Raw genomic sequence first — 139,144 nt, 5'->3', positions numbered from 1 at the left:
AAGGAAGGAAGGAAGGAAGGAAGGAAGGAAGGAAGGAAGGAAGGAAGGAAGGAAGGAAGGAAGGAAGAAATTCACTAACAAAAAAATGTTATTGATTTTTAAATTAACACATCCTCTCATTATCCCTGCTTTGCTCTGGCTTGATTTTTCCTTGCCTAGAGAAGATTGAAGTCAATGATCTGTCACCTCCAAGCCTTCCCATTCGTGTACAGCATCTTTATAACATTTACTTTGAGGACAACGAAGCAGTTCATATGTTATCTCTGCTTTATGGCTGTAAAGGTGACCTGTGCTCTTAGTTGGCCTTGAGTTTTTGGTGGCCAAATCCAGCAGTTGCAGGCACGTATCAGGAATATGAGATAGAAGATGAATATCAGGGGCAGAACACAAATACCAGGAGACAGAACGTAAAGGCCAGGATAATGATGGGGACCTGGGACAGGTGGCTTTAGGGTGCTGTAAAATTGCAGAATTGGTGCTTGCAGCATCTCGATACATCGGTGCTATAATCACAAGACTGCATTAAAGCTTTGTGTTTTTTAGCTGATTTGATTTTCTTTGGCTGAATTACTCTTCAGTACATAGATAGGGAAAGCTACAGGCAGCTGTAGCCACGCCTGTCCAAACACATAAGCTTATCCAGCCCTGAGTATCATCTTCTGCACAAGGCAAGACAAAATGACTTTAGATTTTCTAAGAGGAGATGACGCCTCCCGCCATGGAGTGGTCTTCCAGCCCAAAGGTAGCAGTGCTGTGCATTATGTGGGGTTAAGCTGAGTCACTCTGTGCCAACCCAAGTGTTATTTTCTGGATTTGGGGGGTTGGAAATGGGATGCTGGATTTGGTGGGACATTGCTTTGAACATTTAGGGTTGCTCTGCTGTTGCAATGCTTTCTCCAAACCCCCGGGCCATTCCACACTCAGAGCTTTTCTAAATAGAACCTCTAGTAATTTTAATGTAAAATATTCTGCTTTTGGAGACCAGGTTGAAGACTCTTTTGTGCCATGGTGGTGCTAAAAACAACTCAGTAGTGTTGCATTCCTCTTTCCATCTGTATTCCTTATGGTCAGCTGTTTGTGCACATCCTAGCCTTATCTCTCTACTTGTTCAAAGATTTTTGCCTGGGAAAAATATCTTTTTGTTATGGTTAAGGATTACTTGTTTCCCTTTTTGGTTAGTGCTGAGGGTTATTATTTTGGGTTAGGGTTAGGGTTTAGGGCTAGCTATTTGTGCTAGGGTCAAGGGTTACCCTTTTGGGTTAGGATTAAGGGTCAAGGATGATCCTTTTGGATTAGGGTGAAGGGTTACCATTTGGTGTCAGGCTTAAGGGATGCTGCTTACCAATTTGCAATAGGTTTAAGAGTTACACTTTTGGGTTAAGGTTTAGGGTTACCAATTTTTATTTACTGTTGAGGATTATCCTTTTCGGTTAGAGTCAATAGTTAACCTTGTGTGTTAGTGTAAAGAGACTCAGGATCTGAGTCCCAGTTCCTTTGGTTTTCTGGACTGTTGCCTTTGTGCTCAGCCTGGTGGCAATGTTTCCAAACCAACAGCTTTGCTTACATTGGGCTGGCGTGGGAGAAGTGGGCTGGGCTGAAATGTCCCCAGCCCAACCTTCCTCCCTTCTACTGTGGAAGCATTTTGTGTGTTTTTGGCATTGCCAAAGTTCTGCAAAATGATGGTGAGGCAGAAGTGATCTCAGGATTCTACGAAAACAATAAATAACTGTTTTGTCCAGATCGCATAAAAATAATTTAAAAATCCAGCTTCCCTGCTAGGAAATCACTGCTTATTTAAGAGATGCTTCTTTTTGGTGATTCTAACTGAGCATATTTAATCGTAACACTTCTGCTCCATTGGTGCTCCTCCAACACCTAAACTGCTGTGAATGCAATGAAGTATTCCTTGCACATCATTTTTCAAGGTGTGAATTCAAATGCCTTTGTATCTGATTCACACGCACCCCCAGGAGTTCCTTTTTCTCCTTTTTCTTTACAATTGTTTGTTTATTCATTTTTTGCAGAGGAGGAGATGCAGCCCATTGGGATGCTATGGGGACACTGCTGCAAACCCACAGGTGCTGGCCCCCTGGCCAAAGTACCTCCTCCTGCAGGGTGAGTGACCCAGATACACAAGCATGATGCTTTACCCTTCTAAATCCTGTCAGGCAAGGTGCCAGAAATTATTCTCAGCCTAATTGAGCGATGTATATAAATATGTATATGACTCTGATTGCCAAATCAGGGGTGTGTTTGTGGCTGCATCCATTTGGGCCTTTAAAAATGCTGAAAAAATGAAATTACCATGGCAGCAAGCTGGGATAGTTATTGAAGCTGAGGTGTGGGACAAAGCCACTGTCCCTCTGCCTCTGAGCTGCTGCCAGAGGGGCTCAGACCCCTCAAAGCTGTCCTCATCCTCATCACAGAGCCTGGCTCCTCTGCCCTGGCTTTTGGTACACCCCAGGAGCTGCAGCTAGTCCCTGAGGGCCAGGATGACGCTTCTGCTACAGAAACAAGCCCTGGCTGCCCTCCAAGGAGAGCTTCCCTTTCCAAAGAAGCAGGAGGAGGGGGAAGAAATATCCCATTAAGCCCCATAATGCTTAATGATTTTCATCTCCAAGCTAATTGCTCTGTTACACTTCCCCCCCCCACCCTGTTAGTCCATAGCCGCATCTAGGCATCACAGAAATAAGAAAATTGGAAGGGACCCTCATGCTAAATGGCTTCAGTTGTTGCTGCTCTTTTCTTTTAATGGCTTTTTGTCGGCACAAAAAAAGAAATGGGCAGTAAATGCCTTGAGAACAGAGCTGGAGGCTGAGCTTTTAAAGCCCGTGAGCCCAGCTAGATGCCCCACCAGTGCCCAGCTGCCTGAGGGACAACAAGGGAACCCACTCCAACACCATCTGCTCATCATTCCCGGCTTTGGGAAAGAAAAGTGAAATTAGAGGCTTAAAACAAAGAGAGAGAGAGAGAGAAGAAAAGGAAAAGGGTGAAGGCTGAGTCAGTTCACAGCAATCTGGCCTAGAAATGGCAGAGCATGAGGCCCAATGGGCAGGGAGCAGTCCAGTTCCAGTCTATCTGGGTCCCCCAGATGATGCTGTAAAAGAACAGCCTATCTGGTATAACTCAGATTCAAATTAAAATCAAAGACATCCTGTTTTTTTTTCTCTTTTCTTAGGACAAGAATATTGCAACAGGATGTGTGCCAATAGGTATACAGTAACTGGGGAAAAAAACTCCAGTGTGTGGAGTCTGAGAATATGTTCTGCAGGAAGAGTCTAATACATGGCAAAGCAACCCACGTCAAAATGCTTTTTCCAAAATGCTGACATATCCTTCAATGGAGGGAAGGAGCAGATGGAAGCAGGAATTCCCCATCAGCTTTGTGTGCTGAGTACAGAGGGCCATTATGGGGAGCTCATGTTGAAGCTGCAACCAGCTTCTCTGGGCAGGCGCTAGGCCCACTTTTTCATCTGGCATGTGGTAAGCATGATGCTGTCACTGTCACCAGTTGTAATGACTTTTGAGACAGGTATCCATACAAGCTATGGGGCTTCCTCCATGGAGATGTCCAAAACATGGCCCTGGGCACACTTCTGGGTGGCTCTGCTGGAGCAGGATGGGACCAGATGGACCCAAAGGTCTCTTCTGACTCCAACCATTTGCAATTCTGTGTGATTCTGTAATGAGATATGATACCATTTTTTTGCCCAGAGAACTTGGTGGGAAAGTCTTCCTGGCAAAGGATGAGGTGAATGTGCTCAGAGCCTTGCTGGATCTCACCTGAAGCACAGGCAGCCACGTCCTGCCAACCATATTCACCTGGTGTTTGATACCCACAGCTGCTCCCAGGGTGTCTTGAGGTCTTGGTGATGGTGAGGTAAGAAGTCCAGCAGTGGCTGGTCTGACTTGCTGCAGGAGAAAGGCGGTGAGCCCTTTTCTCTCTTCCAGCACAGAGTTTTCTCATCATTTAGAGATAAATGTGCCAAAATGATTACAGATGAGCATTTGAGCAAAAATGCCTTGAGCCCACTGAGCTGGAGCAGGGAACAGTGCAGTACTGTGCCCTCCCAAGCAGGAAGGAAGAAAAAGAGGTGCTGCAGGGATACAGCAGTCTTGTTTAGCCACAAAAGCCATCAAATTATTTGCCTGAAGTAGGGGATGAGTGCCACCACTGATGGCTACTTTTCTTGCTGCCTGACTCCCTTGGGAGACTGTCTCGGGGCAAATGCTGGCAGAGCTCTATCAATTTCCAGCATGAATCTAGCCCCAAGCTTGTACTGCATGGCTGTATCTCTGCTTCAATTAGAGCCTAAATATCAGTAACCAAAATAAACTCTTTGCTAAACAGAGGAGAGCGTGTTCCAGCTACACCCAATAGCTCACTTTGGGCACAACTTTTATTGCTGTGGGACCACAGATACAGTCAAGTAGGACAAGCTGAGCATCAAAGGGCACGCAAGAAATATTTTCACTGTTCTGTCATGGAAAAGGTTCTGCTCTGCTTCTATCAGGACGTCAGTGGATGTTGGGGTGGTGCTTTGCTGCTTGTCCTCGGAGAGGTGCTGGTCCACTGCAGGGAGCAGGGATGGACACCCCCATGACCTGGGGTTAGGTCTAAGATAGCTTTTGAGAACCCCTACCATGTGCAAAGCACATTAGACATGTCCTTGCACAAAGGAAGCTGGAAGCAAAGCTGCTCCTTCCAGTGTTCCCACAGTCCACAGGAGCTCATCTCCTTCCACCCTGGCCCCAAGGCTTTTCCCATTTCACCTCCCACCAGAGTGAGGTCTTTATTGACACAGTCTTTGCTGAGCTTTCTCCATGCACAGTACCCCAAAAATCCAGCCCTGTTTGGATGGGTGATGGTGGCACTGGGGAAATGCTTTGATTCAGATGTTATAAAAGCCAGAGAGAATGTGTTCTCCTCCAAATCTATAGATGCCTTGGCTTCATCCACCTCTTAGGCTGGCTTTGCTTTCCTAGGACCACCTGCTGGCAGAGATTAAGTCACACGCCCAAGGTCCCATGGGAGATGTGGGTGCCACTGTTGGGGTGCAGTTGATCGATGTACTCAGCATCTTGTGGGCATTGTCCAAAAGTAACACAGGAGGGCATGTAGAGGTGTGAGCCTCTTGCTAGTGAGCACATCGGTTTTGAAACGGAAATACAGGCCCTGGTTCTTGTTTGAATAAGGTTGTAGGAGTGGATTTCTGTGTTTGCTTGAGTCTGGTTGAGGCAGGAGGTGTGTGGCCCATTTCAGGAGGTGGCATTGTTTTAGAGACAACACAGTGCCTCATCGACCGTAATAAATACTGCTAAATATTTAAGGGCTTATAAATATTTCAGAAGAATCCTTGAGTGGTTACTGATGGAGTTTAGTCAGGTGCTGAGCAAAGCTCCTCCCCTCTGTGGGTCAGGAGGATGAAACGAGATGCCTGAGAAGTCAAGGGGTCAGTGGGTGTTCCTCCACACTGTTGCAGAGCCCGTCCCAAATCAATGTAAAGGAAGCCGAGATGGGAGCATGGACAAATAGAATTTTCCCTGCTACGAAATCCAATATCTCACCCAGAAGACTATAAACTATATTTGCCCTTGCTTGGCTGATCCTTCTGCTCTTCAGAGTCCAACAACACCACGCCAATGCAGGGGGAAGCAAAGCTGTCCCAAGTCCCATTGTCAGCTGCAATGTCCTGCAGAGAGTCCCACCAGCGACCTCATTGATCGCCGGAGCTAATTGCACATTCAGATCTTGGAGCAGAGGTGAAATGGAAGTACGAGGCAGCCTCTGCTCCTTGCTCGTGTAGCAGACCGCAGAAACAAAGCCTTTCAAGACCCTGTATGGGCTTTTGCTAGATGGGGGATTTTGCTTCTGCCCATCTGGAGATATATAATTTAAGGAAGAAGGGACAGGACAAGCTGTCCCTCCACTCACATCTCTCCCAGCCCTGTTTCAGGCAGCAAAAGCCTCGTTAAACTGCTTTGCACTTTGGTTGTCTCAACATGTAAGAAAATGTGATTCCTGAAATTCAAGCCATTGAAACAACACAAGAACAACAAAAACCCCAGCTCCTGCCTCTTCCTCACACTTTCCTTACCCAGATTGGCTCATTTATCTCCAAAGCCTGTTTACATAACGCAGCAGAGCTGAGCACTGCGCCTTTGGAATAGCAAGGAATAAACAAGGAACAGTCCACTGGGATTTTTCATTGCTCAAATTCTCTTAAGAAGCAATGCAATTGAGAGTTTTACTTTTGATGGCTGAGTCCTCTTTCACTGTTTTTTATCAGAAGTATTCTTTACCTGTCTACTGATCGGCATATGAACTCTCCTCAATAACAGATGCAATGCAGGATATAGGAAAAATTCAACAAAGAGAGTAGGGAAGGGAAAATAGTGGATATTTACTGAATGTTAGATCTTTAGATTCACCCAATACATCAGCTTTGTTTTTCTGCATGTGTCCAGGAGCGGGCACTGTGTGAAAGGGATCGAGCTGACAAAACGGGTGTAAAGCAAGTAGGGTGCTGAGAGCCCCTGTAAGAAGACCACATCTGAACAACAGGGCACAAGTTGCACCCACAGGGCTGAGGCAACACAGGAGTCAATAAAGCAGTCTGCAAGAGATGATAGTCTGGATACAGACAGACATGACAGATCTGATTAAAATCACCTATTCATTATCAGTGATTGATAATGCAAAAAACAACAACAACAACAAAAAGTGAGTAAAATCAGATGAATGCGAGACAGTGAAATAACATCACCATGGTCCATTCTCTGGGGTTTGCCCACTGTGCTGCCTCTGAATCCTTCAGCCTCCAGACAGCTGGATCTCATGAGTGCCAGGCCTTAAAACCACCCTTTGGCAGGGCAGAGAGGTGAAGGAATGCTCTGCTAATCAAAGCTTGATGAGCAGAGGAGGAAATGGTGATGGAGGAGTGGGCATGTCAGAAAGAGTCGAGTTTGATAGGTGGCCAAACTCTGAAGTTGAAACAGACTGTGGATAGAGCGGCATAGAAACATATCAGTAAAACTGAATTTGTTGTGAAAAGTCATTTTCTGGAAGCCGGAAGGCTGCCTGTGAGTGGACAGTTCGTGTGGAGATTCAGAACTTTATAGAGACAAAGCAAATGTCAAATGTGCCAAAATGGGAAATTATTGTGTTTGCAGAGAAACTCTTCGTTCTATAATTAAAGAAAGGGGCAGAAAAAAAATCAATATCAAAACATGGCACTTTGTCTGATCTGATATTTGTTCCCCCTCCCAAGGCCCTGATGTTTCAATCTGCAGAAATAATCAGAAACCTGCTGAACTTCATGCACTCATGGAACAGACCAAGACCTTTCCCACAGAGTACTATGAAGAAGCTCGCCCAACAAAAGCTTTTGCTTTCAGCTTTTTTTTTTTTCTCTCCAGAGCTGAAATACTTAGAGTGACCCATGCTGGTCCTGGAGCATTTGACCTTGCAGAGGGACACCTTTAATCCCAGCATAGACCCAAGATTGCCTTCAAAGTGAATTGTATTCTGTTCTTGTTGTTTTGTTTGTTTTAGTTTATTTAAAATATGCTTTCTACCTTGCCCAATGGTTTCATGCTCTGGAGGAGGAATCCATGGAGTTTGAGTTCCCTGTGCTGGGGCAGGCTGGAGAAGTGATTTATTCGTCAGAGCAAGCAGACATTTGTCATCTGGAGGGGTGCCAGCACAGGCTTCAGTGTATTTACAGCACCATAAGGATTGAATTTTGCTTTTGACATTGGCCCGTTGGCTTTTGTCCTTTGGGTGGCCTTGCTTGCATAGTAGCAGGAAAACCTGCAGTGAGGCCAGGGTGGGTCTGCCATGGGGCAACTCAGCCTGCTACAAGGGAAGAGGACTAAGCACATATCCAGAGTTCAGTGTCTGGTGCTAGAAGGAAATTAAAGAGTATTTGTTTAAGTTTGGGACCTGCTTTCCTTCTCCGTGCATCTCCAGAGTATAAATGAGATGGATTTCCATCTCAGGCTGAATCCAACCAGTGACTGTGTTACATCTCATAACATGTTAGTGCTATGAGACTTAACACGAGATTCTGCCCTCTTTCCTCCTGCCTTTCCTTCCCCTAGCATCCTAGGCTGAGTTTCTCATTGCCACATAAATACAGAACACACAACTCAAAATTGTGACTCAGAACATACGTACGTCTCAAAGCACAGTTGATACCACAAATAACTCAGAGTGTTTTCGGGGCTATGTGGGTGTTGTCACCGCCCTTTAATATGGATGGATGTACAGCACAATATCTCACCTCCTTTTTTATTATATGCTATATTTGTATTTTATTAATTATTTCAATCAGCATATTTGTTTTATAGACAGAGATGTGAATCAGACTCATTTTATGAGTCCCACTGAGCCAGCCGTGGAACTGGCAGAGTACTGATGGAGCCCTGTTGAGGTAAGTTCTATTCCACACAGATGCAAGGGGTCAGTCATGAGCTGCAGCTCCAGGTCTGAGGTTGTAACAAAATCCCAGCTTCCTGGGAACTCAAACATAAGGGCGGATACTGAGTCTGAAATTCACATCAGGTGGAAAAAAATAACAATGGAGAAATGTTTTCCCCATCAGAAAGTGCTTTCAAATAATTAACATGTCTCTTACTCGGGCAAAAATCAGGCTGGGCTTCAGCCTGAATAAAACATGACAGGATCCAAACTGAGAACTGAGCATACAGTGGTACGTCTGTTACAACACATCAGTGCAAGTCTTATATATCCTCTAAGCTTAACAAGTGCCACGACTTAAAAAGATAAATTGCATCTCTTTAAATTAAGCAAATGATCCTAACTGGCTCATCAAACCCAAATATTTGTCTGACAATAAAGACAATCATTTTGCACAAATTCAACTGTTGAAAATACAATATTTACAGGATGGAGTACTGTTTTTCTAGGCTCTCACAGCACAGAGCTAAGAAAGTAGCACAAGTTTTGGTCAGTACTCCCTTGCCCTCATGTGATTCTTCTTTTAGACATGGGAGCATGGGGGTCCTCAAACAAGAATGAATAGGGATTTAAAAGTCAGATTCCATGTAGATGACTCATATGTCCCTATTCAGGCATTTCAGAATTTTATAGGCCAAGATCTCTCCAGGACATACAGAACAAAAATTCCACATGAAGCCATGTCTTCCTGAAAGATTTCTGAATCTTGTTTATAAGCCTCCAAGTGACAGAATACCTTTTCTTACTTGTTGATTAGCTTTGCTCAAAAGCACACACCAATTTTCTAGTTTGAAGTTGTGCGGTACCCCAACTTGTTCCAGCACCTCCTCACCTTCCTCTGCTAAGTAAAGCAGCCTCCTTCCGTCACACGTCCCTCCCCCATGCAGACACTCACAGGCCATGATCTCGTCGCTCCTTAACGGCTTTTGTAGATTTAGATGGAGCCTCTCTCAACTCTCACCATAAAGCCTGTTTCCGGAGCTAATGCAATTCTTGTTACTGTTATTCCAGGAAGGGTTTTGCTAATGCAGTACGTAAAAATAATACTACCTATCTTCCTGTGCTTGATATTTCTCTGCTTGCATGCACCAGGATTGCATTTGTTGCTTTATTTACAGCACCACGCCGTTTATATTCAGTGGGCTGTGTACAATCGTTCCTCAGTTCTTGACAACATCACTGTTTGGCACAAGACGTTTGTTTGCCTATTGTTTATATTCGATGTACATTCCTCCTTACTGGCCACATGACTTTGCATTTGACCTCGCTGTTTGAGCAAGACCTTCCTATCAAACAACCCAAGTCAGGCAGCACAACCTGATCTTCATTAATTCCAATTATATCCTGTTTGTGATCACTGCCACTTTTTACCTGAACCAGAAGAGGTTATATATTTTATTCTGATACACTGATAAAGATATGAAAAATACTGTGTCAAAAAATAAAAAATAAAAAAAAATCATTGGATTCTGAAAATATCTACTGTGTGCTGTTGTTTCACTGATTGTTATTTTCTAAAATAAGTGTTTTACTAGTATTTAGTCCAGTGAATATGGGTCACATTGATATTTTTAGTATTACTTCTCCTGATCACAGTGTCATCTAAGACAAAATAATGTGTATTTCAAAATCTGTTTCAACAATAGTTACTTCTATTGAACCGAATCTCTACAATTTCATTTAATTATGTCTTGATTTTAAAATAGTTCCTCTTCTTCCTTTTTGTTTGCAATTGTTTTTAGATTAGGGAATATATTTTTTTTGAAGTTTTCATTGTATTATTGTTCAGTAACACAGTCTGCTTGCACTTACAAAATGAAATTACAGTGTGATCTTTTCCATCTAGAAAGCTATTATTTTCTAGGCTGCTGACCATCTCATTACGATCTGTAAAAACAAAGCCTGACGCAGAAATACCCCAAGCTGATTTCAATTATTTTTCTTCTTAGAAATCTATGTACAGCTTATAGAAACCCTAGGGATGCTTCCCCAGCACTATCAAGAGATCGTCGGCATCTGCTCCCTCATCAGACATCAAGGATGTCTCCTTTCTCTGTACTACAGAAAGGTATGTTAAAGGAGATGATCTTTCTGCTCCCATTTCATTTGGTGGTTGGTAGTGGACACTTCACAGTAACAGGACCCCCTTCTCCAGGTAAGTTGCTGCTTGTAGATGGATCTCAAGGCATTTCAAGCTTTATCTGAGTGGTCAGTATTTATGTCATGTCAGACTGCCTTTCACAGAGACTGCCCTTCCTCCTTCTCTCCCTCTTTCCCTCCCTCCCTCCTGTCTTGCCTGAACAGGCTGTAGCAGTGGTTTTAGCATCTCCATCATTTGGATCTCGTGGATGCTCAGTAATATCAATCATCTCACATGAAGGTTTCCAATTACTTTGAGTCATTATCAGCTGAAAAGCTGGATAGTCTAATATTTCAATTAACTGCCTGTGATTTTCTTCACTTCCAGCAAACCTGGCTTTAGCTGCTTGGCCCAGTCCCTCCCTCCTCAGCCAGGGAGGAAATAAAAGTGCTGCAGAGACCGCAGACTTGCAGACCCTATGGATGAGCGGCAGCTTATAAACACAGACAAGAGTCCTTGCCAGAACCGAACCCGGGGGTTTTGTGGGGGCAGAGCACTTCAAGGGGAATGAAAGCAGAGAACTCTCGCAGCTTACGTGAAACGCAAATACAACCCAAGCCTGGATTTCATCCTTTCTCCCACGATACAGAAATCAGTCTCCTCGCCTCATCTCCCCATCGTGGGGCCGTTTTCCGCGGTGGCCGCCGGGTTGATTGCCAGCACCGCGCCACCACCTCATCCTCCTCGGACAGCGCTCGGCCGGCCCGGCCCCGAGCCCCCCACCCCGATGTGCCGCCGCTCTTCCAGAACCACCCGCCGCGGACAGCGCGCGGCCGCTGCGCCCCCGGAGCCGCCCCGGCCCTGCGGTGCCGCCGCCCCCGCCCGCGGCGCCTTCAGCACCACCGAGCGCGGACAGCACCCGGTCAGGGGGCGCCGGAGGCGGCCCGGTGAGACGTGCTGCCCCCGATGCCTCCGTCGGAGCTCCTCTGGACCCCCGGGGAAATCCCCAGCCCCTCCCCGACCCCCTACCGCTGTCCCGGCGGGACTCACCGAACATCTGGATGTGGCCCTTGGTGATGGGATTGAAGGTGCCGCAGGACAGCAGGATAACGTGGGTCTTGGTGGTCTCCGTCATGGTCCCGGCCCGGCCCAGCCCCAGCCGCTTTTTGTGTCTCGGTGCGGCTGCGGCGGCGGGAGGGAAGGAGGGAGGGAGCGGGGCCGGGGCGGGAGAGAAGGCGGGGCCGTGGCTGCGGGAGCGGGGATGGAGCCGAGACCTCCCCCCGCCCCCGCCCGGGGCTGGCGCGGGCAGCCCGGGGTACACAGAGCCCGCCGCCGGCACGGGGACACGCGAGGGTGCAAGCTGGCTTGCCCACGCACAGGTAACACGGGAATACAAGTGGACATGCGTTGCATCAGCAGCCCAAGGAATGGGGGCAGTGGGCAGGCACCCCCTGCATTCACCCGCACAAACTCGGTGTTTGGGTGCAGCCACGCAGAGTGCCTCCGTGGTCCTGCTCAAAGGCCCTGGAGATCCCTGCCCTTCTCTAGGGCTCCAAGGAGAAAACACCCTGGCGGGCACCAAGCACCTCCCTTTCACCAGCTGAAGGAAGTGAAATTTCCATAGATGGGCCAAAACACAGTCTTTACTGCAAGGTAAACTAACACGAGACCGACTGTTTTCATTTCTCATTTGTGTTCCTCAAGACAGAGCTGTGGGCAGTTGCCTTCAGGCTGCCTTTAGTTGCTGCTTCTCCCCATTTCCCAAACAAAGCCTTTTCTCCCAGCAGGGAGTTGCTGGAGTTATTTGCTTCCACCCAGTTTTCCTTTCCCTTCCTCTATCTGTTAAATCCATTGCCCTCCTCTATCACACCCCTGAGCAGCATACAAGGCAGCACCCCTGGGGAAGAAACCCAAGAAGTCCCTGAGTTGCTCAGAGAACCCCTAAATCCTTCAGGTACAAATCTGGATTAGGTCAGCAGTTAGGTTAAGTGTGCACAGTGGCCCCTAACTCACGTGAAAGGCTAAAAGTGCCCTGAAAATAATGGCATCACATTTGCAAGAAAGGCCAGGGAAGCAGAGCCACCTTCTTCCATTGGTTGTGTGGGGAGAACAGTGATAAAAAAATAAAAATAAAAAAATTAAATGAAGAAATAACATCATCAGGAAAGACGTGGTGCACTTCTAGGTTGTCTCAGCAGTGGTGCTGTGCCTTCTCCCTAGCTCTGTAAGGACATCTGATATTTCAGAGAACGGGGTGAGATTTGGAGGTTTGTGCTGGGCTCTTCTTTGTGCTGCACATCCTTGCTTGCCTCGAAAGGCAGTGTCACTGTTTCAGAGGAGTGGCTCTCTGCAGTTCAGTGCTGCACAGCTCTGCCTTTAAAACTACAGCCTTTAATTAGCGTTTATCAGCCTCAGGGTGACAGCAGAAAAAGAGGGCATTCCTCAAGCCTCTCTTGGTCATACTTGTGTGCTTGTGTGTGTGTGCTCTTGTGCATCTGTCTTCATAAAACTTGTTCTCTTTTTTTTGGTTGAAGTTAGCCAACAGCTTCAAAAGTTACCTGTGAGACTGAGGGACGGACACCCCTTCCTCAGAAACCAGGCTGAGGAATGGCATCGTGAGCTCTCTTTGCTGTGAGCTCTTTTGCACTGAAGCACTGATGAAACATCAGCGCCTTATTTGTTTGTTTGTTTGTTTGTTTGTGTGGGTCTTTTTTCCCCCAAAGCTGATTTAGTGCTACGTTGATTTTTTCCCCTTACTATTTAACAAGTGAAGTGCCTGGATGTGGCAACCTCACACGCTCAGTCCCCTCTGGGTGGGAACGTGACTGCTGGATGAGGCACTGGAGGGGCACTGGGTGACCTGAATTCACAAGCTTTTGGCACTGAACTAGGAGGTGGCTCTGCACAAGCTGCTTTCCACATTGCTCTCATTCTGTTGTGCATCCTCTCATAGGAAATAAGCTGAAGCACAGGCAAAACACTTGTAAAGCAATTTTTTGTTAATCTTAACTCTACTGCCACTATGTTTATGTAGAAAATGCTTGTGCAGAGATCTTTTCCCTATAGCCTTCCATAGGAGGCACAACCTGCACCTGCAGGTGCTGCTGTTAGCTATAGAAATGGGGAAAGTGAAAAAATGTGCTTCTCTGAGGAGCACAGGGTGGATGAGTGCTGGGTGGATGAATGCCGGGTGGATGACAGATGCTGTACATCGGCTGTCACTTAGCAACGCTGCCGGTGCGGGAAGTGGGTGCTGTGATGCTGGCAAGACATTGTGGTGGTCAGAGAGCCAGTGGCACAGCCTACCTGTACCCAGGGTGTACAGGAGGAGGCTCTTTCTTCCAATACAGAATATGTTGGCTTGGCAGGAGGTGGGGTGGGGGATGTTCTTTCATATTTTTTCCCACTGTCTTACATCTGAGCACTTTCTAGGGCATCAAACTGACTTTTGAAGATACCTCCTCAGGAAGGTCAGCCTGGGAACAGATTTCTCTCTTGCATCTATTCAGAAGCTGAGCACTGGCCACACATGCAAACAGCTCCACTGGCATTTAGCATCTGTAATTCTGTCTGAGGTTACAGCTCAGCCATGCAGAATCAGTCTGTGTGGTTATGGTCTGATCTGGGCTGTGGTGGGGGTGGAGATAGAGACACTTGGTGTGACTCCCCACGAATGGCTTTTTTTTCCTTCCTTTCCAAGCCGGATTTAGCTTTTATTTGCTGTGAAAGGGCATATCTTTCCAGAATGCACAGCACATGTTCTCAGAGAATTACAAGTAAATCCATTAGATACTTTATGAATTATAAGGATTAAAAGAGATTTATTTAAGAAAAGCAGCATTTTGACTTTTTTTTTTTTTTTTTTCCTGTCCAGAATAGGAACAGGATGCCCAGAGAGGCTGTGGATGTCCCATCTCTGGAAGCATCCAAGGCCAGATGGATGGGATTCAGGGCAGCCTGCTCTAGATGATCTTTAAGGCCCCTTCCAGCCTAAGCCATTGTATGAAATGGAATAATGAAGACTTTACACACCTTTATAGACTTAAAAAATTCTGAAGTTTTATGTATAGAGTCTATTTGGAACATTGATATTGCAATTAGGAAAAGATGAGGCTTTTGTCACTAACCATTAAAACCCATGTCTGGGACAACAACAAATACATTATAACTAATTGCTGAGAGGGACCAATACTAGGCAAAATAAGACTGCTTAAGTATCTTTACACTTGTTTCTTTTTCAGTTTTTCAGTTGCTTCAAGTGCTAATTTCCTGCATTCATAATATTTAGATTCTTACAGTCATTAAATTGACAGATGATCTGGGGTTTTATCATTCAGCTGTTGTGCACTGTACTCTCTGCTTCCCTTGATCCCTGTTTCCACACAGAGCAGCAGACAAACATGATGTCTCAGACATCCGCAAGTCAAGGTCTGATACTTGAGATGGAGAGTCAACCAGTGGCCACATCATACATGAAAATGGGAGAGTCCACATGCCCAAAGGGAGACTTTGTACTCCAAAACGCTTCCAGGGTATTCCTGGACAATTAAAGAGGTCAGAGCTAATGAAGCAGGGTGGGATCAGGCTTTGGTTTGCATCCAACTCTCTGTTCTCAAATTACCTCGAGGAAATTTCTCAGGTTCCTCTGACTGCCTGTTAAATGGGAATGGCTGCTCACTCTTCTCTTAGAGCAGGTTATAGCAGTGCTCTGAGGATAAATGCATCAGAGGTCTTTGAAATGCTGACCCCAGTGATAAGAGAGGCTGCCGGTGGATTCACATTTGGGATTGTGACCCTTACACTGGGGAGAAGCTTCGCTTCTGGGCATTTTGGCTGCCAAGGTATATTGCCGAGTTCTCGGGCTCTCTAGTCAACGATACTCATTGGGGGATCAAATCCTTCCCAATGCCATGTGATTAATAAAATGCTAGACCACGATTACTGGCTCGTTAACGATAAAAATGTTGATATACGTTGATTTCTGTGAGAAATCTGCTTCTTTAAAGATAAAACTCATATCACAAATCTCTTAGAGTAAAACTAAGGAGGAAGACTTTTGACTCCCTCTTAAACAAAAGGAGATTATGCCCTTTGCTTTGTGCACTCAGATAGTTTGGAGTAGAGATTAATAAGAAAAACCAGGTCCACTTGCTTCTTGATACAATGAGCTGCACAAGACTTGGGGATCAGTTTTGCCCCATACAGCTCCCTCAGGTCTTTTGGGGCAGCTCTTGAATAGATTAAACTTGGACAAGACAAAACAAGACAGCCACTGAGTCAACACTGCCCCCTCTTTGCTTCTCCCCAGTGCACCCTGAGGAAATGCTTTGCAGCCTCCTGGTCCAGACCCATATGCTCTGGTGAAAGAGATGTTGCAGAAAGCCAGAAGTTGCCACCCAGCATGTGCTACCTAGCTGAAATGTTTCAAATTAAGCTTCTGTCTTTGAATCCACATGCAGAAACATAGTTCAGGGTGAAGCAGCTCTGAAAACTCCTTTTTGCACAGATACACACTGTTCTGCCCAGAAGCATGCACACAGTCACAATCAGGTGTTCCAGTAACACTGAGTAAGGCTCACAACAGTGATAAAGCTGGCTGGAAAAAAAAAGAAAAAAGAAAAAAAAATCAAATTAACCTTGCAGCCAGCTTTTATTTTAAATAAGAAATACAGATAGCTGCAAAGCATTGCTGCCATGGGGGACACAAAGCGGAGGATGTGTCTTAGTGCCATTTGCATTTTGGTGGCTGGGCTACAGCCGTGCCTTGTGGTTTCATTCTGCTTGGAAGGCAGCTCCTGGCAAGAGATCCTCCCTGGGAAAAGAGGTGGAAAAGATTGTTTGGCCAAGGGTTAACAAGGGAAGGGGGCACAGCCCCTGGTGTGAGTGAAGTGAGTGAGTTAGTGGGAATGGAGATAACTGCCAGGATGATTGCAGGTCAGCTCCTTGGGAGCGGCAAGGCTCAAAGAGAGGCCGCAAACCTAGAACCATAAAATCGCAGGATCAAAACATGCAAGGTTTTGACTTTTGCTGCTGAAGGTGATTTAAGCCATTCCGATGGCACCTCCCTGGTGTTGTGGGTTGTGGCATACGCTGGCAGGGAGAAGGATGAGATCGAACATTGGGAGCGAGGGGCAATGTGAAGCACCAAGAGCTCCTGTTTCCAAAGCCCTGGCTGTACAAACTCCATCCTCCTGGGAGAAGGGAGCAATCCCAGTTTGCCCAGTGCTGCCCAGTCTGTTCCTGCTTTGCAGCCGAGAGCTGCACAGAGCAGGGATGGAGGCAGAACTCCAGGTGCTGCAGCGGGAGCTGCCCTGCCGTGATTGCTGTGAAACCCATCTCAGGAGGGATTTACTTTCAAAACACGACCTCACACTTTGTCCTTCGGGTCGGTTAGAACCACAGGACGCTTTGGGTTGGAGGGGAATTTAACAGACCATCCAGCCCCAACCCCTGCCGTGGGATTGGGTTGCCTGCTCGGCCTCGGGCACTGCAGAGATGGGGCACCCATGTATTGGGTTCCACATATGCACAGGTATTTGGATGTGACGAGGTGCCCGGGGCGGCAGCGCACGGCTTCCCGCCCAAAGCAGTCCCGTCAGGAGACGCCTCGCCCGCTCGTGAAGAGACGGGGATCCCGCAGGGCGCTCCGCCGAGCACCGAGGCCCTCCCGGGGGATCGAGGAGCCCCGGGGCGGCGTGCGGTACCACAGGGCCGGGTCGCGGCGCGGGGCGGGAGGCGCGGGAAGCCCGGCCGTGTGGGGGGGGGCGGGAAGGCGCCGCGGTTGCCGTAGCGACGCCCGGCCGCCCCCCTAGGTTGCCATAGAGACGGGAGAGCCAATCGGCGGCCGCCGCTGCGGGTCGACGGGGGGGAAGGCGCGGGGGAAGGCTTTGCCGGTGGCGCCGCCGGAAGTGGCTGCGGGCCGGGCCCGGAAGCGCGGCCGGCGCGGCGGGAGGCTCTGGGCGGCGAGGGCCCGAGGACGGCGGAGCGGATCGGGCGCGGCCGGGCGGCGGCCCGAGGGCTGAGGCAGAGGTTCGCCGGAGCGGCCCGCGGGCGGCCGGAACGCAGAGCGGGGACGCGCGGCCCCTCCCTTCCTGCTCCTCCCCGCGGCGGCAGCGGCGGGCCCCGCACGGGAAGATGGCGGCGGCGGCCGGAGGCGGCGGCAGCAGCGGCAGCGGCGGCGGTGCGGGGGCGGCGGGCCGGGCCGGCCTGTGAGAGCCGCGGCGGGGCGGCACGCGGGCGGCGAGCGGCGGAGGATGAGCCTGCTGTGCGCACAGTACCTCCGGTGAGAGCCCCGGGGCCGGGGGGAGGGGGGGACCGAGGGGAGCGGAGCCGAGCCGAGCGGAGGGAGCCGGGCTCGAGGAGAGGTCACCGTGTGTCTGCTGGGGACGCGCCTCGTTGCTGCCCGCCGAGTTCCGGGGCGGCCTCGCCGCCGGGCGGCGGGGCCGGGGCTGAGGGACGGAGGGCTCCGGCCCTGGGAGCGGAACGCCGGCTGTGCCCGCGGGATGAGCGGGCTGTGAGTGAGCTTCCCTTGTGGGTGCGGAATGCTGCTGGTAGTTGATCGCTCCAGGAAGAAGCGCCGTGAAGCACATGGCCTACTAGTGTCAGTGCCATACTAAATAACGCTTTGTCCATGCGGACCTGAGCCCCCCGTGCACCTCGAGGGAAAGATGTTTCTCCACCCAAAGGATGTGCTGGGTCTTTCTGCAAAGTTATGGCTTGGGCAAGTTTTCTAGAGTGAATTCCAGAAGACTTTTACATTTCCACCGTTCTGAAATGCTTGAGCTGCCTCCACTTACTGACTCTAGCAATGTGCTTCTGTCCTCAACCTGTTTGGTGTGACTCCCTGGTGGTTCAGGCCTGTCTCAGCCTCACCTCCCCATTCCCGTCCCACCAAACAGAAGCAATTGATCTCTCTAGTAGCAATTTTTTGCACCTTTTTCTTTCAACAGGCTTCCAGCCTATGCTTGGCTTCTTCCTTCTTTCCAGTCACCTTATGAACAAAAGCTCTAAAATGTCTATTATTAGCTCTCCTCTACTAGTTACTTACTTTCATATATATCTTAATAACACCCTAATTTCTTGCCTTTGCCCTCATGACTGAGTCTATGTCTGCCCTAAGTCTCTGCTCCATCCACATGTGTCCTGCCCAAGTCACCTTCCTGTATCACCAGGTATTTCTCAGTGCTCTGTGTCCTCCTCGTGGAGGTGGAGAACCTCATTGCCTGGCAGCATATAGGTAGCAGTCACCTCGTTCTGCTAACTGTTCCTCCAGCAGCATAACTCACCCTGTACTTTTTTTCCGGAGTGTTCTATGTTAGTAGAGTGCTTAATGCAACAGGACATGGATATATTACAAGTAGTGAATCGTCTCTTTGTCACCAAGGAGCTTATCTGCTTCATTTAAAAAAAAAAAAAAAAAGGGGGGGGGGGGGGGGAGGGGCAGGCACCCCACAAAACTTTCCAAGTGCTTTCTAGCCAGTACTCTGCATGTTTTATCTCTGAAAAAGGTGTCTTTCAGTTCTGGGTAAGTTTGGGAGGTGGTTTCCTTAATTCTGCAAAATGTCTTTTCTATCCACAAAAGCAGTACTGTGTGTAGATTGAATTCTGATTTGCATGGAGCTGTTGAGAGTTGGTTTACAGCAACCCAGGCCATCAGGAGGATAGGGAATAGGGACTCAGACTCTCATAGCTAGTTCTATTAGTGTTTTTCCTTACAGAGGAAGGCATTCTCCTTCATACTTAGCACTGCAAGCTTTATTTGTATGTAATAGCGAAGGGATATGTAGACCCAAGTGTAGCTGTACAAAAGGTAGGTTAACAAACCATTGTGCTGAATAAAGATGTGGGGCAATTAGTCTCTGCTGAGGGATGGAAAAGTTTTGGGGAAGATCTTTGTATTTGAAGTTCAGGAGTGAGAGAGCTGAATTTCTAAGGTGACCACATAATGGTTGAATAACTTGTGAAGTAATGACTCTGCAAGAATTGGGAGACACTGAAAGAATGAGCAGGGAAGAAAGGGATTTTCAGCCAGACTGCCTTAACTCCTCCACCACCAGTCTTTTGCTTTTTCTCTCTGTGTACTATGTGTATATATGGATGCGTATATATATATAAATCATGTTTGAAAATATTGTCCTTAAAAGTTCATACCCGGGAGTACAAGAGCTGGGAAACAGCTGAGACTGCTGCAGAAGTGTTGCAGAAAGAACAAAGCAGGTCAGACTCAACATCTCCAGTGTTTCTACAGTTGTGGGGAATCCTTTTTCTTTAAGTGATCTTTCTATACTGCGCGATAGTATTGGAGCTTTTCCTTTCCTATTCTTTGTATCCTTTTCAAGGTCACCTTTTAAGAGTGAGTACATGATTGCTTTCTCCCCCATCTCAGTTAAGTTCCCTGGGTACTCCTCTGGGGTTCTTGTCTGAGTCACTTCACAAAGATCTGCACTGGATCTGGTCAGAGGAGTATAAATTTCAGGAAGTTCCACCAGGGATCTCAGAAGAGAGGCTCTGTTTGGGTTAATGTGTTCTGGGCCTGATGTGTCTGATCTGACTGAAAAATTTGGGCTGTTTCTTTTGTTCTACTTAGGGAATCTTTAAGTACACTCCTTAAATCAAACTGAGCTTGTAGGACAGTCTTACACTAAACATTTCATGTATCCTGCTGGGTACAAAGGCTCTGGTAAGCAAACTATCACTACAGATAGAATTTCTGTTGTAATGCCACCAAAAATGAGCGCTTCCTTTCTTTTCATAAGACAGAATTGAGCTGAAGATCACCTGATTCACTTGTGTTTACTATAAGGACATGGTCTTTGTTGCCAATTTTATAGACGCTGTGTGGTTTTTATACGGTCAAAATGCAGTTACCTTGGATTTAAAAAGTGTGCTTGTTCGACTGAGATAAGGCCATCTCGATTGCATTTTACAAAGATATGAATTCCAGTTAATAGTTGAATGTGGCATTATCCTGGTGAATTGTGGCTTTTAGAGCAATGTAAACGTAACATTAAAAAATGCTTGAATTACAGGGCTGGAACAAATGCTTAGAAATTCTGGTGCTGACAGACCAGTAGGTAGCTTCCTGATGTGTTATGATGAGGCCATAACCAACTTCATTAAAGGTTTGACTGCTTTAATAATTTAAATTGTGACTCTCTTCTCAAAGACTCATCAGTAGCTCCATTAACTTTTGCATCGGCTGTCTCTTCACGGTGGCTCCTTTGCTGTCTGCCAGTCCATGACGCACCTCTTGCAAAGTTTCTTCACTTTTAAATGAAGGAGGGCAGGAGCAGAGGTAATTTAATGCTGCAATCTTTGCTTGTGAGCATGTTCTGGTACCCGTTCCTGGTTAGGATGCTGTAGAATTGATGTTTGTCAATGCCTGACAAGCATAAACAGTGCTACTTGAAGCTCAGAATGAACCCCATCAAAACAAGCACAGTCAGTTAGTTAACTATCTTGAGAGCACACGGAGGAAGAAGTGCACGTAATGTCAGTGTTAGCAGTCTAGCAATGTGTGACTGCAGTGTTCTGCCTGGAGTGCACAGTGCTCCTGGCACTGGAGGTGACCTCAGGGTGTCCCTGTCCAGCCTCCTGCTCCGGTATCACACCAGCTTGTTCAGCACTTCAGCCAGGTCTCAGCAGCCTCTAATGTCAGAAGCAGCCTTTGCTGTTCTGCTGCTTTACTGCCATTGTGGTAGAAAAAATCTCATTGCATTCAGTTGGGACCTCATGTATTTTAACTTGCACTGATATTCCTGCCACGTGCTTCAGCCAGGAGCCCCCAGAGCCCTGCTGCTGGATGAGCACTGTGGCCTGACTGCCCCGGGGTCTCACAGACCTCTCTGCTGTTGCTCTGCAGTCCTCAGTGATTTGTCTTCGTGTCCAATTGGTCTTGGAAAGTTTTCCCTGTGGCTTTTTAATGTTCTGCGATGATTAATGGTACTTTCATGCATTGTTTACTTTTGGATTTTAAACAGGGGAGAAGTAGCAGAGAGGTCAGAAAACTGCATTGGCCTTTCAGAAGGCACCTTTTAGCACAGTGTTTTCTCTGGGGGAAGATAAAGGCAAAATTTCCCCCTCCTTTTTTTTTCCGGCTTGTTCTCTAAGCAAGCTGCTTCTAGTATTTGTAAGTAGAATTACCACCAATGTTTATTATGAGCAATGCTTTTCAAGGGAGAAGGTGGTGATTTAAAATGGCAAGTAATTTTGGTGGTGATTGCTGTTTGCTGCATATCTACAAACATTGTAGTGACCTACGAAGTAAAAAAGTTACAATAAAAAAGAATGTAAAGCAATTTCCCCAGAGGGGATTTGGATTATTGAGCATCCTTCTGCCACCCAGGGGCAGCTTGTGTGAAGGTCACATCATCTGGTAGCTATTCCCACTGTGTTTTGCCCGTGATCTGTAGAAACTTGAGTGAATGTCCTGCTTGTCATTTGTCATTTCTCTTTCTCAAATGGTTTTGCCAGGGTTTATCTGCAGAGGGATGGAATCCCATGAGGACTTGAAGGCACAAGCAGTTCAGGACGTGGTGGGCCCATTTCTTCTGGAGTGGCTGGCAGGAGGGTGGCTGTGTGCTGCAGGTGTGGGGAGAGTGCTGAAACAATCAGAACTTGGCCTTTCTTCCTTCATGCCTGGTAGAAGTCCGGCATCTGGAGAACTGCTGACAGCAGGCTCCTCTCCTCCTTTCACCCTGTCCCCTCAGTACTGGTTTGATAGTGTGTGCTCTTTGGTGTCCAGTGGACTGCTTTTGTTTTGTGTTTTTACCTCTGGGTAGCTGTACGTGAGTAGCTTCTGCATCCTGTTGGTTATTACCACACATGCTGGCAACAGGGGTGAGGTTGTGTGCAGCAGGAACGAGGTGCTAAGAGTAAGGGCAGGGTGGGACTGCAGCTTCTAATGATACCAGTGCTCATTCTCTTTAAGCAGTCACTGACCTATAGCCCTGGAAACTAATGCCCTGGTTCCTATGAAGTGTGAAGCACACATGCCCTGCCTGGCTGGTATCACTGTCACAAACAGCACCCCAGCTTTCTGTCCAGGTTGAGCAGCCTTACTTTTTGCTGCAGAACACAGCTTATCACAGATGCTGTTACTGCACTGTGCTGGAGATTACTTGCAAAGCAGTGTTCCAGTGACCTAGAAGTGCGAGTTAGTGTAAGTAAAGCTACAGCTGTATTTATTTATTCATTTTTGATTGTAGGGGTGATTCTTGCAGCAGTTGGTTCTTGTTCTAACCTGCATATTCATGCACGGTTTGATCTGTACTGGAAAGGAGAGGGTTGTGTTGTGGCAGTGAAGGCAGGTGATGCTTCCCTGAAGTGTTGGTGGGGCCACTTGCTCTGCACAAAGCACTTTCAGCAGGCTGCCTTTTCCCTGAATACAGGCTTTCAGAGGCTTTTTGATGCTTTTCTTCATTCCAGTGCACGGTAAGAAGACGCACATGCCCACTAATTTCTTGTTTGATGAATGCTTAGCTATTTTATGTGATGGAGGAGAGGTTTCTGTAGTGGAGCAGCTGGTTTTGCTGGATGAGGAGCACTGCTTTTTGGTCTTCATGGTAGCTGTGAAGATCTGCGTGTGGGAGCAGACTCATACATAAGGAGTGGTGGAACAGCTGAGGAATATAGCTGTAGGTAAGGAGTGTATGTGACAGGATGTCAGGTACTGTTTTCCTTGCTGTGAACTGGAGGCTTGTCTTCATCTCACTTGAAAACCATAATGAGTCTTTCAGGCAAGAGGGAAACAGAAACACAGATCTATTTCCTTAAAACCATTAGTAGAACTGCATAGTTTGGTCCTGTACTTTTAATGTATTACTAGGGAGGTCACAGGCTTTAACAGCACTTACTAAAATGTGTTTGTTACTCTGTGCTGGGAGGGCTAAGGGGAATGGCACCTGAACTGTTTGTTCATCTCCCTGCAGTGAGCAGGAGTGGAGGGCTAGCCGAGTGCCCATAGGGTGCAGGGGATGTGGGGCTGCCCCTTGGGCTGCAGTTTGTGCAGCAGGGAGGATTGGTGGTTTTTCTGTTTATGCCTCTCAAGTATTCAATCCATGGCTTCTTTATGTTAATGTGGCTTCTTTGCCTGCTCCTGCCTTTAGGTCCTGTTCCTAGGCTTGCTTGGGCACTGCTGCTCTTCCTTCTGTTCCCAGGAACAGTTCTGATCATAAGCTCAGGGACTTCCTAAACAACCAAATAAGGGGGAAATGGCTTAAGCAGTGTTTTGATACTGCGTATTCCAATTCCTCCAAGCTATATCTGCAGCTGCCTTTTCAGATCAATGTCATGCGGTGAGTTGAGATGGAATAAGAGCTTTTTGAGTAACGTTAGGCCTGCTTTCTTTTCTTTCTGTATTCCAGTAGGACTTTTCTTGGATTATTCACCCTGGCTTCTGTACCCAAGGGATTATTGTAAGAAACCAGAAAGCTGAGGATTTTCTTGGGATTGCTACACTGCCATGGGCAACCTACTGAATTTCGCTGATGGGACTCAGATCAGAGATACCTTTGAGATACTTAGGAGTCCTGCTAGAGTTAATTGCCTCTTCTTCTTTTAGGGCAAAAAAAAAAAGTATGTTTCTGAAAATACTATGTCTCTAATACATCAACAGTCTAGTTCTCATATTTTAATTTCAGTGTTGTGGCAAGTATCTTCCGGTGCTCAGCCCTATTGAACACATCTTTGCTTCATCAAATATTGGTATGTGTAAGTTGGTTCAGTCTATTCAACCCTCCCCATCCCTGAAGTGTCTGTTTTGAGCAGTCTGGCCCCACTCATGATGTGGCTGCATTGTCTCAGAAGGCTGCTCTCTAGCTGTTAGAAAATGAGAAGCTCATTCTGAATTCCACTGAAACCTCTAAGGCTAATTCTGCCAAATGAACTTGGGGAAAATGTCTTGAATTTACAGAACTGTATGCAGAGAGGAGATTATTCATCTGGATACAACAAAACATACCTTTTGGCCATCGAGAGGCTTCCATCAAGACTCGCTTTGGTGTTTCTTATTGCCTTGATTTAATGAGGCCTTGACATCTGTTTCTGTCCAACCAGACTACTGCTAAGGGCAGCCAGTTGCAGAGGCTCCCTGTGTTCTCGTGTAATTCACATGACAATCTGATTTCCCTACAGCTGATGGTGAGGAGCAGAAGGGAATGGATGTGTATTGATTCAGCTGGGGAAAACCATCTTTAAGCCTTTTTTTTTTTTTCTTTCATAATTTGAGAAATTCTGTCTCTGTTTTGGGTTGCAGTGAAAGGCTCCTGGAATTTGCTTTGCCATGTCCCGTCTTGGTCTCCCTGTGAGTTGAGGAAAGTGTGTGGGTATTGCTGTGTGTCAGACAGCTGTGACCATGTGATGTTACCAATTTTTTTTTTAAACCAGGGTTTCCTGTCACCAGCAAGGAACCTTTGACAGACTCCAGCTTTGGTTCCTTCTGCAGCTGGTGTTTTTGGCAGTGCTCTTGAACATTTAAACTCCTAATTGGAGTGCACTTGAGCCATTGAGAGGGGTCTTCAGGGTACTTTCCGGACCAGCCTTGTGATAACTAAAAATAGAAATGTCAACCTTGTCTATGAAGAGGGGGAGATGTCACCAAACTTCTTTTGGATATTGACTAGATGCTGCTGGTCTGAAGCACTGGAAGTACTCGTAAGTAGATGACAATGCAGTGACAGAACTCCTAAGGAGAAATCTTGTTGCAGACAGCTGTTCCCCAGGAATAACAAACACAAAAAGCATGATCAAATCTGATTTGTGTGAATGGCAATAGGAATAGTCTCTAAAGATTTTTCACACTTAAATACATATACACACACTTGTGTTTTGTTTCACATTGAACTATGCAAACTGTATGCTCTTTGAGCTTCAACATCCAGCTACAGCTGCTAGCAAAGCAGAGGAACTGTGATCCAGTATGGGTAAAAATGAGATTCAAGAAAATCTGTTTTTCTGTGTGAGTTAATGATTATAAATGAAATGATTGTAAGATACTAGGTAAGTGTGTAATAAAAATCCTGAGGGTATTTTAGTTTGCCTTAACATCAATAAAAATTAAGGTGAACCTGTATGTAAGATCTCTAACTAGAAAAGAAGTGATGAGTGCCTAATACAGGTCGTAATATTTATTTGAATTAAGACAGAAGACCTTAATTTGGGAACATTGCTCATAGAGTACATTGGAACTCCTGATAGTTCTTCCACCCTGGGCTTTGGACAAAGGCAGTTGTGAGGAATTGCAGCTTTCTGTGTGTGCTGAAATACACATCTTCCAGTTATTGATCTGAAAAACTGCAGCAGCCTCTGAAACTCGGAACTGTCTCCAAAGGTATCTTCAGTATTTTTCACACTCGCTGATTCTGTTTGGGAGCTACTGACCGTTCTGAGGGTTTCCATCCTAGGCTGCCAGGTAGAAGTGTGTGCTGAAAGTGTACTCAGTGTCCATAGGTAACATGACATTGTGTAGGGTCTAGAGGGGGCCACAAAGATGATCGAGGGCTGCAGCACCTTCCCTATGAAGACAGGCTGAGGGAGCTGGGCTTGTTCAGCCTGGAGAAGAGAAGGCTGCAAGGAGACCTCATTGTAGCCTTCAGTACCTAAAGGGAGCCTACAGACAGGAGGGGAGTCAACTTGTTGAAAGGGTTGATAACTGCAGGACAAGGGGAAATGGTTTGAAGTTGAGGGAGGGAAGACTGAGGTTGGATGTCAGGGGGAAGTTGTTTGCTGTGAGAGTGGTGAGGTGCTGGAACAGCTGCCCAGAGAGGCTGTGGATGCCCTGTCCATCCCTGGAGGTGTTGAAGGCCAGGTTGGATGGGGCCCTGGGCAGCCTGGGCTGGTATGAAATGTGGAGGTTGGTGGCCCTGCGTGTGGTAGGGGGTTGGAGCTTCATGATCCTTGAGGTCCCTTCCAACTCTGCCCCTTCTGTGACTCTGTGTATTTAGAGTTCTGAGATACTGTTTCAAAATCAGGTAAGTCTGTACACTTTGCATTAAAGAAAGTTTTACAAAGTATGCGTTAGATAGTGTATAACTGTTTCTGCTAACTTCTGAAATAACTGTTGGACCGCAAAGGTAGAAGCTGCCATGTTGGATTCCTGCTTTTCAGCTGTGGCCCAGGGGAATCTTGTGTTTAAAGAAGAGCTCAGAGCCTTTAAGGATTTAGCTGCATATCTGTATGGCTGAAAGTACTGTTGCACATATGGATTTCAGATTTTGAGGTTAAAGCAGCATGATGCATGTTGGTTTCCACTCTTTGTTGTCAAATGCTGAAACACAGCACTAAAACTATTCTGGTTTCAAATTTGTTTTGGATGTGCTAGAATTATATACAAAACACTTGTACAACGACAAGGTCAAAGCTATTGTGGTTGCAGAGCAAAGTGCCAGAGCTGAGGTGGTGTGTGAGGGAGGAGTTCCAGCCTTGGTGATCCTTAGTGTCAAGAATCCTTAATTACACATGTGGTTCTGAAGGAAAGGTACTTCACCTTCTGGCATCCTTTCTGTTTGTTCTTCAGGCTGGATGTCTTATTTCAGGAACCTTTTCCTCAGCAGCTGCAGATGAAGTGAATGCAATGAGCAGGGCTGCTCTGTGTGAACTGCCCGAGGACAGAATCCTTTATAGCTCTGTATCTGAGGTATTGAGATGTAAATTTGAAATACAAAGATTTTTATAGAAACGTTTAAATCCCCAAAAGCAGGATTAACCTTGGAGGTTATAAATTTGCTGAAAAGCTTGCTCCTAGCCAATTCATTAATTTTTAAAGCAGGAAAGGTGAGTTACTGGTTAACTGGCAGCAGCTGTGGGAGCACGGTGGCAGTACGGCTCGAAGGTGGTCTGGAGCTGTGGGCCCAGCTGGACTTGCTGAGGGAGCTGTGTCACTTGGGTTGGGGACGCACCCCTTGGCTCTCCTTGGGACCCATTTGTGCTCAATTTATGCCCCAAGCTGCAAGCTGCATCCTTGTAGCAGGTCATCTGTTCTGCTTCGTTCCCAATCTAGTAAAATGCTATCAGATCTGAGCTGGTGAAGTTGGTTACCCTCTCAGCTGAACACAGCGGTTATTATGTGAGCAAGGAACCTGCAGTTTTTGGTGGTGGGTTCTTGGCTTTTGCAGTGGACAGCCCAGCTGGTTGGGGGGATGGATCTCAGATGTCTCAGTGTACAGAGCAGGGAGAGCTTAAGGTCGGACACACAGCTGTGGCTGCTGAATGGTGGCAGGTTTCTATGTGGAAAAGTTGTTCCATCTGCTTTGTGTTACTGAAACACACTGGGGAACTGCTGCTGGTGCTCCTGTAAAGTGTTGGCAGTGATGCACTTTTAGTACCCATTAATTTCATAAATGGCTGATAGAATTCTCCCTGATTGGTGTTCAGTCTTAATGCCATTTCTTAGCTTTCAGAGTGCTGTTTGCTTTTACCTTCAAGATAGAGGCTCAAAAATAGTATCTGAGATGCAGCTTCCAATGAGAATCGTCTTCAGATGTAATATGAATGTGACTTGTCATAGCTTATGTAAACCATGCCGTGTGCCTTCACACTGGCAATTGTCTTAATTCTCATTACAGGCTATTTTAAAACTTATACAGATGTTGCATATTTGTGTGGATATGTTTTATTTCTACTATCACATAACTGTGAGTTAACAATATAAATGAGACTGGGCAGAAATTTGCTGTGTACGATTGTCGAATTGCTACAGTGAGTAACTTCCATGCCAATAGTTCTGCTTTAAGCCATACGTTTTTGGAGGTCTTGAGTGTGGGAGCATCAAACCCAGTGCTTGGAGAGTGCTTGCTCAGAGCAGTGAGTGCTGCAGTACCTGTTGTGGCCTGGCCTAATAGGATCGTAGGGGTAATACAGCTGCTTCAGGGCAGTCACCCTCTGTATGAAGGGGGGAAAATTTCTGGTGACCTGCTGATCTTTGTGCTTTTCTTTCTTCTCCTCAGCCATAAGTAATATCTATATAGAGGTTAGTTTTCTCCTGTATGTCTCCAATAGAACGATATTCCAGGCAGCTAATAGGTCCAGATGGGCAGTATGGTCAGTGTTTTAAAACTACTGATACAAAACTCAGCTGAGCTTAACAAGCACTAGTCTTAATGCTGCTTGCTTATTCTTTGAGGAGGGATGGAGGCTTTTCCCTCCCATGAAGATTAAATAGAAGAGCAAGCCCATATGGAGTTCCCTTAGAGTAGCATTTGCTTCGAGGACACCTTTTTCAAATCTGAAGGCAAAGGAAGTTTTAAGAGACTTCCATGAAGCTGGAGAGGAAAAAATTGAGTCTGAATGATGCTGACTGAAGATACCTCGGCTATTATCCAGAGATGAGGACTGTCAGTTCTGATCATATTTGGGGAAAGAGCTGCTTTTGGTGGCTGCTTTTTGAAGGTAATTATTATGACTTGCTTCTAATAGAGCTAGACTAGGAGGAAGGGGGGGAGATGAAGAGGAAGAAGTAAAAAATAGTAAAACTCCAATTCTGTCCACTTTCTCACCCTGCCATCTGGCTGAGGTGGGAGCAGAAAGGTCATGGAGCAGGATTCCCTGTGGAGGGGCTTTGGATGCAGATGGTGCCCGCCTTGCTTTCTGCTTGCAGAATTGCTGGTTTTCTTTTTCTTTGCTTTCACAGTTGCACTGCTGCTGGATTGACTGCATGGCTCTGATCTCCAGCTACAACCTCATAAAGCCACTGGTCAGAAAATCAGCTGCACCCTGACTTCAGAGGCAACAAGCTTTAAACTCATTAGCATGTGTAAAAATGACAGTAAGATGTTGGCTGATGGGGTTTTTCCAGGAAAATCATTGCTAAATGCACGAAGGCTGTGCATTCAGGGCAGAAGGTGTGTGGTGTGTTTGAGTGGATGACTCAGCCTGAAGATCTCTTGCTGGTCAGTGAGAGCTGACATCACCAAGACCTGCTGGTCCCACAGCAGGCAGCTCCAGCCCTTCTTTAAACTTGTGGATGCTTAAGTGGAGTGGCAACGCTGGCAAGTTTGGAACAGTAAAGATTTCATCAATAAAAACAAAGCTGCTTTAAGAGAAGTCTTATATATTGCATGCATGAACAAGTAAAATTATACACATAAGAAACTTAAACTCCATAAAGCAGTCTCAAAAGATTGCTAATAAGGCTTTCTACTCTAGCAAGCGTTGTTGGCTACTCTTAGGAATGGGAAGTGCTTATTTCATATAAAACCATCAGCCATGTTGTACAGTGACTTCTGCTCAGCACTGAATATGCATGCTCTCCTGGTTGCAATGTTTAGGGGCTTCAGAGAAAGCCTCCTTCTCCCTACGCCTGCAGCAGAATGTTGTTTAAACAGTGCCTGTGGTGCCCCTGTTTCCAGGTGCCTTCCCCTGGATAAGCTCAGGTATGCTTCTGGAAAGCACAAATCTCAGGTACATTGCAGATTTTTGTTCAAGTTAACTTTTGTTTGGAGGAAAATCTAATAGTGGTTGCTGGGTGTTGCGTTGGCGTTCCTTCTGGGTGTGAGCATTTCCACCTATTGGAAGGTTAAGCATTTGGTAACAGCATGTTTTGAGGGTGTTGAGCGTACTTTGTTTAGTTTCCTATCATAGAAAATTTGACCTTTTCTACCCCAAATGAATAATTTCCTCCGCTTATTTTCCGACTCTTTTAGAAGGAGGAGAGCTTTCTGGTAGCGCCCACATCTGGACAGCTCTAGGCAGCCCTGTCCTTCAGTGAAGCTTCCACATGGGTTGTGCATCTCTGCTCAGGTTTGAAAGGCTGTGGGCACCTCTTGCTGCTGAGCAATTTCTGCCCCTGCCTCTGGGGAGGGGAAGCGCAGGAGTATGAATTCATCCTGGGAGTGAAACTACACAGATCATTCAACACAGTTCTGAGTGGTGGAGCATTCACAGAATGAGCAATTGGGTTCACATTGCTCTTACATACCCAGCTACCCATTTTAGCGCTGAAAATCATCAATTCCTTGTCAGCGTGTGGCTGGGATTTGATAAAGGAACTGAAATAGCTGCTGGTGTTTTGAGACTGCTGGGGAAAAGCGAATGGAGTTCCCCTCCAGGCATGGTGGAGAGCAGTGTGTCGTGCTGTGTTTCTATGAGGTCAGGGTTTTTTGTGGGTGTTGTAAGATGTGTCATGCCATCGCAGATCTTTCCTGGCTCTTCCTCACTGTGTAAATGAAGGAGTGTGTCCTTCAGACGTTAAACTAGTTTACTGACTTGAATGGGAAGTTATCGTATTTGAGCTTCAAGCTCAACTAAAACACAGAACTGAATATGTATTTAATTAGGAAACTTAACAGGATAGCTATCACAGTATACCAAGCTGTATGTCCTAACAAAGGTGCTAGGAATATGATATTTGATGAGCTATGGTTTGTTAGTCCAGAGTCAAAAAAGCAGAAACTGGTTGGGTAGATGGACTTGAAGGCTGAACTGCTGAGGCAAACCAGTCAGGGAGCTACTTGAGAATGGTATTAAAATGATAAAATGTGAGTGAGATGCACCAAGCTTGCTGGCAGGCAACACGTTTTTGCAGCAGAGTGAGTCATTCTGATGCGATATTAGCTGGTTCAAAAATATAGGGACAAAAACCTTGATTACCAAATGCCCAATGATATTTGCAAATGCCAATTGATGTACATTTGTATTGCATGAAACTTCTGCAGGTGTCAGTAAGCCCTGGTGTGTACCCGCTCCAGGCACCAGCAAACACTTCAGTAAAGGCTGCTGTGGGAGCCTTATCCTTAGGAGCGGCGCGCTGGTGTGAGACCTGCCTCATTCCTTTGGTCTCAAGGAAATGTTGAAGTAATCCAATGCTTTTTATTATAAAAATGTAGTGATAATCTCTTTAGTGTATTGTGCTGCGAGCTTATCAAATAAGCAAGGCAGATTGCCTTACAGCTAGTGATGAGATTAGTATGACAGGTACTTGTCCTGGGAGCTTGTGAGGATGGCTGTACAAATCAGAGCTAGGCGTTTTTTGATGGGGGGAATTCAGGCAAAAATGTTCTTCCGTAGCATTTTCAAGGAGGAGTTGCACAGAAATATGGAAGGTTGAAGTGTAAGTGCCTAACTTCACAGTCAGAGCAGGGCCAGTTCCAGACACTCTGGTGATGCTCTTGCAGAGTGCCTTTCAGTAATTGCACGCATTTGGCTGAGGCTCTTTTAGTCTAAACTCTCCAGGAAACAGGTCTTCAAAGCTTTCTGGGGAAAGAAGAGGTTTTATAATGGTGCTGCTTGTGTTTCCCTCTTACAGAGCTGGTACTTAATATAGTAGCAGGTAGTTCTACCCCTGTGAGTTTTGGAGGAGCAGTTCTTGGGCAGGAGGAGAATTTGAGGATGGCGTTTGCTGGGCAATGCCATGTGTCCTGCTTGGGCTGAGCTTCTGTAGGGTTCATGGCTCAGCTCAAAGGGAGAGGCTTACAAAACTGCCAGGTGTGTAAAGGGCAAGCCAAACTGTACTGGCTTGGCTGTTTAAAAACAAGTCAGCTTCTCTTCTGAGCAGTTACATTTCAAACACCCAAGTCGTGACACTGCAGGGTTTGCTCAGCTCTGTGCTATTTAGGACTTATGGGTCCTTCATCAGCTGTGGGCTGATGAATGCTCCTTCCCTTTGCACTGTCTCAGGGCTGGGAGAAATGCTCATTGGCTCTCAGCTTCTCACTGTACAGTTTCCAAACTTTTCCTTTTCTACCAGCATTTATGTGTGGTCTCATCTGCCAGCACTTACTACTGTCAATAGATTTAAAAAAAAAATCTTGGAAGAAATAAACTACAAATGTTATGAAAAGCCTAGGATAGGTTAAACTTGAGAAAAATGGGTGAGGAAGGTACAGTTTTACTTCTGTTAGGATATTCTACGTTTAAGTACAGCCCTGGGAGTATCCCGTTGCTCCCTGGCAGGTGTGTTGGTTCCCAGTGACCAGAATGAGTGGTTGGACACATTTCTGCAATTAGTACAGTCAGAAAGCTTTGTGAAGGGGCTTGCCAGCGTGCACCTTGCCTGTGGAGTGCTGGCATCAGCCTGATACCTTTAATACTGATGTGAGTCTCAGAAGCTTTGCTCTTGTATGTGGCCAGGACATGGAACTGACTGTAGTGGATCACCCATAGAAGCCATTCTTTCTTGATGCTCTTCAGCCAGTCTTTCTTTGAACAGTCAGTCATTCTTGCCATGACTTTGGTGAGGCAGTGCAAGGGGAAATACCTGGGGAACCCATAGTTCTTGTGGTGTCTCTTCATAGGGGAGGCTGGTAGGGTGTGCAGAGGTGTGGGAAGGCTGCAGCAAGGTGCTGACAGGCACTGGTGGCAGTCTTCAGTGCTCTGGAAGCATTTCACGTGTGGTGACTTAAGAGTGAATTTCACGTTCCCAGTTACAGGTAAGCAAGTGCCGTTTATATGCCAAGCCACTGCTGCTAGGCAAACCTTACAGTGCTGTGTAATATTCTTTAGTTCTTAGTTTTTTTCTGAAATAGACCTAAGCAGGGAAAGTTGAACAATTTACTTTTATTATGGTGTGGAAGTATAAGAAAATATCGATAAACAGCAATAACTCAAATCTATAACTCAGGTAGTAAGCTGGGTGGCAGTTCAGTTTGTAGGCACCCTCTCAGTAGCTGGCCCTGTTTTCTATGCTCACAGTTGCATGAATGTGGTTTAGCTTAACTTGATCAGTGTCTTTCTAATTTATTGTTTGATCACTTTCTTACAGGCAGGCAGAAGTCCTGAAGGCTGACATGACAGGTAATTGCCTTTGTTATGTAGCAGATCTAGCTAATACTGTTTGCTTATTGTTTGTCTTTCTTTCCTGTGCTCCTTGTGCTTACGTTCGTGAGAATGCAGCATTATGTTAAAAGATTGTTCTCTGCCTGTGAATAAATATCAATGTAATCTTAGCAACTATGCTAGTCTCTTCTATATCTGAAATATGTGTTTTCTTAAAGCTGAATGTGAGTGTGTTAAAAAGCATTTGGAAACAGATCATGTTCCTATTACTCTCCCTTTTGGGGATGAGAAAGAAACTTCTGTCCAGGCTGTCACAGGAACTGCTGCACTTTGGGTTAGCAGGGGATAGGATCGTGCTGGTTTGCAGAAAACTGGGTGATGGAAATGTTGATCCCAACACTACCACGTGTGTTACAACATGCTACAAGCTGACTTTTAAACTTTGATTATTTATGGAAAATGAGAGTGTTTATATTAATGTCTCAACCACTAGAATGATGAACCCATGCCTGCGTAACAAACCCATGCTCAGCTGAGATTAGTGTCTTGGTGTAGCACATGCAGCAGGTTGGTGGGGTCCCTGTAGGAACATCCTGACTGTTCAGATCCATCTAGCCCAGCAGAAGTGGCTGCCCCATTAGCAGAGTGTCTTCCTTGGGGCAGCGTGTGTCTCGTGTGCTTCAGCAGCCCCAGCCCAGGTGATTTTACAAGGCGTGGGCAACTATACTGTGTAATCTGTGATAGCAAGGGACTGTGTTTGCGCTCACCTCAAATGATGTAGAGCAGATGGCAGCAAAGTGTTTAGAAACTGGCAAGCACACAGCCATACTTCCCGGTGGTGTTCTCTTAAACAGCATTAGCTCACGGACTCTCCTACTTACTTGCACTTGATGGATTTCTTTTCTACTAAGTTTTTCAGTCTCCTCTGGATTTTTAAAATTCATCTAGTGACAAGAAGTTCTGCAACATAATGGCTTATGGAGAGTCACCCCTTTTTGTTTCTCCAAGTTTTCTGCCACTGACTTTGCTAATCTCTAGTTACTTTATTATAGGATAAGTTAATCCCCAGTCCCTCTGTGGTTTTTGTATTTCAGAGTTCTCACGAATCTGTGAGACGAGTGGGTGTTTGGCATCTTGTGTTGTTGTATTTTTTCATTTGGTAGGACAGTGAATAATCAATATAATTTGAGTATTTCAAAACTATTGTCTACTTTTACTTTTTGTTGCTCAGATTCAAAGCTGGGTCCAGCGGAAGTCTGGACTTCCAGACAAGCTCTACAGGACTTATATCAGAAAATGCTCGTGACTGATTTGGAGTATGCTTTAGATAAAAAAGTGGAGCAGGACCTGTAAGTACACATCAATAAATCAGTGTGTGTGTAATGTGTGCTGATGAGCAGGAAACCCCAGTGCTTACAGAAAAGTGATTTGTTTCCTATGAAATGATTGCCTTATTTCCTTTAAAGTGAGAGCTGTGTTGGGGTGGAAAGTGAGAATTCACTGTGGATTAGATTGAGAGAGTTCTACAGATGAGTATTCTACTTCTGTCAGTTAGCAGCAACCGTGTCATGCAGGATTGAGTTTTGGTAAGCAAGGTGAAAGAAAGGAGGAGAGAAGGAAGGGAACGTTAGCTATACAGTATCAGGATTGATTTCTGTGGTATTGAGAGGAGGGGAGAGATGATTCTTCCTGATTTAATATTTCTACCCTGAATGATGTCTGAATTTAATGCACTTCATTTTCACGTTTAACGCTATATAATTAAACAGGTCTTTCCTATTTCTTGGTATAAGATGCTTTCAAAATAAAAAGGAAAGGATTTCTTTTGTTTTCAGTTGGAATCATGCCTTTAAAAATCAGATCACAACGCTACAGGGTCAAGCGAAAAATAGAGCAAATCCGAATCGCAGCGAAGTTCAGGCAAACCTTTCTCTGTTCTTGGAGGCAGCTAGTGGCTTCTACACACAGGTGAGTTGCAACAAATCTCTTGGCTGTGATACATCTGCATAGTCTGGAAGCATGCGTGCTGCAGTCATATGCCACATGCATGTGGGTCATTTGTAAAGCTTTGATTGACCTCTGTCAGTTCTCCTGCTTGACCAACTCCTTGTTCCCAAATGTGGATGCACTGAGGATTTGCATGATGGCATGATGTTTCTGTGTCCCTTCCTTGTAACTCTTATGCCAGCTGTTAGCACTGAGTTAATGTTTTCCAGGAGCTATCTACAATAAATACAGCTTATTTTTTGTGATAAAGCCTGACTTAGTGCCTACCGCTGTTGTGCATATAAATAGCAGGGCTGTCCCAAAGAGTATTGTTTCACATAACAGCTTGCTGGGTTTTTTTATCAGTTTGTAGGCTTACAAGCACATCTTCACTCTTAATTCTATGTTTTTGTCAGAAGTTATTTGAAATTGGAAGCTTCAGATATAGCTCTTCTTCCTGTTATGTAAAACTATATAGATGTGTGATCTTGTGTTAGGTATCTTCTGTGAGTTTTCAGTTCACTTCAGAAGCATGTTCATGTATTTATTCATCACTGCCATTTTTTGCTTTGTCTCTTTGCATGGTTAGATTTCAGCTTGTAGAATTCTGAAGAGAAAGTTAGCGTGTGGTAATGGCCTTTTTACAGCTAACTTGCCTTTTTTTTTTTTTTTTTTCCCCATTTGTTGTGTGCTTGAGGAACTTGGTCAGTGCTGTCACCTGTAAATCAAGCAGTGCCCTGACTAATTGTTTTATCATGGCTAGTCTGTGCTAACTTTGGGTTGCAATGTGCAGCATAGGTCCTTCTTTCTTCTTCAGTTCTGGGTTTGATTTTTGACCATGTGCAAAGCAATCCCTTTTTCCACACACCAAACCCCCCCCCCCCCCCCCCCAGTAACTGCATTGATTTCTTTTTGTTCCATTTATTTTTCTTTGAGCATTGCTTTCTGGGTTGCTTCTTGTTGGAAGCAGCCAGTTGGACAGGCTGTGGTTTGGTTGCCAAGAGCTGTCTGCCATCTACATAATTTGTCTTGCAAGTCTTTCTTCCTAGCAGTACTTCAGGAAACTTTGTTCTTCTGTGTGACACCGCAGAATTGGTTGTCTTTCTCAGTTTGTCATGTTAATCGTTTCATTTTTAGTCCAAAGACTGCTCAGCCGCGATACCTGCTTTCCAACAGCGAGGCCTTTATAAATGGCATTTTGGAAAGAGCATGAATTCTCATGATTCAGCATGTTGGAAGATGTCTAGTTTCTCTTTTATCCTTTTATCTGTATGAGGTTCCTCTTGTTTTGTTTTTTTTTTTTTAATCTCCTTACCCATCTACTCTGTCTTTTATACAGTAGATCTAACACCAACCGTTTTCTGCAGCAAACAAACAACGCATTGAATCTTTAGCTGCTGGCAGTGCACATCTCTTATCAGTCCTTGGCTTTTTGAATGCATTTATTTGGAAGTGGGACTCAGGTTTATTTTCTTTGGAGATTGAGTGTGTTCCCACCAGGGAGAAAGTCTGATAATTTTTACTTGGATTTCCAACTATGTAACTTGGTAGAACAAATCATTCATTTCAAGATGACTCGATGGAGTCCATCAGGAAAAACTTTAAAAGCACTAATTAGAATGTCAAAGTTCAGCTTTTCCTTGAATCAAATTTTGAGATATCTGATTAAGTAGCTACTGCCTAGTTCATTGAGTGTTGGCTTAGCACAAATATTTACTGACTTGGCAGTCCACCCAATGGGATAACTCGGCCGCTTTTGCCTCGTGTTGCCTACAGACTTGGTTTTATTCAACCTAATCCCTGAAGCTAAACCCCAGGGAGTGCTATTTCTTATGCTTTGAGTTTCTTCAGAAGGTGAATAGCACACCTGTCTGTAATTGTCAGAGAATGGTGTCTGTTCATGTAGGTACCAAAAAAGACTATCCCTGTTTTGAAAACAAATGCAAGACTTCTAGACCTCTGATAATCCATCTCTACTGATGCTAGGTAGTTTGAATAGATGGGAATTGAGGTGCTTACTGCTTTGAGATGCACAGCTCCAGTAAAAATTCTCCTCGCAGTTCTGGGAAGAGTAGAGCAATATAAAGCTGTGACTTCCACACAAAGTAACGCAAATGCTCATTTAGCAACCTACACTTGATGACTTTAAGCATGTTCAGCTAATCCATGCCTCTGAGCGGTGATTTGTGTGCCAGTTTTGTCTGCTGTTTCAGTGCTGTTCTGATTGCTGCCTCTAACTGCTCCTAAATTAAACCTGTTCTTCCAGTTATTACAGGAATTGTGCACAGTTTTTAATGTAGACTTGCCATGTCGTGTGAAGTCTTCCCAGCTGGGAATCATTAGCAATAAACAGACGCACACCAGCGCCATAGTGAAGCCACAGTCTAGCTCCTGCTCCTACATCTGCCAGCACTGCCTTGTCCACCTCGGAGATATTGGTGAGTTTTTAAAGCAAGAAGAGATGGGACATTGAGTTCTGCCTCTGTGTTTAACTTTCACAGCAAGGAATCTGTGCGAGTGTGCTCCAAATTAGTGGCTGGTGGTGTACTTGGCTGTTGCAGGGCAAAGCAACACTGTTAGATATTTTTTTATGTGTTAAACTTTAATGCATGGAGACGTTCAAGGGTGGCTTTGTAGTGATGTGGTAGGATCTTGTGTCCTAGCATACTGACTGCATAGTCCATGCAGGTGGGAGCAGTGAACTGTTGAAACTGGTAAGTATGAGAAAAACTTGTTGCAGCAGGCTTTTCCATTTCAGAACATTACTTTTAAATCCCTTGTATACGAGGAAGATGGTTAGGAATCCAGCCTTTCATAAATGAGGTTTTGATTTCAACATTAAATTTGACAGACAAATTCCTCTGAATAGAACTAAATGTTGTAAGAAGTTCTTTTTTTTTTTTTTTTTTAGAGGAATCTGCAGTTGTTTATGTAATGATCTAAAAGTAGGTGTAGTTGCTGGTTGTGCAGATAAGTATAAAAAATACATTTGTAGCTCCTTGGATGTGTTGCTGTTGGCACAGCATCTTTCTAAATAAAAAATGATAAGCCATGACAACTGAACCTGAGGTAAAAGGATGTCTTTAAAAAATTTAACTTGCTGAATCTTCTTGCTGTTTGGCGTAGTTGTAAGTGCTGATACTTATTTCTAAAACGGTAATAAAACACTCTTGGGGTAAACTGGATTGTACTAAAGTAAGTGCAGGAAGATTGCTTTTGTTTGGTCTCAATTTGTTGGGTTTTTTGTTTCTTTAGCTCGATATAGGAATCAGACAAGCCAGGCAGAGTCTTACTACAGACATGCAGCTCAGCTTGTCCCTTCTAATGGTGAGTTGGGGATACTGATTAGTCTCATAATTTGAAAGGAAGATTTGAAGTGTCTGCCTTGTGTAGTGGTTGGAAACAACTGTACAAGAAAAGCCTAATCCATCAGTAAATCATTTCGGTAATAGCTGTTTGCCTGATCTGTGTCAATTTTCTTTTTTTGTGAGTATTTAATAACATGGCTTCACTCAGACTTTTACTGCTGCATTATGCTGAATTAGTCATTCAATTTTTTAGCTATATCTTAACTATTCTTCATCTTATAATAAAAATTTTACACTGCAGGCAAAAATATGAACTGTTGATATTTAATTTCTTTCATGAGGTAAAACTGGATCAGGTCTTACCTAATTATAGGGTAATAAATATGTTGGTGGTAGAAGCCTAGTTTGAAAGTATCTTATTTATACAAGAAGCTTGCAGAGTGTTTGTTATCTAATTTTGAAGGATATGATTAAAAAAAAAATCTATGCCACAAATGTCAAAGCTTTTTCTTTTGAATAATACTGATAATTAGGCTGGAGGAAAAGGCTGAGCAGACTAATCTGAATCTTGTCTCTTGAAAATTTTAGGACTTTTTACTCCCTTTTAAAGTGACCAGGCTTGAACTCAAATCTAACCCACTTCACTTAATGAGACTTGTTGGACAACTTGTCTTTTCTCTCCTTCAGGTCAGCCTTATAATCAGTTGGCTATTCTAGCTTCTTCCAAAGGAGACCACTTGACCACAATTTTCTACTACTGCAGAAGCATTGCTGTGAAATTTCCTTTCCCAGCTGCATCCACTAACCTACAAAAAGCACTTTCTAAAGCACTGGAAAGGTGAGGCTAAGCATGATGTATTTTGTTCAGATAGGATGGAGGAGGTTGCCTCCCTTGCCAGAACTTAGTTGTGTTTGGTAGTGGAAACTGAAGTCCCTAGACATCCCTTTCCAGTCAGAACATTGTTATGCATGTGTGGGACAAAGGATATTCTGTGTCTGGGATGCTTTTAGTGCAAGTAGGGAGTGCAGGACAAAAGCATGTTGTGCCAACATGAAAAAGCAGCCTTGCATGGACGTTGCTCCTTCTTGAACTTCACAGAGAAAGCTTGTAATGTTACGTGCAGCTCTGTTTAATTCCATAGACTGAAGCCAGGTGTTTTTTTTCTGACCATAGTCGTGATGAGGTGAAGACTCGATGGAGTGTGTCTGACTTCATCAAGGCATTTATTAAATTCCATGGCCACGTGTACCTGAGTAAGAGCTTGGAGAAGCTGAGCCCTCTTCGAGAAAAGCTGGAAGAACAGTTCAAGGTTAGTTCTAACAAGTATTAATTAGTATATTGAAGAGAATATTTTTAGTGGCAGAGTTCTGAAATTACAGTCCAATAATAACATTTTTCACGTGCTAAAGCAAGTGGAGCTCAAGTAGCCAGTTATGGAAGGTTTGCATCACAGTTAATAGTGGATAGTTCTGTTGACTTCTGCAAAATATTAGGATATTTTTCCCATTTGATACGTGGCGTGTTGGTGTATAAATCAGTGAAGGCAGCTGATTCTCTGCTCCTCAACCTGGATGATTCTTGGATACCTCTGCAAAAGTACCTGCTTAATCTGGAAAGTCTTGGCTCAGTTGCCTGAAGAGTTTTGAATGCTTCATTTCTGGATGGCATACCATCACTCCCACTGGTTAATAAGACTGCTTTTAATCTTCCTCAGACAACTAGCTTCTCTTGTCAGTGGCTTGCCTTTGAAAGTACAACCTTAAATTGTGCGTAGACCAGGGCTATTCAGAACATGTTTCCTCTGGAAAATCCAGGAGTACCTATTAATTATGCAGACAGCTCATTAAGCTGAACAATACAGCAAAGTCTGAAACAGAGGGAACTTTTAAAGGTATGGGTGCAAGGTAGTACAACTTCAAAGTGGATATACAGCATTGTCTGTTATGTGCCTTCTGGAAACATCTTCACTAGTAGAAAATGAGCAGCATGGATAAGTTCAATAGAGCAAATGGAGTAGATGTTTTTCCAAATGAAAAAAAGGGAGTGGGTCTTAGCAACTTAAAGAAATACAGGTCATCTTCGTAGTGTCAGTTTACGTTTCATTGTGCATTAAAAATGCTAGGTCCAAACAGTCATTGAAATAAAAGCAGGGCTAGACTTGTATGAGCTTTGAATGTGAGCTGCTTAAGTGCTAAGAGTTTTTCAAAATTAAATAATTGTGTCTCTCTTTGTGTTGTTGACTGTTGAGCAAGTTCTGCTTTTTCCACAATGCTTATAATCAATAACTACAAGCATTGCTCAGGCTTGTGGCTCAGGCCTTACTTTTTTAATTGATCCACAGTGTTGAAATAGAGCTAATTAGCCCTATTTTATTGCTTGGATTGCTTTTGTTCACATCATGCAATGCTTAATTCACTAGAGAGTAACTCTTCTGACTTAGATGACTTGAATGTGGATGTGAAGTTGTTTGGATGGTGGATAACGACTGATTTGTGTGGCTGATGTTAATTGTGAATTTGGAAAGCAGTTGTAGGGGCAGGAGTGTTCGGCCAGGCCCATGGCTCTGCTCCTGCCAGCATCAGTGGTTTGAATTGCCAACTGGCAAATGCTTCTTGCCTTTAACTAACAACCAAGGTTGCATACAGAACTGACATTTTTTCTGATGCTTACGCTGGCTAAGCAGTTTGCCTGCCTGACTGTTGTCTGAAACAGAACAGATTGGTTGTGATTTAAAAAATATATATATGTATTTATATATATTTTATATATATATATATATATATATATATATATTTTTTTTTTTTTCCTCTTAGTACTCCCAAAAACTGTTTGTTTCTTCTCCTGTTCCGAGAAATGTGTTCTACAGCGTACCTACTGACATGCATTTGTAAATAGCTTGTGCTATTGCAGGCAACCACAGCACTCTACGACACATGAAGTTAGATGTGGAATTAGTCTTTAATACGTAATCACTTTGTGGTTAAATTTTCCTGTTGTCTTTATTTTAAAATGTTGCCTTATCACTGATATTTCTTGGAAAGGCTGAGAAGAGCAGCAGGCACACTTGCTCCTGCAATTCTTGCATTGCATTACAGTGCTGTAATTGCACATTACAGCCACGCTTTTTCTGGAAGAGAACCACTCCTAAGGGCTCTTTGATTTGTTACCTCTGTGAGCAAAAACCCTGGGTTTAACAGCAGGCATCTGCCTGTGTCCTACTGGGAGTGCCTTGTGCTGCACTATTAGTGAGGACCTGAAAAAATGTAGAAAGAGTGTTGCCTTGAGGGCAGAAACATTAGTCCAGCAGTGCAGTAGCAGCTACTCTCATCCTTTTAGGGGGGTGTGCTTTACCATATAAAAATGCAAGTTTTATGTATATGTCTCTGTTGCAGAGGTTGTTATTTCAAAAGGCCTTCAATTCTCAGCAGTTGGTACATATTACTGTTATCAATCTGTTTCAACTGCATCACCTGCGAGATTTCAGCAGTGAAACAGAGCAGCACAGTTACAGCCAGGACGAGCAGCTCTGCTGGACACAGCTACTGGCTCTCTTCAGTGAGTATGAAAACTGTTCTTTGTATTTCTTTTGTTTTTACGTGGCATCCATTAGTCATTTGCTGTCAAAAGGAGGAAAGTTAAGAGAGAGTGGTTATGCAGGGTCATTCATGTCTAGCGCTGCTGGTGAATGCTGAACTATTTTCTATTTTGCTAGGACTGAGGGTGACCTGGTGCTGACAGACTAGGTCTCAGCTCTTCTGTGCCTTTGATAATGTTATGTAGAAGTGCAGAGAATTCTTGACTTTTGAATTTTTGAGTGCTTAACTCGAAAAGGCTTAAGCTCAGCTTACAAAATCCCTCCGGGTTCCAGCCTGAAGTTCACTGTGAAAGCACCAAGGTCATTTTTATCTGGTGCTGTTTCTAAGCCGGTGTGCTCTAACAGCTGCCTACCTGCAGAGGTACAAATTTGTGTACGTGCTGAGATGGAAAGTGAATAAAATGTGGATAGATGGTTGAGAGCTGACCACTTACAATATGCAAACAAGTATTTTCTGGTCTGATTGTAATGGGGTTCTCACTGAATTTTATTGACTTATCAAAAGAATTTGCATTTTACTTGCAAGAGAGGAGGGGAAAAAAAAAAAAGGAAAAAACATTCTTCATGGTAGAAGACTACATTATAGGGTGGGGGAAGAGATCTGATCTGCCATTGAATTCAAGATGAAGTAATTGGACTGCTGAAAGAACTAGCTCTTAAAAGTACGCTTTTATGACAGGGATTTATTTGATGAGATCATTTGACCAGTTTGAAAGTGTTATTCTTGCACTATTTTTTTTTTTCCTTTTCTCTCTTTTCAGTGTCCTTTCTTGGAGTTCTGTGCAAGTGCCCTTTACAAAATGACTACCAGGAGGACTCTGGGGCTGCATATCCTCTTCCAGCAGTGAAGGTTTCAATGGACTGGCTGAAACTTAGGCCCAGTGTTTTCCAGGAGGCAGTAGTAGATGAAAGACGGTAGTGAGTGTTAATCTTTCTTTTGATACATTTAATTGCGTAAGGTCATAATGACTGATGATATACAGATTGGTAGGAAAACTGATCCTAGACATTGTTGTTACATCTTCTATGATTTTTGTCATCTGAAAAATGTGCTTACAGTGTTCATAAAACATCAGTGACACATGTGATACATGAGCAATTTCGGTGTTTTATTTGGCTTTAAATTGGCTTCAGGGTTGCTTGTAACTTTTAAAAGTTAAGATCAGAAGAAGATTCTGCTTTATAATATTTAACTTGAGCATAACTGAGTGTACCATTAGTCAGGTCTGTTGTAATGATTTCTCAGATTTATTGAGGTAGATGGCAGGAAAATACTTGCCTTAATTTCATGTAGTAAGTCATTGGCTTGGGCAGAGCTGGAATCCAGATTTTTTTTGGCTCATGATCGTGGAAATAAATTGCTTTTGGTAGAGAAGGTCTTGAAATGTCAGCACAGACATTACTGTTCTGGACTCTTGCTGGTTTTTCACTTCTGCTTCTAATCTCATAAACACGCTTAAATAGTTGAAAACTAACCAACTTGTTTATAGCCTGTGAACTTTCCATTAGTTATAGCAGTTCAGTAGAGTGTTTCTGATCTAGTAAATGTTTCTTCAGACTGGAGCAGTTACTGACACAGTTGGATGAGTATTTTTCCTAGGATTACCACTGGAAGGAAAACAGCACGAAAGCAGCTTGCTTTGCTGCCTTAACCCTACTCCAGACTGGAGGAACATCTGAAATAGGAAAGGCATTTACCTGGAAAGGCCGATGAACCTGTAGACAAGAACTTGAGACAAAAACCAATATATCAGCATTAACCTGTTTTATTTCTTTGGAAAGCAATTTTCCAAACCACATTGCATCTAGATTTTTTACGTGACTACATTGTTCCGATTTAGAGATCTCTTATTATGAAATCTCTTTTCTTTCAAATCTGTAGTGAAAAGCTGGCATGTACTGTACATTGCAGCAGACTTGTGCTCTCTCTTTTTACCCTCCTTTTGTTTTTTGTTTTTGTCAGTCACAGGAAGGAGTTATTGCTTATTTTAGCATACAGAAGCAATGTACAACATAATGCAAGCATGTGGCTGAGCCAGGCTTTCAAATGCATGCCGCATTCTTCAGTCCAGGTGCTGGCTGGTGGCTGAAAGCCTGGCTGTGGCTGAAGGAGGACAAATATTCATATCACTTCTAGCACAACAGGCAACTTCTTAAAATAGTTTGCCTGCTGCTTTCATAGCCACGATGCCCATTGCTAAAGCCAAAGAAGGTTGCCTACACTTTAGGTAATAAATAAGGCAGCCTGTTGGTAGTAGTTAAATGCTAAGCAGCTTTGCAGTGATTGTTGTGATTCTTAAATTATTTGTTCCAAGACCTTTGTAACCAATTTCCAGTCCTAACTTGTACCAGTATTGCTGGGGCAAGCTTGGGTTACTGCCAGCTAACCCCCCACTTTTCATCTCTGTTACTTCAGACCTTCTTACCTTTCTGATATCTGTTTCAGTGCAACAGAGCTTTGCTAATGTCAGTAGAATGGCAGGTGTATCTCTTACATTTTGTGTCCAAACTGATTCACTTACCGTCTTTTGATAGTAGGCAGCTGTGGACTGGAAAACACGGATTACAAGCAAGTTCACATCCCTCTGAACTTTTGCTCATGCAGTGTTTTTGTCTGGTTAAATTCATAGCCAGCTTCCTGAGTTGTTGGCTCATGAACATGATACTGTAAGAGTCTGGCTTATTGGGTAGCCTTAGGCTGGCTTTTTGAAAATACCAAGTACTTCAAGACAGTGATCTTTTCCCTGACGCTTGAGGAAAAACCTTTGATTGGAAATCAGAGAAGTAATATGAACTGTAACAGTGTAATAGATTTCAATATTTCTCTAATAAGGTGAGTGGCTTCCACGTTTTGTGGTTTTCACTTAATTTGTCTGCCTTCTGATTTGCAGCATATGGCCCTGGCTGATTTCTCTTCTAAACAGCTTCCATCCTCATGAAGAAGATCTATCCAATAATAATGGTAAGAATACTTCTGGTCTATGCTTTAAAAACAAACTAAGAAAAAAAAAAAACAAAACAATACAGCCTTTTCTGATGATGTGGGAAATTGCAGTTGGAAGGTGATAGCTGAACAAGTTGTCTTCTATATGAATGCATATGAACACTTGGTAAGTGCTACTTTCTCTTGCTCAGCTGACTGTGCTTTATTCTATCTCCTCGGGTTGCAGACTGGCCTAGTACAGTCAAGCACATTAGCAGGAGGCTTCACTGTGTATAGAGACCTTGCTGAGGTGTCTTTTTACTGTTCTGTACTAAATGCATTGATGCTTTCCTTATCTTGTTTACTGTCTATTCACCAGCAACCCCCCTTCCAGAAGAATTTGAATTGCAAGGATTCTTGGCTCTGAGACCCTCATTCAGGTGGGTGACAGCTGAAGGCAACTGCTCTTTCTAGTGTCGCTACTTTGGTAGACATTGACCTGTTCCCTATAGTATCTTGCTCATGAATGCATGCTACTGTTGGAATAGATAACATAGGACTCCAGTCTCCATTCTGAAGAGACAAATAGGTTCTGTGCCAGTCTACAGTAAAGCTCTGAGGAAAGTTACAAGCTCACAGAATTGCTTATGACTTTTTCTTCTGCAATCTTCAGGCTGCTAAACTGAGAGGGGAAAAAAATAAGAAATGAGGAAAATAATTTTTTCAAATATAATACGTTTTTACTGGTTTTTACTGCTTTTAACTGTGTCCTGTGACTAATGTCATGCTCCAAAAAAAGCACCTTTAATATAGAGAATTGGATCTGTAACTTGGATGCCTGTACTGTCATGCTGTGAGTAGGATCTGGTGAAATACCAGAAGTTATGATAAAGTAATACCAACTAATTGTGTTTCTGAAGGAATGTGGTTTTGCTGAGGGGAGCACTGTAATTAATATTATATCCTCTCCTATTTCAATGCTAGGAACTTGGATTTTTCCAAAGGCCACCAGGCAATTACAGGAGATAAAGAAGGGCAGCAGCGTCGGATACGGCAACAGCGACTGATCTTCACAGGCAAATGGATTGCTGATAACCAGCCCAGGTAATCACAAATAGCTTTAAGTAGCAAATAGTTGTTTTCAGTTGCTACCATAAGCTTGGGTTGTACAAGTGACAGAGGTGTACCTGTTATTATTTTATAGAGCAGTTTGATATAAGGTGTGCACGTTGCACTGATGCTGAAAGACTGGCAGCACTAATAACTCACAGCGTGCTGTAGTTAGCACGCTGCTTCAGGAGCTAGTTCTGATAGGAATTATTTGTAGTGAAATATCATGTTTGATAAGACCTTTATAGTGGTATTGAAGCGCAGCTGAGATGAGAGAGAGTGTTAATGTGTGAGGTTGCCATATGAAAACCTATTTGGATATGCTTTTCAATTCCTCTGTCTTTTTCAGGCTGATTCAGTGTGAAAATGAGGTGGGAAAGCTGTTGTTCTTGACGGAAATCCCAGAATTAATACTAGAAGACCCTAGTGAAGCCAAAGAGAGCCTCGCCTTGCAGGAAACTTCTATTGCAGAGCCACTATCCACAGATGGGAGCCCTGGACTCAAATCAGTTCTGTCATCTGGCAGAAGTTTAAACAACTGTGACTCGGGAGAAAAACCAATGGTCACGTTTAAAGAAAATATTAAGCCACGGGAAATGAACAGAGAGCAGGGGAGGATCTATCCTCCTAAAGATGTGGGTAGGGAAAGACGGGACTATAGCAAAGGAATAGTAGCCAGTAAGAATGATGGAAAGAAGGATAACAACAAAAGAAAGAATGAAACAAAGAAATGCGGTGTGGATAAGATACAAGAAGCAGGAAAGCAGAATGTGGCAGTTCAGGTAAGCCTTGAGATCAAAGGGATGCTGTATCTTAGGCAGTATGATGATTGAGTGAGGGCCATCGCTGCTTGCACAGAACACTGTAGAGCTGAGGTCTCTCCGCGGGTCCTGCAGAGACCTGCAATGTGCAAAGAAACGTGTCTACCTCAGAGACCAGACGTGTTACTGTCCTATGGATTTCTGCTCTTTTCCTTGATGCTGTCTCAATTCTGGGGGGAGGAAAAGGTAGGGAACAGTGAAAGGTGACATTTTGTATGTTTATGTTTTTAAAAAGCAAGGACTTATAGCTTGTTCCACAAATTGGTCGGGTTAACAGGGCAGCTTGCATGACCAGGTCCTAGTCACTCTTTCCCAGCTGTATTCTGCTGTGAAAGAACTGGGTGGTACTTTGCATTTTCAGTTCAGTTGCTTGTGCACATTTAATAAATTGAGTGCATCACTGTACTGCATGTGAAGTCAGGTAGACCTCCTTGAAAGTAAGGAAGACCACACAGCTTTTAGACTGCAATTACCCTGCTCAGGTCCTTGTTCGGGATTGTTGGTTGTCACATCAGTGGCTCTTTTCTACTTGTGTTTTTCAAGGTGTGTGTTTTTTCCTGCATTTATGTGAGCATTGTGTACAAAAAATGATCACTTCTTAAGCTGATAATGAATCTACTCTTCTGGCTTCCATAGGGCAGTAGTAAATAGGGGGTTAGATGGGGAGGTGCTATTGTTTCCCTAGAGAAACTGTGTGAGTTTTTCACCGTTCTTACAAGCACATAAGCACATATTTTGTTATGCGTTTACCTCCCTTGCCACTGTCCTAATGCTTCCTAGATCATGTCTGCAGAATAACCTGTCTTCTCCTCTGCAACTGTTCTGAGGGCCTTGTTAGCAAGATCTTGTTTTCCCTAGGCTGGATAAACCGGCTTTTTGTGTCTTTCTAGCATGCATTGGTTGGACCCTTGAATCATTCTTGTTATCCTCCTGATTATTTCTTGTTAGGCATCAACATTATGAGCTGGTAGGTCTGCACTGGCAGCATTTGGTAGTTTTTGGCAAGGTCTTTGCAGGTGTGAAGGGGAGTAGCTTGCAGAAACCATGTGGCAGTTGCTTGTGAGTCACTCAACAAGAGACTGGTACCTGAAAAACAGCTTAGATGAGGTAGGATAACAGGAATTTTATTTATTGAACATGTCTGGAATGTGGTTGCAGGCCTGAGCATAACTCCCAGTTTCAGTGTTTGTGCCACAGTCTTGAAAAAGAAGGACCAGAGTCTGGAAAAACATGATGTTCTGATAAGTATGTGCAGTTTTTTGCATAAGGAAGATACTGTCATTTTGACATAATTGATCTACCAAATATTAAAGACTTTTTAGTCTTAAGACTTACAGAACCAGCAAAAACACATTTCAAACCCAAGTGTAGCATACTGCGTTCTGATCTGTTTGGTCACTGTACATCTCTTGTTGCATAGGTATTAACCCTGACTTTTTAGCCCCATCAGCTCTAGTTATATTAACTAGTACAGTGTTCTATTTTAATAGAAATACGACTGGGAGGACTTATTTGCCCAGATCTACTGCAGAATATGGGGAGGGTTTTCTCCTTGCCCTGCTGAAAACAAGCCAGTGTAGGTTTCGTACCAGTTAGTAGTCTACTTGCTTTCTCCTTCCTTGAAATTTCAAGCTTTATCTACTTCATAGTTCATTCAAAAACCTAAAAGCTATAGTCATTGCGGATCCTACTTAGCAAAAATGTTAGGATCGTTGTGTGATTAGTCCTGTTTCATGGATTTGTGGAAAATTGCATGCTCAGGATCATGAGAGTGTGGCACATGTTGATTCTGCTCACTAGAGGTGATGATGCTAGCTGCAAAGTGAGATATAATGCAAACTTACTCAAGGTGATGCTATCTTGAAAGGCCACTGGGAGGAAATGGTGCCTTCCCCAGGCGGTAGGTGGGGAGCCTTGAGACCAGTAGGGATATAAAGGTTTGATAGTGTTGATGCTTCTGAGGTGAGATCAAGGAGAAACAAGGGAAGCAATTGAAATTTGTCTTTCTTGATTAAACAAATCCGGTAATTTAGCTTTCAGAAGCCACCTTTGGGGATGTTTTATTGCAGCTTTCAGCATATGGTGGGCTAGAACTTTGAAATCCCACTGCCAGAAAAGCATCTTTGAATTCTGATGTTACTATGAAAAAATGCACGCAGTATCAGTTATAAAAATGTTTGGCTTGCTGTGGAGAAAAGGGACAATATGAGTGAAATGTTCAGAATGTGACAAAGGGCAAAGGTGGGCAGTGAGCAGACGTGGCATGAGGGTGGGAGCAGAAGTTGCTACATCATTCATGGTATTTAGCATCAGCCAGACCATGAGGAGGAGGACTTACCTTCCAACTTTTTCTAATGGGAGATGAGAAATGCACCCAAACCTCCCAGTTTCATATCCTACATTTTTAATGAAATGAAAACGAAACTGTGCTCCCACAATTTCTAAATGGGAGAAAGACTTGAAAGAAAATTTGAATGCATCTGTCCCACCACCCCAGTCATATTTTGGAAAGATGCACCTGTTCTCTTAGTCCTTTTAAATCAGCAGAACTAAATGTTAAAATAAATCCCACACTGACTTTTTTCTTTTTGTTTGCGTTTTTCATTTGGCCCCTGATTTAAAAGACAAAAACAAAACAAAAAAAAAGCACCACCTTTTTCTTTCAATCACCTCTGAGGCTTGGCGTCAGGTCTGCTCCTGGGCCCTTCCTGTATTGCCCGGGTTCCTTGCTTGCTGTCTTTTTCCTGCCTGCTCCATCTTGCATTCCAGGCAGTTCTGCCGAGCTGAACAGAAAGGGAAAGTAGTCTTCCCCTCTGTCTTCCTCTCCAGGAAGACCCAGACTGCAACTGACTCAGAATCAGGTAAACATTACATTACATTCTTCTCTCTGCCTTTAACTGGTGCAGCTCTTTTAACAGAACATACAGCAGTTACACAGTAAACTGGAAGAGGTTAAGCACTTCAGCTATTTGTTGTATATGCCATTGATCAAAAGGATTTCATGATACTCAGGAGTTTGTGCATATTCAGCACCACGTGAGGAGGTTGAAAAAGTTATGTAGGAAGGTGGTAGTGTTTGTTTGTTGAGGTGCTGCAGATAAGTAGCAGTAGCAGCACCCTAGGAGAAGCATTAATAGCACTGTTAGCTTTTTTTTTTTTTTAAGGCACTGCAAGCGAGTAGCTTGGTAAGTCCTTTGTATGGTCTGAGGATATTATGTTTGCTTCCCACTTCCTCACTAGGGGAGGAGCCTGTTGCAGTCTTGGGGTAGCTATCTTTCAGGTGCTTTCGTGAGGCAAGGAGTGCCTGAAGACAGACAGTCACCTGCCTGAGGTCAGAGAGCAAGGAATTGCATTCTGATGTTCCAAACCTCCTCCTAACACCGAGGGCAAAAGAAAATTATCTGTCAGACAGCCTGATTTTGTTTTTTGTCTTGAGCTGTGATGTGGGTAATTACAGGAAAAGTAATCTAACTTCTTCTTGCTTTATTTTGCATTAGGTGAAATCCCAGACAGAGATGAGGAAGACTCCGGTGTCTGAAGCCAGGAAAACACCTGTAACTCAGACTCCAAGTCAGGCCAGCAGTTCGCAGTTCATCCCCATTCATCACCCAGGAGCCTTCCCCCCTCTTCCTAGCCGGCCAGGTAATTTGTGGTGTTTGTTCAAAGTGAGATGTTACTGTTGACTATGAAGAAAAACCTGTAATATTAGTTGTTATAACCTCTGAAGGTGGTAGCTGCTTTAATGAACAAGCATTCCCACATTGAGACTCTTACAGCCTAGTAAAGGATAGGTGTAGCAGAACTGAAACAAAATGAATAAGATTCCTTATGCATCTGAATCAAGATCTGTCATGAAATCTGCTACCTTCTTGTTTAGTGGGTACAAGATCAAGGCACTTCACAGGAGGTTGTTTCAGTAGTTAGTCAAAACATGACAAAGACTTCTGCAAGCCCAGGAGAACGCGTTCTCTCTGCATAGGACTATTATAAAAGATCAGTCACACTGCTTTCTTCTTTATAGCTCAGTTCTTTTGTAGTGATGCTCACGCTGCAAGCTGTTACTTGTGTGGTGTCATCTGCTGTTGTAGCTGCATTGCATGCTCCCATTTTGTTGAGGAGTGTTCCTGCCATGCCTTGCTGTCCATCTTTGCTCGCAGAATAGCAAGGAGCAGCATCATTCCAGCAGCTGCTCTGTGCAGTTGCTAAATAAGACAGAAGCACCTCCCTTTTTCTAAAGTCACCACGAAATCTGGCTTGTCGTAGACAGAATTAAAGCTTCCTTCCAAACCTGGCTTTCTTGAGTGAGCTAAGGGGAAGAAATTGATCTTGCGGCTGTGAGGATTGGTTTGCTCACCATCTGTCTGCTTATCTAAATTAATCCTGAGACTAGTTATCCTGTGGGAGGAGGCAGGAGACTTATTGATTGCTTTTGTTTCTCAAAATGTGTGACTGAGGGAGTAGGAGCTTCAAAGGTAACACATCAAAAACACCACAATGGTGAGTGAGAAAGTTAATGGAGGAAAACAAAAGCACAGAGATAAAGGGATGGAAATCCTGCAGTTCTCACAGATACTGCTGTGACAGGCTGTTATCAGCACCTGGAATACTGGCAGTAAACTTGAGAACTGTGATTGTAACTGTGTACTTGCAAAGGCAGAAAAGGACACTAGTGCATATATGGTGTTATTTCTTGTACTCATAGTGTAAATATGCAAAATAAATTCACAACAGTTTCTTCTTGAGGAAGCTGTCTGGTATGAGAAACTGCAATGAAAGGCATATTTTCCTTTTGCAGGGTTTCCACCTCCAACCTATGTTGTCCCTCCTCCTGTGGCTTTCTCCATGAGCACAGGGTATACCTTCCCAGGTGGTGTTTCTGTCCCAGGAACCTTCCTCCAGCCCACGGCTCACTCGCCTGCAGGAAACCAGGTGCAAGGTGGGAAACAGTCCCACATTCCTTACAGCCAGCAGCGGCCCTCAGGACCGGGGCCTATGACCCAGGGACCTCAGCAGACACCGCCTCCTTCCCAGCAGCCCCTCTCATCTTTACCAGCTCAGGCAACAGCACAATCTGCAAGCCAGTTACAGGTCCAAGCTCTGGCCCAGCAACAGCAACAACAGTCCCCAACAAAAGCTGTGCAGGGCCTGGGGAAGAGTCCGCCACACCACTCTGGGTTCCAGCAGGTAAGCTTTCCATGAATCTCCAAGGACAGTGACTTCACCACTTCCCTGAGCAACCTATTCCAGTAACTCAGTGCTTCTTCTGAGATTTTTCCTAATTTCCAATCTGAACCTTCACTGGCACAACTTAAGGCCATTACCTCTTGTCCTGTTGCTGATATCTGGGAGTAGATGCTGACCCCCACCTCACCACAGCCTCCTTCCAGGCAGTTGTTAAGAGCCAAAAGGTGCCCCTGAGCAATTGTTCTCCAGACTGACCCATCCCAATTAGCTGCTCCTCACAGTATTTTCATTTATTCCCTTCTCTGGACATGCTCCAGGGCCTTCATATCTTTCCTTTAATGAGGGGTCCAAAACTGAACACAGCACTCAAGGTATGTCCCCACCAGGGCTGAATAGAGGGGATGATCAACATCCTGGTCCTGCTGACTATGCTATTTCTGATACAAGCCAGGATGCTTGGGACACTCCTGGTTCATGTTCTGCCAGCTGTCAGCTAACACCCCCAGATTCTTTTCCTCCACAAAGCTTGCCAGCCACTCTGCCTTAAGCCTGTAGCAACACATGGGATTGTTGTGACCAAAGTGCAGGACCCAGCACTTGGTCTTGTTAAAGCTCATACAGCTGGGCTCAGCCCATTGATCTAGACTGACTAGATCCCTCTAAAGGGCCTTCCTGCTCTCAAGTGAATTTATACTTCTTCCCGGCTTGGTATCACCAGCAAACTTACTGAGGGTGCACTCAATCCTCTCATCTGGATCATCAGTAAAGATACTAAACAGGGCTGGCTCCAACACTGACCCCAGAGGAACACCATTAGTGACTGGATTATCTTTCAAAAACTGTTGTTAAGAATCTTATTTTGGAATTTTGATCTGTAAACTTCTGGGAGAATTTGATAAACAGATGAAGTTTAGGGGGCATGAACTTATGGTTCTGAATTAAGAGGGAAGTTGGGTACGTGGTAATCTGCTTTATCTGTTTCTGTTTATGGACAGGGTATGAAGGTGATGTTTCTGAGATGCTTCTCTTGGGTCTTTGTAAATATGTCTCACTTAAGTGTGAGAATGGAGTCTGAATCTTACTCTTTCTGTTGGGCTCAGTTCCCTCACACTTAGTTCTGTATGTACGTGCTTGACAAAATCTGCATTCTGGCCTGTCTGACCTTACAGGCAAGACCCTCTTGTTGTTCTGGACAGCAGTTCAGTACTTTAATAAATGTGCTGTTAAGTGCTGGCTTCAAGTAAGGATTATGCTTGACTATTGGCACATAGCTTGTTGAGGCTAATATGCCTATCGAGTCTGAATGTTGGTGAGTAATGTAGCAAATTAGAATGCCTGTAATATATCTGTAATGGGTTGGCTAGAACAACAGTTTGAATGAATTTAGGCATTCAATTAATATTAATTGTTCCTACCTGCTGATGAAAGCATGTGTCTTTGCCTTAGTTTCCACAGACAGACTCATCAAAGCAGCTCTGGAACCTGCCTCAAGTCCAAGGTTCACTGGGGAAGATTATGCCAGTAAAGCAGTCCTATTACCTGCAGGCCCAGGATCCTCTAAAATTGTTTGAACAGTCATTACAGTCTCCTGTGATGCAACAGCAACCTCTGGAGAAAAAAATGAAGCCTTTCCCAATAGAGCCATATAACCAGAACCCCTCAGAAGTCAAGGTGCCAGAATATTACTGGGACTCTTCCTTTGGCATGGCTGACAATAGGGTGATGGCACAGCAGTCTAATGTGGAGCGCAGGGGAAAGCGGCAAGGAGTCTTCCGTCCAGAGCAGGATGCTGTCTCCAGGATGACCTTTGAGGTAAAGATCTGTATTACAAGTGAAAAACAGTGAGGTTCTGGCATTGCTGACAGCTCAGGCAGGAGAGCTGTGTTTAGGAGTCCCCTCTAGCCCCAGGCAGGTTACTGAGTGTATTTAGTGGGGGGCTGGATGTTGTTGTTGGTAAATGGGATCCTGGCAAATGGTACTGAATTTGCCACTTCAGTGGGCTGTGTTGTGGGATCAGACTCTTGAAGATTTAAATCAAGGAGGTGCAAGTTCTGCTCAGTGTAGATATAGATGCTGATCTCTGTACTGTGTCTGCCAGGTCAAGAAATGTGGCAGCTGACAGGGGAAATTCTTGTCTGGCACCTGATGAAAACCATCCAAATAATTGCAATTGAGTTATTACCCTTTAAATAAACTCTTGCCACCCACAGAGTACCTTGAGTGTGTTGAATAGTTTGGCTACTGCAGCCTCAGCCTGGGCTACAAATCAAGGGTGGTAGGAGCAGCCCCATTGTGGGATTTTTTTTTTCTTTGCTTTTCCTCCTCTGCAAATCCCACCATGCAGCAAGAGAGCTGAGCGACTCCCTTCCTTAGCTCTTGATTGCACTGATGGAATACTTTGCTTCTGTCTGTGCAGTTGTGCTTCATGCTGCAGTTTATAAAAAGCCTGCCATCTTTGTTATTTATTAACGGTCTCGAGTTGTCTGGAAGTGCTTCTAATGTTGTTTATAAGGAAACTTAAACAGAGGCTTTTTTAAACCTCTGGTCAGATATGTCTCTGTAGATGCACTCAATGTTCAAGAGATCAGCTGGGATCACTTAGCTTATCCTTCAGGGAGAAAAACCAGACAATATCCAGGAGACTGCCTCTATCCTGATGTCAGGCTGTGGCTTTTAGATGGAGAGTGGGTCAAAGCCTTGTTCTCATCCCTAAAAGGAAAGCATTGCCTTGGTGCAAGCACACTGCATACGGATAGAGACAGTGTCCACGGTGCTTGTTTTAGGCATCCCTTTCCAAATCTTGGGATGCCAAGTTTTACTTGCACTTGGCAGGGTGTTTTTTTGCCTGGTCTGTGGAGCTCTGCTGTGGTGTAGTAGCCATGAGCAGAGAAGTGAGTCTTAACAGGATTTCAGTTCCACAAGCAGAGGAAGGAAGATGCAAATGCAACCATAGTTGAAACCTAAATTACTCACAGCTCTGGAAGAATAATTAAAGATCTTATCAGGAAAAATAAATCATGTTCATTGTCCTTAAATGTAAAAAACAGGTTTTGGTATTTGTCAGTAATGCAATGGGAAGCACGTGCTGTGTTAATTAAAAGTAGCTGCCCATCACTTTGGCTGTACCACTTACTTCACAGGCAGCTGCAGCGCTCCTGGCACATGTTAGGCTGGTTTTGTTTTCTGCTCAGTGTTTTCTCTGTGCACCTCCACACCTGTCTGTTGCACTCTTCTCATCTCACCCTTCTGCATGCTGCCCTCTGCACTCCTCACAAGTCTGCCTCTCCCTCTGCTCTCTCGTCCTGCTTTGCTTCAGCCTCTCTCAGCTCTTGCTCTTCCCCGTTCTGCCTTCTGTTGTCTCACTGTGCTCGTTTCTGTCACTAGGACCCCAAGAGCTCCCCTTTGCTTCCTCCGGACCTGTTAAAGAGTCTGGCTGCCTTGGAGGAGGAGGAAGAGCTGATTTTCTCTAATCCTCCTGATCTTTACCCAGCTCTGCTGGGGCCTCTCGCCTCTCTTCCTGGACGAAGCCTCTTTGTATGTATTTGACTTAATACTGCTGCTTCTCTAACTGGCATCTCTTTCTTCTGTGAAGTTGTAAGAAATGGGAAGTTACTTTCTCCTCCCCATTCCTCCCCTCCACCTCCTCACCATTGAGTCAGTCTCTGTGTGAGAGCTCAGACCAAGGCCCCTGGCTCTGGATAACTGCAGAGGTGACTTAGCACAAAGTACAGCTCTTTGTCCACGTCCGGAGAGCAATCAGTGTAACTGGGACTTCTTTTTTTGTCAGCACAGTTCACGGGAAAGACACAGGATTGTCATTTAACATGCCTGTTCTTCTGCAGTTGTTTGGGGTTGGTAATAAGGATGTATATGGTGGAAGTCATCAGAACAAGAGTGTCTTTTGTTGTGAGGATTGCATAATGGCAGGGGGAAGCCACACTATTAAATGCAGAAGAGACTGTAAAAGGGCCAGATGGTTTTAGAAGAAAACTGCAAGCAATTGTCCAAATAATCAGTAACTCCTATATCAGTACAGTAAGTTTTGACAGATTACTGTATGTGTATGTATTCCCAGTTCAGTAGCTAGAGGGCCTCTGAGCTGCTGAATTTTTACATTACCTCTGAAAATGCAGTAAGCCTTTCTTCTATAGCTAGGAGCAAACTCATTAAACACGTATTTTGGAAATGTGGTGGTAATAAGGAAGAGTTTTTTGTGGCTTGACATGGAATTTCTGCTTAATAACTCCATTCCTCAGGTTTTTCTACATGTCATTGCAAGGAGCCAGTAGCAAAGCAGGCACCCATTGCTGTCGTCTTAAATTTGCTAAGAAACTAATAAATAGCTGCTTCTTCAACAGCTTCCTTTGAAGCTCTTACGATTGCTGTCTGCTGTCAAAGGAAATACTTCTCTGTGCAAGCTGTGTGCATATGCAGAGTGTGAATTTTGTCTGCCTTTTAAAACGTGTTTTCAAAGTAATGAGTTGGCACTTTGAAAGCCTAACAAGCTAGGAGCTGCTTGCCAAGGAAACAAGGCTGTTTGTCTCAGGCTTACAGGACAAAAGCAAAGATATTCCAGATAGTAAGATGACGGTAGAGAAGGAAAACTAATGCAGGTTTTTGTTATTGGAATAATAAAATCTGATACGTCAAGCTGGTTTGAGTGCAAGAGAACTTTTGTTTGGAATGAGCCTACAGATGTAATTCTGGATCATACGTGGTTTTAATTGATTTTACTGATTCTGTGACTTCAGTGATCCTGATCCTAAATTCAGTGGTGTTCATTGTCTGACAAGCAAGCTTCAGAATGTTGCTGTGATTTGTGCTTTGGTGATAACCAGTTTCTTCCCCAAATAGGTTTGCTTCATGTCTGTATTTTTTTTATTACCTAATGATATTAAGAGCTGAGGAAAGAAGCTGAAAAACATTAGGCTGCAAATAACAGCTGTATGGGAGGGGGTGTAGATGATGGAATGGGTCATGGAAAAGGCCACGATATCTTAACATGAAACCAGGGGAAGCTTTGGAACCTGTGCTGTAAATACTAGGGCTTTTCAACTGTAGTCATTTTTAATGAAAATGAGAGAGCACTAGATGAGGCTTGCACTGTTTAACACGATTAAATTCACAGCTAATCTTACTAAGAGTGTACAGGAGTATTCAAAACTGAAAAGTCCTGTCAGTGAATAGCAACATACAAGGGTCTCAGCAGGTGTGGGTGAGTTCTCACGTCACTGGAAAGGATCCTGTCTCACTGACACAGCCATAGGTTTGGTAGCTTTGGTAGGAATGTCCCCTGTAGACGTGTCAGACCCAAAGGCACTTAGGATTCTAAAAGCTGTTCTGTTAGCAGGGTTTGCCTGAGACACTCACCTGTCCCACTTGATTTTGGGCAATGATTAGAGTTAGAAAGGAAACTTGTGATCTTCTGTTTTTTGCTTGGTCACCTCATCCTCCAGGGTACCAAGGCTGAAATACAAGAGACCTTAAACACGACCAAGTATACTTTGGTAGCTCTTCATAGCTTACTTTCCTCCTGCTCACTTTGCTGAACACTAACTGCTCTTCCACTTTTGGTTTTTGAAGAAGTCCCTGTTGGAGAAACCGTCAGAATTGATGTCTCAGTCGTCGTCTTTCCTGTCCCTCAGTGGCTTTTCTCTTAACCAGGTACGTGATGACCAAAGTTGGAAGCCTTTATGCTGTTCAAACTTGCCTTTAAGCTAGATGTGTAGGCACATCCTTTGGTACAAACTAATGGCAAGCACCAAGGAGACCCACATGCCTAATTTTAGTCCGTATGAGCAAGATGATCTTTGCCTCCTATTGTTTTTGAAAATCAACTGTCTTCTGAAATTCATCCTAGCTATAGCTCACAGATGTGCTGTTGAGTCTTGTTGAGTTCCTGGGATGCTTTCAGAGGAATTGCTGAGAGAAAGGGTTCATCCCCAGGCTTTGTGACACACTAGTTTCTTTATTCCTGACTGTTGGAATGCCTCTTCTCTTCCAAGGAACTGCTGAGCAGGGTCTTTTGAGTGGAAGCATAAAAAGTTTATGAAGGCATTGCGATCCAGCAGAAGAAATTCAGAATGTGATGGACTTTGTCAAGTAAATGTTCAAAAAAGATTCTGAGGAATGAGAAAGGTGTTAGAAAAGTGTTTAGATCTGTAACTGCTTCATTTGTGCGACCTGTTCCTCAAATTAATCTTGTACTCAAGCTCTTGCTTTTTTATTTCTTTGCTTTGCAGGAAAGGTATCCAAATAACAGCATGTTTAATGAGGTATATGGGAAAAATATGAATACCAGCACAAAAACAGAGGTCACCCCTTCAGTTGCCCATCAGGAGACTTCGCTATATTCTCTCTTTGAAGGGACCCCATGGTCTCCATCCCTTCCAGCCAGCTCAGGTAATCCTGGCATGAATGTCTCGACTTCAAGAGGATGGGAGTTAATTCTGAACCTACTCCAAGTTAACTGTAACTAGAAATTAAAAAGAAAATCTTTTACGAGGTCTGAAGGTTTCTGTTTATCTTTACATATCCTCTGAAATGTGATGGGATTCTGTCTCTATTGTAGAGTAACAGATTTTAGTTGAAGCAGTTGAGCAGGGTGAAAGTTGCAGGAAGTGTTAAGTCCTGAAATCTTTTCAACTTACGCCTCAGAAGTACTTGGGAGTAGGACTTAATTTTTAAAATGCCTGCTTTTAGTGTTGTTTCCTTGGAAAAAGCAGGACGAACTAGATTTCATAATGCTGATATTTGAAAGAGAAACTGTAAAGAGTGAGGAGTAGAATATGACAGATCTTTTTTTGAAGCAGCCTACAAAGCAAACTAGCTTTTTCTTTAACCATTTTCTGAAGGGCATAAAATACATTAGAATTGTCATGGCTTTACCCTCACTAAAAATCCAGCAGAGTGTGAGAGGAAGGAAGGAGTTAGCTGAGTCTAACAAATGAGAGGATTTTAAATAACTTGTCCCCTGCAGATGTTGCTTGGTCATAGTGAAACTTTTGCAACAAACCAGAAGTGACTGCTGTAAATGAAATGGAGGGAGCTGCAGAGGGCCTTAATGCTAGCAGGGGTAATGGCAGGACATGGTTACAGCTTTTAAGCTTTCACTTCACCTCATTTGAGACCACGTAGCTTCCTGGCACCCTGCTCTGCTGTGTTCTCTTTAGGCAACACTCTCTGCCTGCAGACACTCCCATGTCAGCCTCCTCCTTTGCTCGGTGTTTGGTTCTGGTCTGAATTACTTTCAGATTCACAGAAATGTGAAACTTTCAAATTTGAGTTGTGAACTTGAAGCTCCTTGAGATCTAAAGTTATTTTATATTGGCTTGTGGAGCTTGGAGATAGGATTTTTATTGCTTTGGTTTGAGAAAAGATGCCCAAGAAACTTGGGGAAAGCTTAATCTGTTAGCCAACCCTCTTGAGGTTGTTTTTTGTTTTGCTAAGTGCACGTATGCATTAAACAGTCATTCTGTTTTTTTATATGCACAAACATTTCCACTTAGAATTTAGGAATTTGCATTACACTCATGTGAAGGAATAAAAACAGGCCTTCAGCATTGGAAAAAATGGTGATGGCAGAATGGTTAGCAGCACTAAGAAAGTCAGAATGAGGAAGTTCCTCATCTTCACCTTTTTCCTCTTGCCTTCTAACCATCAGATCACTCGACACCAGCCAGCCAGTCTCCTCACTCCTCCAACCCCAGCAGCTTGCCAAGCTCCCCTCCAACCCATAATCACAATTCTGTTCCCTTCTCCAACTTTGGACCTATTGGGACTCCAGACAACAGAGACAGAAGAATCGCAGACCGCTGGAAAACAGATAAGCCAGGCAAGTGCTGCATTCCAGGCCTGGAAGAAGCCAGCTGTCAGCGTTTGTTTTGCAATAGATTTGTTTGAATTTGTCTCTCTTCCCCATTTCAGCGATGGGAGGGTTTGGTCTGGACTACCTCCCAGCCACGTCCTCATCCTCAGAGAGCAGCTGGCACCAGTCCAGCGCTCCCAGTGGCACCTGGGCAGCCCAGGGCCCCGCTATGGAGGACTCCTCAGCTGTGCTCATGGAGAGCCTAAAGGTGTGTTGAACTGAAGCTGTGCTTGGGCGTGGGTGCTTGCCTATGGAAAGGGTGTGGTGTCATGGGATACAGGCAGTGTGCACTGCGTCTGAGTTCACTGGGACCTTGAAGGTTTTTTCCTGCAGATCCATAGCAGCGTGGGAGGTGTGACCAGTGCTAGGAGATGTCACAGTTCTGCAGTTCTGCTGTTCTTGAGTATTTTGTGGAACAAGAACAGGCTGGCAGAACTGAGAGAAATAACATTTGCTTTGACCAGTCTAAAATTAGTGATTGTTAATGTGCGATAGACTTTTCCGTTCACGAGGCAAGGGTAATCTTCAAGGGGAGCCTCTCTTCAGAAGGCCTTCTTTTGAAGTCTGGGTAACTTTCATGACAGGATAGGTATGAGTTGCAAAGGGAAGAGAGAACACAGAACAGTTTCTGCTTTTTCACCTGAAAGAAAAGGTCTGCCTCAAACCAGGAGGTGCTAGTGTTGACTGTTTGTTTTTAGTCCATCTGGTCCAGTTCCATGATGCACCCTGGACCCTCGGCCCTGGAGCAGCTGTTAATGCAGCAGAAGCAGAAGCAGCAACGTGGACAAGGCGCCATGAACCCGCCGCATTGAGAACGAGGTGGCAACCCTTGCAAACCAAGGCTCCATAAACCATGGCATGTTGGGTTTGCAGGACTGGCCCACACAGTCCTGTGCAGGTGGCAGCCCTCTCTTCTGTTCCTTGCTGTCAGGAGGGCGTAAGTGCTCCACCAACCCACTGAGTGTGCACAAAACGTCTGCAGTGCAAGCAAACAACATCAGGAACTCTCCCAATCCCTGGGCCCTCTGGAGGGAGAGAGGAACTGCTGTTTGTCTCACTCAGTGACCCGATATCACCGCCTCTCACCTTCTCCATCGTGCATGTCCCCAGCCACATGGGAAGCAAAAGCTGAGAACGAAGGGCAGATGGGAGAAGCTAATGAGAACTTCTCAATCCTTTTCCTCTCTTTGGGGATATAAAATAGGAATCCATTAATGATTGCTTTGCTGACTGAGAATGTAGTTGAAATTACTCCTAAACATCTTTATTACTATCTCAGTAGTAAGATCACACTGAATTCTTCCGTACACAGATGTGCTTTGTAGTCAGTGTGTAGCAGTGAAAGCCCCAGCTGCTGCTCCAGTCAGAGGTGGTTGGTGGCAAGGTGGGGCTCTATCTCCTGGGCTAGCAAAGGAGTTTCATGAAGGAGAGTCTGGCACTTGACACCACTTCACCTTTCACTCAAAGGCTTTGGCCGGCCCACGGGTGGGTTAGAGACTCCAGCATGAAATGCCCTCCTCTCAGTAGGTGTTTGAGCTGTAATGGGTGACGTGGGGCATTGCAGCACTCTGCTGGACGAGCAAGTTAACTGCTATGGGGTTTTAAATTAATGTTTGATTCCTGTACATTTTACTGTAGCAAAGTGGCTAGCCCCGCAAAGGGCAGGCTGCTCTGTGCATTCACAGCCTGACTCATTTTAATAGGTAGGTAGAAAGCTTTCAGTGTTTTTCATTTTTTCTTTCTCTCCCCATCCTTCCATCTTTGCTGGATGCTAGTAGTTTTATCGCCAGTGTGCAACATCTTGCAGAAAGTAATCAGGAGTCCAGCAGGACTGGGTAAAGACGACAGTCAGCCTGGACAGTGTGGAGTGTACGAACCCCACAGGCATACACCAGCTCTGCAGAAACCCGTCCCCCGCCCTCCCAGCAGCAGCCCTCAACTTCCAGTTCTAGAAGGAGATCTGAGGTGCCACGGACACGCGTGTGTAACCCGCGCACGGAAGAAGCATAGTGCTGTTCGCATATGAAAAGGTGCAGAAGGGAAAAGAAAATGTTTTATTTGCTATTTATTTAGGGGGAAGGAAGACTGGAAACGTCATTAAAGAAAAAGACAGCATTTTTGTTAGGTTTCCCAGGGAAGCGATCTCAATGTCCGTTTGCTGTGTTTAGCAATAGGGGTTTGTGTGATGATTCAGGATCTCTGGGCTGTAAGTCAGCTGCAAAGCAAAGCACACGCAGGAGCTTAAGTGACACTGGAGTCCGGGCGGCCCCAAAGAACGTAAAAAGGGAAAACTGAGGCCCAGTACCCTTCTGAGGGCGTGAGCAGCTCCCCCACGTTCTCCACCTTCGCAACATCACTGTTCTTTGTTGCATTTTGAAGATGTATTTCCTTTTAAAAAGTCCAAAAAGTGAAGTTTCCACCCAATGCTAATACTGACTAAGCCCCCCCCCCTTCCCCATCCCAGCCCCTCAGTTTGTGTATTGAGCCGTGCCCCCGGCTGCGACATTCCAGTGTTAGAAGTGCCGCTGACTCTTGCACCTCAGCGAGCTGACCAGGTTCACCACCTCACTCCTGGCAGTGCCAGGTCCCAACGCACTGCTCCACTTGTGCATGAGAACCCGGTGTCAGGAACACGGCTGGCTCTTGGCTGGGACTCCCATCCCGCCCTCCGGCGCCCTGGGGAGCGAGGGAAGGGACCCCAACAGAAACTGGTTTGTGTCGTAAGCTTTTTTTGTGTTTTTTGTCTGTCTGTGCAAGAACTGCAGCTGCTGAAATCAGCTTTGCCTTTAATTAAACCATGTTCTCTCCATCCGGGTCTGTGTGTTACGTTTATTTCCCCATGTAATTCAGCTGCAGGCTTTGAAAAACACGTTATTTTTCTGGAGAAATTGGAAGAAGGTTCGAACTTTAATTTTTTTTTTTTTTTTCCAGTTTGAAAGAAAATTAAATAAATTGCAGAGATTCTGGCTTGGGCTCAGTGCAAATAATTGGATCGTGGTTTTGTGCTGTGCTGTACAATGTGCTTTATGTATGGAACCAAAAGGCTGGGATGGTAGCAGCTTCCAGAGCTTAAATCTGATTAGAGCACAGGCAGCAGGAGCTGAAGGACACACAGCCTTCTGCTGTGGCCCTGCTGTAAATCAGGATGGCACCTGCACTGCTCCAGTTTTGAGAGGTTGTGAGGTTGGTTGTTTTTTTTTTTTTAATCCAGAGTAAGTTCCTTTTAAAATAAATATGAGATTTAGGTAATGCAGTTGTATAGGATAAGTGTTGATTGGTGCAGGGTGAGGCTGCATGGTGTCTCTTATTTCGGCTCTTGAGGCTAGCAGTGATGTTTTAAGGAAGTAGATTCTCTTTGCAAGCTCCTGGTCCAAAGCTTTCCAAGCTCCCCAGTCTGTTTTTCCCTGCTTTTCCATTGATTTTCACAGAACCACAGCATGGCCTGAGTTGAAAAGGACCACAATGCTTATCTAGTTCCAACCCCCTGCTATGTGCAGGGTCTCCAACCAGCAGATCAGGCTGCCCACAGCCACATCCAGCCTGGCCTTGAATGCCTGCAGGGATGGGGCATCCACAGCCTCCTTGGGCAAGCGGCTGATTTACTTTGTGGAAGCTCTGCCCAGGGCAGGTGAGTGGGGTAGAGCTGCTGCTACCAAGCCTGATGGTAAGCAAAGTCCTTGGGACTGACTGTACTCCTAGCAGGGAGATTGCTAGTGACTTTTTTTTTAATGTGTTTTATACATAGCAACACAAAAGGTAACACACACACAAAAATGAAGATTTTAATACATGTAGCAATAATATTCTAGGTCTGTTTTCAGATGCAGTGATTAATGTGGGAACTTCTTAGTTGCAACATTTGAATTCTTAATTTCTTTCAGTGTCCATGTCTCCTTACACTTCTGAAATCAGATCTCTGGGTCTTTAGTGTTACCATCACAAACAAAAGCAGAGGGGAAGATGCCTATCTTGCCATTGCATTGCCCTTCCAACCAGTCTTCATTCACTGCAAGATAAAATTGACACCATTTTTATCACCCTAGGGATGTGCAGGAGCACGATTACCCATTTTTAAGATCATCTGCAGGTAAATAGCCTGGTGGAGAGGTGACAGGAGACAGGGAGGAGGAGTGCAGAAGAGAAAGAGACAGCAAAGTTTATGAGGTAAGAAAAACCTCAAAAGAAAAGCAGCCAGGAAAGGGTGCCAAGTGAGAGGAATTGGAATGACAGCGCTCTGGGCATGGTGCAGGGTCAGAAGGAAGCAAGAATACACTGATCAGCGATCTTGAAGACAGCTGAAGTGAAACTCTCCCATCTTGCAATTGTTAGGACAGCAGGTTGTGTGTCCTTTCCCTTGGCTTCCACCTGCTGTCCCTGTGACGTTTTCTGACTGGTCTGAAGCCTTTGCATTCGATGCAAACCTTCTCGCCCCATTTTCCACCTGGAGGTGGCAGACTGCAGTTTGTTACCTTTGGATAAAACAAGTATCACATCTCCAGCCTGAAACTCCAGGTCTTCAGGCTGTGTGGCCTCGTAACTGTACTGTGCTACTACTTGGGTTGGTCCCGTCTCTGCTGTTGCCTTCTGCGACTCCTCTGGTTTGCTGTCAAGTAAAAATCCCTCTCCCTAGGGCAGGAAAGAAGCTGGTGAAGTCACCCCGTGGCTTCTGCTTTGCACCAGAAAGTGGCAGATGAGCTCTGCTTAGGCTTCAGCCTGTGCCAGTGAGCCCCTTGTCAGCACCAGCAGAAGAGCTGGTCGCTGCTGCTGACCTCTGTGCAGTCACACCACACCGTCAGGCACCGATCCTTGCTGTGGTTCCATGCTGCCTCTAGGTTCTGCGTGCTCAGAGTCACCAGCTCTCTGCTAACTGCAGGCTTGTACCTGGGCACCGGAGGAACAGGTAAGGGGACAGCCACAAAAACTCAGCTCCTGCAGCAGGCAGTTCTCACCTCAGCATTGTGTGCTCAGGCTGCAGCTCCAGCTTGTCGCAAACCAGGTCCAGGAGCTCCTTGTAGGACAGGTCTGGCTTGACTTGCGTGGCAACTGTGTATTTGTAATGCACCTTGAGAACGTAGGGCTTGGGGACGGCCGGTTCGGTTTCCTGCAGGTGGGGAATTGAGGCGTCAGGGATCTCCCTGCTCCCACAGCATGGGGAGCTTGGCTATGGGCAGGGAAAGGAACTGGGGCATAGGACTGCTGAGTGACAGCTGAGCTCAAGAAACCATCTCACTGAATGCTGGCAGTCCTCAATACTTCTGGAGCAGGCCACCAAAGCCATGCTGCGCGTGTGGCTGGTTGCCTGCCCTGGGTTTGGCCTGGCAGTGAATGCAGCAATGCACTGGGCACCTAGTGACCGCAGTGTGGCTTCCCAGTGAGTGGGCTCAAGGTGTGCCCCCACCCCTCTGCACTTGTTCTCATTTGGGATACTGCTTCTCCTGGAAGAGACCTCCCAAGCTGTACATAACGTGGATCTGGGCTCTGCCTTCCACCACAGCACAAGGTCTTACCTTATTGGCTTCTCTCTGCTGCGTTGATGCAACAGGAACGAAGTCTGAGGAGGCAGGATAAGGTAGGTCAACAAGTGGAACAGCATAAGCATTACTGCTGTGGGCTTAAATGTGTTTCCAGATCCTCTCAGCCCTTCAACACCCACTGTCATCTGCAGCAGCACCTCCCAGCCCTGAAGCCAGCTGTGGTTGCTCGAACAGATCGGTATCAGCTGCAATGAGGTTCTTCTGTGGGATTCTTCAGTAACCACTGAGAAAAGAGGTTAGGGCTCTGCCTTGCCTGCTGTATTTCAGGTGCTCACATGGTAGGGCCTGTTCTGTGTTTGTAGGAATTGGAACATTAGGTGGGATGCAGTTCCTCAATGGGCTTTGACATACCAATGCATTTGTAAGCACAAACAGTGATCTGTCTTGCCCACTGTCACATGGCTGCTTCTGGCAGCTAATAAATAACCTTAAATATGGGAATTTGCAGACAAAACAGGAGCCCTAAGCCACACTTTCAGCTGGCAGTGCCTGCCTTGGTTCACCATGTTCAAGTATCTGCGTGGCCCTGGTGCCACCACCCCTGCCCCAGGTGCTGAGACACACCAGCCACATCTCCTTCCTGTAGCTCCCTAGAACTTGGCCTAGCACTAAGATAATCCCAGCTGCCCTGCTTTACGGAGAAGCCTGTAATTCACATTCTGCTCTGGGTCTTATGCAAGCTGGGTCACTTGCCCTGCTGCTTTCCCTAGGCCCTTTTTTCCATTAGCTGCTGCCCTAATTAAAAGCAAAAAGAGGACCTCGAGCTTTATTTTGTTCCATCCTCAGTGCTGCAGTTGCAGTATTGCCTCCTCTTTTAATGCCCGCACCCCAAAAGAAGCAGGGATGGCCCCCAGCCCTGGTTCTCCATAGGACACAGTATAACAAGAGACTGTCCCTACAGCTTCCCCCGTTCCTTCCCTCCTTACACTGACCTGGTGCTGGCCGCCGGGGCCTTGGAGCAGTGCTGCTGGGTGGCTCAGGGATGTCAAGCTCAGGTGGGGCTTCGTCCTGTGCCGATAGGAAAAGGGCAGCACTGGCACTCAGCATCCCTAGGGGAGCAGGTACAGTCCCCGGGGTGCTGCTGCCTTGGGGACCCCCTCCTGCCACTCGAGGCAGGAGTCCTGGGGCTGAGTTCTGCCTACTGTCCATTGATTTGGGGTGGAACAGGGCAGTTCTGGTCTCTGTGAGAGCAAACAAGGACAGTTTTTCAGAAGACAGTGCCATTTAGGAAGCAGTGTCTGATGAGTATGTCCAGACCTGTTTTCTCAAGGTGTGTTTGGAGTTTTGAATCAGTGAATTGCAGGGTGAATTCACTGCCCCTTCACCTCCCCAGTGCTACCACCTCCCTCCCCAGGGATCATCAGCATGGTGTCTGCACAGATTTTGCAGGCTCTGAGCTTGTGCTGAAAAGGCCATAAAACCAGGCGTCCCACAGCATTGAAAGGAAGAAAGGTTTGAGGCGTGGGTCCTGCTGGGTGATCTATGTGATGTCCTGGGGCCACCAGCTTCTCCTGGGCTCCTTACCTGGACGTGCAGCTTGTGCTGGAGCTCCATGGGCTCAAGGAAGTTGCAGGGGACAATCCCTTTCTGCAGGGAAGAGACAAGGGAGGAGCATTGTTGGGACTCAGGGGTTAGTGGCTGCCTGGGGTGAAAAGGTCGTCTAGTTTCAGCCCTGTGAATAGCCTTGGATCATCTTGAGATGATTACTTGACCATCCAGGAGACTGAAGATAAGGGAATGATTTCTGTGTGGTACTTATGATGGGCAGCTTGGGCACACGTGGTCAGGCAAGCAAAGCAGCACATCTGGCCCCTGCCTGGTAGGAGCAACAGGAGCAGGACACCAGGAGGTTCCTTCTACCAGCCTATAGCCATCTGCCCTCAGATTTCAATACAGGATGCAGGGAAACTGGGTTCAGAAACCCCATAATTGCCCTACCAGTCCTCTGTAGTCCCTTTGTGCCAGCAGACCCCCATACCTTCCCATTAAACATCACCGTAGCCCAGTTGTCCTTCTCTTTCTTCAGAACAAAGACGATGTTTCCAGGCAGGACCTGCAGCTCCTCAGCAGTTTCAGGTATGAACTCATACAGGACGCGGTGCGGCTGCCCTTCAAGAGCCCTGGAATGGAAGCCAGCATCATGTCAGGAGGGGAGGTGATGCCGCTGTTCTACCTCACAGGGGGCCTAAGCTCTGCTCCCTCATTTCTCTCCTCCTCTCTCCCACTGGTTCTGAACACTCAGCTGGATGGTGCAGGACATGGCTGCACCAGGCTGTTTGTTAGCAATGCTGCTGATGTTTCATCCGACCTACCTGAGGATTTCCAGTGTCTTGGGCCTGGGTGGAGGCCCAGAAGCCTGTGAACAAGAAGACAGAAGGAAATCCGTCATAATCTGGAGGATTTGGGTTGCTTCGCAGAAACGTCCTGCAGTCCTTTCCCGTGCCTGTCGTCCTCCCTGCGTGGGTCCCTCCTTCTCTCACTGGTATCAGGTCATCAGTTTCCTTCTCCACTCAGCCCTTATGAATCTTACGGGAGGGTTTGTCACCTCCCCGAGCTCCCAAAGGCCCACCCATGGCTCAGGGCCTGGCTTCCCCATAACCTCAGCTCAGACATGAGTAGGCTTGGGCTGTGACCTCTGGTGAAGGAAGCAGCTGAGATGTGGGAGTAGCTTCCTCCTCACTCTGGCCGTGGTAGGAAGTTTGGGGTGGTGACGCTGCTCTTTGCTCACCACTCTCATCCAGATGTCCCCCACCCCCAAGTATGCCCAAAGCTCTGCTTGGTATCCCTGTGTATGCTTGAAGCTCTCTGCACCACATGGACTGCAGGGCATTGATTCCTTACCTGCGGTTGGAGGGGAGCAAATCCTGAAAAACTGTCCTTGTCCACCACGGATGCCACCACCTACAGCCAAAGGAAGACATGCTGTGACTTGGTGCTCCTCTTAGACCTCTGATCTCTGACATCCACTGTCCTCCTTTGCTTCCATCCAAGTCAACCTCTTTGGGTGTGGGTGCTCTGGGTTTGCTTTCCGTGGCAGCGCTGGCACTGGGGTGTCCATTCTGCCTCCCAGTGCCTGAGCTTGAGGGTGCACCCTCGTGCTTGGACCTTCCACAGTAATGTGGGAGAAGCCCTGCTCAATTGTCTGAGCTGCTTCAGGCTGAGCAGAGCCAGTACTGGAGGTTACTTGCGGGTGTCAGATTTTAAATAATTCCTTTTTTTTTTTTTTTAATTCCCTTGTGCACCAAATATCTTGGCTCGGTTTGAAGCTCTGGTGGGACCTTCCCATCTCACCACTGAGTGACCATCCCTCACTTCTCATTAAGGAAAGTGAAAATGGGCCATGCTGAGCCACACAGATAAAAGGGTGTTTCTGTGAGCTTAACTCTGCTATTCCTACATAGTCCTGGTGCCTGCAGCATCCCCAAGGTTTGGGCTGGCTTTGCATCTCTGTGCTCAGCAAGCACAGCTCAGTTCTTGGTGGCTGTAAGGCAGAGAGGGCAATCGGCATCTCTCTTCAGCCTGCAGACGTGGCTAGCATTAATGCTCCTTTCTTACCATGGCTTTTCCCAGGTAGTCCTTCTTCTCCAGTTGAGCAACTTGCTTTTCGTTTGGTCGAAACAGCTTCCCTGTGGGAATTGCCACTGGCTCATAGAGCTTCTGCTTCTGAAGCAGGGAGAAATCAAAGAACCATTAAGGTTGGAAAAGCCTTTTAAGATCATCTAGTCGTGGACCTCCATAGGCAGGCACTGAGCTGAGACCTGCTGCTCCTCACCAAGATGGCTTCCATTGCCCTGTCAATCTTGTTGTGCTGGGGCTCACTCTTTGAGCTCATTGCCAGTGTCAGATGCTCCTCAGCTTTCTTCCAGTCCTCCGTGGTCGCATACACCAGTGCGATGTTGTAAAGGATCTGCAGAGGGATGGGAGCCAGAGAATGGTCTTTTAGAGGCACTAGACCCTTGCTGTGGGTGTTTTTTGCTACCCTGATGACATCTTGGGTAATACCAGCTCTCTATTCCTACTCTAGCATGCTTGATTTTTTTGCAAGGCATGAATTGTAGAATCCTTCAGGTTGGAAAAGACATCTCAGTTCACCAAGTCCATCCCCATCATGCTCACTAACCACGTCCCTCAGTGCCACATCTTGGACACCTCCAGGAATGGTGACTCCAACACCTCCCTGGGCAGCCTGTGCCACTGCATCACCACTCTTTCGGAGGAGAAATGTTCCTAATGTCCAACCTGAACATCTCCTGGCACAACTCGAGGCCATTCCCTCTCATCCAATTGCAGTTACATGGGAGCAGAGGCCGACCCCACCTCACCACAGCTTCCTTTCAGGCAGCTGCAGAGCAGTGAAGTCTCCCCTGAGCTCCTCTTCTCCACACTGCCCCGTCCCATTCCCTCGGCTGCTCCCCATCGCGCTGTGCTCCACACCCCACGCAGCTCCATGCCATTCTCTGGACATGAAGAGTCCAGTGAAAAACCATTGGGTGCATTTCCCCTGGATTTTGTTGACCGAGACTGAAACACCGTTTGGTTTCCATCACCTCACAAGCGAAGAGCCTGTAGCGCAGCCCCAGGATCTTGTAGTCGATGAGCTGGTTGCCTCGCAGCTGGGCCAGAGCCTCCTTGAAATCCTTCATGGCCATTTCATAGCTGGGGAGGAGAGGACGAGGTAGAGGCTCCCAAGGCCCCTCCACCTCCTCGTGACGGTGTTCTGGTAGCCCACGTAAGCACTTCACCTCAGGGCTGAGTCCTCGGCCCCCCACATTGCCCACGGCTGCTCAGCCAAGAGCCACCAGCTGAACGGGGGGGGGTAAAACCGAAGCCATGCACTCACTTGTGTCTCTTGTAGAAGACGTTTCCCCGCTGGAAGTAGGCCACGGCCAGGTGCTTGTCACAGCTGATGCTCTGGGTGAGCGCCTGCAGGGAGCGGGGCAAGAGGAGCGAGAAGGGAACATCTGCAAGGAGAACTGGGCGACGTGTCCCCGCAGCACTGGGAGCTGTGCCTTACCTCCTCTGCCTCGGCCAGCTGCCCCAGGACCAGGTGGGTGCAGCCGATGTTGAAGCAGATTTTGGCCGGTGGGTTCTGGACGGCGGTGAAGGCCTTCAGGGCCGCGTGCCACTCCTTGCCATCCGCAGCACACACCCCCTCCTGCCACAGCCGGATGGTCTCCACCAGCGACATGATGGACGTGGTGCGCCCAGCCTTCCCCGCGGTGTCTGCCTCCCTCTCCCAGCCCCTCCCGGCTGCACGTCTGCCTTCCCACGGCCCGCCTGGTGTCACAAACCCACCAGGAAGTGGCCCTGGTGGTGTCAGAGCAGCGTGGCCCCGAGATGGGGAAGTGGAACTGCCCTGCTGCTACGGGCTTCCACTTGGGGCTGTGCCTGCATTGCAGCTTCTCCTCCTCGGGTTGTGCTTCTGGGGGCTTTCTGTGGGGGTGCCAGCATTGGAGGGGTTTATTGGCTTGAGGTTGGCCTTGCAAAGCTGTTTGGTGAGTGCTGCAGCCCATCATAAGCGTTTCGTAAGAATCTGAAAGCTGTCAGCAAGACTTTGCCCTTGTGTATTTATTCAGGCTTCCCCATAGATAATGCCAACAGCAGGAGGGAGAGCGTGGAGGAGACTTCTGCTCTACTGCTCAGAAGAAACCTGATCTGCTGAGGGCTGGGTTTGAAGAGTGTGATAGAGCGCATCTGCAGACCTCCGTGCACCCTCATGGCCTCCCTGCAGGGCTCTGCTCTCACACTCCCATCCAGCAATGGTTCCCCCCTGTTGGGGTGCTGCCCTGCTGGCTGGGCTATCTGCTAGCCCAGGTTGATCCCAGAACTGGAGCCAGGGATGTGGGGGAGGATGTAAGATCCCTCCTGTGGAAAGTGCTCATTTCACCTGCATTTTGCACACAGATGAGATCTGAAGCACAGCAAGTGCACATAGCAACTGCTCCTTCTGCTAATTTTAACCTCACATACAGCTTCCAATTTTGAAGCTGTGATAAGCACTGCCTTTCTAGTAACAGAGCAAGCCTCTTGTTCCCCTTTCTCTCAGTTTAGTAGAAGGAGAAACCTATTTGTCTGAAGTGAGGAATGTGGATGTTACCATCTGCGTTGTGAGCCTCTTGAAGCACAAGCACAAGTCACTGAGAGCTGGTAGGAATGGCACAGGACAGCCTGAAATCCAGCGAGTGTGCAGTAGTCGCCTTTAAGTTTGCGCTGCAACAGTATGCATGGTTTTATCATCATTGCTGGAGTGAAGAGACACAAAAAGAGCCCAGATCAGCACTTCCTCGTGTCCTACATCTGCATCTCCAGGGATAGGAGTGTGCCCATCATGTGACGCTGCTCTGGAGGCAGATGGGTGAGCAGGGCCAGCATGATGCACCGTGCTGTGATGTGAGCACAGCGTGCTCCTGAGCTCACTGCCCCTTCCCGTTTCAGTCAGCAGCAGTCAGCAGAAGAGAGGCCTTCCCTCAGCTCTGCCCTCCTACGCTGCGCCTGCAGGCAGGCTCATTTCGTGCATCCCTGAGCACACAGGAACAAAATAAACACATCTTTATAACCGTTCCTAAATACTTCATAGCATACCCTGAGGGGAATCTGGAAAACCTGAAGATTGCTCTTCCGCTGCCTTTCTTAGTCCAATGCCACACAGAGGGAGCCAGTCCACTGTGACTTTGCTTGGTTTTGGAAAGTTGATTACAGGTTCATCCCCTGGAGATGCCAGAGATGAACACAATCCCAACCATGAGATCAGGACTTTCACCCCCTGCAACAACCCTGCCTGTTTTTCTCCTTTAGGGAAGGCATACAGCATCAGTGGCTGGGAACGTCACTCCATAGTTAAAGTCTGAGTGCAGGCAGGGACACCTCTAGCAATCCTGGTTTGGAACATCTCCTGTTGTTTAAATGTCTTGAAACAACCTCAGATTTTCTTGTATGCCACGTATTGCCATGACTTAAAGGAGAAACATCTGCTAGAAAGCAAGCTTAGCAAGATAAATAATGGAGGGGAGAAGCTCTAGGGCTTGCTTTTTATCTTTGGTCAGCCCTTGCATTCAGCTGCCTGCAGAATTAAAAAGAAGTTAGCCTCAAGATATTTCAGACTCCAAGTAAATATTCAGTGACGATTTATTTGTCTGGTCTTTATTACAAAAAAAAAAAAAAAAAAAAAAAAAAAAAAAGCAGATATCAAAAAACAGCAAAGAGTTTACAAGTCCCCCAACCGTTTCACACAACGGAACTGTTGTAAAATGGCAAATGTAAAACTGTGTGTCTCAGTCCTGGCCCTAACCTTCAGTGGTGAGCTGTGGGCTGGGATGCCCAGGGCTTCCTTAATTCCTTTTTAAAATACTCCTCTTTATTTTGGAACTTTCATTTGTCTACTAATGCGCTGTGGTACAGCAGGAATGTCAACTGTCTGGTAAGCCTCAAGACTACGTCCCTTTTCTTCTCCTGTGTAGGATCTTTAGTTCCCAAAATAAAAAGCTTCCTGGACTGGGCTCCAGTGTAAATGGACCTTTAAATTCTAGCATACGAAGTGCAGGAAGGACAGCTCCACCCTCGCTGTGATCTGCCTGCTGTTCACCTGGCCCCTGACTGAGCACAGCACGTCGGAACAGGCCACGAGGTGTGAGGTTAAGGAAAATACCTGGCTTACTGGAATGACGATCGGTCAGAGGGAAGCTGCTCTTTTCTGTCCTACTCACTGCTGTAGGCTCAGAGGCTGACCAAAGGAAACATGGTCCAGTTACCAACGTTTGCAGCTGCCCCACTTTTCAAATATTTATCTTACATCAGAACACTGCTTGGCTAGCAAAAAGGATTAAGACATTGCCCTACGTCCCTCAGCACTTGTGTGGAAAGTCAGGCCCAAATCTGCCATAATTATACACAAATACAAATCAATCTAAACATGTTGTCAATGTAGCTATGCGTGTCACTGAAATGCTCGAGTACCAAATAGTCCTGTTAGAAATAAAATTGCACCTTCATAATTTTCCAGAGTTTAACAAAAAGAGATCACGATATGCATTACTTGTCAGGTACGAAAGAAGCAGCGAGAAGGCAAGCTGAGAGACAGGTGCTGCCCACGGGGCAGCAATGGCATCTGGGTGGGTTTTGCACCAGCATTTCCCACACCACGGAGAGCAAACAGCCATTTGCTGCTGGAGTTAAACCGTTTTCCTGGCAGTCAACACACGGACGATGGACCCCAATCCACCAGCAGCCAGTGCCTGAGAAGAGAAACATGGCAGTGAGCAGCAAGTCGTGGCTACAGACCCAACCAGCTGCTGGTTGGACTTCCCCACCGTATACAAATAAGCACCTTTCAGCAGCTCAAACCCAGAACAACAACAGGGAAGCATGGCTGCATTCATTTTAGGGACAGCAAGTTAACACGCTTTTGTTTCCCTGCCTAACTAAGTTGCAAATTTGGCTTCCCTCAAGGAACGAAATTCTATTTCCTTCCCCTTGAACCACTATGTTGAACTATTTTGTTTGCCCCAGTCTGACTTAAAAAAATACACATAAATCAAACTCTAAATGCAGGATTGTTACTTAAGGAATCAGAAGAATGAGGAAGAACAACAGAACTCTGAACGTGCAGGACTCCTCACTGCGGGAAACGCAGCACTTGGCTGTTGGCACAGTGTGGTTATGGACAACTCCGAGCTGGTCAGAAGGGACAGGTGAGGAAGGAAGGGAGGTGTTCCTTCTCTATCATGAGAGGAGCAGAGTGCTCATCAAGAATGGCTACAGACAAGTTGAAAGCTTACGGGTGGGAGTTAAGAGACCAAGGAAACAAAGGGAGCAAGAAGAAAATGCACTGGCAAAGGAAGCAGGGACAGGTACCCCAGGAGGAGTACAGGGATGCTGCTGGGCTGTGTAGGGGTGGGGTCAGGATGGCTGAGGCCCAACTGGAAGTGGGTTTGGCAAGGGACACAAAGAACAAGAAAGCGTTCTACAGGTACATCAGCCAGGTACTGACATCCTTAGGGGTCAGTACTGGAACTGGTGTTCTTTAATATCTTCATCAGTGGGACCGAGTGTGCCCTCAGCAAGTCTGTGGGTGACACCAAGCTGTGTAGTGCAGACAACGTGCCAAGGGATGGGATGCTGTTCAGAGAGACTTAGATAGGCCAAGCAGCAGGCCCAGGAGAGCCTCATGGGGCTCAACAAACCCAAGTGCAAGGTCTTGCAACTGGGTCATGGCAACCCCTGCTATCAGTGCAAGCTGGTGGATAAAGGATAGAGTGCAGCCCTGATGAAAAGGTCTTGGGGGCTGTAGGGAAACTGCTAGGTCACAATGTGAATTGGTGATTGAGCACCTGGTTGAAGGGGTGTGGCTGGGCCAGGGAGAACAACCAAATTGTTTGCATCTGTGCTTCCCATATGATCAGAAGGGGTGGAGCCAGGGTGGCTCCACCCTGAGCTCACATAAGGGCCAGCCATGGAAGGGTGAGCATCTCTTGGGTTACTTCCTGGGGAATGCTGAGTACTTAGAGAGACTTTTCTCCAGTTTAACTCTTTATACGGTATTAGCCTACCTGCAAATACTTCACTTGCTATAACTAAGAACCTGTCAGAAGCAATTCTGCTTCTTCGTAAGTCAAAATGGGGTACTGGTGGACGGCAGCTGGGCATGAGCCACTCATGTGCCCTTGCAGCCCAGGAAGTCAACTGTATCCCTGGCTGCACCAAAAGCAGCATGGCCAGCAGACTGAGGGAGGTGATGCTGCCTCTCTACTCTGTGCTGGTGAGACCTCATCTGGAGTACTGGATCTAGATGTGGAGTCCTTGGTACGGCAGAGACATGCTCCTGCTGGAGCACATCCGGAGAAAGGCTACAGAAATGACCTAAGGGATGGAACACCTCCTCTGTGAGGGCAGGCTGAGAGCTGTGGCTGTTCAGCATAGAGAGGAAAAGGCTCTGAGGAGACTAAGAGAAGCATGTCGCTATCTAAAAGAGGGCTGTAAGAAAAAAGGGGACACTTCTTAGCAGGATCTGTTTTGACGTGACAAGAGAAAATGGTTTCAAACTAAGAGGGGAGGTTAAGACTGGATATAAGGAAGAAGTTTTTTACGATAAGGGAGGTGAAGCACTGACACAGGTTGCCCAGAGATACAGTGAGTGCCCCGTCCCTGGAGACACCCAAGTTCAGGTTGGGCAGGGCACCGATGGAGCTGCAGGTGTCCCTGTTCAGTGCAGGGAGGTTGGAGCAGATGGCCTTTAGAGGTCCCTTCCAACTCAAACAATTCCATGATCCTGTGAACCTATTTTAGTTTCACCAGGCAAAGGGTGGCTGTTACCAGGCTCAGTGAGTGTGCCCAGGACCCAGGAACCTGTTCCACAAAAAACCCAGAGGAAGAGCACATTCTGTACACACACCTTCTCATGCCACTGCAGCAGCACAGCACTGCTGTTGTCAGAGGGGCTCTCAAAGCCTTTGTAGATGTATTTCATTAGCAGATCAACACCATTCTTATCCAGGGACTGGACTGCCTTCTCGATATCGTTGGCTTTGAATGAGATGAGGACCTTCAGGACAATACTTTCTGCACGATCCTGTCAATAGGTAAGAAAGGCAGAGAGACTTATTCTTGTATAAGATGCAAAATAATACATTTGAGTAGAGCAGTTTGTACACAAATCTTATAATACTTTCTCTATTTAATAATTGTCTTTCAATGCTAAATAGTGTAACGGAGTTGTGAGTTTGCTCTGCTCTACGTTTCTCTGCCTCTCTGCTTGTTGCAATTTTTCATCCATTAAATGAGGTTAGGGCTAAATACTAACTTGCATATTGAAATTCAAGTTCTGACAAGCTCCAAAAAAGGTAAGTATTGAGTACTTGGCTGGCCTTATTTGTTACCAGAGCTTTTCCCATATCTTTGCCCTGTTTAACGAGACACAATTATTATATTCCATGGAAATGGCACTGGCCACGCTGGAAGGAAAAACTGCTGTAAGCCACATGCTTTCAGGAAAATCAGCTCCTGTCCTAGGTGCAGAGGACACAGTCTGGCAGCATTAACAATATTATGCATTAATGACCATTTGCAAGTCAGTGTGGATGTCATTTCAGGCCCAGGAGTTTGTGTGGCATGATTACAGCCCTAGATTAGCCACGCAATCAGCAGAAAGTGACTGTTCCTGTTCATCCATCACTAACTGAGGGAGGATGAAAGAGAAGAGGTCTGAAGCTTGTTAGAGTTCTAAATAATTCCATTATACAAATGCTTCTAGCAGCTTACTCTTGCATTATCGATCTTTAGTTTCCTTATTTCAAGTTTCACAGTCACTTGACTTAGTGAGACTTCTCACATGAAAAGCTCTGAGCAAAGCTTAAGTCGCATAAGGACAACTAAATATTTAGTGAAACACAAAAAGTCAGCTGCTCTGCCCTCTCCAGTTGCACTACCTTTGCACTGTATTGTTAAGAACTTCAGTACAGATCTAACAGAAACAAGTCATTCATCTGAAGATAAAGCTGGTTGTGCTTTTAGACAGTGTCTGCAACAAACACCAGCTGGTTCTCTGTGAAATGCCTTGGGAAGGGGCTCGGGGAAGATCCTCCACCAGGGGTCTGCTGAGGACAGTCTGGTGTCAGAGCAGCAGAGCACAGAGCTGTGAGGCTCTGCTCAGCATCTCCTCCCATCTCCTCCCATCTGCCTCTTCCTCTCGCCACTGCAATCACAAATGACTCAAGGCTCATTCTGGGGAGATACAGAATTACGTGCAAGCAGCACTCTCCTGCGTTCTGTCAAAGGGGAAGTGCACGTGATTGCTGAGGTTCCAACGGCTTAATTTTGATTGGCTGCGATAACCACCAGTTCTTCCTTTTTTGTAGGCCCAGGTCTGGCTGTGCTAGCCGTTTCCTCAGTCGCTGCTGGCTGCGGTTCTGCAGCCGTTTGGTGCTGAGCTGGGGAAGCTGCCCTGAGGAGCGTGATCTGCAGCAGGGGCGGGCTGTGATGTGCCAGACCCACCCAGGTACAGCACGTACAGCTGAGGGGCAGCCAGCTAAAGGTGCACCAGGTTGTGAGCAGCTGATGGAGCTGTGGGTGCCCCCCGTTCACTGCACGGGAGTTGGACCGGGAGGCCTTTAAAGGTCTCCTCCAACTCAAAGCGTTCTATAAAGGCACGCAGACGTCCGAGCTGCGGTTTTTAGACCAGGACAGAGATGGGGGATGTCGGGACACGTCCCAGCGCCCGGCTTTCTGCAGACGCGGACAGGAAGGCACGCTTAAGGAAGCGCCGGGCTCACCTTCACGGCCTGGTTCTTCGTATTGATGGGCGGATTCTTCAGAGCCGCCTGCAGCGCGGCCATCATGTTCCCTGTGCCGGGCGTTAAGGAGCAGCAGCGGCAGCGCTCCCTCAGCACCCGCCCGGCTTTGGGGGCGGCCCGTCGAGGATCGCACCGCCTCGCCCCGCTCAGCCGCCCGGTTCCCGTCGGCCGGCCCGCCATCGTTTCCTCCCCCACCCCTCCTCTCGCCCCGTGACGGAAGGATATTGCCTGAGGCACGAATCCACCTCGCCTTCGTCGGGTCCCGCTTGCCCGTCGCCTCCGTCCTCCTCGTCCACGAACTTGTTCTCGTCGTACTCGTCCACATCCACCCGGCGGAAGCGGGCGGACGACACGGTGTGCTTGGCCATGGCCGCCCGCTCGCCGCCGCCTCCGCGCTCTGCCGCCCCGCCCGTCCCCGGGCGCAGGCGCCTACCGCCGGCCGCACTGCGCAGGCGCGCTGCGGGGCCCGCTCTAGCGACGCGAGAAGACAGCCCGGGGTGAGGCGAGCGGCCATTGGTCAGCCCCGCGCGCTCTTCCCGCCGCCCGCGCGCCGTTTCTGTGGTGACGGGGCGGCGGCGCTCCCTCAGCCGTGGGAGGAGCGCTGCTTTGATACCCGCAGCTCCCTGGGCGGCTCCTGCCACTGCGTCACCGCTCCTCGTACCCAACCTGAACCTCCCTCGGTGCAGCTTCAGGCCATCGCCTCTTACCCTGTCGCTGTTACCGGGAGCAGGGGCTGACCGTACCTCACCACAGCCTCCTTTCACGCAGTGCGAAAATGCAATGAAGCCTCCCCTGAGCTCCTCTCCTGCGTGCTGCCCCGTCCCGTTCCCTCAGCGGCTCCCCATCACACCCCGCACAGCTCCCTGCCATTCTCTGCACGCATTCCGGAAGCTCAGTGTCTTGCTTGCCCAGAACTGAACACAGCACTCGTACCGTTAGTACCGACTGTACCGTACAGTCAATTATTTTTCAAGTTCCACAGTTGTAACCTGCATTAACATTCATCAGAAGCAATATCAGGGCGGATTTTTTGGCTGCTTGTGTTCTTGGTTTTACAGCCTGGAGGTGGTTCGGGTTCTGTCACCTTTGCTGTCGGTTCCTGCTGGCCATCACCGCTTCAGGATTACGACTTTCATTAATAAACTCCTTTGGCATTTTTAAATGCCTTACAATATTTATAGGTCTGGGGTGGAGACGTTCCCTCTGGCAGGGCAGAAACAAGCCTGGAAAAAGCACCGAGTGTCTTTGAGACAGGGGATGTGGCAGACTGCTCTTTGTCACTGGTAAAGGCTGCTGGAAGGCAGGGCGAGAAAAAGCCTTTGGGTTTTGCTGCACAGCAGGCTCTCCATGTGTTGCTTGTGGAAATGCTGTCCTACAGTAGGTTTTCACTCCTTTGAAGTTGTTAATTTGGTGTGGATTCTGTCCATCTGATACGGTTCCTGGCGGTAAAGCTGCATGCTGAAGCGTTGACCCTGGGATGCCATACACGAAGTTGGAGAGGAGGTGACACCAAGTCCCCACGGGCAGCGGTTGCAGTGTGACCCATGGCCACAGGCTGGCCAGGCTGCGCAGGGCTTGGCGGTTCCACGCGGCCGTGGGGAAGCTGTCCTCGACGTGGTAAGGCTGGGAGAAGTAGAGGCAGAGCCTGGTTTCTGAGTGCTTCAGCAAGAAGTTGTAGATTTTACTTATGCAGCAGTGGTAAGCCTCGTTACAAGGAGAGTAATTTGAATAGAGGGTGATGCAGCCAGTGTTTCCATAGGCATGTATCACTGCATCCAGATAACCGTCTGCCTCAAACAGCATGGATTCCGGGTGGCTGCCCTGCTCAGCACAGCTGCTGGCCTGGCCTTTTTGGACTACAGTGCCAGAGAAGCTCCTCAGTTCGTAGAAGAGAAGGTGGTGGGTTTGTGGATGTGCTGTGCTTCTGCATGGGAATCCAAAAGCCCTCAGAAACTCTGTGTAAGGAACTCTTGCTTCTTCACCTGTCCGTATGTGATAGGGACACTTAGCACAGGTTTGGCTCTGTGTCTGCCAGCGGTAGGGCTTTACCACAGTCCCCTGGTTTGTCAGATATTCTTGGAAAATTTTCTCTCCTGGGTTCATGTTCTGTTAGAATTCTCCCTGCTTATGCGCTGTAGAGCTGACAGTCCCGGATAAAAAAAGGGAAAATAGTATTGCAATTTAATCCTTTGATTGCTTTTCCACATAAACTGCAAAAATAATAGTAGATAGCCTCTTCCAAAATGTATTGAAACTCATAGCCCGGATTGGAATGTTGATCCACAATGCTGAGAGCAAAGCTTTCCTGCTGCCTGAAAGCCATTCTGAGTTTACAAACCAGCCTTTTTGCTAAAAACACAAGGCAAAAATATTTATCTGGCTTCTGCCTTTTTTTCCCCAGACAGGAGAGGCTGCATGGCGAAAACAGCCCTACTTTTCCAGAGTTAGCAGGTGAGTTTTTTGCAATCTGGCAGAACGAACAAATAAATACCAACCAAAGGAAAAAGAATAAAGCTATAATTACCATCTCAGCAGCTCCAGCTCAGGGCTGTAGTAAAAATCTTATGGTAAATATCGTATTTCCTTCACTGGCTTTTTAAGATGATGGTTCAGAGTTTCCACACCAGTGAATATTGCAAGCTTTCTTGTCCAAGCTGCTTGATGAAAAAGAAAGTCACTGCTTCTTGCTGTGGTTTGGCAGCTCAGCTGCAGAAGGATCTTTCCCAAAGGTGGTGCCTTTGCTCCACTTGTGCTAGGGACAGCAGGCAGGTTCCTTTGGCTGTGTACAGGTGCCCGGTGCTAGGAGATGGGAATACAAACAGGATTTTCTTTCTTACCTCCAGCCACCTGCGGTGGTTAAGCTGCTGTTCTTTGCCTGTCAAGATCTGTTTCCCACTTTAGTAAGCTTCCTTTGTTTCTTTAGTGCTGCTTTGATATAAGATTTTTACAGCTGCGGATGGATGTTTTTCTAATGAATGTGTTACTAAGTTCGATTCTAGGTCACTTATTTCTGTGTGTTCCTGCCTGTTGTGCCAGGTGAGCAGAGAGCTCCTGTTTTACTTCTGCTTTCATTTGAAGGCAGCAGTGTTGCCCCTGCATTTATGCCCTGTAACTGAAGCAAACAGCAGGCCGTTCCATGAGCAAGGTGTTTGCTTTGCATGGGCAGGGCTCCATGTGTGTGCAGATGTGAATGTTGTGAGGATGGGCAGCTTTTGAGGCAGATGATTGATTTTCCTCCCTGCCACTTGAACTGAGTCACTCACCATCCCTGGGTTCAGTTTAATTCTGTCGCTACTTTTCTGGATTTACTTTTTTTTTTCCATCTGCATATATTATTTATTACAGCTTGCTTCTGCATTCCACGCTGTGTTGTCCTCTGTCACTATTTCATTTTCTTCTTAAATTACTAATGATTCATTTGCTTTGTTTTCCACTCCTGACTCCACGCCAACAGCCATCTGCTTTCCTGTGTTGGGGCTCTTTCCTGATCCGGGCCATTGTTCTGTTTTCATTCAGATTACTTCTAAAGATTGGCTTCCTGACATCAAGAGTGCTGCATTTGTCATTGTTGATGTTTCTATACAATTTTTGATGCCCATGATGACTGTGCACTGCAGTGTAATCATGGCAAGGGTGAGCGTATCCCAGAAAATTAAAAAAGTGTGTTTGCTGCCTAACATTTGTTCAGAGGAGGGCCACAGAAATGACCCAAGGGATAGAACGCCTCCCTGTGAGGACAGGCTGAGAGCCAGGGCTGTGCAGCATGGGGAGGAGAAGGCTCTGGGGAGGCCTGAGAGCAGCATGTCAGTATCTAAAAGAGGGGCTGTAAGAAAGGAGTGATAAACACTTCAGCAGGGTCTGTTGTGTTGCAGGAGGCAATGCAACACTGTTGTGATAGGACAAGGGGAAAGGGTTTCAAACTATAGGAGGGGAGGTTTAGACTGGATATAAGGAAGAAGTTTTTTTGATAAGGGCTGTGAGGCAGTGGCACAGGCTGCCCAGAGAGGTGTGGGTGCCCCATCCCTGCAGACACCAAAGTCAGGCTGGATGGGCTGTGAGCACTGATGGAGCTGTGGGTGTCCCTGCTCAGTGCGGGGGAGGTTGGGTCAGATGGCCTTTGAAAGACCCTTCCAGCTCAAACGATTCTATGATTCCATGATACAAAGAGCAGGACTGAAGAAAGGAATGTTTTTCGTCGTGGAGGGGCGTTACGAGACCACCTCTGCAGCTCTCCTGGAGGTCGCCTCCCTTCAGAAAGCTGCACGGCTCTGGCAAGGCTTCCGTTCCCTGTCCCTGCCGGCGGAGCTGGGTGGCCGCACGGTGGCAATGTTGCCCACCAGAGGTGGATCAAACTTAGGGCTTGTTAACTCCGTTTCATTGCGTTTAAAGGAATGCTACCAGAGAGACCTAAAATATTACATCTCTCTCTATTACTTGGTGATTTGGCCAGATCCTAGCAAGCTTTCCATCTTTCTCCTAATAGCGCTGAATCCTTACCCAGTGGCAGTCAGATCCCACAGTACCCCATTTGCTAGGTTGGTTGGGACAGTGCTGGCAGGACCGAGTGCATTCCTGTGTGAGCTGCAGCTCACAAATCGTTTTAACTGATGGATGGATGCCCGTGCGCGTGGATGTGTGTGTACATACATGTGCATGTGCATTAAGCAGCTAATGGGAGCACACGTCACTCAGCTGTCATGCAGAAAAAAATGCTGTTTTCACTCACAATTATATTTAAAAATATTGAACGGTTCTTTAGCATTAGTCATCTTCTAAATAGTTTATAAATCTGACCAAAAGGTTAAAATACAGGCTGGTGCAAATGGCTTTCTCTGTGGTATTTCTGTTGTTTAGCGTTACTTAGATCTTGTGCAGGAGAAACTGTGTAAGTGGCTCAGCGATCCTGATGTATCTGCAGAAGTAGGAGGTGCTGCAGTTCATAGTTTAGATAAGTCTGAAATTTGAAATTGACATGGTTTCGGGCTGGGAAATAAAAAATGCAGGTACTCCAAACAACCCCTGCCTTTTGAGAACTCTTGACTTCAGTGTTTGCAGCCCTTAGTTCTGTGAAAGAGGAATTTTGCCTGCTCTCTGTCTTATTTTGCTCTGTCCTTGTTTCTGAGATGGCTTTCCCAGTGCTTCCCTGCACGTGCACAGCCAATAGGCTATTCCACGTTCTCAGAAGGAATGCTACATTTTAAACATTTAACCATAAGTCAGGCTGATAGGAAAAGTACCATCTCCATCTATCAGTGTGATTGCCATGACCCGATGCAGAGGATCCTGTGGAGTGGATACAACCAGGAACTCGAAACATATGTTAAGGAATGAAAGACACCTCTGTCTCCTCCAGAAATGTAACAGGGGGAGATAAGGATATAATTATCATTAAAAAAAGTAGTTTCACTTATTACTAAAACACAGCCGTCTCTGGGGCAGAGGGCAGTAGCTGTTTAATAGTGCTCCACAACGCAGCATAAGCGTTCACAGGAGGAACCAGAGAGGAATGCTGTATCCAGTTAAAATCACAGGGGAAACTTATGTGGTCAGAATGTAATTACTGAGGTTGGAAGTTAGCCAGGAGACAAGCCATATGTTCTGCTCCTAGGGAAAAAAGGCGCAACGAAGGCCCTGCTATTTTTTTGTCCAAATATTGGCTAAAACCTGGGATTGCTTCGATATACAGAGATGCTGATCCATCCCAGTGCGGGCAGCTTGGAATTCAGTGATCATTTACTGGTGTAACCATTGTAAACTTGGGATTCTTTGATTTATGAAGATGTCTTCTGGAAGCACAGTCGCACGCATTGATTCAAGACTAAATCAGGATTAGGCCAAAGCTATTTTTCTGGAGTGTGATTATATGGAAGTATGAGCATTTTTTTCTTCAATGACTGAAACATGCTCTACTTCCATAGTCTCACACCAACGTCGTTCTGTTTATGTGGGGGATCTGCTGCTTCCCCCCCGAGCACTGCACTCCTGTACGAGAACGGTTCCTTTTTTTGTTGCTGAAATATGAGTGTTGAAATTCTGTAGCACTTCTTAGTACAGTTTGGTTCAAAATAATCTCTGTTGGAAGCATTTCACACATGACTTCATTCAGTAAGAAGTTTATCTGAGTTCAAAGTACAGAGGAGTCACATGGCCCTTACCCAGCCAGGGCCTTGAAGTTCTTGTGCAGTCGTAGGATTTTAAAAACTAGGGGCAAAGCCAGTGAGGGTCTGGGGCACAAAAGCAACAGGGCTGCATATGCTTTGCCTATTTAGGATTTGGAACTAGTATTCCTGCAAAAGCAGCAAAAAAAAGAAGAGGAGAAAGATGTATTTTGTACCAGAAGTGTTTAAGAAAGGAAAAAAAAAAAAAACTTTCTGCTTCTTGTTGAGAGTGTTGTTGATTTGTTGGGTACCAGAGCAGTACATGTTATCAACTTACTGCAAAATCATTCTTTGTAGCTGAAAGTCACCTACTGTGTGCATGAACTTTGGAAGGGATGAATGTTGTGTTGAAGATGTGCGTTGAATGTGTTGGGAAACGTAAGCTAGTGCGAGCTGAATGGTGTGACTGCAGAGCTGTGGTGCCTGGGAATGTGATGTGCTGAGGGCTGGCTGGAAGTGATGTGTTTCAGTTTTGTTGTTCCCAGTTTTGCTCCATTAGGGGAACTGAAAATTAGATCCCCTTGTTCTACCACGTCTACATATGTGATTAAATTAACAAATGTGAGGGCTTCTGCTGATGGCACTGGCACTGTTTATGTGCATGAAGTTAAGCAGATGTGTAAATCTTTGCAGGGTACAGGGCTAGAACAGTAACAGCTGCCAAAGATGATTTAGTTATTGTAGGAAGGAATGTACTGGCTGCTCTGCTTGTCCTATCACAACAGAGTCTGTCCCCTTTAGATACTGGAAGGCCGCTCTCAGGTGTCACTGGAGCCTTCTCTTCTCCGTGCTGAACAGTCCCAGCTCTCTCATGTCAGAAAAAAAGATGTTGAATGACTCCATATGCCATGATTCTCAAATTAGGACCCAAATTTACACTGTTATGATGTCCAACCTTCAGCAGTTCCTGAGCCTGGGGTGAAAGTTCAGCCACTTTTACTGGAATAAAGTGTCATCTGCCTTTGTTTACCAATTCTTTCAAACCTTGAAAGACTTTTCAAAACTGGCAGAAGTGAAAAACACTGAAATTCTTTGGAGTAACCTGATTCTGTGAGCTGGATTCCTGTCTCAAGGGCTAAGTATAAGTTTTGCAAGCAAAAGCTTGTCATCTGTAGTTCATATTTGTTCATATGTCTCTCTTTCAGGTAGAACAACGTTCTTCAACCACATCCAGGAACAACCATAGAATATCTTACGTTGGAAAGGGCCCACAAGGGTGATCGAGACCCGCTCCTGGCTTAGAGAACACTGAAGTGTCTAAGGTAATTCTGCCTTGTTTGGGTGGCTTATACTGACACGTTTCTTCCTGTGCATCACTGATTGTCTCATCACTTACTTCTGCTTTGGCTTCATCTGCAGCAGTGCAAAGTGCAAAGCAGTGCAGAGCAAAGTGCTCTAAATCACCACTATCTCAGAAAAACTCACAGTTTTGACTGGATTTGGTAGAGTTCTTGCTCATGACAGTGTCATTAGTGGTTTTCTGTTGTGAAGAGGAATTATTGAAGAGGAATTTATTTCTCAACAGTAAGGACCCTGAACTTGCTTCCTCTTCTGCCAATACAGGTGGGAGGAGGGATGGCATCCATGTTGGTAAGATTTGCATGGACGGATGAGGTGCCCGATCCTGCAGTGTGCAGCTCAATGCTATACCCTGGTCTTGTGCCTCCTGCTTCTCTGGGTTTCCAGTCTTCCTTCTCTCATATAATTTTCTCTTCCTGGCAAGGTCATGCTCCTCTTAACCTGTCCAAGGCTTTTGGAGTTCTTTAGCTTTCAAATAAACTTTGCTGTTTTCTGAAGAATGCTGATCCACAGTATCCTTCCGTCATCATCTTCTGACTTTAGCTTTCAGTCTTCCTCTTTTCAAAGAAATCTTTTTTTGTAGCTTCTTCCTGGAATCTAGCTTCAGAGTCCTTTCCTAAATCTTCAGGGTGGCAGTCCTGGGGCCTTTCTTGTCCCCTTCCTCAGGCCTTGGTCAATAATTTCTTCTGGTGGCTTCTTCCAACCCTCTGCAGGAAGGCCTTTTTCATATGCATGTATGCTGTCTGACTCTTACTTCGTTGGCTTTCTCTGCAGGCAAGGGACAGGTTTTCTCAGCTTTCACTCCTCCTTTCCTGAGGAGGGCATGATTGCACACTCTGACACGGATGGATGATCAGAACCAGACATTTGTGTGCTCAGGTTTCAGGGAGCCATGTGGGCACAGTAAACAAGAGTTGTTTGCTTCATATTCCTGTCCAGCAATCTCCTTAAAGGCTAAAACACCTTTGGTTTGTGAAGCTCAGAACATACATATGTCGGTCTTTTGTGCTAGAAAATACTGTCCTTGAGTCTTCATTCTCCCAGAGATCATAAAATGGAATTGTAGCATTTGCTGCAAGGAGTTTTGTGAAATTGTGCACAGTTCTTGAAGTGAAGACTGCTGAAGAGGGTGTGATGTTGAAATGGGGGGCAGAGTGGGATCTTGATCTGTTATTTATCACCATCCTAACATCTGACCACCCAGCAAATATTATGGAAAGAATATGAAACTACAGCTTTCACTAGACAGAGATGGGTGGTTCAGGTTTTGATTATTCTTTTTCTCTTGCTTTTTGCTTAAGGATGAATTGCTGAAAGTTTGGTTAGTGGTTTGCCAGTTTTCGGATAACATTCACTTGTTGCAGTCGGTTATTTCTTTGCTTGCATATGGGAGCAATCTGACTCCAAGCTTAAAAGGCGTAACCAACCGCATCATAAAAATGAGAAAATAAGTTTCATTATTAACTGATTAAGAACTCTGTCAGTTAGTTTCTAATATATATTGAAGAGAAGGAAAAAAGAGATTGCAATTTTCTGGATTAGGCAGAGGTAAAACCAGAGAAAATGAAAGGCAAATTGGGTTTTCTGGCTTTAGAATATTGTCTAAAATAAAGCAGGAAACTCTTGAGACAAGCATGAGCTGTAAGTACCTTAGAGCAGGAAATGCCAGCAGCCCTCCTTCATATTTCATGTTCTCTATGGCATCTTGAGATGCACACTGTCACATCCATTTGAATGGCACTCCTCCTCCTCCTGACACCTGCCTGCAACACTCATTTCAGTGGCCTTCCTTACACTCTTCCTACTCACCTCCCCAAGGAATGGGAGTGCTCTCCTCCTGATAGCTCTCCTCTGGGTGTTGCTCCCGCTAGGCTGTAGAAGTGGGCCATCTCCTTAGTCCTGTTTCAAGGAGGCGATGCTGCAACTTTTTGCATTGAAATGCAGACTTGTCTCGTAGCAGCGAGGGGTGCAGAAGGGAAATGACAAATAAGGAGTGTTCCAAGTTTCATAGGGTGACTAGTTTAAATGTTAGGATTGTAAGAAACATAAGGAAAAAGACAGGATTTTGTTTGCTTTTGGTAATTTAAAAAAATAGCTTTCCATTGAGTGTGATCACAGTACAGATCCTAGGCTGATAATTTCTTCCCTATTACTTTATAGACTGTTTCCAGTATGCTGTGATTGTCAAACAGTTGGGCAACTTTCCTCTTAACCTATGAAAAAAAAAAAAAAAAGTGAACTTGCTAAGAGCCTCTATTTGTAGACAGAAGGCTAAACAGAAAATCTAGAGGTGAAAAAAGAAGAGAATTTGTCTTTTTTAAAGTTAGAATATTTCTGAGTTGGGTTCTATTTAGCTGTCACTTTTTTATAGGACTGAAAAATGCAGTAAGGGTATAAGTCTGACTCTAATGAAACACATGAAGCAAACAGAAAGAAGAAATGACTGCAAACAGTGACTGTATGGTACCACAGAATCACAGAATGGCCTGGGTTGGAATGGACCTCAAGGACCATGAATCTCCAACCTCCACCTCCACATTTAATAGCAGCCTTGAACACCTCCAGGGATGGACGGGGAATCCACAGCCTCTCTGGGCAGCTGTTCCAGCACCTCACCACTCTCACAGCAAACAACTTCCCCCTCCCTCAACTTCAAACCATTTCCCCTTGTCCTGCTCTTATCTACCCTTTCAAAGAGTTAACTCCCCTTTGCCACATTCCTGTTTAAAATGAACATAATCATTGGACTCAAAGAGCCATTCTTCATTCTTAGAAAGTATCAGTTCGGAAAGTTAATTGAGGTTTAGTATCAAATGATCAGCATGACTACAGATTGCTTCAGTGAAGATCAACAGAGCTAGGCTGGTGTCCAGAAGGGCTGGGAAAGTTTTACCAGTACTTGTCCTAAGTATTGTGAGAGAGGCAAAAGTATTCATTTGTACTCTTGCATGACCCATGAGCTGTGTATGTTTAGGAAATTTCCCCAGTATTCTGTCCAATTTGATCTCACTTCCAGCTGTCAAACTAAAGGGCATTTCCTTTGAAATGAATGGAGTTGTGCTGGCAGAAAAGCAGAGTTCTGACTACGCCCCGGTGATGGCATGAAGCAGGCAAATCACAGTCAGTCAGTGCAATTAAGGGTGAGTACACCTATCACCTCCCCCTTCCAAACCAGCTGCCAAGGCATTCAGATCAAACAGACTGACAAACACTGATTGTGTATCAACAAGGAGGAGGAGGAGGAGGCCAGAACGAGGTGTTCTTTGGGAATACCCAGTCGTGCCTGTAGGTGTTTTGTCTGTGGGGTTTGGGCCTGGGTGTCCCAGTCAGCCTCTGCTGCCCTTGTGACTTTTGGAGTTATTTACAGAATTGGTCAACAGAGAACCGAGAAATAGGACTGTGTGGTGCCTGTTTCCAAATGGTTTGGTGGGGCTCTGATTGTTATTTTGGGCTGGTTGTATCCCTCCCTTAGTCATTAAAGCAGGAGCAGAGTGCAGACAGAGCCGCTGGTTTTTCTCTATTTAGCTGAGCCGTGTTCTTTCAATATGCAGATACGAGCGTAAATAACACGATTCAGAATCTGCTGGTCTCTTGCAGAATAAGACTTTTTATAGCGTAGGAAAATCTGCTTTCAATTTCTATTGTAAGGCGTTATTTTAGTCAATGAAAACAAAGTGTGCTTGGGAGGCTGCCTAGAAGACATGTGATTTCAGGGCATTGCTATTTTCTTTTTGATGAGAAAAGAACTTGCTTTTTTCTTCTATGTCATGGTCGGATAGAGTGATGTATTCAGTGTGGGTGATGGGAATTCATTCCGACTCCTTTGATACGTGTAGGGCAGCTCCACGCAGCCACTTGTTGAATGGGGGAAGCTGTTTCTGGAAAAAAAAAATGAAGTATTTTATTTAGGCTAACTAAAATTCATGTAAACCACCTGACTTCTGTTAATTGGGTAAAAATTGCAGTGTGGATCTCATTTCTGGTTATGTGCAGTGTTCAAATTAAGCTGGTTTTTATTCAAAGTCATGTAGGAGAGAACAGGGCAATTCCTGGTATAACTGATGGACAATGGGAAGCTGGACATTTGTGTTACTTGCACTGCTGATTAGCTTGGGGTGCAGCGAGGAAGCAGAAGTGGAAGTGGCTGAGAACAAACAGAAATGTGAGAGTATCACTGGCTGTGCAGTGATTCTTATTTACAGCATAAAGGACTTCCTCTCTCTCCATTTTCTACCCCCTTCTCCCTTTTGCCAGCGTTAAACTGAAGAAGAATTGCATGACCTCATTTTGTTTCCTACGTGATTTCTTGACCAAATCTGTTGAGGTTTCCTGTGTTCTCAGCATGGTGTCTTGTTTAGTGGTAGTAGGCGAACCTCAAAAGGTTCAGATTGCAGATGTAGATCAGATAAGCAATGAAATTATCTATTCAAATTAAGCCTCAAGGGTCTGCAGTCTCATCCTTCCTGCTCCTGGTTATGTTGAAAATGTCTCAAAGCCTCTCTCTGATATTTCTGTCCAGATATCCCAGACACTGTGTGGTGTAATGTTTGTGCTATTTTAGAGTGATAAACCTGTGGGTGAGAAATGTCTTTTTAATTTTTTCTTTCTTTGGAATTTGACTATTTCCAAAGTATCCATGCCTGTTCTGCTACAAGACCCTTGTTGCAGGACTTCTAAAACACTTTTACAAATACCAATGGAATGGGCTGTACACTTCTCTGAGCTACAACTACAAAGTCACAGTACAACTCTTTTTCTGTTCACTGTTCAGAGTAACAAACTGAGGTACAGGTGAGTTACTGACTGAGCCAGGAAAGAATCCAGATTCTTCCAGGTTTGTGTTAGCAGCAAGGCTAACTTTCCTCACAACAGCAGTTTCTTCCACTGCCCCAGTGCTTGTGTGTGCCAGCTGTTCCCATTCCAAGCCAGATGTAAATGTTATGATGTATCCTTCTCACATTCCCCTAGATTTGACCCCTAGAGAAATACATCAGAGGACTGTAGGTCAGCATCACATCCACAAAGAGGGGGAAAAAAAAAAAAAGAAAAAGACTATTTCAGAGAACCCCAGCATCCCCTGCAATCTGCTGAGTCACATAGCACCACCAGGTGAGCAGGTCCTGAGTCAGATCCGACAGCCCATTTGGTTGTCCTTCTAACCAGCATACTGCAGGTATGCTTCTAATTGATGTCAATGGCAGGTTCTGGACTGAGGTTTTTTTTTTATGTTGCTGCTTGTGTATGAAATAACAGCCTCATTCTTTCCAGGTTTTGCTCTGCTGGCTCCTGGGAGTGTTTACAATATCCTGCACTACGATACTGCAGTGCTGCTGTCTGCTGCAGGCTGTAGCTGTGTGTGTGGTTGATCACTGGATGTGAAACATGGTGGCTGTGGTGTGCGCTCCTTCCCACCTGCCTAGCACAAACAGGAGGGCTGGATCTCGTGGCAGTAGAAGTAGTGGGTGAGCTGGAAGAGTCAGGCTGTTGATTCCCCTTCCTCACAGCTCCAAAGGATGTGATCTTTTGGGAGTGTGCCTCAAGGACTCCCATTTCCTTGCGTGCCATTATTTTCTACAAGGCCTAGCCAAGAGAAGGAACTGTATGCTTTTTCCTTTCTGAGTGACACCAGAGCACTTTCCTGATAATACCCTGCTCTGCTTCTAAGATTGGAGTTGGCAGAAGCTCTGCAGAGAAGGAGGCTCTGAGCTTTGCTGTCTTCCTATCTGTGGTTGGGTGACGCATTACTGAGGTGGATACAAAGCCTCAGAGCGGAGGACCTCAGCCTGTTGATTAGGGAGATGTGAATTCAGTTCCCAAGTTAGCATTTGGGCTTAGACCTGCACTGCACGGTGTGATTGATGTACGTGGAGCGGTAGCCTGGAACATAAAACCTTAACATTTCTTCAGCTGTTTGCTCCTAATGGCTGTTCAGGTAGGAGCATAAAGATTTTACAGGCAGTGAGCTGCCAACAGAACCTACTGACTAGAGCAAAGAGCGACAAGTCAATGTTTCTAGGATGTGTTCCCAGCTCTTGCACAGAGCCAATCCCTCCCAGTATTTTAACTGCTAGTGTTTCATTCAGTTCCTGCTCTGTGATGGTCGTCCTTGTAACAGTTCATTCTTGCTTCTTAGAGAGTTGTGGGATGTTTAATCCAGTAAAAATCCGTGAAACGTGAGGAGACCTGATGACGGATGTTAGCAAACGCTGAACTTTTGAGAATAAGATGAGTTGTAATGTCCTAAATTGTTCTAAATTGTAATTGTTAAGAGTTAACAGTGGGTCCTTTGTGCTCATGTGGTTTGCCTACCAAGCCAGATCATAACTGCAGGTAATTCACTGTTCTGCACAACCTTTTGATGCACTTCTGTTGAAGGACTCAGTGTAAAATCATATCCTTTATAGAGAAATTAAAACAGATTTGATTGTGAGAAATGTACATCTGGCATAGTCATGCCTTGTGCAGTGGGCTGGGGCTTTTGTATACCAGAGTGGGAGAAAAATCTTAGTGTGATCAAGGAAATACCTGAAGATCTGGAATTTTCTTTTTCTTAAGCTTTCTAATGCTTTAGCAAGGCTATGTCTGGATTTCTCATCAGCTCTTAAGAGTACCTTGAGTAATTCATAACAGCACTTGAAAAGACAATGCAGGGCAGCTTGTGCATGTTTGTTAGGTGCTGGTGTTGTGATACTTGGTTTTACTTACATACATAAAGCTATATCAATTCTAAGGGTGGGTTTTGTCAGATGTGAGTGCCAGGTAGTTGACCTCTTCTATCTCTGTTTTAGGTGTAAGTTTTCAATACCTGCCCTTTAAAATGCCGTGGTTCCATTTTGATGCCAGTGTAGAATGCACCAGATGAAGTGTTTTGCTGCCTCTGAGTTTCTCAACCCACACAGTGTGTTGTACTGCTTGTTGTGCACAGGGCTTTTTTCTCCTTAGTGCCATAGCCCACTGCTTCCCTTTCCATGATCACAGTTGTTAGTGAGTATTGTTGTATGTATTTGTTAAGTGTCCAATGTGACTGCTTTTGCTCTATGGACTCCATTAGATTTCGTCCTCTGTGAGGACATGGCTGCAGCTGGATGGTTGCCTTCTTGTGGGCAGATGGATTGCTGGGATAGCATAACACTTTGTCTGGTCTGGAAGAGGGAAGGAATGGTGGATGACCAGCCAGGACATATATCCACTTCTGAGTTATCAGAATTTAATAGTTTGCCATCTCTGTGTGAATGGAAATTACACATGGGCTGTGTGTTAGTTCAGGACTGTAAACCACTGTGAATCAACCAGTGTCAAATTTGTGCCCGGTTCTGCTGGAGGAGCCTGAATTTCAGTTCTGTAAAAGCTTTGTGAAAATCTTTAGTGTGACTTTTATAGTTGTCCAAGTTGGCCAAGACACACATTTTTGAGGTTTTAAGGTATTTTTTAGGGTTTGTTTGCTTGTTTTGTGTACAGTTGTGGCTGATCTCTTCTAAAATGTTTCCTGATTTCACTTTGCTCCAAAGCATTGCCTCATTTTCCAAGGATATTTTTGAATTCTTTCTAATCTCCAACCAACACTACTTATTGGCATGAGCAAGTAAGGACAACTTCCTGTAGCCTGTATTTCATTGGAATCTTGAATCGCTTTGCGGATATCAGCTCAGCTTAACAGAGCAGTAGATGTTCCCCAGGTAGTAATGTGAACGTCATAAAATCAGTGCTTGGATAGAAAAGAGAATTTCTTTTACGACCCCTCTGTGAGAAGGGGTTCCAGCTGGAGCTCCGGAAGTTTCTCCTCCACTTTCCTGTTGCAGTCCAGTTGGCACAGACAGGCTGCTCGAGTGGCCAGTGGTGGCCATGCAGTGGTGACCATGCAGCCCAGCTACGGCGTGTGCTGGTTGTCGCGTGGGAAGAAGAGGAGGGTTGGGGTGTTTGCAGGGGGCTCGGGTCATGTTGGGAAGGTTGGAAGGAGTCACACATCAGGAGGAAGCTGGGTCTCATTCATATGTACGGCTGATTTGCTGCAGCTCCATGTTAGTGGATTTCTAGACAATCCAAGTCCCTGAGTTCCTCTGTATTTTTTCCAAATATGAGGCTAGCTGAAATCTATCATTTGTGCTCTCACATGTGTTTTTACACACTCCCAGCCCCAGAGGCCAGAACTAATGAAGCCTGGTTTTCTACTGCTTAGTGCTTTTGGACTGATTGAGGAGGTATATGCTCCGAATGCAGTTTCACAAGGATGGGGCGTTTTTATCAACAAAATGCTAGAAGCCCTCTTCTTTCCATCTATAGTCTTCCATGAACCATACAGTGGCTTAAATTTCTGTTAAACTTGGCTTGAATCCACTCTAGGGGGGAGAGTGGCAGGCAACGTGACTGTAGGAACACAGGGAAATCAAGTTGAAGAAGAAAGAATGAGCTGATCTAATTCCTTCAGTGTTGTTCTACAGAGTTAGCCAGCTGACCTCGCAGGGCAAGGCTGATTCCTGACACTTCCCACCCTCTCATCAGGTTCTGGCCACTTTGGTTAAGAGTTTCAGAACTTCCTACTAGCTAATCCTCTGGGCTGTGAGTTTCTTCAACACGTACATAATGCCTTTCCAGCTGTAGGACTTAGGAATAATCAGGTTGCAGTTGTCACATCCTGAGTTCCTTGTTCAACAGATTTTGGATATTTGGGTAGGTTGTATGTGGAAAACAAGCAGTGAGTGCTGTACCTGGGGGATGCCCAGGCAGGTCAGCAGCTGCATGTCCTGGGGCCTGCTGAAGCTGCTGCTGTGTGGGTACTTTCACAGATTTAGTGACAGCTTTCTTTGCAATGGAAGCGTGATAAACCTGAAAAAATTCCTCTTTGATTAAATATTGTTTAAGATGATGTTTACCCAGCTCTGCTCTGTATTGTTGCTGGCCTGAATACCTAGATCAAAGGAGGCTGTAAAACAATTCCTCAAATAATTGAGGAAGAAAAGGTAAAGCGGTGACCTAGATAAGAAACATTTTTACCAGTACAATAACTGTACCAAAGTCATGGAGTGGGACTCCATAGTCCCCTGTGTCTGTCTCCCATAGAGACTAATTAATTTTTGCTGCATATTTTTGGTGTACCTGTGAAACATCTGCATTAGATTTGGATGTTATTCTCTCATTCTTTATAAGCATGGGAGAACGATAAAGCTATGGAGGGTAAAACATTTGTTGTTGTAAGACTGTGATAGCAGATGGGTACTGGAGTATTCTGATCCTAAAATGAGACATAACTTGAATGCGATGCATGTTGTGACTTCTTCTGTTAAGCCTTTTTATTAACTGTGGAGTAACGGGCAAGTTACATGCCCTGCATGTTATAGGCAGTGTGTTTCGTTTTAACCTGCACTGATTGTACATATTGTGCAGGTTGGGTGCAACATTCATTTAATGTTAATCGACATTTTACACAGTCAGTTGGATATTACTTTGAAGTATTTGTTTCCATTCTCCTCTTTTAAAGGCATTCCTCATCCCCCAGCTGAAGCCTGAACCGGAGGAACCTGCAGTGTCCGCTGAAGTAGTGGGCTGGCAACAGGTTGCAGTGAGGGAAATGTAAGGTGATCAAGAAAAAGAGGTGGGAAGAAAAGGAAATGAAGCTATGCTGTCATTCAGTGTGATGGGAGTGCTGCCACGACACAGCCTCAGGAAAAGGATGGGCTGCAAATTCCTAAGCGTTGGAGGTTTAGCACTGCTATCTGTCCCTTCTTCCTTCCCCACTCATCAAACCTAGAAAGTAGTTAAGGGTTAGTTAGTATTATCTAGGTGTGATTAGAGATGAGGAGCAATTAAAAAGATCACATTTCCTTAAAAGGAAGAAATGAGCAAAGCTGAAAAAAAGAAAAATGCGAGGCTGGAGTGTTATCCCATATCAGTGTAGTAAAGAACAAATACATAACCTTGCCTGAACCCAATTATCAGCCTTTCCTGACTTCCCTGGAAATTTAGATGTTGGGTGTCTTCCAGAACCCAGCTACGATCTCAGATGCTTTGCATTTTGAGATTTGAATGCGAGGAAGTTAGCAAGTAATATTGGGATTTTCAAATTAAAGCCCAAGAAGCAGTCTGATTTAGAATAGCAGGACTTCATGGCTGTAATCCTTGGATTAAACATTGGCTTTCTCTACACGTCCAGGCAGTGTTTTTCTCAGGGGGAAAAAACAATCTATCAAAACAGACTCGAAGCTGGGAGAGATGTGATGATAGCTGCACAGCCAGGATGGCTTTTCTACATGGTGGAAAGGGATTTAAAGTAAATCTCTTGGTGTTCAGATGAAACTGGACAATATCCTCATGTGTCTGAGCGACAGCTGTTAGGATTACAGCCACATAATTATCAGCCCCACCTGGCAAGTTCTCCCTGCTCCCCAGTGCAAGGATGATACAAGCATAAGAGTTGAAGATAATGCAAGCCTTACTTGTTGTTTTCTAGGTTTTAGTGGAGTTACTGGGGGATCCACATTCAGGTGTTCAAGATAGAAAATTATTTGTCTTCAAATGAAAGACAGGGCTTTCTGGGGAATAAGTAGGACATTCTTCACAAAAAATGCTGAATGGGACAAAACAATGATGTATGGCAAGATGGCATTCCTGGGTCACTTGGCTTAGGATACACATCTGGCCTAGGAAATGTATACTCTCACCTTGAGACATCAGTCAGGTGGTGATTCAGAAGCAGCATCTGTTGCTCTGCATTTCCGTTATTTTTGGAGGCTGTCTTTAGGTTCAGATGTTATAGCTGCTCAAGCCCAGGCCATTCCTGCGCAGACTTTACAACAGGTCGACTTTTCTCATTAAAGTTATAGTTCTGGTTGCCACTTGGTGGAAAGGCTTTTCCATGGCTCGGTGGTTGGATGAGGTTGTTAGTATGTTCTGTGTTACAGGAGAGTGAATGCATTTATTTAAACACAGAGCTGAAAATAACATCTTACAGAAGTCATCGTGGGTTTCTTTGTCAATGATTCTTTCTTGTTTTCAGCCTCTGTTTCTTTCTGTTTCTTTCTGTAAGGACTAGGCCACCAGGCCTGAGTGGAGAATAGGAAGTCGCTCCAGCTGTTTTCCTCGTGTTGGCACTCTGTGCTGAACAGGAATTGCTGAGCAAAGAACATCATTTCCCCAGAGAGGTTTGCTGGAGTAGCACAAAGCAGTCTGGATTTTTTTTTTTTTTTAATTAAAAGTTCCTGCCAAATGCTATCATCAAGGGTTGGGGGATGAGGGGGAGAAAGAAATATATGAAGTTCAGAGTCCACTTGGAAGAGCAAGAAACCTGCGTGGGACAGCAGAATGGCAATGTGTTCTCTGCTGAACTCTTGGGTTTTAACATATAGCCACTTAGCAGTAAGGAGGACTGTTTTCTTTCGTTCTTTTCTGTGAATCTTAGTTATAAATATTGCTCTTCCAACAAAGTTGGACGATTGTGCAACTTTGTGCTTGGTTTTGGACTAACGAGTGGAACAAAAAACAAGCAGAATTCCTTCTCTTAAGTGGGCGCCAAATTATCAACTCACACATCTGCACACTGTGGTGATAAATGCACGTCTGGTCGTGCTTTGCAGTGAGCTTAAATTTTAAGGAAAACAAAAGAAAGATATTAAAGCAGTGGCTTTTTTTGCTTCCTTTTCACATTTCAGAAGAAATGTTAAAAAAAAAAAAAAAAAAAAAAGCCAAGACATAAAGAATAGTTGACAGGTATTTGGGGGAAGCAAGCGATGGAGGCATTTCATGCCTCGCTGGCCAGGTTTAATCCAGGATAAATCCATGAGGACTGAAGCTTGCTGCCACCTGATGCTGTCTCCTGCTGGATGGGAAGCACATCTGGTGGTTTATTCCAGTCCTCGGGGTGCTTGTGGCCACCTTACAAACTCCTTCCTTGCATTTGATGCTTTCTGATGTTCTCACTGACCGTCTTACTAAATTGCCTTGCATTTGATTAGTCCTCCCTAGGAAGAATTTTGTTGTGGATGCAAGACTGTGTGTTTGAGCTCATACTATGAAGCTCCTGCAAAATTCTTGTAGCGTGGAAGGCAGCTGTGGCTATAGCAAGATTGACAAATTGCCTATAATATAGAGTGTATTGTGCTCCTTTGTGGACAGCTCTGCAGTAATTACTTATAGGAAAAGTTCTTTCACAGATCCTGTCATTATTCTTCTTATAACCTGAAGTGAAAGAATATAATAGCCCCTTGACATTTTTTCCCCAGTGTTTTCTAATGTAACTGCATCATCTATGATTGTCTATTTTTGTTTTCCAGTCCAGTTCATCTTCCTGAACACAGTAACATATTGCACAGTTAATCTGCCATTTGTAATACTCCTTTGAAAAGAGTATTCTTCCATCCTGTTTATTGGTGTGTTTGCAGCTGATCTCTGGAGATCAGAGCAGTTGGATTCTGCTCGAACTTTTGTGCTGCTCTTCAACCTTAGCCAAGTTTGAAGGCCTTTCTTGTGTTTTTTTTTTTATCTCCTTATGGAGATCAAAGATGAAATGTATGGCTTCATATACCTAAAACACCCGTGTGCAGCGTTCAGATGGCTCTAAAATAGAAACTTTGAAAACACTTAAGATCCTCTTAATATACCCATCACAAAGACATCAACTGCTTTTTTGTTTCGTGATTTATAGTTTTACTTGGAAGCAGACAGTGAGATTTCTCCAAGTGGAGCATTGAGTCGTTACGTGTCTTTTTACTGTTGTGCCGCTGTTCAATTCCTGCTTTTATATAAATAATCTTTTTCTAACATAATGAACCAGACTTGGATTCTCTTTAAAATTTTCCACTCTGCTGACATCTGAATGCGAGAGGATTTCCCCTTTGCAGAGTTTTGTTTATATTTTTATTCCACTTTTTGGGCTTCAGTAGAGGTAATCTGTAAGGGAATTGGGGGAGCTTTCAAAACACTGGCTGCTTCCTGTCATTGTCTGGAGTCTTGAGCATTGTGGACTTCCACCTCCTTCCTGACTTTTGTTTCTGGCTCGATGGTGTTGTCTTTAAATAAGTTCAAATAAAAATAAATGTCATAGAGCTGGAAATAGAAACTAGTATCCTTAGATGCAGGTCTTTGCTGTCTGAGTACAATGCTCTAATAATAACAGGCCAACATAGTCTTAGAGGGTACTGAAGTGTTTACAGCCTGAATTTAGTCCTGTCACCTTTCCCTGCAAGCAAACCCACTAAAGTCACTAGCAGCACTTCTTCTAGGAAGTTATATATTAACTGTGGCAACAGCCAAGCAGCAAGATCTCAGCAGTGAGGGATTTCTCTGTAGCTGAGGATGCTACTTCTGGAATTTGATAGAATGTTTAAAAAGGTACGGATCTAAATTACAGCGGATTGTGCTTTGATAATCTACATCACAGTGTGGCATCAGATGGTGTGACTGTGTTGGATATGGCCCTCTGTAGACCCACAGTAAAAAAACCAACATTGTAATAGTGCCTGAAGGTCACAGCTAGGGCTTGTATCATCTTTTCCTGGAACCTTTGCAAGTGGGTGGAAGACTGTCTCAAAGAACATGATGAAAATGAAAAGGCAGCACAAGGGTAGCACAAACAATAGGAAGGAGGTAGGGCAAAGTCTGAAGGCAAATGCCAGCAAGATTTGTAGATCACTGGTGATATGCATCAATTGCAGGTTTAAACTTTTTCTAACGAAGGAAATGTTGCTGATGTCCCACAGGTACCTCATGTCATTGTTTTGAAATGCAGATGCATTTTGGCATCAAAATAAAGGTGTGTCTTGAAGGTGGATTTATCAGTTTGAAATGGTTACCGAGTGCATGTAGGTAACGTGCAAAAGGAAAATCCTAGCCGTGCTAGGCACTGCTCTGTGAGAAGGAGCGTCAGCAGAGGTGAAAAGCTTCTAAAAGACAAAAATAAGGAGAGTCAGAGATGAGATTCTGAGGGATCTTAAAAGTGAATATTAAATAACTGTGGGAAAGCAAATCTTAATGCAACATTTCTATGATTTGAACAGATCGTAGAGGGCAGGAATATGAGGTTTGGAAAGCTCAGAGTTTGCAGTAAATGGAAAACAAGTCGTAATTACATGAAGTGAAAGGTAGAAGCTGAGATGTTGTTAAAACAAGCTATTTTCAGAAGCATGTTTAGAACCCAGTTTCTTAATCTAGAAGTATCCTGAGCAAGGAGAGGAGGTCTTAGCACTGCAGTTATGTGTGCAAGGCGATCAAGAGGGAGAAGCGGATGTGGTACGTGGGTACTGGCTTAGGCTACTACAGTAGCTGTGCTCACTCCAGTGTCAGAGGAAGCAGAAAGAGGGATGAGAGGGCGTGATGGGTATATGTCTGGGCCATTGGCTGTCAGAGGCTGGCACTGTATCTAACAAACATGACTGAGCATCTTCCTTATCTGTGTAATGATCTAATTCAATTGTTGTGTTTTACAACAGAGAGAAACAGAATCGACTTTGAAAGCAAATGCATTTTAAAACTGCTTTTCCACTGTTTTCAAACAGGCACGGATTTCCTCCTCCAGCTACCTGGTTCTTAACAGCTTTAGTAGAGGAAAGCAGAAGAGCAACACACCTGAGCAACACTTTGAGCTGAAGTGCCTACACAGACTGCAGAAGGCAAGTCGCTGCTGTGCATCTCTGACTGTGCTGTATTTTAGGAGATGGAATGGCTAAAAAAATAGAAATGAAAACAAAGCAAAAGCCCCAAGCCCCAGCCTCCCCCAGCCTGGATTTTACTACGCTGCACTATAAAGATACCTTTTCTGATTTAGAGGTTTCTGTGTTTAAGACTGTGGTAGCTAATAAATCCCTGACATCTGAACTGTTGGGAAGCAGCGTGCACAATGAAACAATATTTTGGTTGCAGAGTGATCATAATATATATTTCTAAGGTTAGTTGTTCCACGTGTGTATTTAAAATTCTTTTGTTCTTTGCTTCTCCCTGCAAATCTAAACAGTGCTCAGATGAAAGCTGTGGAGTAGGAGTCTGACTTAATGGTGCCTACTTGGCTCTGTAGCAGGGCTATAAGAGGGTAATAAAATCCTTGTAGGATTTGATGAAATCAGATAGAATGAATGTAGCATTAAACAAAACAAAGGACCCATAGATAAGCTGAATTCTTGTTTCACTTCAATTATTTCCCTTTTAATCCAGTGCGAAGAAGAAAAAAGATGACAACTCTGCCTTTCTGTTGTTTGAGCACTGGGATAAAGGTAGGGTCAGTGCCCAAGCCAACTGGAAAATGAGATTCTTTCTCATGTTTTCACTCCAAGCTGAATTGAAGCCTATTTTCTGTTAGCTAGTGGGAATCCTTTGTTGGCTTGAATTAACAGCACTGCAATCAGAGAGCAGAGAACTGCACAGTATCCATCTTGCATGAAAGCTTGCAAGAATTTGTTGTAGATCTGGCTGAGAAATCTGCCTGTGATGTCCAACAGCCTTCAGCATCCCGAAGAGCTCTCTTACATGACAGCACAGCAAGCTTCTTAAAATGGGGTCTGGGAATTCCTAAGGATTTTGGAATACACCCCACAATACAAGAGGGCATATTAAAGCCATAATAAGGGTCACTTAGAATAAAATGAGATAAACTACAATGGTAATGCAAACATTTTTTGACTAATTTGTTCTTGTTTTAATGACCTCTTTGTGTTTGCGTGTAACTTGCAGAGATGCCAGGCTTTATTTTGGGGTTCACAATGCACAATACTTTTTCAAGCTGATTTTCCTCATGTTTTAATCCTGAACTATAGAGTTAATTTTACTGGTTTGAATTATGATGTCTAGCATATATAATGCCTTTCAAAACATCGTTACTAAGATTTGCTATAGGAACAGCACTGAAATTGAAACTCCTCGCTTACTCTTTCTGGAAACTATGTATGCACAAAGTGAATGAGTCAAAATTAAGACATGCCATCTGATTATAACTCAATGGGTGGGAGGGACAAAGTCCTTGTGCTTTGAACTAGTTAGATATAAATACAGAGCTAGCTGGCAAAGATCTGCTCAGAGGAATGGGAGGCCCCAGATAGTGGGAAGTACTCCCAGTATCCTAAATAATAGACATTTCAATATAATTATTAAGCCCAGTGTCCTCTTGGGAGAGATTAAAGGATAGCAGAGTGATGCAGACTTCTAAGGGAGGAAATATTTCTTTTCAGGGGGAAAAATGAGAGAAGACTCTAGAGTGAAAATTAAGGAGGTAGAAATCCTCATAGTCAACAGGGGTTTACACTGTTTAAGCATACTATTGCAGGGCCATAAAATTGCAGTATATCTGTAAGCAAAGCAAAGTGAAACAGAGCAGAAGGTGAACAGGAAGTTACATTTTGAGAGCTCGTTTAATCAAATAGTTCAATTTCTTGTTCTGGAAGCTGAAGCTTGCTAGAAATGAGCATGGAGGATGGCAAATAATTTAAGAGTGAGGAGGAGGACCGAGTACCAAGTAGCCAGTAATGAAAAATAACAAGTTTTTAAACATATTGAAAGCTAGAAGCTTCTTATGGAGTGCAGTTACGGCAAACAAGAATTTGTTTTATGATGCTTTATAAGAGCTGTAGCAGAAAGCTCAGTATTTACAATACTGATGATGTTAAACAGAGAAGTTTGTGTGTGTGTAGGTGTAAAACGAGCAGGAGAATCAATCCCCTGGAAAAGGAAGAAATCAGTGAGCTCCCCTCTATCTTCTCCTTTATGGACACACTTGCCTATTCCCCCTGGAAGCAATAATAAGATAAAGGAACACTTAGGTCCCATTTTTTACAGAACATAAGCAACTTTCACTTTGTTAATACCCAAAGAAGGGTATATCCCAGGGCAGCTTTGGTTCAAGCGCTGTGCGGTATCTGAATTTTTCAGTCATTGCCTCTTCAGAGGTAAACACTTGACCTCTTGTAGCTCTTCTGTACCATCTTCTTTACAAAGAAATTACTGAATGACATGTCTTGGAAGGGGAGCATCAGGCTGGGTGTTAGGAAAAGGTTCTGCACCAGAGGGTGGTGAGCATGGAACAGGCTTCTCAAGGCAGCGGGCACAGCCCTGAGTTGCTGGAGCTCAAAAAGCATTTAGATAGTGCTCTCAGACGCAGGGCTTGGGTTAGGGTGGTGCTGTCTGGAGCCAGGAGTTGGACTCAGTGATCCTTGGGTGTCCCTTCTAACTCCCGATTATCTATCATTCTGTGATTACCATGTGATGTTTTGCTTGCTTTTACTTTTATGAGATGTGATCAAGTTACCACAAAAGGGTAATTTGCCATTCCTAGCCAGTTCCAATCTGGTTTGTATGCCTAATCTACCAGCTGAGCAGGGATATGCAGATGCAGGGGCATCTGCATAATCCACGTCTCCATGTGACCAGAGTCACCAGGCAGCCCTGGAGCTCAGCTGCATGCCACGCTCAGACCTGTCTGACCACGACCCAGGAGGACTGATGGGGAACCACTCTCCTCTCCAACCTCAAATACTTTTAGACCGCTCCTGTTTCATCATTTTTCAGACATCTTGCAACATGAAAGTTTTGTTATGAAGCTTACAGGGCTGGGCATTTTGGTCTGCTCTTTTATGGTGCCGCTGATTTTATTACTATACATACAGACCTAATGCTTTCTGGATAGACACATCTTCTGTTTTCAGTCTTCATAACTTCTTGTTGGAGGAGGAGTAATAGTTTCTCTTAGTTCTCTGTAGGCACTGGGGTTGATTCTGGTCTCAAGGCAGTGTAAACTGGGAGAAATGGAGTTGACATCAGGAGAATTATCCACGATCACACTAGTACTTGCAAAATGACTTTTTTCATACGATTAAAGCATTAATGCAGAATGTTTTAAAAATGTTCAAATGCAGCCCTTGGGCTTGGCTCAAAGGTGGATTTTTTGGAAAGTTTGAGCAAAAACATTTCATCCATGTGTGAGTGTGAGGAGAGTGGAAAACTATTTTTCCCTTCTGTAAAGCCTTTTTTCTTTTAAACAGTTCTGCAGCAGAGTGGCTGAGGCCTGTATGTTAAAATTTGGCATTGAAATAGCTGTAGCTGCAAAATGTCTTGGTTTTGGCTTTTATTTGACTGAGTTAAGAGCCTTAGAAAATATCATGTACTCAGCATGCATTTCAGGATTTCGTTTCCTTCCGCAAAGGTTGTGAAGGATGCAGTCAAGAAGATTTGCAGTGAACAAGCACCTGAGCATGGCACAAAACCAGAGAAAGAGACAGCTTTGAAGCAGCAGGGATGCGTGGAGTTAGGAGAGGAGCAGAAAGCCTTGTACAGCATTTACCTAAAGAATGGTCTTGGTGAGTTTGGTGATACGTGTGACTGAGACTCAAGCTCCTAGGAGCCCCTGCTCTTAGGGGTTGTTCCATAGATCTGGAGGTTCCTGCAGGCCAGGTAGGGGGCAGGTTTGAGATCAGACTCAGGTCCTGCAGCACTGCTTACACTCCTCTGGAATCAAAAGGTTCAGGGGAGGTGAAATAAAATATGCCTGTGCTTCTCTATATGATGTTGCAAGGGGTACATTTTGACGGTGACGTGCCCATAGTTTTGCAAGCAGCATTGCTTTGAAGTCTTAACAAACAGAAGTTTATGCACTTGCTGTTCTTGAACGAAATAGATATGCCACTCAGATCTAAGATTGTACAAAAGCACGCCATACCCTATTGGGCAGCATAGTCTGTGAAATCGTGCATGCTTATCTAATTGCAATCACATGTGAAATGAGAGGCCAAGGGAAGGCTGCATGTGCTTCCTCAGCTACACAGTTTTTTGACTTAGCGTTGTTAATTATGCAGCCTTATGAATCATTAATTTAGTTTTGTGTATGGGAACTCTGCTGAATTTCCTCTGGCATTTTACAATGAAACTGGTTAGTATTTCCAATTGCTTGAAGGCCTCTATTTAGCTTAGTGTCAATGAAAACAGAGAACAATGAACTTGTATCTGATTCTTTATTGAGCTGCTACTGCGTTGTTGCTTACATCTTTTAACACTGGCCAGGAGTAAGGATTGCAAAGGTTGCAGGCAGTGGAAGATCAGGCATTCAGTATATAATCTGACATTTCTTTGATTAGTGGTTTGAAACTCAGATTTAATTTTTGATCCCAAAGATTTTTCTTCTCGGCTGACACGTAGTGACAGTGCATGTCATTTATTTAAAGAATGCAAATATCCAAATGAATTTATTTTCAGCTAAGGAAGGCAGAGGACCTGACTCGCCTTTGTTACCTTTACATCAGCATGTGGTGTGTGCAAAGCTCTGCCTATGTACTGATGGAAATGACTGCATTAGGTGTATGGCTGAGAGCTGCTCTGAGAGGTCAAGGACCTCTAGCATAGGTGAGACTGTAGCACACTGGATGTTGAGCTGATCCAAAGGACTCCCTGGCAAGCTGTGTAATTAACTGGACAGCAGGAGCAGAGGTGTACTAGATGTAAAGAAGCATTAGCAGGTGATTTTCATATGGTAGGTGTAGTAAACAGCAGCCAAACTACAGTTCGGAGACCACAATCATTAAAGCAATATGAAACTTGTGTTTGCATTTCTACAGTCTGCATGGTGTGGCCTTTTAGCTCACCTGCACATGAATTTTCTTAGCTTTTAAAATATCTTCAACCTCAAGAACTGCAGCACCTGTTACTTATCAAAAGAGGGCATGTGGCTATAAACATAAAACAAGAACTAAATGCGGTTTTAAAGAAGCCAGACCAATAATAATTAATGAGATAGTCTTAATAGACACAGTATTTGGTTCCTTCTGCAGACATGCACGTCTAATGCGCCAGCCATTGCTGGGGTGTCTCCTTGAACGTGCTTTATTCTGCATCATTTACTACAGAATGAACACAAAGATTGTCTTGTGAAATCCCTTCCTCCAATTTACAGTTGCACATCATTCGGGCAGTGTCTTCAGGTGGTAACCTTAAGGTGTGCAGGTCTCTGGTACCTGCCTCCTTTTCCCTTAGCTACGTGATTCATTTCTCACGCAGACGCTGCTGTAATACTTACATCACCTGGTTACTTTGCCCTTTTCCTGCACTCTTCTGAACGTTTTCTTTTCTTGGATGTCTCTGACTTCTGTTTCCTCTGCACCTTCTGTTAGGCCCCTAGCAGAAGCAGTAAGACTAACCGTTCTTATTTCCCAGCTGGCCTGTAGGTCTTTTGCTTGGTCTTCTTATGAAAGCGCCTGCATGCCAGCTGTAGCAGCAGCTGTAAACAAGTAAAAATCATCACTCTCTGACTGGCTTATTTCTCTGTGGACGATGGACAAGTTATGGTTGGGCTGTCAGTGATCAATGCTCTGCAGTTTGAGAATTTTCCAGGCCCTCACATTTCATGTGAGAAGCGTGAGGTTGCACTCCCAATCTGTATTTCTTTCCTGCTGTAAGGGGGAGGGAGGACGCACTCAGATGTATGAGAGGAACGATTCTGATTCTGCAGGAAGGGCAGACGCAGGGCTGATTATGGCAGCGATGTCATTATTGCATGTGAACGTGATTTGCCAATGAAACACGGTGTGACCGTGAGTGTGGTTCATTGGTGCACATCAGTTTCATGATGCAGGTCTGCTGACAGCAATACAGCAGTTCTGGTGAACCAAGTTGCAGGCTGTTCTTTACTTTTTAATGCTTCCTGCTGTCCTTGAAGCCTTTACAGAACATCTTTTAGATTAATCAGAGGCTGCTTTGTCTTCGTGTTTTCCTGTGCTTTTTGATGATCTCCTGATCTTAAATAAGCTGTGGAACACTACATAATTGTCTTAGAATGCGACCAAATGGAAGTAAAGTACAACGTGTGCTTTTCTCCCCTTTCCAGCATTAGTCTGTGTTTGCATCTAAGGTAGAGTTTTAGTGTATTCCTTACATTCTGCAAGACCAGAACAAATATATATATGCATAAACAGGCATGTATGTTTTGGTAAAACCTGATGACTGAGAACGTGATTGCTGGTTTCTCTGCAATGCAGTGTTGGATGAAATGCTCACGGGGAGAAGACTCAGTCCTATGGTGGTTGGAGGCTGCAATTCATCTTGATTTCAGAGTCTAGGCTTCAGTTCATAGAAAAAAAATAAGACTTTAGTTCCTTTGATGTGAATGTTCTAGGCTTGTGCTGAAGTAAGGTTAGTGCTTGAATGCTTTTCTAACTGGTGGGGACTGAAGTAAGATTAAATGAGTTTCTCAGACTGAGTTGCATTGTGTGCTATCCTGGCCATGTTGCTTGCAGTTTTTACCTTCCAGCGAAACCTTTTAATGGAAGCAGCTTCCAGAAGCTTAATCGTGTAAACTGATTTATGGGGATAAATAAAAAAAAAACAAAACAACCCTAGATTCAGATTTAAATCAAGTAAATACTGGAGGCTTCCACAAGGGCTAAGCTACTTTAATACTGAGAGGTTTTTCTTTTTTTAATTTGCCTCCTCCTTAAAGAGCAACAACTCTTTGCGCAGACAATGAATTGTCAAGCCAATTCTGACACTTCCTTCCCAGGTCAGTTGTCTGAGGACACAACAGACCCGAGCGTCCCACTGGATACGTACCATCTTAAAGGCTCACTGTGAAATTTGTTGAGCTGGGGAAGCTCAGTGAGATCATCTGGCACTCCTTCCTAACAGCCTCTGCCTGTCGCTTGCTGGTGACCAAGCTTGGAAATGCCATCTGTGAGAGGCTTCTGCCTCACCTTGGATGGAAAGTGCTGAGCTTGTCCCTCCGTGAGAAGGTGTTCCCTAAGGACCTACTCTGAAATTTGTAATTCCATGGAAGCTAAATTGGGTCAAATGTTTGTGCTTCTTCCCAATGCTTTAACTCACTGCCATTTTCTTGCTTTTAGAGAAGCAGTTAGAAAAAAACCTACCCTTTCTTTTTTTTGTGTGTGTATGCGTATGATTGCTCTCCAAAGTAATGGTGGTGGCACCAGAACATCATGATAATCCTTTCAGTACAGGATAATTATTTGGCTTTACTGCTGTATCCCTTGTAGCTGGATATCCATTTTCCTTTGCTAACATATGCTTGTCCTATTCAGTAGCAATTTGTTCTGAAAATGCTTGCATGCCTGCTGGGCAAGCTACATGAATTCAGTGCAGATTCCTTTTTTGCACCTAAAAATTATTATGTAGAAAATCATTTGCAAAATCTAAGGCATTCAGAAGGCTGTGTGCAGTTTTTCCAGGAGAAGCTGAGGGACATTGGAAAATTTAGACTTTAATTTGTAGGGCACAATAAATTTTATTCAGATGAATAAGTCTGTATCTGCCTCAGCACATTCTGGATTACTTCAGTATTACACAAACAAACTAATTGCACAGCCTGCAAAATAATCACATCTGTTCATCTGTAACAACGCAGCTCAGTCTTGGTTTCATGGCTTAAAATAATGTTCCTTGCTTTCCTATGCTTCCTCATATTACCAGCTGCAAGTCTCTCTGAACCAGCATGGCTCCTGAGGTAATTGGTAGTAACACTTGTGTATAAAGATGTCAAAATGCAGGAAAGTGGAACTCTCTCCTTCAATTCTTAGCTCTTTCACTAAATTGGCTAGGTCCAAAAAGGAAGGAAAACCAAACAAGAGCAGGTGGCTCTACAGCCAGCCCGAGAGCCAACCTAAAGTAGCTTTTTAAGGTCTTTTGAGATCCTTGTTTTAGCAGCTCGTGCTTGTAGAGTGTGGGCAGAGCAGTGCTTGTAAACGTAGGCAGGCTTGTCTGCAAGCAAGGGACTCCCACACTGGAAAAAGAAGGATGTTTTGCTTAGTCTTCATTGAGATGGGAGGTGGGAAATAAATAAATAGATAATCTAGTCATTATAGCATCAGTATGAGGAGTTTTTCTTGCTGGGTAGCAGACAGGTGCCCCAGAGGCTGAGCTGGAAGCACTGTTCCCAGGCAGAAGTCTCATCCACTCGTCAGCAGGTGACAGAAGCACCGAGCCCGTGTCTTGCAGGGCAGCGCACCAGGCAGGGCCTCCTGCTCTGTGTGTTCAAACTTAACACTGCGCTGTCATGCAGAGGATGCGGTGGAGGCACAGCCAGCAGTCTTCTAGAAGCTGTTAAGATGGTCAGTGTTGGGCTGACCAAAGAGGAGACCATCAGCACGTGTTCTCACTTTGCACGGGCAGGAGCAGGACGGAGTCATTTTTTGAGGCGGGACAGATGAGATGAGAGTGGCCAGGATTTGTTTCCTAACGTCAGTCGTGCAGGTCAGAGGGGGGTAGGAACGCTTCTCCCGTCACACTGAACCTTATCTCAATCCCGCTCCCTTCTGTGTCCGGCGGTGAGGAGGTTCTCCTGCCGCCGCCGGTGCCGCCCGCTCGGACCCGGGCCGGCTGCGCACGGGATGCTGGCACCTCAGCGAGCCGGGCTCCGCCGGCAGCCGCGCTTTGCTAACAGCTACGTTCCATTTCCTCGCTTCGCAACTTGTAGCAATAAGTTTCTGAAGCGAAACCCGTCTCCAAATCCAGCCACGCGCACGCGTTTGTTTTACACCCGAACGGCTCGGCGATGCCCGCCCTGCCCCGCAGCCCCGCCCGCGGGGTCCCGCCGAGCCCTTTGTCCCCGCACCGCTCGGATGGACGCCGTCACGCTCGCGGGGCCGCCGCGATCCCGCCGCTCCGTTCAGGCAAACGGCGCTCGGCTCGGCCCCGCCGGGGGCTTCCTGTTGGCGGCGGGGCCGGGCGGCTCGGGGCCGGGGCGGGGCGGGGCCTGGCGCCGCCGCCCGCCCTCCCGCCTCCCGCGCGGAGCGGAGCGGAGCCCAGGGGCCGCGCGGCTCGGGCCGGCCCGCGGCGGCGGCCGCTGACGGAGAGGAGCGGCGTCGGCGCCCGGCGGCTGCGGCATGTCCCGTCGAGGCGCCCGAGAAGGAACTGAGAATGAGATTGCCGTGGAAAGCTAAAATGGTAACCGGGTCTTCCCGCGGGGTGCGGGGTCGGCTTTGCGTCGCGGCGTCCGTCTGCGCTGCGGGACGGAGCCCGGCCGGGTCCGTGCGGGGCTGCGGCGGTTCTTTGTGCGGCTCCTCGCCGCGATCGTCACGGCACGTGTCCGGTTAAAGTTGGGGAGACGTCGCGCTCCTTTCTTTCCTTTCGTTAGCTGTGAATTTTAAAGCTTCGGCTGCGCAAAGTTTTTGCAGCTGGAAATAATAGGTTTTGAAGAAGCGAACCGCAGCGCTTCGGATCCCTCCTGTCAGAGGAGCGGAGGGTCGCTGCGCTTTACACGCTCGTGGAAGTTGAAAGGCTGTCCGTCCGAGTGTGCAACGGTTTTTAAAAGTGCCGTTCCTTCCCTAAATGAAAGGCCGGAGAGATTAATTGCTTTAGAGAAGGGGGGTGGGAGGGAGAGGGAAGAGAGGCTGCTAATCAAAACCAAACTATTTCCCTAGAAAAGACTTTGTACAACTATTTGAAATATGTGCTAGTCTAGGAAAAATAGCTAAATGGAAAGTCAGGGTATCTCGATACCGCAGGAAGGGCCAGCTTGCCAAGAATATCTCCAGTGCTCCCTCCGTTTAAAAGTATCCATCTCGCTTTGATTGTTGTGCTTATTTTGTGCAGCCCATCTCTGCCCTCAGCAGCACGGCACCTGGTATGGATTGTGGTCTGCAGGAGAGGGGAAAAGTTCCTTTCTCTGTTTTTCTCTCCCTTTCCCGGCAGAGCTCAATTCAAGACTGGGGCGAAGAGGTGGAAGAGGGAGCTGTTTACCATGTCACCCTGAAAAGAGTGCAGATTCAGCAAGCTGCCAACAAAGGAGCGAGGTGGCTCGGGGTAAGTGAAGCTGGCACGGTGGCATTTTGGAAAGCCGCTCGTGGACTTTGGAGCCTGCCACAGAGAGCTGAATTTCACACCAATCTCTGTGATATTAACTTCTAGCACTGGCTGCTCTCGTCATTTAAAAACAACAATGCTGGAGTTGTCTGTCAGGGCAGTCTGAAAGAACTGTTGGCTCTTCCTTTTTTACAGATGTGCATGAAAACAGATCTCACTGGTCGTGGCCGTGGATCAGGTGATGCTTCATGCAGAAATAAGGGTTGTCTTTTGGTCTGATCTAAAATGTTGGGCATTTAACAGTTATTTCACATGGGCTGTGATTCGTTTCAGTCTGCTTCATGTACCTCAAGCGAAGAGTCACTGTATTTTAACTAACGAGGGTCTCTCAAAAGTTAGCAGAAACTTCTTCCAAGTTTGAGTGAATGTAGCTTTGGGTCTTGTTTCACTCTTTCTTTCTGGGCCAGATGAGATGTTGGTATTCCCTTTTACTTGTCAGCATTTCTGCAAGAACTACAGCTATGTGCTCGGTGTATTTCAAAGCAGGGAGGCTTTAGCGGTGAGTGAAATAAGCTTAAATGCACACACAGTTAATTTGGCATGCTGCTGAGTGCCTTTACCTTTGTCAGGCCAAGTCCCCAGCTGATAGAAAATGTCCTCACTTCCCTAGAATCGCTGCAGCTGTGTCAATCTGAGCCAGGACTTCAGGAGGTAGCTGTAACTTTGGTATTATTTTATGTTAATAGATTTTCTTTAAGATCAAAGGCAGTCACATAAGAACTTGGTTTGTGATAGTGTCCAGGTTAGTATTTTCAAGCCCTTTTAAATCTGCTCAAAGATGTATATCAAATAGTTTTCTTGTGAAGTTCCACGTCGTGAAGCAATATAGCGATGCTGAAAGCACAGTTAAGAAAGATAAGCAAATTTTGTCCTGCATACAGATAGTGCTTAGAATTTCCCCTTTCCATGCTTGCAAGAAGTACACAGAATTCTTTTCAGAAGAGATAATTTCAAATCTGCTTCCTCTGAGTGGCACATTTCCCATCTCTGCCTCCCATTTTTACCAGGGTCAATAGAAAAACAGTAGAAAGTATTTTTGCACTCCTGTAAGATTCCCAGGTGGTGGCTTTGTAAGAGGTGGAGGTCACTGTGAGTGAGCCCACATCCCAAAAGCGTCCTTCAGAAAAGCATGAATTTCTCCTGTTTCAGACAGTTGTTCTGCCTGCGTCGAAGGAATCTGCTAAGCCTTGATCACGTTCTCAAAGGAAGAATGTGTCTGTGTTGCTCAGACCACTGGCACAGCTTAAGGTGCTGGTCTCAGTAATAGGACAAGGGACTGCAAGGTCACAGAGGTGGCTTTTGGCTTTCTATGTCTAGTGCAAGCTTCTTCAGGTCAGGTGGAGCCCTGTTAGTGGGGCAGTGTGTCACCTGTGCCGGGCATAAACCAGTGACTGCAGCTTCCAAGCTGGCATCTTTAATCAGCAATGATCTCATGCACTTTATTTAAGGATATTTTTAAACATATGGGTTTTTTGTTCCCTTAAGCTGTTCAGAACAGAAAATATTTTAAGCTCTTTGCGATCTTGTTTTATTAATGGCTTTACTGTGGTTCTAAGGCCAGCAAATAGCCTCTAACCCAGGATGTTATCTATCAATAGGCATCCCTACCTCCTGTGGTTTTGCCCTGAAAAGCATAATTGTCTCTTTTGTAATTGCTATCAGGTGATTGCTTTTTTTTATCTATTTGTCTTTTTATTTATAATCTGGAGCTTACAGAGTTTTATGATGTAATTTTTATTTTTTTTCCTCTCAAAACTTTGAAATTCATAGAGCTTAATTAAAAAGCTGTTGGATTCATCAATGGTGGCCCTCACCCTCAGGTTGAAGACAGGAGGACATCTGAAGAATATGGGAATAATGTATTTGTGCATTTGCAAGTATTGAGCTTTAATTGTAACAAATATGGTAACTCTGTCACTGATTACGTGTGGGTTAAGGTTAGAAAACAGTGACTTATTCAGTGTCGGTTTGTATCCCGCAAAGGTCTACTTAGTTTGACCTTCTCTGAGGCATTGAGTTTCTGGTGGTTTACTGCAGAGGGTCAGGTGCCTTGTGACTTGAAAAGCCAAAGTTCTTCAAGAACCTCCATGTTGCATGTGGACATTGAATGTTGTGTGGCATCAGAGTAGGGGTTTGGTCCAGTGATTCCGGAGTGGATGGTTCTTAGTGGTGCTGTGTTTGTAAACTAGAGACGTTTCAGCTGGAAAGGATTGGGGGGTGAATTACTTGATGTGTCCAGGGATGAATGCCTCCAGGGATGGGGCATCCACAACCTCCTTGGGCAGCCTGTTCCAGTGCATCACCACCCTCTGTGTGAAAAACTTCCTCCTAATATCCAAGCTAAACCTCCACTGTCTCAGTTTAAGACCGTCTCCCTTTGTCCTATCACTATGTACCCTCATAAACAGCTGTTCCCCCTCGTGTTGGAAGTCATGGATAAATATGTTCTTGAAGAGGTACCAGTAAGTGAATGACCTTAGATTATTTATATTTCAAGAGGGCTAATACACTTTTCTTAAAATTCTATACACTAACATAACCGTCCAGGCTTCTGAATGGTCATCCCTGCTGTGAGGGAATGTTTAAAAGCCCGCTGTAGGATTACAGCTTAAGTCCCCTGACCACTTGTTTATTTTCAAACTTCTATAATTAATAAAAGGAGAAGATAAACAGGCTGTGACTTACACAGTCGTCAGTAGTTCTGTGTCTTTCAGAAGTGTGAAGCTTTTGTATAAACACCACATTTTCAGCTTTAAATTTAATACAGACATCAAAGGATGCCAATAATAACTACTGGTTTTGTCATTAAATGCTTAGTCACTAAATATTTAGTGAAGATTAAGACTTTAGGCACTACAGTATTAGGAAGGATTAGTAACCCCAGCAGTAGCTCAGTGTTGTGATAGATGCTGCACAAAAGGACTACCCTGACCAAAAGGAATGTACAGACTAAGTATCAGATAAGGCACATATGTCTGTGCACATATGTTATCTCTTCTGCTGGCCAGTGTCTGAGGCAGTGCTATGAATCTCACCCCAGTCTTGGTGTTTTTCAAGTTATTTGCAAACATCAAGGCAACAGAAAGTCTTAGGAAAATTTTCCAAAGCCAAGTGTTTCTTCTGGAGGTGTTTAAAGAGGATCCCTAGTGAGCATGAAAAGTTCAACAAGAGAAAGCATGAAGACTTTCTTTTTTTTCTTTTTTTTTTTTTAAACCTAAGTGGGTGGAAGTGTCTGCAGAATAGATGTGTGGCAGAAGGCATCGTCATGAGAGCGAGAGAGGTGGTGTGGAGACTGGGAACAATCCAGGAACCATGAAGGCCATGGAAACAGACTGATAACCAAACTTGTGTGAGAGAATGGGGAGGCAGAGAACTGTATAGATGGATGGGATGATGAGGGCCAGGAGCCTTTTGAGTGGATGTTCAGCATCATTTTGAATGAGATTACGTCAGGCTAGAGAAGAAGACCTACCAGTAACGGGATTAGAAGGTGAAAGGGTGCAGCAAAGAGTTTTAATGATATGCCTAGAAAGAGAAGGTTGTATAAAAACTATGACACAAACCTAAAAAATGAGATTGAGCTTACTTTTGAGGATGTAAAGGCAGCCCATAGGCTGGCACCCTGCATGTCAGACAGGACAGCGCTATTGTCTGTGAAGAAAAGGCAGCAAAGCAGAAAAGGCAGGTGAAGAGTTTAGTGTTCTGTGGTCTTTTTTTGGTCTTGAACTGTCAGCCATGTACTTGTGAAACAAGGCTGAGAGACTGGCTGAATCATACTGTAGCCAGAAGCAGATAAGAGTAGAGCTGTATAAGTAGATCAGCTTCTGAACACCTTAATTTCTGTTGCCAAGAGCAGTATGCTGACTGAGTATAAGTGCTGGAAAAGGTGAACTCCAGTCGATGACTTACTGTAAGACACAAACTGAAGAGTAAACAGGGAGTTGAAAGAAAAGGGAAGAAGCAGCAAGTAGGTGGAAAAAAAGGAGTTTTTTTAAGAGGTGATGTACTGAAATAAACTTTGAATGGGAGAAGTGAGTGATGAGAATATGAGAGGCAAAAGGTCCAAGAGAAGGAGTTATGGGGAAATGGGATGGGATCTGTCAGATAAGTGACAGGATCAGAGAAGGAGCACAGGCAAGAAAATTCCACAGTTGTCATACAGTAGAAGTGAGAGTTGCTCAAGGTGTCCTTTGCAAAGAGGAATGAGGGCTGGAGAGTTTCAGGAGCAAGGACTGCAGATGTAGAATGAGATTAAATTGAAATACTGAATTTTTTTGACTGTGGAGAGGACAAAAATGAAGTAAAAGGGAGGGGAAAAAAGGTTTTACTGTTGAAGATAATTGGCCTGGTGGTTGTGTGTGTGCCAGGTGCCAGTGGGTGCATCCAGTGAAGATGCACCAAGGATAGGGGTGAGCAGGATAGACCCCACAGAGATGGAAAGAGAAAGGGATGAATGATGTAGGACAGTAAGGCAGGCAGAAATGAATGACTGTATAAAGAGCAAAGACAGTTTAAGGCTACCTCAGTGGAGGAAGATCCTTGGTAACTGACAAGAATTGAGCCAAAGCAGTAGATACTGCTAGGAAGCAAAGAGAAACTGCTGGTCTGGAGACAGCTGCCTGTGGGAGTCCTGCAGGTCAGTCTTGCAACTGAACTGCTGTCATGTGTTCATTAAGGTCAGTGACAAAAGCAGAAGCACGCTGACAAAATCTAATGGTCTGGCAGAGGAGAAAGCAACAAGAGGCTGACATTTGGAATTGGTGTAACTGTAGCAGGTTGAGGTTACGTAGCAGAACACAGAGACATGTTTGTGAAAGAATTAAAATTTCTGCTACAGGCTGATATTTTCAGTGGTGAGTGGAGACAGGACAAGGGGAAATGGCCAGAAACTGGAGCATAGGAAGTTCCGCACAAACATGCACAAGAACTTCTTTACAGTGAGGGTGACGGAGCACTGGAACAGGCTGCCCAGGGAGGTGGTGGAGTCTCCTTCTCTGGAGATGTTCAAGACATGCCTGGATGCCTACCTGTGCAACCTGCTGTAGGGAACCTGCTTTGGCAGGGGGGTTGGACTCGATGATCTCAGGAGGTCCCTTCCAACCCCTACAATTCTGTGATTCTGTGATTCTGTGATATCTTTGTCCTTTTTTGTCCCTTCCAACTTTGGACATTTTAGTCAATCAAAGTACATGTGACCCACGAGGATGATTGAAACCAGAAAGGCAGATGTGATGCTCTGGTGTTGTAGGTTATTGCCAGCAGAGATGGGAAGTGTGGATCTCCTTGGATGGTGTCCTTGGTGTGACTCTGCAATTCTGGTTGTTTTCAAGAAAATTGGTTTAAACTAGGAGATAGGATAATCAAGAAAATGACAGCTGTGTCTGACTATTATCTGAAGATTATAGTTTGGTTATCTTAACGAAATGAATAGTTTCAAATCATCAGATCAACCAGATGGTGGGGTGACACTGCAGGGAGAGCAAAGAAAGCAAATAACTGTACAGCATCAGCACTGAAGCTGCTTTGTGGTAGAAGTCCCCACTGTCTGAACCAGGCTGATGAGGAAAAGATGAGGCTGTAAAGCCTTGCTTAATTCAAGGTAGGCAGTGGTGCTAGTCTGTCCTGGTGCTGGAGAGACTGCTCTGTGAAGAAGAGTCACCGATGTCATTTTATGTTCGAAGTTGTTCGAGAAGCAGCAGAGAAGGGCAGGTGGGAGAGGAGTGCCTGCAGGGGAGGCAGGAGGTGATGGCAGTGAAAGTGCATGAAGAGTGCCTTGTTTGTGTGAACGTGCACTGGTAAGCAGAACGTGGGGAAGCAAATGCAAAAAAGTAGCAGAGAGGCATTAGAAAAGATTGAAAAATTCTGGTGTGGAAATGGAGGAGGGGGGACAGTGGGATAAGAATGATAGAAAGGATGCATGCTACAGAAAATGAGCAGCGAGAGGCATGGGTGTGGTACAGGCAGATGGACAAGAAGATTACAGAATGAAAAACAGAGTTTTCAAAGTCCAGTGAAGTTATTTTTTGCAGAGCTCCCCTGTCAGCCAGCTGGAGTGTTTTATCTCACCCTTCCAGGGGCTGCAGGGAGGGGTGGGAGACTTGTGTCCAGAGCTCCAGGAATCTAAGGGAAGTAGAGAGCAATGAGAACCAGGAGGGACTCCTTAATGCTTGCAAATGTTCTTCCTGTCAGAGTACTTCACCTTACCCTGAAAGGAGTGGGGAAAAGACCTGTGCTTTGCCTCTGGAGTTTTTACTGGGGCAGGTCTCGGAAAATCCAGCCAGGAATGGGAGTTCCCTTGAGCCCAGTGCTCGGGAGGAGCCATGCAGGGCCTGTATCTCCACATCTTAAATGGTTGCTAAGCCTTGTGAGCCAGTCCTCAAGTATTAAGTTTCTCACTGTACTAATGGATGACACAGACTGCTCTTCCTTTCTGTCTTAAATATCCAGATAACGGTGAAATAATAAGCTCCCTCATGGCCAGTGCTGCCTGATTTAGTTTAGCCATTGGTTACATTTCTAAAGCAGATTTTAGAGACATGTTTTTTTTTTCCTTCTGCTTTCCTTCTTGGCCGCAGCTGGACTTCTGGCTCTGGAGTCTGTTAAGTGAGAGATTGACTCAAAAGATTACTTATTTCTCAAGCCATCTTTAATGCTGTAGCATTGGGCGTACAGCTGAACGTGTTCTTCCAAAACTATGAAGACCTTGTTGTCAAAGGGTGCTTTAAATCCCTCCAAAATTCTGAAAGGGAACAAGGTGAGAAGCTTCAACTCTGTCGTTAAATATTTATGTATTTTCCTAGCACTGATAGTGTTTGATAAGTACCTTTCCTGAGAACTTCATGGCGCGTTAAAACTGATTTTTGAATAATTGTCTTGTGCTGCATGTAACCACATGTTTGGCTTCTGAATGCTTCTGTAGTCATGTACGTTGGCAGGAAGCTTGTGTTGGAGAGATCAGTGAGAAACGGTACGGAACTGTCTAATTGCAATTAGGACCTAGGATATAACCTCCTCACTGACTTGAAAAGCAAGTCTGCAAAGAAGTTTTAGTTGGGATTTATTTTCTTTCCAATGCTGACCTCCTAAGTACAGGTTGAGATTTAAATGGTGCCTGGAACCATCAACGTTTTCGGAATGTGCAAAGCCTCACATTTTCTCTGAGCCTGATCCTGCCCTCCTCTGTGCACTTTTAAGCCAACTCTGTGATTTATTTTTGTCATACTCTTAGGTCCCAGATGTTCTTCTCAAGTGTAGTTTTCTGTGCAATCAGTAGGCCAGCACTTAGCTGATCTTTGTCCTTGCTGCAGCTTTCTGTTGATTTGTAGCATTTGTTGGTCTCTTCTGGCTAAATCAGACTCCTTGAAATCCTGCTGCCTGTTGTGACCACCAAGCCCAAGGCTGGGCTATAGTTCAGACTGTGTATTTGGCAGAAGTAGAAAGGCAGTTGACAAGGAGCTGACAGGCACCCTGCTGTTGCACTCAGAATGCCGTGTTCTCTGAGGACCTGTCTTGCAGATGGAGGATGGAAGATGGGGAGTGCTCACATGGATTTGGTGTGGCAGAAGGTAGTTGCCAACTGCTGGAGACCCAGCAAGGAACGCAGATAGGAGATTTCAGAGACAATCAAATGATTTTACCTATGGACAGGTACACAGTTATCGAAAGAAAGCCCTGGAATTCATTTGGCTTACCTTCTGATTTTGAGTAGGCTCTTTCCTCCTGCCCTTTCCTTCAGCTGTAGTCATAGTTGTACACTAGCATCATACCCCTTATTAACAACTGCTTTTTCCTTACTTCCTCATTCAGGTATGCTTTTCTGCTCTAGGGATATTCCAGTAGCACACTGCGATGCAATCATTAGCTGGGTGTCTGTGCAACAAACATTTGAACATGAGACCTGAGCTTATTATAAATTTTAAAATGGAAGCCTGAAAAATTACGGTCTTTTATTTTTGCAGTTCCAAATGCAACGTGCGTGATGAGAAGGATAGCTAGCTTTATAGCACCGTATCATGCTTCTGGTCATGTTTAAAACCTCACATTCCAAACTGTCAGAGAGTGACTGGATTGCAGTGCTTTAGTCTTGCATACTATTAACAATGAGTGAGGCTATAGGATGCTCTTGCTTGGCCACTTGAAACTAGGAAGAGACACAGAGGAAGCTTCTCTTCATATGGGCTGTGCAGAGGCATCTCCTGCTAATGACTGTTCCATTAAGTGGAATAATGAGAGGTAAGGGAGTCTCAGAAGAGCAGATGTTGCTGTTGACTGCACTGTTCTGTTTTTGCACTGATTGTTTGTGACTGCATCTCGGAAATCTCTCAGGCAATCTGTTTCAACCTGAAAGCTTGCTTTTGACATTCTTTAAGGTTACCTGTGACATGTGGGGACATAACAACACCCTGTACAGTAAGTGATATCCCCTGGGAATTCCTCTGATAGCCAGGATGCCTGTCTATTCTAACTATGCTTCTTGGATGGAAAAGATCCTGCCTTAATTATAGTGTTTTAACTGTCCTGCTGCTAACATCAGTGAATTTTATTTTGTTTGCTTCTCCAAGAAGAAAGGAGTGAAAGGGGTAACAAAAAATCAGCTTGCTCTGAAGAGAAACTGGCATTTTCCTTCTGAACGTTGGAAGATGTAGGTCACTTGTTGGGTTAAAGAAGTGTTGGCAAGGAATGTGGCTATGTGTCATCGGAAAGCCTGGGAGAAGCAGCATATGAACTCAACTGAGATGCTGTGGAGAGAACAGCCCTGGAGAAACCATTAGTTTTACAGTTCAGGGTTTGATGTTTTCATTTAAGAAACAGACTGAAGCATTGCGAGCATGTTAGTCATGCTTGGATTTAAATTTAGCCTTGCTAAAGCTAATTAAAAATATGTTTAGTGACAGTGTGTGTATGCACGCTTTGAACGTGCATCTTTTACTACCGCCGTAGGAATCTATTCTCTAAATACACAGCTTCCTATAGCAGCGCTGTAAGGGGCCACAGCTGTGTGTAGAAATGATCACAAACAATCAGATCTTGGCCTAGCTCCTGAAAGGCAATAGTGTTACCTTGTGTGACGGGGGTAAATGGATGCTGACACAGCGTGATTCATACTTTTTCTTGTCCTTATGTAGCTGGTGTGTGGTTTGCTTGTCGTTGTGCAGCTGGTGTGTAGCCTCTTGCAGACCAGAGGCAGAGTAAGTGTGATGCCTTAGTGTTGTTTATTACCCTGGCAAGATGGTTTCAGAGCTCATAAAACGTTATCTTTGGTGTTGTGGCTTGTTTACACCAGAAAAGCAGAATGCCCCTCGTGTTTGAAATGGTTTATCATTTGTGCATCGCTCAGCCAGCAGCAAAGCTCTCTAGTCCAGTGGATATGGGCCAGGCTGACAAACCATTCTTTGAATACTGCATGTACAAATGCAGTATTTCCATGTATGTTATGTACAAACTTTTCAGTTGCTTTTCATGTTCAGTGGCCACAGAAACTCATGAGATTTGGCCCATAGTTTTCCATGAGTGCTACACCAGCAGGTAGCGCTACCTTCAGGGCTGAATTATAAAGTCTGTGTTATATTTTTATGATTTCTGGGATAAGAATTTTTTTTTTTTAAAATGTGTGAAAGTGGATTTTTTATGGAAATCACTCTAATTCGGGCCAAAATGGATTCATACCAGTGCCTGAATACAGCAGCTTTGTAGGTCAGTTCAGCGTGATGCCACCGGTAATTCACCAGAAGTAAAGTAAAAGCGTATCCTACTGAAATGATAATGATCCTAAATTCCTGCAGCATCTTTTATCCAAATGGCTTTCAAAGCAAGGCCACAAATTTTCAGCAGACAGGCTATGTAAAGTCGTGCAACGTGGTATAAAACTCTGCCTTTGGGCGGGGCTTACAGCTCAGCAGCAGTGCCGATGCTTTGGATTTGGTGTACCATAGAACCACGTAGGTTGCAGAAGACCTCTTAAGATCGTGCAGTCCCACCATCTACCCATTCCCACTGTGCCCACTAAACCATGTCTGTGAAGTTCCCCTTTCTTCTGGGAGGTGAGAAAAAAGCATTTCTGGGACAATCTCACTTTTTAAAAGCCACTTTTTTTTTTTTCTTTTTTTTTCTTCTTTTGAGGTTGTTGAAGAGTTTGAAGCATTAGATAAAGTTCTTGGGAAATTGATTAGTTGTCAGAGTTGCAGGATGATACTTAGCGGCTTCGTTGTTTTATCACACGGATATCTTCCCCACATGTGGCAAAGCAAGAAGCAGCTGGTTAACAATGCATAGCAGCACACTGAAACAATTTAAGACCAGAAGTGAATTAATTGGAACCATTTGAGAAGACCCGGACATCTGAGAGTCCAGGGTTCTGTGCAAGACTTCACTCACCTTGCAGCAGCAGTTGTGAAAGCAACCTCAAATATCAGGCTGCAGTAGGCAAGGGGGGAATGGAGCAGTGCTTAGAAAACACTGCTACAAGAGGATACTGTAGTATCTCTGTTCCCTCATCTCAAAGCAAAGAGAACTAGAAACGCGATATGCAGATGGGATATGACTGTTGGCATTTGGAGAGGCACTGGAAAGGTGAGGACTATCCAATCTGGGATTTGGTGCAAGCAGGATTGATTGAGACTGTCAGTGAATAGGAAAGAATAGTGAAAATGCTTGAAATGGTGAGTGGAGCAGGGATGCTTTGGTGCCGGGGAGTGTTTCCTAGAATGGCCTGGGTTGAAACGGACTACAATGCTCATCTAGTTCCAACCCCCTGCTATGTGTGGAGTCAGCAGCCAGCAGACCGGGCTGCCCAGAGCCACATCCAGCTTGGCCTTGAATGCCTGCAGGGATGGGGCATCCCCAACCTCCTTGGGCAACCTGTTCCAGTGCCTCACCACCCTCTGTGTGAAAAACTTCCTCTTAATATCTAACCTAAACCTTCCCTGTCTCAGTTTAAGACCATTCCCCTTGTCCACCCTTGTAAAAAGCCATTCCCCCTCCTGTGTTTGGTGGAAAGCAGTACATTAAAAGCAAGGGGAAAAGATACCTGTACTGATCACTGCATGTAATTAACCTGAAGGACTCACTGCTAGAAGTGATCGAGTCCAATAGCCTAGAAGGTTTGAGGGAGGACTGGGCATTTATATAAGTAATGAGAACAAGCACATGAATACTGCCTGAGATTGAAAACAGCCACATAACTCTTTACTATTTAGGTGTAAAACAACCACTTCCCATGACTGAGCAGTCTTTCCTTTTAGATCAGTTATTCTTTATGTTATGACCTTTTAGATCAGTTATTCTTTATGTTATGAATGTTATTTCTGCACCTTGGTCTGTAACATCTGGCCACTGTCAGAAAGAAAATCCTCTAGCTTAGTTTAAGATGACAATTATTATGTGTTGCCATTTATAAAGTTCTGTTTTCTATTTGTTTGTAGCAAATATTTAACGAGGCAGAATAAAATTGAACACAGGCACTCATAAAAAGAATCCTGAGAACTCAAATGTCCCGAAGATGTCAGAGCCATATTGCAACATGACCTGAGAGTTTGCTGTGGGCCTGCTTTCCTACAGCCTCATGCTGCTCGACGAGAACTTGGGGTGCTCAGATCCTGCTTTTTTCATGCATAAAATGAATGTTTGCATCTTTGTTGCTTGAGGCTCTGTAAATGTAGGAATCGTGTGGGTTGCTGTGCCCCATTCAGCTTCATAATAGCTGCCATAAAAATAAGACAGCTAGAACAGAGCTCGGTACTCTACATGTGGTCTCATCAGACCCTTTATGCACAGGAAGAATAATGTCCCTTGACTTGATTCAGTGCTCTCTATTTATACATTGCAAATTGTTTGCTTTTTGCTGCTGCTTCCAAGTGTTGTGCTGAAAGATTGAGTGCTCTGCCTACTCTAAGCCTTCAGATCTTTTCTCTGTTCCGTGTGCCACAGTGTGACCTTTGAAGGTAGTACTTTCAACAGACCTTTTCTGCTGAGCTCTTAAATTTCTCTGCGTTTGGTTGCCTAAGCCATCTGTTGCCCATGGGATGTCGATACCCTTTGACTGCTTTGTCAACCAAAGGCGTGAAGGTTTTTAGCAGTTGAGTTGGTAGCAGTCACCAACCTTGTGACTGTCAAGCTGCTGGGTTGCAGCCTGGTGGAGTTTTCACTTGTTCCTGTTTGCCACGGTTTGATTTACCCCTTGACAGAAGGGATGGTAGTTTACACCTCACATCTTGGCACTGTGTGTTGAATCATATTGAGTTGCTGATTTGATTCAAGCCAGTGCCCAATGTCCTTCAGGTTTTGTTTTTTTTTTTTTATGGTACTCATGGATTGGATTTATTAAAAGGAGGATGGTAACATTTCAAAGCTTCATCAATGTTGGGTGCCAATGGCAAGTCAGTACGCCCTTCAGGATTAACTACTGACTTCAGTGCAGAAGAGATTAGGTAACTAAATGCTCCTGAGGAGTGTTTGGGAGCCAGTATAAACAGTGCAGGCAAATACAACAAGAAAATGGTTATGAAGATATGCCCACACATCCTTCTGTCTTAGTGCTTGGCTTGTAGTATTCTCTGGCCCTACCTGTGATGCACTTTGCATTTTTAGAGCAGAAACCCTTGAAGGCAGGGATGGTGCCTTACATTTTGACATAGCAGCCATTGTGCTGCTGTTGTAAATGTCTCTTAAGTAACAACAATCCATTTCATTTGGAAGTCAGATCTTACACTTCGCATTCTTCCCAATGAGTGCCACAGATTGATTCTGGCTGTGCAATCCACTGGCTCCCTGCAGCATGTGAAATGGGAATGAACTCTTGCGTGCTTACTTGAACCATGAGGCTTGCATTCTTCTTTGTACAAAAGCAGTCTTCTTGTTCAGAAAACTTCAGATGACTGTGGAGTTAGAAGAGGACAGAGAAGAAAAGAAATATGCCATTAACTCCTGATGCATAATTAAACAACAACAAAAAAAGGACAGACAATAACGTGGAGGACTTCTGTTTCATCTTACAATCTGACAATTTTCGCTTGCTCTTTCCCTTCTACTTGTAACCTATGCTTCTTGTGCATTCTGACTCAGTACTTCCACATAATTATGTGTGTTTTGATTTGTATTCACTGCCTAAGGATTTAAGTTCAACTGCAACAGAACTCCAAAACTGAAATACAGATGTCTGCAAGTGGGTTCAGCGCCAGCTCACGCAGCTGGTGCTGCTTTCTGCAATGTCAGAAGAGATGGGTTAAAGGCCGGGTGCTGCACTTAGTTATAAGAATGCAGTCATTTTTCTAGATATATAATGTGCTTCTTTATCATACACTTTGGCAGATTATTGTGCAAAAATGCCAGTTTCTCATAGAGACCTATGTAATTAGCAGAAGAATGTTGCCATCACAGACATGGTACGTACACATGTGAGCGTTTGTACACGTAGGCTCACACTACATGTGCATGTGTGCGAGAGAAGGATCTTAATAGACTCCATAATCAATCCCCTGTGCTGTCTAGATAATCTAGTAAAAATGCAGTTTGGCCTGAACTACTGATGGAACTAATATTTTTGGACTCTCTTAGCGCTTGAGTAAATGTTCAAGCTAGTAACTTTTAATATTAAGTAACATTATCTTGCTGCTTTTTCTGGTCAGGCCCCACCCTGGAGACATCTCTTAGTTTCAAAACAAAGAGTAGTAAAAAGCACAGCCATTGAAATGAAGTTTATAATTCAATTTAGATATGTACTCATGCTGTGGTCGTAAAAATGCTTTACTGCTAACCTATTTCTGCTTTAAAATATTAAAAAAGCTTGGCAGTGGAGATTACTCACAGAAATCATTATGAAATGTAAAAACATTTCCTTGTTTCTCTTCTTTCTTCCACAAAATTCAATTTATTTTAAAATCTGAATCAATCTTCTGCTAACTATTTTCTCCTCTGCCAGAACGCGCACCTACAGTGTTATTTTCCAGCTACTCATGCTGTTAAAATCCATCACTCTTGCCTTGTTGTTTGCACTGAGGGCAGTAGCAGTTTACATTGATTTCCTGAGTCAGTATGATTTTAATTTCTGGGCACTTCTGGGGCAAGCTTTATAGTGTGAAAGGGAAGCCAGCCATCCAATCAGGATAAATAAAACCATTTTGGGTTATGTAATGTGTATTCATGTTATAATTATGCAACACAGTTCTTACTTCTGCCATCCTTACAACCATTTTGAGTTCACCAGTTTTGCCTGCTGTCTCACACAGGACGTTCTTTGTTTCTACTGACTGAGCAGAAAGTGATGATGAGCTCCACAATTAAATTAAATTACATTCCTGGAAGGGAAAAAAGTGGTGCAGCTTTTCACAGGATAAGCATCACAGTTTATGACTACCAACAATACAAGCACTGAGGAAAAATGATCTCTGTGCATTCCGAATGGTCAAAATACCTTTTTTTTCCTTGCTGATTTATAATTGCCATCAAACGGTGTAACTCTTGCCACCCTAAATGTCTGACCATGTTAGTGGCAACATCAAGCACTCCTTCTCCCTGCTAGACTTGGCATTTATAAAAAAACTGCAGCGTGAAAGAGTTGTGGCAAATTACTTCACCAACCAGTGTTTCACAAACTGAGTTTCTGTAATTCTGTTTTTCTTGGGGTAGATGGAGAGTTTTCATCATCTCTAAGAACCAGACAGCTTATAAACATGAGGGTAATTAAGAATTTTCAGCTTCTGTGCGGTGGTGATGGAGCGGGGCTGATTCCATAGCAGCACTGAGTGGCATCAATATTCAGTTGTACTGGAAATAATATCGTGCTGTCTGGCCCTGTGTTAAAGTACGCAAGGGCCGTATAACAACCAAGAGGGGAATTCAAGAGCTGGGCAGTACGCAGCAAAGCACTGGTGTTGAGGTGGATGAGACTGGGAGATGAGGCTGTAGGGACAGGGGCAACCTGGGTACAGAGGCCTGAGGTCAAACAAAGCTCTCAATCCCAAGGCAGGCTGTAAGCTTGGAGAATGACTTCAGCAGCTGGATTTTTTACCATGTTTTAATCTATCCTGAAGAATGTAGGTGTAGGTGACTTGGGGAGAAGGGTCTGATGCTGTAGGCCTTTCACATGTGCACTGTGTTAAAACAGCAGCAAGTATTTTGTGTGGAGGCCATACTGTTGTGATATGTCACCACGTTATGCAGCCTGACATCCAGCTTATGAAGCCTGATGTGTATAAAGTTCTTAATATTTGCATACAAAAGGAGTCCTGGAAGGGATTCATATGTGCTTTTAAGTCAGTAATTTAACCTCAGCTGCCTAATTAAATTAAAGAAAGTAGGTTGTGGCATGTGCACGTTTGTTTATATGTATGTAAAGCTTGGAAGTTGACATGATCTTAGCCATTCATGCAACACTTTTGCAGTTGGACTAGGTGATCTTTGAAGGTCTCTTCCTGCTGAGCTGTTCTACCCTATTTAAATACATTTCAGAGTTCATTTAGCTCCTCTGTAGGAAATGCCTGCTGGGAAATGAGTATCACTATCACGTGCTATGACAATTATTTGACCTGCATACCAGTGTGTCATGTAGTTTAACAGAAGTATGGCAAGTTTGTTTGGTTTTTTTGTTTGTTTTTGTTTTTCTCCTTGTTTGCTGTGCCCTGTAAGTTGCTTGGGACAGTACTCTGTAATCACTTTATCCCAGTGCAAAAGCTCTATAAATGTCTGTTCTGCTGAACACTTGAGTGTTTCAACCCAGTGCTCAGACCCAGACTGACTGTTGTTGCATGGCACTGGCAGATCCCTCCAAAGACAATAAAATGGGTGAGGAAAAATAGGGGAGTTTTCATTTTGGTGAGAGACAGTTTGTTCTCGAGTAGGTCTTATAAGAAGTGAGCTGGAGTCTGGCCTTTGAGCTGAATGTATGGATCTGTCATGTTTACAGCTGCTACTTCTACCTTCCACCATCTGCTCATTGCAATAAAATGATGTTAAGTTGGTGGTCTTCTACATCTGTTGTATGGACTCAGTGTAGGAAAGCACTGCTTAGCTCTGCAGAGTGCTTGTCATCTATGAATTCAGAAGTAGTTCACAGAGCAGGTCAGTTCTCAGCTGCCCTTTCAGAGCTGGCAAAACAGAGCACACAGATGTCTTGCACATGGCCACCCAACTGGTCGGTGCTACCACAGCCGACATCGCTGGAGCGCTCCCTTGAGATCCCTTGGAGCATAGAATCATTAAGGGTAGAGAAAACCTCCAAAACCATCTGGTCCAACTGTCAGTCCATCCCCATCATGATCACTAAACCATGTCCTTCAGTGGCTCATCTCCGCAGTTCTTGAGCACCTGCAGGGATGGTGACCCCACCACCTCCCTGGGCAGCCACTGCCTCACTGCTTTTTGGAGAAGAAATTTGTGCTAATATCCAACCTGAACATCCCTCAGTGCAACTTGAGACCATCAGCTCTCATTCTAAAGCATTTGCCAGAAGGGACTCTTCTTGCAAGACCGTGGTCTGGAGATTTGCACAGCTACTCTGAAAAGAGTTGCATTTCTCCTAAGAGGTGGCCAGTGGTTCTGGCTCAGCTCCGTGGTGCCCAGCCAAACACTTACTCAGTGATTTGTCTGAAGTTTTATAGATAAGGGTTACATTAATGTCTGGGGTGGTTTGTGGCAGAAACTTCCCGTCTGAGTGCAGTGTTTTCCAGCACTCATAACTGAGGCCTGCATTCTGCTTGTAAATACAGCACCTTTACCCCTTGGTACTTGCAGAGTGCAGTGTATTGTCATTATGAGCTGAAGTCAAGATTACTAGAAGCAGTTCTCAAGTCAAAGTCCAGTGCAATATTTGATCTGCCTGCCATCTTTAGTACCACTTTCCTCTGCTCAACAGCTCTTCCTTTCTCCTTTTTACTTACTAGTATGTAGCTCAGCCCTGGCACCCACCAGCCTCCCAGACAGGCTGCAAGCAGAAAATGTGAGGAGGGCATGGGAGGAATGAGGCTAAGATGAGGTGCCAGCAGAACAGTAATTGCTGCTCACTGCTCCTGTGCACAGAGGGACTGCTCCAGCTGCCTGTGTCTCCTTCTTGCGATTCTTAAAAGCCATTCCTGTTTTTATACCTGCTTTTATGAGTTCTGACAGTTTTATGCAAGGCTGAAGACTCTGTGAAGAGCTCTTTGCTCATGGAGACACTGTGTAACACATCTGAGTCTACGCAGGTCAAAATATTTTGCAGAACGGACTGAGCTTACTGCCAAAAGGGGCAGTAAAACCTATTTCCATGCCCTCATTCTGATGCACTGTTCACTTAGACTGCTGCTGTTTCTAGTATTTATTTACAGCTCAGTTTGGAGACTGGACATTATGGTGTTCCTATGCACTGAAGCAAGGAGAATGCCAGGTTTTATAGAAGTTATCTTCCTCTAATATGAAAGGGGTATAGAAAGATGTTTAATATGAGTTGTATTTGTTAGTGGGCTAGGAAAATATTTATACTAAGTGTCATTTGATGACAGATGCTTCTCAAACAGTATGAAATGCACATGACTGTGAGTTCTACCTGACTTACAAGTTCCTATTTCTTGGTTTTCTGTTTTAAATTAAGCACTTGCTAAACTTCAATGTCCGATCAAAGTCACCACTAGGAATATTTATACATCCCAACATATTATGAAAATAACATATCCATGGCACGCTAGTGAAGCACCACACTGTGGCAAACTGCTGAACTGTGAAATGTGTCAGAACAAAAAGAAAGGAAGAAAAAAAGAGAGAAAGAGAGGAAGGAAGGAAGAAAGAAAGAAAGGAGTGGAATGAATCTGATAGGTTCAGTTAATTCAGTCAAGACAGTAAGTTAGATAAGAGGGTGCGAGGGCTTGTCTTGATACTGCTGAAAGGCACAGCAAGGTGGGAGAGTCAGCATGAGAAGGGCCTTTTCGTAGGTTAGAAGGAATGAGAGGGTAAGCATGTAAATCATACAGGATAGCTGGAGATGAAGATTAGGATGAAGTTGTTGGGGCAGTTTCGGTCCCTCTAAAAAGCGTGTGTACTGCACAGCAAACCTCTTGGAGGACTTGCTTCTCATTGAATGCCACAGCTACATTCCTTTGCACGGATATTTCTAAGAAGTATGCCAAATTAGAGAAGGAGAATTTACATGTTCCCTTGGCTGAGATTTTTTGCACTACTATAAGAGTCTCAACTGCTTTATGCACTTGCTTAGACTCCTCTAGATATGCGCAGCAAGAGGCGGTGTATAAATTAGTCTTCTTTACTTTTGCTTTGATTCATTTAGAAGTGGTTCCACATCATTCATGGTACCTGAATGAGTCCAAATTTGCATAACTTCAGAAGGTGTGAGAAATGCTGCTCAGTGCCTCCGTATGCTTGTTGTTTCTTATTTTTCCCCCAGTAGCTGCAAGGTGCCTGAGTGAAAGGGTTCTAACTGAGCAACAGTGTTTGTGGAAGGCTCCTCTTTCTCTTACCTACAGCTTTTGTTGCTGTTTGCTGGTTCTTCAGACAGATACGTGCCAAGCTGTGAGCTCTAAAGATACGAGAAAATGAGAATGCCTTTTGAACAATGATCATGGAATTAATTAGTCCTGGAAACTCTGGGTTGCTGCCAAGAAGAGTTATTTATGTGGTATGAAAGGAAAGGAAAAGGGTGGAGCTTTGGAAATCCAGGAATACCCCGAGCTGTCAGATCACTGGAAAGAGCTCATAAAGTTACATTGGCTTCTGAGTTTGGTGCAGTCAACACACAGTATTCTGATTTTCAGCAGCATCTGAAATGAGGAAATGGGAGTTAGCAAAGTGGAGAAAGCTCTGCAGAGAGCTCTGTGTTCATTTTATTTCCATCTGCACTGTACGATAAAAACAGCTGCTCCTGCAGAGGCAAGCATCCTGGAGCCTGCAGGCTGCAAGGAAATCTAGCGCTGGCCACCCAAATCCTGCATTCCAGCCACAGTTTCCTAGAGTGGAAATTCTGCTTCAAATTCAGCCTTATCTCACGCGAGCTGTTTTCCAGGCTGACAGCTCTGCAGCATGGAGGACAAGGACAGAGAGGAGAGAGTGGTGGATGCGAGGTCCATATGTACTGTCAGAGCTGCAGAGCTTATTGCAAGAGGAAGCACAGATGTGTGCACCCCGACAGCACTTGAAATGCTGTGTCTTCACCTGAGGGATTTAGTCTGGTCGCCGGTGTCAGTGATGTACACTGCTACGTGGTGTTGTTAGAGCAAAACAAAACATTTTTCACTTATTTTCTTTAATGATGATGTGGCCTGGATGGAGGTAGTCAGCAGAACGTGTGCATGTTTGAGTCAGTTCAGCATGATGGTCAGCTGCTGTGGGTTTTATCTGTCAGCACGCACACGGGGCTTCCTTCTGAGGGGAGCAGGCTCAGCTATAAGGGTCATTAACACTTCAGTCGGAAACGCCACATCAAATACGTCGTTAATATCTTTGAAGTTGTCATTAACAGTAACACCTAACTAAGGTGATAAAGAGTTTTGTAGAGCATCGTCAAGTCTTCCTGCTGCTTATGTTCTGTGCTTTTTTATTAGTAGTATTATTTTCTATTCTGGAATCCAGTTCTTAAAACAATTTCTGTTTTACCTGTTTTGATGCTCAAGGGTGAAATTGCAAAAAGTGTTTTATTCCTCTTTTCAGAAGGTTCCCAAAGAGGTTGTGGATGCCCCATTCCTGCAGGCATTCAAGGCCAAGCTGGATGTGGCTCTGGGCAGCCCGGTCTGCTGGCTGCTGACTCTACACATAGCAGGGGGTTGAAACTAGATGAGCATTGTAGTCCGTTTCAACCCAGGCCATTCTATGATTCTATGATATGATCCTATGATATTAAGGCAAAGAGCAAAAAGGGCGTTTTTTTTACCTAATGTATAAGTTACTGCAATTTGGGCAGCATTAGTCCAGTGTAGAGCATATGTCCAGTAAGTTGATGAGAATAACTATAATGGAAAAGTCCACATCTGGAAAAGCTGTGAACTTCATACACAGTCAAAAGCTTTGAAAAATCTGTCACAATCAATAAAATGGGGATTTATAGACAGTGGTTGATTATGCGCTCTTGAAAATCATTTTGCAGGATTTCTAAATGAATAAATCTTTACTGAAGTGGTGATGTTTTACATGACTGAGTCCAAGGAATATTTGATTTACTTATTTTTCATCTCATTTGTATTTTTTAAGTATCTATTTCAGCCTGCTTAATGAATAGTGATTGTGTTGACTTCATTCCATCATTGTGACTGTCAGAATCTCAACAGATAATATTTGCATTGGAAAAACCTTCAGATTAGTGGTTTTGGGGTAAAGGAGATTGTTTCCAATGGCAGTTTCGAAATCCTGACTACCAGTGCCTCCTAGCAGCGATCACCATGTGTCACTGTCAAAACTCGCACAGAGTTTTAGGCGCCTGCAAAGAGCAGTCAGTCAACACAAAAGCAAATATGAAAACTCTTTTGCTTTGGGCAGCCCGGTTATGTCAGTGAGGAGATGTCCTCTTGATTAAATCCAGACCAAGCAGTTTCCTGTTAGCATGCGAGCGCAGCCCGCAGTGTCTTACTCTGAGAGCCTGGCCCTGAACTCCTCTGCCAAGTCCTTTCCTCTTCAGCTTACAGACAGGATTGCTAAAATAATACAAATACAAACAATCCCTAAAAGACTCTTAAAATGATTTCTAGCAGTTTAATGTCTTGCAGACAAACTTAGCCTTAGATTTTCAAAGTTTTGATTTTTATTGTTGTTGTTTTTTGTGTGTGGTTTTTTTTTTTGTTTTTTGTTTTAAACATTCTCCTAGGGTTATGTATTGGGGAAGTTGCAGTTTTGCAATTACAGGAAAATTTTGTGCACGCATCAGTCTTGGGAACACATTCTGCCCTTGTTTGGCACACATCAGTGAGTGCGAGGAGGCTTTTTTATGTGCCGAGGAGAAGACAGCCTTCCTTCAACTATCGTGCAGTGGGGGAATCTGCTGCATAGAAAATGAATGGTTAAATGCAGTGGTGCACAGACATTCTGTGTTTGAAAGTGGTTGTATTCTGTAACTAGTAATTTTCAAAAGTACAGTTTAATCAGAAGATGAAAGGTCAACAGTATATTTTTTTTTCCAAGCCAGTTTTACTTAGGGTAAATTTGGATGGGGTTGTGTAGCATGAACAATCCGTTCATGACAGGAGACCAGGTTAACAGTCTGCAATTGCATGGTCTGTTTGAACAGATGTAAACCTGCAGTGCTTCTGGGAATTGTCTCTCTCTTTGAGCCAGAGCTGTTTTCCCTGTGTGGGTTTGTGTGTTCCTGCAGCCCTGGGGTAGCAAGGTTGGGCAGCTTGTCTGGGTTACATCCCACCTCACCGAGTGCAGGCTGTGTTCTTCCTGGACTCCTTTTGTGCTCCAGTTCATCACATGGCTGCATGAAAAACAGCTTTGGAGCAGGGCAGCATGTGGGGAGAAAAGGGTCTCTGGAATGGCTTCTTGCAGTGGCTTAAACTTTATGTGAAATGGTGCCATTTTCCTGCTGAGTTGTGGCTGCAAGTTTCCTGAGCCCTCTGCCTGTGGACTGAGCCATTGGTATTTGTAGGCTGTTGAAAGGTCCCTGTGCCTCAACCCTGCACGATGCTCCTGGTTCTTCCAGTGCTTTTTACAGACCCAGAGGAACATGGCAACCAAAACCATTGCTGGGACCATTTCTTGCTATGAAATCCAATCGTTGGGAGTACTGCTAGAAACAAACAATTGGCTAGTGAAGATGCTGGAGTTACTAGTCCCATTCTTTCATTCTCCTCTCAACTCTGTTTTAGCAGGCTGGATTTTCATGTTCTACCAAGCATCTGTTGGGCCCTGTGCCCTGGGAAATGGGATCTCCTCATCCTAAAGCAGCTGAGCTGTGCACTCAGTAAAGACATCTACATTACCCAAGAGAGGAAGAGATATCTATTATGAATAATTGAAAAGCAATAGAAGGTAGTGCTATAAATACGAACTGGATGGGCTGTCTGTTCCTGATTACTTCATAAATAGCTGACTTTTTTCTTCTTCGTATTTTGCCAGTGTGCAAAGCCAAAGTCTATAATGCCTGTGAAGTCAGTGCCATGACATCTTCAAGTCCTTGAGTCTAGGTGCTGGGTTGGTATTTGGAATAGAACTGTCCTCGTTGTTTTCAACTTACACCTTACTGGAAAATTTCCTAAGCAAAACCTCTGGTCAAAATGTCCGTGTGTCTGAACTTCATGTGCAGTCCAAAATGTAGTTCTTCAGGGGGTACTTGAGATGTGTTGTCAAGCAACCATGGAGAAACACAAAATATGCCTTAATTTGTTACTTAGAGGAGTCTCTCAGTCTGGTGTTGCTCATCCTACGTGCTGGTGAATTCAACATTCAAAGCCCAGAAGCGCTGCTAAATTGCAAAATATTACTGTAAGGCTTCTCTGGGAAATGTGACCTAATGAAACACCATTACTGTCTGTATCGGGATACAGCAGGGCTGTTACCCAAGAAGGGAAGGCTGTGTGGTTCGGAAGAGCATCATCACAGCAGTCCCAGCTGAAAGCTTGCTGTGAGTGCATATGTGAGGAGGAAATCAGCACTGCAATACTGCTGCTCTGCAAATGGCTTTCTTCTGAGACTGTAGGAGAATTGGTGATGCAAAGTCTAAGCTAGGCTGCTGTGTGCTTTGGTTCAGTTTATTTCCTGTAGTATTTTGCTGCTGATGTATTCGATCCAACCTAAACAGATTAAAGAATTGGTTTTCAGGCTTGAACTATTTCCCGGTGGCCTGATTTTTTTCCTTTGTGTAAACCCATTAATCCCAGATACTTAAAAAACTCACTTTAAACAGAATATATTCTGATCTCATTGAATGTGAGTGAAAGTAACTCCATACTGTGAAAAGATATTTCAGCCATTCTGATGGCTTCCCAGGAGTTTATTTACCCGTAGATAAATCCCGATGTCCAGGGATTTTTGCCAGGGTCTGTATTTTTACTGATGGTTGCAAACAGTTGGATGAGATGGGGCCATCTCTTTTTCCCTCAAGAGAAATGGCTTTTTTATTTCTGCCATTCTGTTATTGGTGGTGCAGTGTGATTACAGTGATTAGTGACTGTTTAAAAAATAACCCTTCCCCCTCATAAAAACAAAGCATCAAACCTGAGATCTGTTGCCAAATACTGCATCAAACGAAAACTGTAAGAGTGAACTGAGGGGTTATAATGGCATGTGTACTAGATGAATCGACACCTTCCTTCCTTGCGAAAGTATCATGAAATGTTTCTTGTCCAAATGTGCTTTATGACTATAGGTTGGTTGTCAGCCCAGAGCTGGTATTTCCAGCACAGGAATCCTAAGTTCTGACACTAAAGTTGTGAATTCATTGCAACCTTTCAGTACCTTAAGGGAGCCTACAAACAGAAGGGGAGTTGGCTCTTTACAGGGGGAGATAATGGCAGGGCAAGGGGAAGCAGTTTTAAATTGAAGAAGGGAAGATTGAGGTTGGATGTCAGGGGGAAGTTCTTTGCTATGAGTGGTGAGGTGCTGAAACAGCTGCCCAGAGAGGCTGTGGATGCCCCGTCCATCCCTGGAGGTGTTCAAGGCCAGGTTGGATGGAGCCCTGGGCAGCCTGGGCTGGTATTAAATGTGGAGGTTGGTGGTCCTGCATGTGGCAGGGGGTTGGAGGTTCATGATCCTTGGGGTCCCTTCCAACCCAAGCCATTCTATAATCAGTTTTAAAGTTTATGCAGAAGTTAAGTGGGACTGAATCACCACTGTTGTTTTCTTTAGAAATGTTATTATTCTCTTTGTGGAATAATGAACTTTCTTCTAGGTTATAATACGTAGTAGTGCCACAAGAAACACTGATAGCAGTCAGAGTGTAAAATATTCCGTGGAACATGTCAGGGAAGTAAAGATAAACTTACTGAATAATGTCCATTCTTGACAGAGCTCCTGGTGTTTGGAGAGTCAAAATGGACAATGTAGTTTAGTTACTAAGGGTGGACTCCCAAATAACTGCTCCTGTGAAAAGATGAGTTGAGTGTGACAGCTGTGTGAAGCATCTGGTTTTTGCCTGATTTTTATGTTTTGTTTTCGCTTTGTAGGTTGAAGGGGACCAGTTACCTCCAGGACATACTGTCAGCCAGTATGAAACATGTAAGATCAGGACAATAAAAGCTGGAACTTTGGAGAAACTTGTGGAGAACCTTCTGACAGCTTTTGGGGATAATGATTTTACCTACATCAGTATCTTTCTCTCAACATACAGGGGCTTTGCTTCTACTAAGGAAGTACTAGAGCTTCTCCTTGACAGGTAAGAGCCAGCGGATGGTGGGAGCTCAGCTGTCATTTACATGGCAGGGAGATGTTGTCAGGAATTGTTTCCATTACTGTCAGTGGACCTGGACTTAATAACCCAATGGACAGGTGTCAAGAATATGTCAAAATTTGGAATGTATAAATACATGCTGCTCACATTCACATTCTCATTAAAGCATGCTCACCATGTAGGGAAAATACATTGTGTCTGGTAACTGAGGAATCAAAATGGGGCTAGCACATGGAAATTAATCTAGCTTGTCTCTCTCCAAAAAGACCGAATGAGAGGGCTGCAAAGTCACATCTAGCCTTGATTCCTGTATTTCACTGGATATTGAATTTTCAGACCTAAGTCTCCTGTTGGGGGAAATTGATCTGAAGCAGGGATAACGCAAACATACTCAAAACCATGTCTACATCTGTTCACATCAACACACTGTAATAATTTTTTTTTGTGGACAGCACAAAACCCCCTAGATATACAAATTACCCTTAGATACACAAACAGGCAAGGTCAGAGGTGGAAGTATCATATTTATTTCATTTTCAAAAGGAAGTGATGTACAAAAGCAGCTATTCAGGCATGTAGTAATTAGAGGGCTAGTGTAAGAACTAGGTTTTGATTTTGGCTCTCCCACTAGGTAGATAAGAAGCAAGGTGCATGTAAGTTATCTGTGCTATTCTTTTATATCTGAAAAAGAGTGTGATACCACTTGCTTTGCAGGAATGTTATGTGCTTAATTAACAATGGTGTAGAAATGCCTAGCTGCCAAGCCTGCTGTAATTATAATAACAACTCTGGTAGCTCAAGAGTAGTAACTTCACAGCCAATAAAAAGTCAGATCTGAAAAGAGAAGCCATCGTGGGTAGAGGCTGTGCAGTTAGATTTCCTACAGTGACCTTTATGTCTCAGTCCATACACATTCTGACATAATTAGGACATAAGCAAAAAAAGAGCAATGGTTCATATATGTAGGATTGTAAAAATGCAGAGGAATTCCTTCTCAAGAATAAGGAATTCTGCCTTTACATTCAGTTTTTTTTTTATTCTGCATTTTGGATGTAAGTATCTTTTGAAGAATACCTTGTGAAAGACACCAAATTTGTCTGGATTCTATTAAATTTAAAACAGAGCTGGCTGGCAAACGGGCAGTGTGGTATGAGAATCTCTTGCTCTTAAGCATGTGACAACCCAGGAGCTGCACATCTATAGGATAAGCCAATGGTTATATGCATATACACTCTTATTTCCAGCCAGTAATGCTTCCTATGTGATTTAATTGAATTATTTTTTGTAAAGATAGAGGTTAGCAGAAGCAGCTCTTTTTATTAAGAAAGAGTTGGGTTAGATAAAATAATACCTTTTGCAATGATGCGTTACCCAGAATGGCTGTTTAAATTCTGTTCTAACAATGCAGTTCTTGTTGCTCTGTGATGGAGCCAGACTGCTCTTTTGGGGTTTTCTATTAGTCGACATGCACCTAGGGAACTTGCCTTTCTGTAATCAATGAGATCTTTAAGATGGCTTATACAATGTGAATTAGTCATTCCAGAGTGGCTCCAAACCTGTTGATACACACTTAGTTTTTAAATTAAAGGTGCTTGTATAAAACGCAGGTAACTTATTTTGTCTTAAAAGTGTGTTCACGTACCCAGTTTAAATGCCCAGAGAACATCCTTATGTGTTTGCCATCCAGTTTAACAGAGTTTAGACTTTTAGTAGTTTTCCATTTTTATTTCTTTGTTAGTGAGGTGTTTTAGTAATAGAAAGAAATGTCCCACCTGAGACTATGACCTCATTTTAGGACTCACTGTACAAACATGCCTAGGAGTGTTTGCAGCAGCTCCCACCCTAAGGCCCTTCTTCTGTCAAGAGATCCTAGAGACACAATGAGAGGAGCAGGCCTGCTGGCAGATATTTAGGAGTGCCCTGAGGCACAGAGAGAATAAGGGTTCTGCTTCGCCTTACGGTTTTGGAGCTGGATCTCTGTTTTTGTGTCCACATCTGGTTGTTGTTTTGGTGTGCTTGGGAGATAGAAGACTATTATGCAAAGAGCAATTCATATGTTGTGCTTATTTAATTTGCATAAATTATACAAGATCCCATGTATCTGACAGGCAAGTCTAGAATCTACTACCAAAACCTGTTAAGATGGATGACCAGCAAAGTGATGGTGTTGGAGAGACATTCTTGTTGCTGGGAGGCTGCCTGCATTTTTAATGGAGGGCTGGTTTGTTGGGTACTCTGCACAGAGCCCCTGGGCAGGACTAGAGAGGGCTCCTGAAGTGCACAGCTCTGCAGAGAACTCGCTGTGCATAGCACTGCAATACCAAAATAATGAAATAACATCTCTGGAATTGAGGATTGAAGAATGATAAACTTGGGGTTTGTGCCAGATGGGTAATCCACTGAAACAACAGGCCATCTTACAGTCAATTAGCCTGGCTATGGTTTTGACTGTTTTGTGGTGTTTCATCACTAGCCATTAAAATGTTCAAACTCTGCAAGGCTGTGCTGGTGTAAGGATGATGAAAAAGTCTTTTGGGAATCTTGCTTCTTTTGCACTGACGTTAGCAGACTCTGCTAGATAAATGGTTCTGATTTCTTCCTGTCTTCTCCCCAAGAGAAAATTATCATAGCAAGCTAAAAATAGGAATGTACAAAATTAATAAAACACTGAAGTTGTAAATTCAGATACTTAAAAATCAGGAATTTGAGCAAGGAAATAAGTCAGGATCGTTACCAAGTTCATACATCATGTGCTTTAGTTTCTACTTCTATATAGGTTTTTAACATAGGCATTAATGATAGGACTTTAAAAACAGCCTGAAGAAAGTAATTACTCATTCTCTGAGAATCACTAGTCTTAAGACACCTGTACTCTTCAGGCTTATATGAAAATGCAGCAATGGTAGCTGTAAATTGTATTTTTGGTGCCATTTAACTCAGTTAACTGCAATTAAGTTTTTAATATTTTCATATCTGGGAATTACATCTGTACCATTACAATTAGATTGAAGCACAAAAGTAGTAGCAAGTCTAACTTAAGAGTCTTATATTTTCTCAGGCATTTATCAGGGGAGCAAATGAAAATCAACACTGATTAGAAAACAAATTGAGCAGACAGGACTAACTTCTTAGCTTTGAAATCTGTGCATGGCTATTTTGTAATGAGTTTCATTTGAGTCTTCAAGCAGACAAGCAGGAAAGTAGGAGTCTTCTAAAGATGAGACCCTTGTTGTTCACGGCTTTGTTGGCTGTCGATTGAAGGGAAGGATCTTGGCCCAATCTTGTCTGCTGCTGTTTGTCCTCTTGGGCTGTGTCTGAAGAGTTTGTGCCCCATTGGAGCTTTTGGTAACATGCTGGCGTGGCAGCTGTTCTGCCTTAAGGAAAGGAGAACAGGGGAAGTTCCAATGCTGCAGGTCTGCTTCAAACAAGTAGGCCAGGTGATATTTCTAGCAATGTCTAAGTTTGGGCGCTCAGGTGAGTGTCCTTCTCCTCCAGAGCAACTTAAAAGAGGTGAAAATGTCATAAGATGGCAAGAAAACACAGGGGACAGAGCAGAACTTACTTTCCTGAGCCAAGTTCTGGTCTCCAGCTTACATACCTCTTGGAGCAAGCCGTAATATAGTCTACGAGGAGGGGCACGTAGGCTGCTTGACCTTGTCAACGTTATCCCCAGCTTTTTATAACAAATGGTAGAATCCTCAGGAAATCCTAGGAGGTCACCACTTCCTTCCCCTCTCACAAATCTCAGGAGTGCAGTGTTTAAGAGTCTGAGTTAAGTGTTTAAGATGTTTCTCTTGGCTTTTCAAATATCGTGGTTTATCTAGAAGTGTACGGATTGGGACAAAATATAGATTAAATGTAAGCTGTAAAGGTTAGAATGATTTACATCATGTGTGGAATATGAACTTGTGAAGAAAAGCAGATGTTGTAAAGAAAAATACATAGAAATGGATAGTAATTGAATTTAACTAACTCAGTTTTCATCTTTACTGCAGAATAGGTAGCTAAGAGTCTGCGTTTTTCAAATTTATTGTTAGCAATATTTCTAAATAACAGCACAGGGATGAAGGTGGGTATTAGTGCATAGTCTGTGTTCTATAGCTATTATTTTTACTTCCCAGTTGAGTAAAAAAGAATGTGAAAAAGGCTCTCAGAATAAGCATTAGTTGTCAATTCCAACTTCATGTGGAAAGCTTGAGCACTGTTTCTTCTTCTTGGTGACAGAGTAAGACTGTAGAGTAAGGGGGCAATCATGGATGGCAACGCTGAATCTTTATTTGTAGGTGTAAGGAAGAACAGTGATGTGGCCAGATCCAAAAAGGCCCTTCCATCTTTCTGCAGGGGAGCAGCTCCATGACATGGGGTTGAAGGAACTTCACCTGTACTTCCTGCTCATAGGACACATTGTATGTGGGAACGTACACATTGAGAACATACCTGCCCAGAAACATAGGTCAGCCCCATGAGTGTGTGAGGCTCTGCAGCCATCGGGACTTGGAAGGGGCCTTCATTTCCTGCCTGGCCATGGAGGAGTTCGTAGTTTTGACCCTGTGGAGTGGTGGGATGAGCTAAAGGGACATCCGCATTGCTTACACTTCCTTTGCTCCTCTTCACACGACATAGGAGTGCAGGAGGAAGTCCTCCCAAAGCCACACACACATGGCTTCATTTATTTCACAGCAGGAATCTCATGGTTGCACAGCACTTGTACTTGTGGTGTCTCGAGCTCCCACATCCTGTGCTGG

The 139,144-nt window shown here is 44.8% G+C and overlaps 6 protein-coding genes across 10 annotated transcripts in view; 2 read left to right on the top strand and 4 right to left on the bottom strand.

The window, feature by feature from the left end:
• NMNAT2 (nicotinamide nucleotide adenylyltransferase 2) overlaps positions 1 to 11,741 on the bottom strand; it is a 21,977-nt gene extending 10,236 nt beyond the window's left edge. The window contains exon 1 of the mRNA XM_042873840.1: positions 11,613 to 11,741. Within this exon, the coding sequence (XP_042729774.1) occupies positions 11,613 to 11,697 (85 nt within the window). The 5' untranslated portion in view covers positions 11,698 to 11,741. The remainder of the gene's footprint in view (positions 1 to 11,612) is intronic.
• Positions 11,742 to 17,769: 6,028 nt separating this feature from the next.
• Positions 17,770 to 62,873, top strand: SMG7 (SMG7 nonsense mediated mRNA decay factor). 3 transcript variants are annotated; one of them, XM_042873251.1, is made up of 23 exons: positions 17,770 to 17,844; positions 33,256 to 33,287; positions 34,501 to 34,618; positions 35,105 to 35,237; positions 37,522 to 37,693; positions 38,511 to 38,582; positions 39,251 to 39,401; positions 39,738 to 39,873; positions 41,957 to 42,119; positions 42,921 to 43,074; positions 45,051 to 45,121; positions 45,462 to 45,522; positions 46,067 to 46,186; positions 46,542 to 46,974; positions 50,511 to 50,655; positions 51,809 to 52,197; positions 53,644 to 54,009; positions 55,582 to 55,731; positions 57,781 to 57,861; positions 58,440 to 58,599; positions 59,861 to 60,031; positions 60,124 to 60,272; positions 60,763 to 62,873. In XM_042873251.1, the coding sequence occupies exons 1-23, from the start codon at positions 17,816 to 17,818 to the stop codon at positions 60,874 to 60,876; spliced, it is 3,570 nt and encodes a 1,189-aa protein (XP_042729185.1). In that variant the 5' UTR covers positions 17,770 to 17,815; the 3' UTR covers positions 60,877 to 62,873. The 3 variants fall into 3 exon arrangements, with proteins under 3 accessions (XP_042729185.1, XP_042729184.1, XP_042729186.1); XM_042873250.1 differs by having other exon boundaries at positions 42,921 to 43,077; XM_042873252.1 differs by lacking the exon at positions 55,582 to 55,731 and having other exon boundaries at positions 42,921 to 43,077.
• Positions 62,874 to 63,821: 948 nt separating this feature from the next.
• On the bottom strand, positions 63,822 to 70,802 carry NCF2 (neutrophil cytosolic factor 2). 2 transcript variants are annotated; one of them, XM_042873685.1, is made up of 15 exons: positions 70,613 to 70,802; positions 70,439 to 70,521; positions 70,146 to 70,254; positions 69,371 to 69,505; positions 69,154 to 69,261; positions 68,440 to 68,499; positions 67,911 to 67,954; positions 67,577 to 67,718; positions 67,123 to 67,185; positions 66,531 to 66,606; positions 65,572 to 65,615; positions 65,014 to 65,165; positions 64,834 to 64,945; positions 64,534 to 64,690; positions 63,822 to 64,070 (listed from the first exon to the last, which is right to left on the bottom strand). In XM_042873685.1, the coding sequence occupies exons 1-15, from the start codon at positions 70,784 to 70,786 to the stop codon at positions 63,973 to 63,975; spliced, it is 1,557 nt and encodes a 518-aa protein (XP_042729619.1). In that variant the 5' UTR covers positions 70,787 to 70,802; the 3' UTR covers positions 63,822 to 63,972. The 2 variants fall into 2 exon arrangements, with proteins under 2 accessions (XP_042729619.1, XP_042729618.1); XM_042873684.1 differs by having other exon boundaries at positions 63,978 to 64,690.
• A 1,897-nt stretch (positions 70,803 to 72,699) lies between these two features.
• On the bottom strand, positions 72,700 to 78,286 carry ARPC5 (actin related protein 2/3 complex subunit 5). Its single transcript, XM_042874161.1, has 4 exons — positions 78,108 to 78,286; positions 77,862 to 77,934; positions 75,986 to 76,162; positions 72,700 to 73,829 (listed from the first exon to the last, which is right to left on the bottom strand). The coding sequence occupies exons 1-4, from the start codon at positions 78,248 to 78,250 to the stop codon at positions 73,767 to 73,769; spliced, it is 456 nt and encodes a 151-aa protein (XP_042730095.1). The 5' UTR covers positions 78,251 to 78,286; the 3' UTR covers positions 72,700 to 73,766.
• A 676-nt stretch (positions 78,287 to 78,962) lies between these two features.
• On the bottom strand, positions 78,963 to 79,985 carry APOBEC4 (apolipoprotein B mRNA editing enzyme catalytic polypeptide like 4). Its single transcript, XM_042874176.1, has one exon. It carries the CDS (start codon positions 79,983 to 79,985, stop codon positions 78,963 to 78,965), a length of 1,023 nt encoding a protein of 340 aa, XP_042730110.1.
• Positions 79,986 to 109,088: 29,103 nt separating this feature from the next.
• Positions 109,089 to 139,144, top strand: part of RGL1 (ral guanine nucleotide dissociation stimulator like 1) — a 65,307-nt gene continuing 35,251 nt past the window's right edge. The window contains exons 1-3 of one of the 2 annotated variants that reach the window (XM_042873923.1): positions 109,089 to 109,189; positions 109,937 to 110,047; positions 134,176 to 134,384. In XM_042873923.1, coding sequence (XP_042729857.1) covers positions 109,163 to 109,189; positions 109,937 to 110,047; positions 134,176 to 134,384 — 347 coding nt within the window. In that variant the 5' untranslated portion in view covers positions 109,089 to 109,162. Of the gene's footprint in view, positions 109,190 to 109,936; positions 110,048 to 134,175; positions 134,385 to 139,144 lie in introns of those variants that run through there. The other variant, XM_042873925.1, reaches the window with a different exon arrangement.

Source organism: Lagopus leucura, unplaced genomic scaffold (genome assembly GCF_019238085.1).
Source record: "Lagopus leucura isolate 7727_CA_CO unplaced genomic scaffold, USGS_WTPT01 Super-Scaffold_100009, whole genome shotgun sequence".
Classification (NCBI taxonomy): Eukaryota; Metazoa; Chordata; class Aves; order Galliformes; family Phasianidae; genus Lagopus; species Lagopus leucura.
This window is presented reverse-complemented; position numbering and strand designations above follow the sequence as displayed.

Excerpts from the sequence above, each read along its gene's own strand:
- SMG7 (XM_042873250.1), top strand. The coding sequence starts at position 17,816 with ATGAGCCTGCTGTGCGCACAGTACCTCCG. Across the intron at positions 45,523-46,066 it reads GCTCTGAGACCCTCATTCAG|GAACTTGGATTTTTCCAAAG; the intron begins GTGGGTGACAGC and ends TTTCAATGCTAG. Across the intron at positions 52,198-53,643 it reads ACCACTCTGGGTTCCAGCAG|TTTCCACAGACAGACTCATC; the intron begins GTAAGCTTTCCA and ends TCTTTGCCTTAG.
- NCF2 (XM_042873684.1), bottom strand. The coding sequence starts at position 70,786 with ATGTCGCTGGTGGAGACCATCCGGCTGTGGCAGGAGGGGGTGTGTGCT. Across the intron at positions 69,506-70,145 it reads ACAGGCTCTTCGCTTGTGAG|ATCCTTTACAACATCGCACT; the intron begins GTGATGGAAACC and ends ATCCCTCTGCAG. Across the intron at positions 68,500-69,153 it reads ACTACCTGGGAAAAGCCATG|GTGGTGGCATCCGTGGTGGA; the intron begins GTAAGAAAGGAG and ends CTTTGGCTGTAG.
- ARPC5 (XM_042874161.1), bottom strand. The coding sequence starts at position 78,250 with ATGGCCAAGCACACCGTGTCGTCCGCCCGCTTCCGCCGGGTGGATGTG. Across the intron at positions 77,935-78,107 it reads GTGGATTCGTGCCTCAGGCA|AGGGAACATGATGGCCGCGC; the intron begins ATATCCTTCCGT and ends AACGCCCGGCAC. Across the intron at positions 76,163-77,861 it reads CGAAGAACCAGGCCGTGAAG|GATCGTGCAGAAAGTATTGT; the intron begins GTGAGCCCGGCG and ends ACCTATTGACAG.
- APOBEC4 (XM_042874176.1), bottom strand. The coding sequence starts at position 79,985 with ATGAACCCAGGAGAGAAAATTTTCCAAGAATATCTGACAAACCAGGGG.